The sequence below is a fragment of the Amblyomma mixtum genome, chromosome 1 (genome assembly GCF_055824585.1).
Source record: "Amblyomma mixtum isolate Tamu chromosome 1, ASM5582458v1, whole genome shotgun sequence".
Lineage (NCBI taxonomy): Eukaryota > Metazoa > Arthropoda > Arachnida > Ixodida > Ixodidae > Amblyomma > Amblyomma mixtum.
The window spans coordinates 21419437-21562079 of NC_143012.1; the positions used below are offsets into that span (position 1 = coordinate 21419437).

General features: G+C 48.3%; 8 protein-coding genes across 8 annotated transcripts in view; all 8 read left to right on the forward strand.

The window, feature by feature from the left end:
- Positions 1–9069: 9069 nt before the first annotated feature.
- Positions 9070–11317, forward strand: LOC149365686 (uncharacterized). Its single transcript, XM_089545279.1, has one exon. The coding sequence runs from the start codon at positions 9106–9108 to the stop codon at positions 10309–10311; it is 1206 nt and encodes a 401-aa protein (XP_089401405.1). The 5' UTR covers positions 9070–9105; the 3' UTR covers positions 10312–11317.
- Positions 11318–17978: 6661 nt separating this feature from the next.
- Positions 17979–20369, forward strand: LOC149365687 (uncharacterized). The gene has a single exon (XM_089541748.1). It carries the CDS (start codon positions 18023–18025, stop codon positions 19193–19195), a length of 1173 nt encoding a protein of 390 aa, XP_089397874.1. The 5' UTR covers positions 17979–18022; the 3' UTR covers positions 19196–20369.
- A 12948-nt stretch (positions 20370–33317) lies between these two features.
- LOC149365688 (gamma-interferon-inducible lysosomal thiol reductase-like) lies at positions 33318–34703 on the forward strand. Its single transcript, XM_089541840.1, has one exon. The coding sequence runs from the start codon at positions 33385–33387 to the stop codon at positions 34306–34308; it is 924 nt and encodes a 307-aa protein (XP_089397966.1). The 5' UTR covers positions 33318–33384; the 3' UTR covers positions 34309–34703.
- A 13173-nt stretch (positions 34704–47876) lies between these two features.
- LOC149365689 (gamma-interferon-inducible lysosomal thiol reductase-like) lies at positions 47877–48714 on the forward strand. Its single transcript, XM_089541902.1, has one exon. The coding sequence runs from the start codon at positions 47935–47937 to the stop codon at positions 48712–48714; it is 780 nt and encodes a 259-aa protein (XP_089398028.1). The 5' UTR covers positions 47877–47934.
- A 917-nt stretch (positions 48715–49631) lies between these two features.
- Positions 49632–52944, forward strand: LOC149365690 (gamma-interferon-inducible lysosomal thiol reductase-like). Its single transcript, XM_089541915.1, has 4 exons — positions 49632–49987; positions 50553–50841; positions 51574–51693; positions 52697–52944. The coding sequence occupies exons 1-4, from the start codon at positions 49701–49703 to the stop codon at positions 52874–52876; spliced, it is 876 nt and encodes a 291-aa protein (XP_089398041.1). The 5' UTR covers positions 49632–49700; the 3' UTR covers positions 52877–52944.
- Positions 52945–59755: 6811 nt separating this feature from the next.
- LOC149365691 (ubiquitin-conjugating enzyme E2 Z-like) lies at positions 59756–60219 on the forward strand. Its single transcript, XM_089569069.1, has 2 exons — positions 59756–59901; positions 59988–60219. Exons 1-2 carry the CDS (start codon positions 59756–59758, stop codon positions 60217–60219), a joined length of 378 nt encoding a protein of 125 aa, XP_089425195.1.
- Positions 60220–61284: 1065 nt separating this feature from the next.
- LOC149365692 (putative maltase-glucoamylase 2) lies at positions 61285–115614 on the forward strand. Its single transcript, XM_089541929.1, has 24 exons — positions 61285–61731; positions 64194–64328; positions 71361–71611; positions 72427–72593; positions 72984–73152; positions 74968–75064; positions 77314–77426; positions 78315–78440; positions 78907–79041; positions 80171–80323; positions 81618–81734; positions 86997–87126; positions 87978–88119; positions 88804–88937; positions 91892–91926; positions 92078–92194; positions 95010–95158; positions 105707–105791; positions 108709–108762; positions 109593–109723; positions 110787–110872; positions 112259–112308; positions 113484–113636; positions 115126–115614. The coding sequence occupies exons 1-24, from the start codon at positions 61728–61730 to the stop codon at positions 115216–115218; spliced, it is 2826 nt and encodes a 941-aa protein (XP_089398055.1). The 5' UTR covers positions 61285–61727; the 3' UTR covers positions 115219–115614.
- Positions 115615–131109: 15495 nt separating this feature from the next.
- The window catches only part of mei-9 (DNA repair endonuclease XPF mei-9), a 25754-nt gene continuing 14220 nt past the window's right edge, over positions 131110–142643 (forward strand). Inside the window, exons 1-12 of the mRNA XM_089545291.1 lie at positions 131110–131440; positions 131572–131668; positions 131744–131826; positions 132379–132501; positions 132593–132650; positions 134316–134468; positions 134836–134949; positions 136795–136943; positions 137780–137833; positions 139146–139215; positions 140105–140183; positions 140910–141061. Of these exons, the coding sequence (XP_089401417.1) occupies positions 131367–131440; positions 131572–131668; positions 131744–131826; positions 132379–132501; positions 132593–132650; positions 134316–134468; positions 134836–134949; positions 136795–136943; positions 137780–137833; positions 139146–139215; positions 140105–140183; positions 140910–141061 (1206 nt within the window). The 5' untranslated portion in view covers positions 131110–131366. The remainder of the gene's footprint in view (positions 131441–131571; positions 131669–131743; positions 131827–132378; positions 132502–132592; positions 132651–134315; positions 134469–134835; positions 134950–136794; positions 136944–137779; positions 137834–139145; positions 139216–140104; positions 140184–140909; positions 141062–142643) is intronic.

The window sequence follows — 142643 nt, forward strand, 5'->3', positions numbered from 1 at the left end:
ACACTCCCTTATTTTTCCTTTAGTGAGTTTAATAGGTTGCCCCGTGAATGTATCAGTATGGGCAGACATGAGCGTTGTTTGTTCGTAAAATTGACAGTCTGTTCATTCAGGGTGAATCCTCTTACCATGTTTACTAAACCTTCTATCTGATGTCAGTAGCAGTTTATGAGCAGTATGTTACAGCTAAACTTGCCTGTTTTAGAGGAATGCTATTTGCCATATTTATTGTCAATTAGCACTGCGACTATTTGTGCAGTGTACCTCGCGTTATCAAGTGTCTGAATTTTGCGTGTCGTACCTGTATGAGCTTGAAAATCAGGCTTACAGTATGGTCAAATAAAATTAGGAAGACGCTTAAGCATCGGATTAACAGTAGACGCGATAGCGCCTTCTCCTTCTTTTTTCTCTTTTTATTCATTTCCTTTCTCATTTCTCACCGATTACCGATGTACAATCACATTATCGATCACGGTGATTGATTACAATCACAATTACCGATCTTATTATCGTTTACTAATCACCAATCACTATCTGGGTTATACTGCACGACATACTACGTCACTTCATGCTCATACTCATAGGAGTACACGCCATTTATACGAGGGTAATCCCAAAAGTAAGATCTCCAAAGGGCTGCGGCCTCAGGGAAACTAGTTGCGTGGCTGCTCGCCATACTGCTGTGTTCATTGTTCCCCGTCTTCCAAACAAGCCATGACTCAGCGCGAAAGGGACTGTCAGTCTTGGCAATGCGGCCATTTGAAATGGAGCTCCCGTTTGTCCCTACCGCCAGGTGCGAAGTTCGCACAGTTATTCGATTTTTGAACGCAAAAGGCGAACCAATCGAAATTCATCGCCATTTGACGGAAGTGCACGGAGTGTCGTGCATGGATGTTAAACACGTCCGCAAGTCGTGTAGGGAGTTCGCCGCTGGTTGCACTGAAATTCACGACGAAGAATGAAGTGGGGACCGTCAATTTCTGATGAGACAGTCGCGAAGGTCGAAGAAATGATGCGGCAAGATCGGAGGATCACACGCGACGAACTCTGCATTTTGATTCCTGGCGTTTCTAGAAGCACTGTTCGTAGGATTTTGACAGCAAAGTTGAAATATCTGAAGGTGTGCGCAAGATGGGTTCCGCGAATGCTCACAGACGACCATCAACGACAATGCGTTGACTCCTCCCGCCATTTTGTTCGACGTTATAACGTTATGGAGATCAAAAGGAGACCTTTTTGGATTTCATTGTTACAGGGTGACGAAACCTGGGCATTCCACTTCACACCTGAGACCAAACAAGAATCACGTGAGTGGCGGCACTCCTCTTCGCCCAAGCCGCGAAAATTCAAGCGAACATAGTCTGTCGGTAAAGTCGTGGAAACTGTTTTGGGACCGAAAAAGGGTATTGTTGTTAGACTTCATGGCTCCTGGCAGCACATTAAACGCGGACAGATATTGTGAGACCCTTAAGAAACTCAGACGTGCGATTAAAAATCGCAGAAAAGGAACGCTGAGCATGGGCGTGAGTCTTCTCCACGACAACGCTATCCCCCCATGTTGCCTGCCAAACCGCTGCTCTCCTGCAACAATTCGGATGGAACGTTATCAGCCACCCGCCTTACGGTCTGGACTTCGCACTAAGTGACTACCACTTGTTTCCGAAGCTAAAAGAACATCTCGCTGGAAGGCGCTTCACCGATGATGACGAAGTGAAAGATGCGGTCAAACGCTTCCTCAATGTCATGGCGGCGAGCTGCTAAGACATGGGCATACAAAAACTGCCCCAGCGTCTGCAAAAATACATAGACCGCAAGGGCAATTATGTGGAAAAGTAGAGGAATGGGTGCTTTTTAAGTGATCTGTAAATTGCTTAAAATAAACATTTCTTTCGATTTATAAAATATTTAGGGGTATTTATAAATACTCCTAATTGGCGCGCGCGCGCACGCACGCACCCCCCCCACACACACACAAGCGCGCGCGCACGCACACACACACACAAGCGCGCGCACGCACACACACGCACGCACGCACGCACGCACGCACACGCGCGCGCACACACACACACACACACACACACACACACACACACACACACACACACACACACACACACACACACACACACACACACACACACACACACACACACACACACACACACACACACACACACACACACACACACACACACACACACACACACACACACACACACACACACACACACATCTCAAGGCTCTGCTCAAACGTAGCTTACTAAATCATACATGACACAACGCATTCACTAGGTGCCCCTCTAACCCACTTATGCTAATGACTCTTCGTGGTCTATACAAACAGGCAATCAAGAAAAAAATCTTCGCGTCCTATGCGCTGGTTGCCCGCCTGGTACGGAGAGGGCGTGAGTTCAAACCCCTATGCCAGCTGATTTCTTTTTTCATTTGACATTTGTGGGATTTTTCTCTACTGACGCCGGACGACGGCCTTCGCTGTGTTTTCAGCAGCTGTAGCGTAAAAAAATAAAAAAAAATACTGCGGTGGATGCCACTCAGCCACTTCATATGAACTGAAGGCTGAGATCATTGAGACCGCAGCTGGCTACATTTTGCGCACTTGCAGGTGTCATTGAAAGTGAAATTAAAAAAAAAGAGAATCGCTGGCGTTTTTGTCAATGCTTCGTTTGCCCTCCAGCTTCAGCTTTCCATTAAAGGTGCTACGAACTCGACGGCTCAAAATATTGTCTCTTTCGTCAACCGGTTGTCATGACGTCGCGAGTAATCTCATTTCACGGAGGTGCCTGCCAGACACCTGGAATGTCACGCTAGGGGATTAACCTCGACTCCCTGATGAACGGTCGACGCCATTGAATGCAGGAGGGGTATTTCCCGCTTTGTTCTTGTCTCCGACTATAATACTCTCAAGTAATTAGCATATCTCACAATTAGAGCATCACTTTTTTTTTTTGCTCGGAAATTCGTTCCTTTAACCGATTAGGTGGCATGTTAAGGAACCACTTTGTTTTTCGCGCCATGTATGGCTACAGTTTTGATGGCGGGAATTTTAAGGCCAAGGGTCAGGTCGCGTCACCACGCGCCGAAAGCAGAAAAGGGCCTTGCTACCGCCTAGGAAGTCAGGGTGGCTATGGTGCATTGTAGCTATTTAAGCACGAAGGATGTCTCGGATAATCATGGGGGGGGGGGGGGGGGGGTGCTGTTACCACAGAGTTTCTCTAAATATTACCTAGAGGGAAAGCTGGCGCCACTGTCTATGCAAATTTCTTAAAGAACACTTCATCCCTCAAGGGAATGCCGGCTTGGCTAGTGTTGGTCGGAAGACATTGATTGTACCTCGAAATTGGCAGTAGCACCTTGATGCTCTCCGCTGAGCGCAGATTAAGTTATTTCGATTGTGCGTGTTTCACTTTTTCAGCATATTTACAGAAGCGAAAGTTGGGTCTTAAGCTGGTATGGAAACTTTCTCAGCATTTATTCGAGGTTTGTCTCCGAAGAGTCGTTTTTTACGGCCGAATCCATGTTTTAATCAAACAATCGCCAAGTCAAGTCAGAAACCGAGTCTTCCCGGCATTCCTGCGCCTCTCCATAATTAATGAATGTAGCGCAGCCAAATTTCCATTTAGGGCAGTACATCTTGCTCGTGACGTCATCGGCGTCATGATTGAGCACTAGGTTTAGCTCTCTCACTGTCGGTCGGCGCGTATTGAGACAAGCAGAGAGGAGAATTTGCTGATGGTTGATCTTTAGTTAAACCTGGCGCGTAAGCGAAAGCTTCATTCCCCTCTCTACGCCAAGAGTGTTGCTTGTGGTTGAAGCAATGACGAGGCTCATAGTTTGGCTTAGGGGAGACACATTTATTCTTTGTAACACCATTTTACAAGGAGCGAGCAGGGGAGGGAGAAATACTCTCAAACACGTGCGCTGCGCGACACTCCACTGTTGCCGTCCTCCCCTGGGCTGATAATCCGGCGCGCGGAGCAACGTCCGCGGCTGCTTAGCTACCGGTGAAGTGCGTGTTTGCGTCTGTACAACAAAAGCAGCAATGTTGTAGGGAACGCCAACGTCTTCTAGATATCATTGTTTTATTGTCGGTTACGGAAATAGTCGACGAAAGAAGAAAAAAAAAACGCCGCCAGTATGTATGCGCACCATGTTATGCGAAGGTCTCAGCGCGTGTGCGGTGTTCATTTCTTCACCGCTTTCCCGCCGGTACCTAGTTGCATTGGCAGCGGACGTAGTTGGAGAACAAATAATAATTGCGCCAACAAAAAGCTTAAACGTTAGCGCACTTTGTGAACGAAATTTCAGATAGAAACAAACCCACTGCCTCTGCCTTATATCGGGCGCGGAACGAAGCGCAGCGCCTGGCTTGCCAAACTATACTCTGTGCATAATTTTAAGAGATCAAATTTTTGGACGGCCTTGGCAAAGCTCTTTTAATTCAGCAGTACACGATGTAAGGACTTCACAATTTTGGCCACAACTTCCTTTCGCCGCCCCGCATGATCGTCAATATCGGGAGGGTGTGGCATCGCCACCTGAAAAAAATAACAAACATGTCGTTAGTACAAAAATACTAATTTAATTTGAACAGCATGGCATGAATAGAAGCGGCGACATGATCTTTTACCCAAATGAAAAGTGAGAAAAAATGCAGCCACGGCAACGTAAGATGAAAAAGCACACGGCATGCACAGGACGGTAAACTCTGCCATGCATTGTAATAAATTGTTCGACTGAAATCACATCGAGTGCACTGTAAAAAAAAAATCTACACTATGCATAACCGTGCCAGAGATACAACAAACGCAGCACTTGAGCAGTGCCCCGACCCGATTGAGATTGGAATTCTCAACACAGGTGCGGCGATTCGGCGTTCCATTAGCGTGCCAACCTATCAGACCGTGTAATTACACATATTCTGCTATTTGTGAACAAGTGGGTACTGGCGGGAGTGCAGTAGGCGAGAATGCGAATTGCTTTCAGTGAACTGGTTTGTATTGCTCGTAGTGCGAACAGCCGTACGTAAGCGGCAGGAGGGACCGAATTTCAATTTCATCGCACGTATCTCCGCAAACAAACATTGCAGTGATCAGACGTGGATTAGTTTCGGTCGTATAATCGCTGTTGTTTCTAAAATGTTCAGTTTGTAAACGGGGTACTCTGTAGCAAGCTCAGCATCTAAACTGTCACACTCGCCATGTCCGAGCAGGCAGCGAAAGCGTTCATGAAAAACTGTGCTCAACGAGAAACTAGATATTTGATTGCTCTCCGCGATCTCGTGTTTCAACACACATTGCTTTCGTTTTTCTAACATGCAACACCATGCCGCATTTGCCCTACAGGCAACCGGCGACAAAAACTACACGCGTGAACTGCGAGCATGGCACTTACCGATGTTGATCGCTCGCACCGTCGAAGAATGGTCGTCTGCGCCCAGTTGGTTATTGCACGAGCTAATGGCACAGCACACACGAGGATGGACACGAGGTGAACCCCCACCCAAAATTTCTAGGCGTAGCAGGAATAAAACAGGCGAATGACACTTCCAGAGATCGCACGCTGCTTCGACTGCAGCCCACGGGCTGCAAATTATCAGCCCACGATGGCGTCGGCGGTAGGTGGCGCTCGAGTAAAACAAACATGGCGGCGCCCAGGCATCGAAACTAAAATCGTGTATATGACACTGCGATGGTCAGTGAAGTAGTGAGACTTGGTGGTTACTCGGTTGACAGAGAATGCCGAAGCAAGTGCAGGCTACACCAAGGTGGCCCATAAGGTCATAAAGTTCTCGCTCCTATAATCATAAAGCAAAACAACCAGCAATCTTTTGTTTGACCTTGACTTGACCATGTCCTTTACCTTGACCCATGACCTCGACCTGACCTATGACCTTATGAGCCACCTTGGTGTAGCACCATAGCAACGCACCATGGTTCTACTGTGGTTTGACCTCTAAATTGCTTGAAGGTGAAAGCCGCAAGCGCCGCGATGAAAGCCCGAGGTGCCATGGTGAAGCTTTCGCTTCAAAAAAAAAAGAAAAAAAATTGCAGCTGTTCGCCGTGTTTTTGTCTCCAACAACGTAGCTTCTGACGTCTGTGTGAGCCATGTAGGCAGCGAGTTTGGTGAAGTATCTTCGCACTCTAGTAGCGCGCGCATAAAACTAAACAAACGCCTGCAGCTGGGAGCAATAGAGAAAGGCAACACAGTCACTGCTTTGCAACAGCGCAGTCGCATACGTCCTTTCGGCTAATCAAATGGCAAAAAGCTATACCAAAGAGTGAACAATGATTTTCAAAACACTTGCAGCAAGAACCGTCATGAAGATTTCGCTTAGGAAAGACTTCATCCGTAGACTGATCGACTTTTATTGTCGATAATTGCCATGCAAGGGCTTGTTTTAGTGCGACGTTATTTGGAAAGAGGTGCATGTCTTCCTAACCAATGCTCTTTGTTATCTCGCTTTGTTTCACCAGTTTTCAGTCTCCAAATGTGAGCACGAATGCCAACAGATGCGGATGCAAAAGTGAAGCTTATTGGTGTGTTATATTTTCGTGAATTTTTCATTAAAAGACAAAAAGAAAACTGAACTTGCACAGCTTTGGAAAGCAGTGCGACGAAATGGGCAGCACTTTTCTCTTTTGGTTTGGTTTGGCTTTTGCACCTTATACGCATGTAAACTCAACCGACCGATTGAATAATTAACGGGTATAGTGGCCGGCTCCTGTATACAGCTCACCAGGTTTGGTCAGAACTGCTTTGTTACTGTAGGGGCAGGACATTTTGCCGCTGCTACGTAAACAGCTACGTAAACAGCCACTTAAATAGTCTTTGGTTAACTTATTAAGGCGAAAGCCTTTAATGGCTCATTCTCCCCGTCCGCCCGGCGTTACATCCAGCGCCTGGGGTGACTCATCGACGAGCGCAGTTGACGTCAACAAACGGATGACGGGTGTCCACCGAGATATGTGAGACAATTACTGCGTCGTTTCCTTTACTCAAATACAATTTAATTAGTTATTAATTAGTAATTAGGCATTACTTAGTAATTAGTCAGTAATCTGTTGTGACGTCACCCAGTGGTCACGTCACCAGTGCCTCAGAGGCACTGGTGCGCAAAACGGTTTCGCCTCTACGCACTTTAGACTACGCACTTTAGTCAAAGTGCCCCTGAATTTTTTAAAGGTACAAAGTGCTTACTGAATTTTACGCACAGAAGGAAGAGTTCATCAATGCTACGAGAGAAAAGTTTTTGAAATTGTGCACTGTCACGTACAATCGATATTCAGCAACCAAATTAGAGAAGTTTAAATTTGCCATGCAAAACAAGAAATTCCACGATGGCGAAATAACTACAACACTGTTTCCCGTATACAACTTAAATAAAGCAATTTTACTTGAAACACGAATTTCTTGAAATTTGTTCGTCGCAAAAAGTATAGGGGTTGATGTGGTTTTTTCAGTGTAACATTATCTCTTGAGAAAATAGTCTCCACCGGCCCCCGTCATTAAATCCGCCCCTGTGCAGCGGGCAAGAACGTATGATATCGCTGTTTTAGTCGCAGTGAATATTTTGAGTACCAACGTTTTAAAATTTCGCTTGGAGTGCTTGCGAGCTTCGTTGACCTAAGCGTTTTCTGATGTTTCATACAGAGTGCTCCAAAGCGGCAAAACTCGCGTTGCTTTTCGTCATTCTGAATTACACTTGCATTTCATTACATCCTTTATGTTAGCGAGAGAAACGTGGTGGTTATGAGCACAATGGGGTCGCAGATAACGCGTCAGTGTAGTAGTTAAGAAGAGGGGTGTATTGGTTGGTTGAAGTGGCGTATTGGCGTGTTGCATTGGTTCATTATTGTCCGCCCTATAGAAACGAATTCTGGCTCGGGGAGAAAGAGGGCGTCCACCTCATGTTAAGCCTGCTCTGCTGCTGCTGGTGCATCCCCCCCCTCCCCCTTTGTTGAAGAACACAACAGAAAATTTTCTGTCGTCACGCAAAACAAATTTTTTTTTAGTATTCTTGACCACGCACAACGCAAATTTTTGTTGTAATAACCAAAATCTCTGTAGTATTATGCTGTCCCTTATCGTAGAGACAGAGCTATACATATCACAGTAATGCAGAAAAATACTGCAATAATGCAGAAAAATCTGTCGTTGCGCCAAGATCACAAACATTCTGTCGTACTCCGGGCAAGATGATCTGTGAACAGGAGCCTCGTTCGTGGCGAGATAGTCGGGCGTCAGAGGATCGTCATGAAAAAGGAAACTGATCACGTGTTCGATTTTTATAACCATCGAATAAACACGATCCGTATGGTTTGGTTTTGTGGTTTTGTGGGGTTTAACGTCCCAAAGCGACTAAGGCTTTGAGAGACGCTGTAGTGAAGGGCTCCGGAAATTTCGACCACCTGGGGTTCTTTAACGTGCACTGACATCGCACAGTACACGGGCCTCTAGAATTTCTCCTCCAAAGAAATTCTAGCCGCCGCGGCCGGGATCGAACCCGCGTCTTTTGGGTCAGCAGCCGAGCACCATAGCCACTGAGCCACCGCGGCGGCTCAGTGCACGATCCGATCCGTATGCCTTGTCGAACAAACTCGCTAGAAGCACGACCTCCACAAAGAAGGCAGGAATATATGCACGGGCTGCCAGCTTCGACATTCTTCAAGCCGCTCATACACGTTTTCAGCGGACGTTGGGCGAAACATTCTTCTATTTTTTTCTCCACTTTTTCGCTCAGGACTAAATTTAAATTGCTGAATATTAAGCTTGTTTACTGTGCGACGCTCTTCTAGACATTCTTTTTTTTTGTGAACATCTTCGACATCGCCGGAAGCAACAGTGATGTCTCTAGCGGTTCATCTACACTGCGCACGTGCACACCAAAATCACAAAATAATACAATAGGCGAGAAGCAGACAGCAAATACCAAATGCACACATGTACCAAGACGGCGCTCTTTGACTTGCACGGAACGCTGGGACTCCCGCTGTGGGCAGCTTTGACTTGTTGCCTGCCAGCTGTTCTCGGCCGCGACCTTTAGCTCGCAGCCGCGCTCACATTCCGGTTGATGTCTCAGTCGGCATCATGGGCGTCGTGAGTGAAGCTGAAGAGCGCAAGCACAAGCGACCGTTCGCGGTTAAATACATCTGCATAGCCGGTAGCTCGGTGGCCCTAGTGCTACTGGCATTTGCACTAGCTTACCCTTTACGCACTCTGTGGTCTAAGCCGGCGAGCGACGCGATCGAAAGCGCCGACGTTAAGACTAACGAAATCGACGACTCGGCACCCGATGGCTTCCGCGCCAGCAATGGTGGCTTCAAGAGGGAGTCCACCTCAACTGAAGAGGAAACCCCGTCGCACCCTACGGCAACACCGACTACGCAGTCGCCAACGACGGCTTCGACCACGGTGACCACGTCCCATCCAACGACCGCGGAGACCTCGAAGGAAACGGTCACCAGGACAGGAGATGGCTGGGGCAGACATCCGCGACACGTCACCGTTCCGTCTTCGACTAACCGTACGAACGCCAGCGGGCATCACGTGCACGTCTGGGCGAACCGTACGCGCCAGGTACCGAGCACCGTCACGTACGAGCTGTCCGTGAAGAAGATCAGCCTGCAAGTGGTCTACGAGTGCCACTGTCCGCGCAGCCGCCGGTTCATCGTCTCCCAGCTGCTGCCAGTGTACGAGAAACTACGGGACTACATGAACCTCACCCTTCTTCCTGCCAGCCGAGCGCAGAACAAGACCGCGGGCAACGACTCGACCTCTGACGTCCAGTGCCGGCGCGGTAAAGACGAGTGCCACAGCAACATGGTCCAGACGTGCGTCCTCAACCACGTGGAGGAGACGCTGACGGCAGTGAGGATCATAGCGTGCATGTCCAAGAGTCCCGACCCGCACCGCGTCGGACGCGTCTGCGTCGTGAAGCACGGCATCCAGTGGAAGCTGATCGATGCCTGCGTCACGGACAAAGGGAAGCTGTACATGGTGGAAGTGGGAAAGAAGGCCTGGCGCGTCACCGGCGGCGTGGGCAATGTGCCCCTGGTGTCGGTTCAGGGCGAGGCTTCGTACGCGATCCAGGTGGAGGCCCAGACGAATCTTCTGGGAGTCGTGTGTGATCGCATGCACCACAACCACACGGCCTGTGCTGGAAGTCACAACGGGACAGCGACTTCGTCTTCGAACGAGTCCGGCGAGAGCCACACCAATGGGACCCACGCCACGACCACTGACGAGTCCCTGGAACGGGAGGAGGACGCCACGACGACGCGGCCGAGCGTGTGATTGACGACCAGTGGTACATTTGTCAAGTCGGTTAATAACTAACTAGGTTGTAATGACCGGCCCGTTTGTGTAGCTCATTTTATAGCCGGTGTTTCGTTTCTTTTCAGTTAAGCTTTAAGCAGTTTTTGTACCTCGCTTTAACAACAGCTCTTAAACAGGACGGTGTTTTTTAAGTGCAGTGGTTTAGTCTTTTATCTGCAGGATGAGCACCAATTTTGTAAACTTAGAAATCTCTCAACGGCTTTGCGAATCTAGCCGTAAAGTTCAGCTGGATGCAGCAGAAAAGTTGGCGCATTCGACGCAGCAGAGGGTGCATTTACCACCCTCTGTGCAGAAACACCTTGCAGTACAAACTGGGGTTCAATTACCTGGAGCAGGACCTCTCATACATCGGAGTAATAGTCCAGTAGACGTGCCTCTCGATCCCAGCTCTCCCGATCTGTTTTTTTTTTCCCGGAAGGAAGACTTGAAAGACATGCAGGCAGCCAGAGCCACGTCGAAGCTTTCCGCCATGTACTCTCTCTTATTTTCCATAATCCTCGGCTACTTTTAGCCCTATTGTTAAAGCATGGCTGTGGCAATCAATCAAACAACTCGCGGGTGTAGTGTGAGCTGGCAGAAAGCGCGAATTTTTGCGCTGCGCATGATGTTTACCATATTTACAGGCCGATTTGAAACTTAATGCTTAATTGTGCAGTTAAATTTTCTTTCCGGAAAACAGTCTATGATGATGTAGTATACGTGTTGATTTCCTTCAGGATTAAATTCGAGGGATCGTAAGAATTTGTTGGCGTTATCAGAAATATCGCTGAAAAGGAAGTGGCATATTCCAGATGTGTCGCAATATGTGTTCCGTGAAAGAAGTTAATGTATAATGGCCTTAAAGGGAGAATTTAAAAATAAAGATAAAGAATTTAGTGCAGTCTGCATGGCCTAAAACAATGAAGTGAGGGTATGGCACAAGCTAGCTCAAGTGATCGCGCTAGAAATAAAACTATCCCTGTATTTTTTTTTTTGCATCTCGCTGGAAAGCTGTGCGTGAAAGACTCCATGATCACGTGACCGTTTTTTTCTCTCCCTCTCAACTCGCTTTTAAGCAGGTGTAACACGTGCCTTTAAGTCAGCCGCCGTCGATGCGCATGCGCAGAACGTTCACCGCGCCACCTTTCGTGGAATTCACGAAACAGTGAGAATGCGTCGATTCAGAACGGCGCTGGCATCAAGGCACCCTCACGAGAGTGGGCGCTTGCTGTATTTCTCTTTAGAAAATAACGATTTGATTTTCTATGCATTTAGTTTAGTTTTGGTTGCAATGAAGCAACTGCAGTGCGCTTTCAAGTTCATAATGATCTATGCATCTGGCTGAAAGTTCCCTGTTCTGTAAAGTTCACATTCCTTGCGTTCTTTCTGTTTGTTTCTTGCAGAAACTGCCTTTTTAAAGAGAGAAGTACTTTCACAATGGGAAGGCAGCACAGTGATAAATCATGATGATGGCGTTTGCAGCAAGAATTAAATAAAGTTGAAAATTTGAAAAGGGCGTCATATGTTTCAAATTGTCTAGCTGCCGATGTTGAAAAACCGCATGCATTTTTACCACACGCATTGGTAGAAAGATTTTATGTTTCAACCGAGGCCTGCTGTTCTATGTCCGATACTCCATATATTACGGTATCTTATTTAAGGATTATATTCTCCTAATTCTGTTTATTCATATCCCCATTGTGTCCGACAAACGGGCAGTTTTCCATATTTAACAGTTATTTGACACACACTTTGCGACTTCGCAGCGCGATGACCTTATAGTGATGACAAGATTTTTTTCTTCGCCTTGTAGCACCTCTGCCAAATCTCTAAGCAAGTAGAACTACTCACCGAAGCTTCATTGACATAAACTAGATGACATTTTATTAATAGCAGAGAAAAGACCGAAGCAAACGTATATGTTGTTTCCAGTTGTACACTGGTAGTTATTAATGAAGCATTTTTGTATAACTGAAACATATTAACGTTGACGTAGACTGGTTTACCAGATGCCTCCTTCGCACACGCAGTGGCACGTACATCTCATCTATGCTAAATGCCTCCAACAGCGCCAACCCCCGGATCCATCACATTAGCGTAGGCGTGTTCACAGGGAAGATGTGCGAGGTTTTTTTTTTTTGAGTTGTTCGGATAGTTGTTACGCTACGCATACTTATGCGACGTTGCTTCTTTTTACCAACACTGCGGTCATCACGTAGGACAGTGCAGCACCTACCGCTGGGCTCTCGCATTACGCAACACAATGCGCACATTTGTCAGTTTTAGATGTAGGCTCGCATCCATTTTTATTTTATGCGAGGTGTGGAACTCACAACCACGGTGCGACTTCTTTTACGGCCACAAATGTTAACGGAGAGTTTTAGCGTAGCCGAGACGTATACCAGATTACCGGAAACCTCCTGCGCACGCGCAGTGACAGGGGCGGGGCCAGGTGGCGCCACTGCGGGTGCGAAGGAGGCGTTCGGTAATTCGGTATACGTTTGTGCTAACATGTCATTGCTATGCTAAAACTGCCTGTAAACATTGAATTGCCACAGCGTGGGGGTGTAGAAAAGTAGGAGGGGTAGGAAAGAGGAGAGAAGGGACACACCCTCTGTTGTGTCCTCCTCGTCCTCCCTCACTGGCACGCGAAAGGGAAGTACTATTCCGTAGAGCCGTAGCGCAGAGAACGAGGTGTCTGGCAGATGCGAAGCGGCGCAGTAGCAGCGCGTGGCAGCTGTGGCGCAGTGCAGTGGGAGAGAGTAGACTTTTCGCTGCGCATGCGCAGATGTCCCCGAGTCCCCATGTACGCGGACGCCAATGCGCATACGTAGGTGGCCCCGACGCGCTGGATGTGCCGGCAGCTGGCTAACACCTGGGGACTCGGGGACTTCTGCGCATGGGGACTCGAGGACGTCTGCGCATGCGCAGAAGTCCCCGACTCTCCAGGTGTTAGCCAGCTGCCAGCACATCCAGCGCGTAGAGGTCACTTGCGCATGCGCATTAGCGTCTCGCGGTACGCGGCAAACGGTATGTGCTATACAAAAAGTCGGAATTAATTGCGCCACAGCCCGAAGCGAGAGGGTACACCGTAACAACTATTGCAGGGTTCTCCTTGTGGCATTACGGAGCGTAGAGCTATCATTTGCTAGTTCTTCTTTTTTTACTTACTATCAGATTTAATGGAGAGCTGGAGATTGGCCTGTAATAAAATCTGTGCTGTGTTGTTAAAAGGTTACATTTGGTATCGATTTCTGTTCACGCTTGTCAGTCGCGGTAGGTTGATATCACTGACATACCCTGTCTAGAGAGTCTGTGCTACACTACTACCAATGGCTTTCTCTTGGCATTATCTTAGCTATCGTTTCATGTAAAAACAGTTTTAATCATGAATGCTGCAACGTGCGCATATTTTTATGTGAATTACTTTGAGACCCATTGGGCCGTAAAATCTAACAAAATGTACCGCGTTTATCTGCAGTTGAAAATTATTTGCTGCGCATGAACTTTTTCTTTAGTTTCATCGCTATGTTTTGAACTGTATATATGAAGCAGATAAATAAAAATTGGAGTGGATACTCAAGCTCCGCCTTAAGGCTATGGCGCGATAGCGTAATAGGTTAATGCCCATGTATGCAAAAGGTCATTCTCTATGTTACATTCATAGATCCCCAGGAGTCCTCGTACCCCTCCTGGCGCAGTGCTGCAGCGGTTAAGCGATGCGCCACTGCCCTGCGATGGAAGGTGCTCCCAGCGGTGGGCCTTGTGCGCCACAGATTACTCTTCCCGAGTGACCAATCATTATATTTAACTGCCACCTGCCACGGTGGGCAGTTCGATCACTATCCTTTGGGCAGGTTGTGATGACGCCGCTGGATCACATGACCTTTGTGGCCCACCTGCCTCGTAGGTTGCTCTCTGGGTACCACCTGCCAGAGTCATGCTCGTAATTTTCCGCTCAGAACGCCGACACCGGAGTTTCGGGACAACGAGGCCTGTAACGCTATCGCAGTAAAATGTGGTAGATAACAACTACATAGGCGGGAAACGTATAATGGGAATTAATGAACACGACAAAAATTCGGTTAAGCTTGTCGAATTTCACGAACACAATTAGAAACACGGGGAAAAACACAATAGTATATAAAAGTACTCAAGCAATTAAAGTAGTACACAATAAATACAGGGTTCATTGGTATGGCACCTGAGGATAAATAAAAAGTACATACTTTTTCGAGCGTTTATGGAGCGATGCTTCCTTACGACGCTGGAAAATTCTCGCTTGGGGTGCTGTCGCCGGAGTTTGCCTCCGTTCCATTAGTCTGAAATCCAGCCCTCAGCAAAGGCGCAGAACATATAAAATCGCTACTTCCCGCTCGCGGCGCATGTTCTAAATATTAAACTTTGCAAACGTCGCTTGGAAGCGATCGACACTCCTCCGACGAAAACGTCTTACAGCTGCTTCATGCTGATAGATGAGCTCCGAAGTGGCTAATTACGCATTGCTAAACGACATTCTGACTCACACACGGCTTTCATTACGTCTTGTATCTAAGCGCTCAAGTCCTTGGCTCCGAACGGCAAGGAGAGGAACGTGGCTTTTATATACGCGTAACGTGGCTACACGGCGCCATTGTAAACGAAGTTGTGAGTTGTGGTGTATTTGGCGAGTTGGTATTGATTCATTATCATGCTGTGCTTGTAACGGACTGAGACTTGGAAAGGAACAGATTGCGGCCTTCTGTTTTCTCTTCCTATGTTCATGTCCGTTTGTTGTAACGTGCAATATTGAAGATAAACAAGTTTTGTGCGTGGTGATGTGCACGTCCCGACGGTCTTTCCCGAACCACGCCAAAAACGATAGCCGAGAACGTCGCCGCGATTTTTAGAGCATGAAATGCTTTCAGCTTCCATTTTCAGCACTTAGGTGAACATCATTTCGAAACCATGACGAAGCCGACGTCTAAACTGAAGCTGGAACTATCCGAAACCTCCGACCGATCCGAAACTATCGGAAATTTTCCATTCATATGGTACTCAGCAGAGAAAAACTTTCACATACCAGGGGCCCGAGCGAAATTCGAACCAACGACGGCACAAATTAACAAGTTTCTTTTCTTGACACCTCAGGCAACTCGACCATATTGCCGCACCATCTAGTGCTATGTGCTCTAACTAGTGCACACCCCAAGTGGTCGAAATTTCCGTAGCCCTCCACTACGGCGTCACTAATAGCCTGAGTGGCTTTGGGACGTTAAACCCCCATAAACCAAACAATCCATTTTCTAGCGACTTAATCGTCGTTGCAATCTTTTACCTGTTCGTTCCTGTTCGTTGTTGTTTTGTTTGGCCGTCGTGGGAGACTCACGACGCTAACCAGCCCAGTTGTGTACAGAAAAGCAACTGAGATTTACTCAGTGTTGGAGTTTGGATGCTATTGCATAGGTGGCGCTAGATGCTCAGCCTTGTTAGCTGAGGAGTCTACGGAGAGATGGCGCCACCGGAATAAAAGCAGTAAAATGTAACGTTGGCATGGTGCGTATACATAATCATAACAGCTGTCTGTCTACTTGTTTTATCTGTGCGCTTCCAAATACTCTGGGGGCAGCAGTGGTGCAGCCGCGGCTGTGCTAGGCAGCCGTATAAGTTCAGGGTAGGACGGCCCGTACTTCGCTAAAGGCAGGTGTATGTAGCTGCACATGAAGATGAGAAGGCAGCCAAGGCAGCCTTCTCACCTTCATGTGCAGCCAAGATGGCTGAACGTGTCGCTAAGGCCCAAGAAGAGAGGGCGAGCTCTACCGCACGTCAATCAGCGAAAGCAACAAGGGACGTTGAGCACCCTGCCTAGCGCGAAAAAAAGAGAACGAACAGAACGTGGCTGCACATAAAGCATCTAAAGCGACGAGGGACGCCGAAAGCGCTCTCCAAGCGAAGGAAAGAGGCTGATGGCGGCAGCTCCTCAAGCTGCGAAAGCAGCGGGTAGACCAAGCGCGCTGCTCAGCTCTAAGAGCTGGGAAACATGTCGGCACATACAGCAGCCAAGTTACCTGGCCGATACCTGTGTGCAGCCACCAATATCTATGAGCTGTCTTAGGGTGCGCTATATCTTTCTTGCAGCGCATTTGGTGCTTACATGTACTGCCGAAAACTAGATAACCTTTCCTTCTGTTCAACGTTTCTCTCAACCTTAAAACCGCTACGTTAAAATTTTTGCTTCGTTCAAAAACATATTTCGGTGACTACTAGGCTATGCTGTTGTTGAATCCTAAACTCCCATGTTTAGGTCACTCTAGTGCTTTTAGGAGGTAAATCGTCCATGTTTTCGCTGACATCTGCCACGAATGCGAGCGCATTGCCGTTATTTTCCCTGAAATCTGTGGCTCATCAGGAACGCTTGTTTTGTCTGCATCAAAATCAATACAAATACGGCTACATTCTGACAAAATGTACTCAAAGGTCGCTTCGGATTTGCCGCACATGAATCAGCACCTCAGGCATATTCATATTTATAATCTGATTCCTCTTCAAACAACAGGGCACTTCGTCTGGAACTACCATAAAGCTCGAAGAGGATTCTGGTGTGGGCTAGTTGGTTCATGGTTAATAAACAGATTCACAACAGCGCTACGGAACGAGGACAGAAGGAACACGAAAAACACAGGACGGGCGCTGTTGTTTTTCGTGTTCCTTCTGTCCTCGTTCCGTAGCGCTGTTGTGAATCTGTTTATTTACCATAAAGCAACCCATTTCTTTTTTATTCCCCCATTCCCCCCCCTTTTATGCAGGTCGAAATCCGGCACCCTTCCCACCGAATTGATTCAGTTGACACCTTTTACCTCTTTTAACTTGCGTTTAACGCTCTTTAAGATTCTATACTGGTTCCCTGCATACTTCATAGTTTGTTTCCTAGTTCTTTTCCTTCACAATCACTCAACGCTCTTTCTGTCATCACCATCATCCTCACTACGTTCACTGCAGGGCAAATGCGTCTCCCATATCTCTCCAATTAGTTCTGTCCTGTGAAAGCTGAGGCCGTCGTATCCCCGCAGACTTTCTAATCTCACTCGCACACCTAACCTCCTGCCGCCCCCTGATACGCTTGCCAATTCTATTGGAATCCACTCCGTTACCCTCAAAGAAATACTTAAATGAGTTGCTCCTGTATGTGCTAAACTTTTCCTGCTATTCATTTCATACCTTCATTTACCCTTGTCGACGATATGCACTGCCAATTTTTTTATGCCTCTCCCTGGATTGTTCGCTAAACCACTCATAAACACCTTTCAAGTACGTCGGTATAAACATTATTCCGATTTTTTTGCATTCTCTAATTGAGGGTGAATTAAATCCTCAAAGTGAGCTGCTCGCTTTCGACACAACGCCCTTCCCATTGTTATATTTATTTTGCTAAAATTTTCCAGCCGCTGATATATCCGGGAATAATAGTGATGCAGCTAGAAGCTCATTAACGACGCGCACGTGCACTCGCGCGAAGACAGCGATAAATTAATATAATTGGCTTCAAGGAAGCGGCAAATACCAAGTGAGCACGCGTACCAAGACGGCGCGCGCTGATTGCTGGGCTACAGCTGAGGACAGCCTTGATACGTCGCCTATATCAGCTGGTCTGAACCGTGCCCTTTAGCCCGTAGCCGCACGCAGACTCCGAGTTGCTATCGCAGTCGACATCATGGGTGCCGACGGCAAAGCTGAGAAGCGCAAGCGCACGGAGTTGTTCATTGTCAAGTACGTGTGCCTAGCCTTTTGCTTGGTGTTTCTCGTGCTACTGGCTTTCTCACTGGCCTACCCTCTACGCGATCTGTTCTCAAAACGAGTGGCGGTAGACATCGGGACCGAAAACGCTGACGTCGAGAGTGACATAACCGGCGATTCAGCTCCCGATGACTTCCTCGGCAGCAATGGCGGATATAAGAGGGAGTTCCTCTCAACCAAGAAACCCCCTCAATCGGAACCTACACCACTACCTACTACGCCGTCACCGACCACTCCGGAGCCAACGGCCGGTTCAAAGTCGACTACGGCTCCTACTACAATGACCCCAACCCTACAATCGACGACAGAGCCCTCGGCCAAAACGGCGACCAATACTGGAGGAAACGTACGGCGACATCCGAGACACGTCATCGGTCCTGCTTCGACCAACCACACGAACTCCAGCGGACCGAGCACCATAAAGGAATATGTGTCTGGGAAGAAGATTACCCTGCAGATTGCCTACGACTGCTATTGTCCGCGCAGCCGCCGGTTCATCGTCTCCCAGCTGCTGCCAGTGTACGAAGAACTGCGGGACTACCTGAACCTCACCCTGCTTCCAACCAGCCGGGCCAAGAACAAGACCGCAGGGAACAGCACCATCATCAACGTCGAATGCGAGCCCGGCAATAAAGAGTGCCAGAGCAGCATGGTTCAGACGTGCGTCCTCAACCATGTGGAGGAGACGCTGACGGCAGTGAAGATCATAGCGTGCATGTCGAACAGCTCCGACCCGCACGCAGTCGGGCGCTCCTGCGTCAAAAAATACGGGCTCGAGTGGAAGCTAGTGGACCTGTGTGTCACGGAAAAGGGAAAGCTGTCCTTGCTGGACGTGAGCCAGAAGGTGTCGCGCATCAGCGGCGATGTGGGCACCGGGCCGTTGGTGGCGGTGCTGGGCGAGAAGAAGCGCGTGGTCCAGATGGAGGCCGAGACGAATCTGCTGGACCTCGTGTGCAACCATATGCAAAGCAACCACAAGGCTTGCGCCGGGGGCCGGAACGGGACGATGATTTCGACGCCGAACGATGCCGCCGGAAACTATAGCACCACTAAGCAGCCCTCCAAGTCGAAAGAGTATTCCTTGGAGTAAGACGACGTGACGATGGGGATCGCCCGTGACGAACGGTCTGCGGTGCGTTTGTGAGGTCGGTTGAGAAGCAGGTTGCGATGGCCGACCCTTTGTGTATAACTTTTTTTTCTTTGAATTTTAAACCGGTGCCGTAATCTCTCAAGTTTTTTTGTGTCTGTATCTCACGTCATCGACACGTATTAAGCAGCGGAGGTTTAATAAGCGTAGCAGTTTTATGTGGAGACCCACGTAGCCACTCTTAATGAACAATAATTCAGCGACCTCCAGAATCTGTCACTGACTTGAGTCAGTACAGCCGTAGTAATCATATAAAGAGAAAGAAACATCAACATAGTCTACAGCTTGGGATTCTTGGCTGTAACTGGCGCAGGTTCATATTACGAAATACGGAACTTACCAGTGGCTGCAAAAATTCTGAGGCCAATTAAACAATCCTTTAAAAAAATTCATAGCATTACAGCTTCTTCTGTGAACCACTCCTTCCACGCCATCGTGCTTACTATAGGCCGCCCCAGATGTTGGGTGGTATACAGTCGTAGGTCAGATGGTCCGGGGTTTTCCACACGTACTGCTGCAGTCGCGGTCTCACCTGCATACGATTCTGGCTCCATCCTCCTTTTTCACAAGGCCACTCTGCGCATGCGCGCCTCTTGTCCTCCAGCTCCACTGGTTGAAAACGAAAACCGCCGGCTCCTATTGCGCATGCGCAGTTCATGTTAGTGACAGGAGCATGCGACAGATGGCGGCAGCTGTCAAGCGCGCACTTTCCACTTCGCTGGCGCAGCTGGCTCCTCGTGGAACCAGATGGCGCCTGCGTCTCCCACGAGCGTTTGTTTTCAACCAGTAGGAGAAGAATTTGCTCCACTCCCCAGAGGGCGCCACATGTTGTGACACGTACTCTCTAGACTGAGAGCAGCTTGCGGCTGCCGCTCGCGCCACCGCACTGTCGTTACGTACAACTTTTCCCGCCATCTTAAATTTCGATTTCCTAAATTTTGGAAGTGGGCCAACTTGGGTCCTGTTTCGGAATCGGAAAATTTCCTGACATCCTTCGGGTTTTGGTGCTACGACAGCTGTAATGCTATCACATTGAAAGCAGAAAAATATTAACTTGTAAATGTTATGGCTTACAAGTGGACTTCTCAGAATTTCAGGCAGAAATACCTTATCTTACAATGTGCAACTCAATATTCTGGAGCAGGGTCGCCAGTAAACATTGATGTAAGCAGCAATAGTACTAGCTTTCCTGCACACTTCCCCTGCCCCCTCTTTCACTCCAATCGGAGGAACACTTGTGACTTATGTCATGCCTACAGCCAGAGCAGTGTCAAAGCTTTCACTTTGTTCATGTTTACTACTTAGTAAGAGTATTTTTTCCTATCTGCACTGACAATGCAATGATTAAACTTGCATTGCAATGACGACCACAGGGTGGCTTGTTTTTATGCTATGCGGGGAGAGGAATTTTTATGAAACCTTTTTTTTCCAGAGTATCATTTTGTGAAAGTTAATTTGCTGGCGCTCAGAAAAAAAAATAAATTGGTTTCGAATTTGGTTTCGTTTTCGTTGCCATCACTAGAACTTGACCACCTCTGATCCTAGTTTCGTGCTCCTTATCGAGACGCTGCAGTCACCAATTTTTCTTACGTTTTTAGTAAACTTCGAAAACAAGAGAAAAGGAACAAAAAATAAAAATCTGAGTATGCGTTGGCGGTCAGTGTGTGGGTGTGTCAGACGTGCGCTCTAGCGCAGTTAAAGTGAGCGTTGAAGAGAAAAGTTCATTTCAGGCCTCCCATGAGGTTTACGCATGGCCTTGACTGAGGCTCTATAATCGTGGAGTCGGGGACAAAAGTCTCTGGACCGCGTGCGTCGCAAACAAAGCCGATAGCTCTATTAGTAACTGCCGGCTTGATTCCACACTTGCGGAGGTGAAAAAACAGGATTTTGTAGCGAAAGCTACATTGGCCACGAACTTGCGATTTCGCTGTGACGGTGCTCCGATGAGGCACAGAGACTGACCTTGAGCTGTCGCCTAGCAACCGCCGCAGCTGGCGGACGCCGCTAGGGTGCCTCGATGCCTGCCATCGAGGCACCCTAGACGCCGCGCGCTCGCCGCGCCATCTGGCATGACGTCACACCGCGCGCCTCGCCGCGGAGCCGCCGCCGCCGTTTGGTATGACGTCACACCACGCGCCTCGTCGTTGCGCTCGCCTAGCTAAGCCAATGCCATTTTTTTACTTTTATCTCCACGAGTGCGGTCTCCATCCGGGGCTAATAATAGAGCTACCGGCTTCGTTTACGGCGCACGCGGTCCAGAGACTTTTGTCCCCGACTGTACGTATAGTAGACGCTGGCTGACACCTTCGTGGTCGTCATATGCCAAACCTGTTCGATGAGTGGAAAAAAAGTAGGAGTGGTGACAAGGAGTTGCATCCTTACAATCTAAGAAGGTATGCTGGGCAAAAGAGAAAATGTGGGGTCGTCTTTTGCATGCAGGCGATGAAGAACAGCCCTTATGCAGGAGGCGGGAGAGGGGATAGTGCGTTCGGGTCATTCTGCAAAGAAAAGCAAGGCACACGCTTCTTTCAAGCGTCTGAAGGGCACTAATCGAAGGTCTGCACATTTGCGACTTATGTGCCAAACAGGAACACTTCCGGTCTGATGTGCGAGAGACTATTTCTGAATGTATACAGCGGGGCGTACTATGGGTCGTTGACAGTGGTGATAATATTTTCATAAGACTTAATTCTTTTCGAAGTGTCCCTACAGTAGTGCTCAGCGTTAAAGGGAACACGCGAGTGCGTTGTTCGCTTCGTAACCAACACTATCGCAATGCATCAGGAAGAATGCTGCAACTGTGGCCACATGCTTCCGTGTTTTCTCCGATACTGATTCGTAGTGTAATGTCAGCGCCACAAGTTTGTGGCATGCTGAATCTCCGAAAAGTGCTGATTGCCATGCACCCAAGGCACGGAGCAATGGTCTTGCTCCGTGACCCAAGGTAAGCGGGTTGCTTCAAGCTGTTGCATCATAAGAGCTGAAAATGTCTTGGTACCCACAGCGCCGAAATGCCACTTGAAAGTAGCCGGCGACCCATCCTCTAATCCCGCATACGTCGAAAGCAAACTGCCCTCGTTTCGTTACAGCGTCGCTGGTGGCTGAGGTAGCGGGGCTTTTCTGAAGCGGGAAAGGTCAGATCAGTTCGTTCGTAAGCTTGAGCCGGCTAATTATACTTGTTTTCGCCTTCTCGTCAAGTGATGTGTGAATGTTAGGAAGAATCAGGTCGCCATTCTGTGTTCAGGAAAGTTAAAACAGCGCTAAATTTTACACAAACCACACAGAAAGACGTCTTTCGGTGTGGTTTGTGTAAAATTTAGCGCTGTTTTTACTTTTCTGAAGAGAATGGCACACCAACTAGCCCCGCAGAAGGTACTCTTAAGCCACTCTGTGTCATCGCAAGGAACGAGTGTCGAGAAAAGCTGCCTAGGAAGATCGAAAATCGGGATATATATAATCGAAAATGCGAATAACCTTCCTCAACACTGGTCGTTATGACGAAATCGTATGGTGAATATTGTCTAATCGTTAATTGTTGGTAAATACCGATGTTAGGAATAGAGCACTATAGCGATGGGTATTCAATCACTCGTCAATGCACCAAAAAAAAATTTTAAGCTAGCTTCATTAACACCGAAGATATCGGCGATTAAAAATGACGCTCCTCCTCCCCCCTTCAAGCCATACACGCCGACGCACCAGAAAAAAAGTGAAAACAGGTCGAGACTGTACCTCTATCTTACCCCATTCCGCCCACGCCACCTGGGCATTCCCAATGAGGAGGCTCGCCAAACTGCTTACTGGCGTCATCGGAGTAAGGGCGGCTAAGAATTCTCGATAAAGTGTCGCCCTAATAGGTTGCGAGCTACTGCGAGCAGCGATTTGAAAAAAATATATATTTGTAAGTTATACGGTCAACCCAGAGCTTTTAAATTGCACCCGTATACCCACAAAGACCACCTGTGTACAGATCTGTTGGTTAGAACATGACCGTAAAAATCATTTCAGGATTCCTCTAATTAGCGAGTGAATTGATGACTGATCGACGTTTGGCGAGTTCGGCATAGCGAGAGCTCGCTAATGTGAGTTAGGGCTCAGCCCGCAATCGTGTACAATAAATTTATTCCTCATTATTATTTTTTTTTTGGTTTTCACTCGCTAATTGCTCTACTGAAAAACAAAATAAGCAACTAATTATGAAATAACCAAAACCACCGCTTCTAAGACGCAACGGTCAGACGTAAAAAAAATGCAAGAAATCAGCTTTACTCAAAATAATGATGATGATGGATTTTTATGGAGCAAGGGCATCTGTGGCAAAAGAGCGCCATGGCACAAGGTATTCTTCTTCTTCTCAAGGTGGGGTCAGAGACCCATTTCCCAAGCATTTCATCCTGGATAAGCCGTGCACCACACCAGGGGAAAGCTTGCACCCATTGTATCCCCGGTGGGTACCCAGAGGCACCGGGGATCGAACCCCCCTCCTCCCGCATGCGAGGCGGATGCTCAAACGACTAGGCCCCTTCTGCAGTGCGTTCAGTCAAAATGTGATATAAGATATTGAGGCAGCTGCGTTCGCGTAAATGACTACTACATGACCACTATTTTGCAGCATTATTTTTCACTAACGCTGTTCGCATGGCCACACTGGTATTATTCACTGGCACGACTGGGCACTATAGTAATGGGCACAGTTCTTCTTATCCTTCACACCTCGTAACTTGGCTCCACGGCGTGGGGCAGCACGATCAAGCATACCTAACTAGAAAACGTCCAAGACGATCCCCTATCTTCTGGAGTAAAAAAATTGGGTGAAACCAGAGTCCAACACGTGATTACCCCTTTTAGGTCGCGGTGGGATTTAGGAGACGCACGGGGGCGTTGCGCAGAGATCTAACATTTCAAGTTTAGGCTACATAGATTTTTTTGCAGTAACAAGTGTATAAGGTGCGTTGCGTAGTTTAAGCTAGTTACCAGCGTGACGATGCAATGACGTCTCCAATCCGTAATCACGTGATCCCTCTTTCACCAATGCGAATGCAGGATCACTGTGATGTGAAGTCACCACCTGATGAGAATGTGCTATCTGTGGTCACACGGTTCAAATCTGTTGATCTGGTGGTGGGTTTTCCGGTTTGTGACTCAGGCGACGATGAAATGTGTGGTAGTCTTCTCTGCGGTGCATTATGAAGCACTTTCAAACCAGTGTAACCGACGTGGACTTTGTCGTCGTATGTCATTGCCTAAAGCTCTTGTGCTCAGATACTCCATGACGAGGATGGTATCTGTGTACGTGAGTTGGTTGTGAGTGTTCTAGGTAATCTATCCTGTTGGTTGGTAACAACTTTATTCATAGTCCTGCAGAGCTTTCGCCGACGGGGCCTTAGGTCTCCCACGTGGGGACGTCGAGGCGCTGCCTCGCCGTCGCCTCGCGGGCCTGCTGGACGGCCCAGAGTTGGTCCCCGAGGCTGTGCGGTTATTGAATTAAGGCGAACCTAACAACGGCGCTTTATGGGCAGGGCCGATGGGCTACACCAATCTCTGTCATTTATTCGCCCATTTCGAGGGCGAAGAGTCCTGGCGCCTTCTATCACAGGGCTTCACAATTCTAATTAACTCTACCGCCTAGTTTTACTTCCTCCATGTTCAAAGCATTCTGGTACAGTTTAGGTGAAGTTTCGTGATTGTGATGCCTTGCAGCCAGCCTCCAGTTGACAAGCGTGTCATCGTGCTGGCTTTCTTGGTCTGCACGTAGGTGCTTTGTATGCTTACGCACCTGACAGCAGAAACGAGAACTTTTTGCCCATTAACAGCTCGGTGTACTGGAACGTGTCCTCAAGCGAAACTATGCTCTGCTATGTAACACTAGGAACGGGAACGTATATAAACAACTGCAGTAGAAGTCTCACATTTTTCTCGGTAGTTGGCAGCAGCCTTAAACTAGAGACGAGCTCAAATGATCACAAATGTTACTAAGATTGGCAAGGCGTACACTATACTCAACAGGCATGGCTGTCCTGCTTGTGCTGCGGTTTCATTCGTCTCTTAAATACAGCTGCTACTTGCCATGCGTGCATCTGCGTTCACTCCCCTCGTGGACGTCACTTGGCGCTAAGAAAGGTTTTTATCCGTGTATCTTCGAAAAACGGCTCTTGACCTTTGCTCCATGCTCTCTCTTAATTTGCATAGTAAGCGCATGCGCGGTGAAGGCCAGTAACCGGAGACCAGCTGTTGTGCGATTCCAGCGCCTCGAGAGCTTTTCCTTCTGAATTCATCCCTTTAAATCTATATCAAGCAGGTTTCATGGGGTTTACAGCGTGCTTGTTGTAGTCGTATGAGATAACTCAATGACGACACAACTCTGGAATCACGTGATGATCGTTTGTCCAATGGGAATGCAGCAGAGCCGTGTTCACCTGCCAGAGAGAATGCGTCTAAAGGCCCGTTTGCTGAAAATTATTTTCCTCGTGGAGTGGAATTACTCTCCGCGAGTGTAACGATTGCGAAGTGTCACATTCATTACTGTTTTCTCTGTCTTTCGTGAAAATTTTCCTGTTTGAAAGTGCCCCTCCCCCGAAGTTGCCCTTGAACTTCCATGGTGACCACACTAGATGTCTTATTAATGCGAGAGCATTATGTAGCAAGGATGATGGAGGGAGTGAAAGAATAAGGAGAGAAAGACGTACCTCAGTGGAGAGCCCCGGAATGATGTCGACCACCTCGGGATCTTCAACGTGCACTCACTTCGCACAGCACAGGGGCGCCTCTTGTGTTTCGCCTACATCAAAACGCGACTGCTGCAGTTGGAATTGAACCCGTGTCCTCCGGCTCATTAGCCAAGCGCTTTAACCACTGATCCACCACGGCGTTGAGGTCAGATGTGGACAGCATCGCGGGCGCAGAATTTTGGAGGATAGCGCTGAAGAGGAAAGCTACATGCGCTCCGCACTAATAATGTATGAGTAGTTGTCTTGGTTCACACGCGATGGTTAGCCAGCGCTTTCCGAAAGAAAAAGGAACAATAAAGCTGCATCTTTTTCTCGCTACCAAACTTCTATCGCCGTTCGTCCGCGTAACGTTGGAGGTGCTTTGCAGGATCCCTGTTGACATTGGAAAAATTATGGTTTATTACGCTGCTTAGCAGATGCGTACATCATAATAAATATGAAGAGAAAGGCTTAAAGCAAGAAAAACAATATAGAAAAAAGAACTATTGTTTGAGGGGAATCTGCATGAATCCTTTGGCGCGCACAGCCCCGTATGTTGCCGCGCCAGGATGAATTTCCTTGTGCATGTTTCTATTGGTTTGCATGTTCCACGGGTCCTGAAGTATCGAGGCAGCCTGGTCCGTAAGCAGGCTTTTCAACGACATCGTTGGCGAGACCGCGACCATTACCATTTTGGTTGGTTCCTGGGTTAATGATATTTATTGCTGTGAAACAAAAAAAAACTACATATATTCAAACCTGCCGAAGCTATTGATGGCTTGAGCGGAAGAATCTGGCAGGCAGAAAAACCATACATGGTGTTTAACATAAATATAAAGCAGCGAAACGCGAGTACAGGAAAGGAAAAGAAAGTAAGAAGAATCAAATTATACAATTTCTATGAAGAGAAACTTCCAGTGCGCGAAATGTAACACAGAACAGAGCAAAGTGTTCAAGCAAAATAACCGTGACACAGGTAATCGTACGCCAATCAAGCTTTCCTGGTACAAAGGGATTGAACATGAATAAACACAAGCAGTACTAGTGACCAAAGAAGCAAAATACGCCTTTACAAACAGATACGCCTTAGCAGTTTTTTTAACTTACAAACCGTTTGTTTTGCAAGAGTAAAAAAAAAACTAATAAATTCAGTATGGCAAGTGGATTCCAATGGGCACTGAAACTTCCTTGGATGTCTGCACGACGTCTCGAACGTCTGCAGGACGTCTCGGACGTCCCCAGGGCATCCAAGGGAGTTTCAGTGTCTATTGGGATGTAAGAGGCGTTTCATGTCACAAGCCTGTGGTATACATGATGGTGGTGGCAAGGCAAAACAAAAATGAAAGGAGCCATTAGAACATAAGGCTTCAGGTGCTACTCAGATAATCATCTCACTTCTTTTTCAGGCTGTATACGTTGCACCCATCTTACAAAGCCTGATCCTGCTGTCTTATTTATTGATTTTTAATAGAAATTTGACGCGTGTGCGAAGTGCGGGAAAGGCAGGAACAATGCAGATGCGATCCGAAGCTTTGTAACAAGTTTCAGGCGCTTTTGTCTGGTGATATCACTCGAGGAACAATGTGCTGTGATTGTTGCTGAATAAACGAAACGCATCCGGCGGCTCACAGACTAGTCGCAGCTTTGGCACTGACTGCAGCGTTCGGATAACAAGGGACCTCGCATGGAGCAACGCGAGCACATCTTGAGGTCATAAATACCCCCTCATCCGCAGCTTTAAGAAAAAAAAGCAAGGGGTGAACAGCGGCAAGAATGAAACGTTGCCTCCAGCGCCATCTCTGTTCAAGCAAATGTTCCGCGGCATTCAGCGAACTTGCAAGAAGCAGTTTACATGGAATCAGTCGCACCCCTCGTAGCAGTTTGCTTGACATTTCAAAGATGGCGATAGTGAAGTCGTTGCTTTAATACTCCAGGCTAGGGCTTTACTGCTTTTACAAGAGAATGCGCGCGGGCGGCGAGGGTAATGCCACATGTTGCATTCACCGTTGCTGCATTCTTTCGATAGTTTCTTTTCATTTTTACAGAAGCGCCAGTTGTCTTTTACATTATTGTACGTCTTTATAAGCCCGCCTGACTCCGAAAATAAATAGCTGTACGTATCGACTGATTATACTCCGTGTTTAACTACATTCACTGCCAATAGTTTTTTTTTGTAAAATCTATTATTTTCAGGGTGCTGCTTTTAGCGTTGCGTTAACTGGTCAAGATATCACCTCATTTAAATATATTAATGAATATTTACCGGTCATGTTCGAAATAGTTTTCTAAATTATATCCGTTTAATTCAATCCGCATTAAAGAAAAAGAAATTTCCTGCATATTGTGAGCTGCAAACTCATACAGGTGAACAGCCGCTGACTGCATTGCATGAGTAGTGTGTTGTAAAGAAACATTCTCGCATTTATCCATTTTATTATAAGAATTACTTGTGAGTGTATTTGAGTTCACGCGTCCTCTGTATATAATGCGCCTGGTGAGGTAGTTGAGCATGTTTCACGGTGGCCGTTTAGTGGGCGGTCGCATTATGCGTATATGTTGCAAACAGGAATAGGCGGAGCGTTGCAACTGTCGATATCACTTGTTATCGGCGTTTATCGATGGCTAGTATTTAAAAGTGATAGCTGTTGCATCAGCTTTCAGAAGAGCAAAATTTGTTTTTCTTTCAACACAAACACTTCCTTGGAGATATACTCTTCATAATGATGACCCTCGTTGTGTACACGTATCACTAGAAAGTGCGTGAATTGCATGTATTACGGAGCGTTCTTCTGTATAACTGATCCAAGTAGCGCACAGACATACAGAAACTAATGACGGAAGGGAAAGAAGGACACAAAGAAAAACAACCGATTCAAATGGATGCACGCCTGCTTGATGAGCACGCAGACTTGTCAACAGACAGATGTTGAACTAAACTTAAAATGAAATTGTTTGCAACGTCACAGCCTGTCGTTACGGTATGAAGCAAACGTGGCAAATGTGGTTTCAGTCTATTGTCTTCAGACTGCTGGCTCCTGAACAGCGACTCTTCATATGAGCTTTGACAACAGACAAGTCATCTTGTCTTAACGTTGGCAAGCACCCTGGAGTTTTCCCCTCCCTTGTTCTCTTTGTGATTGTCAAGAACCGTCTTACCAGCCTCTCTCTACCATGTACTCTGACAACGTAGGCAGGGACAGCTCTCAAAGCAAGATATACGGCTAGGATGCGTTACTGTTATTTTTTTTTAAAGCAAGAGAACAGTCTCATCTGCAGGAATTCACACAGCTGTGTCGATAAAGAAAAGCGCGATCATATCAGCACGGCCAACGATAGCCTTCGATAACTGTTCTCCGGTACAGCGGAAGAACTGAAGAATTCATATGCACACATAATTAACTTGCGTGTTCGCTATGAGATAGCACTAGAAGATGTTGATGCCTTTACCGGAAAAGACGTTATTTCCCTTCAGCCAATGGGAATTATCCACTCTGGTGACATCACCTCTCTCAGGCCAGTCGGAATTGTTCGTTATGGTGACGTCACTTTCGTACAGCCAATGGGGTAATTTTATAACCGACTACACTGTATTTCCCCTCGATGAGGCTTTTAATGTTGTGGCATTAAAAATCAAATAAAAAAGTGATAATCTAGGATGCAAAATTGCCCAGCAGCTCGAAATAACACGACCACAAAACACATGCTGGTTGGTTGGCTTCAAATAAAATGGCAGATACCCACTACGGGGGAGTGGCCAAGACACAGGCGGTGAACTGCTGGAAAGAGGAGAATTTATATAGTTAAAGGAGTAGTAATAGGGTATAGGCTGACAGATTGGACGAAGCATGCATGACAGGGGACCTGTTAGCTGGGAGATCGAAGACGGGACGATGGCTTTATGTGCAAATTCGAATGAAACGCATGTAATGGTTCAATTTTGCACTGACTGAAAGAGGGAAAAATGAAATAATAAAATAAATTCTGAAAATCAGGAAAATAATAATGAATTAAAAAAATAAAATTAGCATGGAAGTCGCTGTGTTTCTAGAAGAACATTTTGAACAGCACTGCGCGCACTCCTGTTGCTTCGTACAAGCGAAGAAGCGCCAAAGGAAATAACAACCGCAGCGGACACAGGCAGACTCAGCTGGTGAAACGGAATTTCTAACAGGCGCCTCCTCAAAGAAGAGAAGCGGCGGCAGAACAGCAGGTAGTGAAGACACATGTAAGCTGTGAACTCCAACCTCATTTTTAGAATCTCCGAACTACACTACACAAGAAAGATCTGCTATATTTAGATGCCACGAAAGCAGGCAAAAAAGAGAGAAAGAAACCAAGCTCGTGTATCACGGACGAAATTCGACACTTAGCTGCATGTGGTATCGGATGCTGGCAAAACTTGTAGCACTTTTCTTTATTTTTTTATCGTTTAACGGTTGCTTCTTTTTGTCACCCCCTCTAGCAACGTGTCGAGCTCTTCTGCACTTCTGGCGGGCTTTTTTTTTTCGCGGGAATTTTGTAAGGATGGCACGATGATTTTGAAAATGAAGTTGAAGCTCAGCGCGGCATATTCTCCTTTTTTGGTAGCCGTGTTACTTCACGCTGCTACGACAGTGGTGATGTCGAATCGAGTAGTAAATCCGACAACTTGGTTTGCTCAAGGATTAAACTCTTCACTTTTGAACCCCAATCAGATTTCTTACAAATCGTATTAAACCCGATTTCTACTGGAAAATGAACCTTCTAGGAAACTTAGTTTCCATGTGGACGAAGCTGAAGACATCGCATGAAATAAGCACACATCTTGTGCGGACATCCAGTGAGGTGTTTTCAGTCAACTGATCATTTTAATCTTCATATCAAATTTTTTATATACGTTGATGGACGGAACGTCATGCTCATTAACAAAGCGGTGTTTTGCGCCTATCATCACCGCCTCGCATGCTTAAGTACATTGATTTAGTTGCAACAGTGGAAGCCAACACCTCCGAACACGGATATGCTCTGAGAATCATAAGAAATGGGAGCCGCAAGCCTCAAGTTTCCGATACAAACTACATGCAAACTGCAGTGACGAAATTTTTTATTGATGGTTGCAGTTGATTAGGAGGCTAACTTAACAATTATTCTCTTAAATCGCGCCCACCTGGAAGCATATCCCGTCTGCAAAATTACCTTTCGTGTAGTACTCTCGTAGATAGTTTTTTTTTTTTAATCTGGAAAGCCCAATTCTGAAGATCCTCTAAATAGGGATGTACTATCGGGGACGAAAGTGGTGTACCCCACGCGGCGGGAGCCGGAGCAACGAAAAACTGCGGCACTTTGGCGAGCTAAAGCACGAAACATTGAAACACGCCAAGCGTCATGCCTGCTGATAATAAAGGTCACGCACTGGCTGTCTCGATCCCAGATGCCGCCTGTAGATGGCGTTGCAACGCAGTTTTCCGCTGCTCCGGCTCCCGCCGTGTGGCGTATACCACTTTTATTTTTATTTTATTTTATTCAATACTGCCAGCCTCCATTTGGTGGCCAAGGCAGGAGTGGTACAAGGGTACATCGTACATTGCGACAAAACAAAGCAAGTAAAAATGCGAATAAAGAAGCAAAAGCTAACACACAGGGTTTTATAGAAAGACAAAGAGCAAGGTTAAATGCACTCGGTTACCAAACATACAAAAGAAAGCAAACAAAAGAGCATGAATGAATACACTGCGCTTAAAATGACGATATGACAGCAGATAAAAAAGACTTCTGATCTGTCAAACGGACCACGTCACACGGAAGCCCGTTCCATTCCAATATCGTTCTTGGAAAAAAAGAAAACTGATACGCTTTCGTTCGGCACCGTGGCACCATGATTGTCAAATTGTGTTTATTGCGCGTTGGTCGTGAAGTGTTGTATGCCATGTAGGTCTCAAAATGAATGTTTGTTAAGTTATTAACAATCCCATGCAACATTTTTAGACGGTGCAACTTGCGACGAGATTGAAGTGTCTGCAGTTCAGATTGCCTCAATAGATTAGTAACCGAAACGTGCCTTCCATATGCGTTGTAGACAAATCTAAGCGCCTTCCTTAGAACGCCTTCAATGCGCTGTACATCTACTTGGGTGTGCGGATCCCAAACCACATCTGCGTATTCCAGTAATGGCCGTACGAGTGCAGTGTAAGCTGCTAATTTAGTTTTAGATGTGCAGTGCCTTAGACGGTTTCTTAACAGCCAAAGCCTGTTGGACGCCTTTGAGACTATATGCCCGATGTGCGAACTCCAAGTCAAGTTACTATTGAATACAACCCCCAAGTATTTGTATTCGTTTACGGGGGAGACAGTTGCACCGTTAATTGTGTATGTGTAATTAAGAGCGCACTTTTTACGCGTAAATGTCATTTTTGAGCACTTAGACGTGTTTAGTGACATTTGCCAGACTAGGCACCACCTTGAGACCTCTGAAAGGTAGTCATTCAGCACGTGGTGATCCTCCGCATTTTGAATAGGCAGATATACAACGCAGTCGTCAGCGAAAAAACGGCACCGTACAGGGGAGTCGAAGTTTAAGTCGTTTAAGTAAATAAGGAACAATAGTGGACCGAGAACGGAGCCCTGGGGTACTCCTGAGAGAACTGGAGCTGGCGCGGCGGAAGCACAAGGAATATTGACTTTTGCCCTCAAATGACTCAAATGCCCTCAAAATGACTTTTGCCCTCATAGAACATACTCCCAAACCCGAAAATAATGAAAGGTGCTAGTCACGCCACCGCAGTAATTTACTAATAGGAATAAGCGGGCATAATTGCCAAACTCGGCTTTATTCGTGTACAAGGCCATCTATACGCTTCTTTCAATGAGACCTTGTGGTGTCTACTGTTACGCCGAAATAGTAGAATGACGACAGTAACAGCAAATGGTGTGAGGTTATTTCTAGTCGGATCGAACAGCCAGAGACACCATGACCGACGCGGACAAGCTGCTTGCAGTGCGAAAATGACTACGCCCGATACTTCAAAAGTATGCGGAAGACAGCTGTGTTCCTCGAAGAAGCATAGAGGTCAAAGTTCACTGCGGCGAAACGGCGCGCTTGAGTTCATACAAAAAAAGAAAGAAAACTGCTGTCGTTCTCGTCCTTTGCCGTATCCAAGCTGCGAGTGCATGCCTTCTAAATGTCAGCTCCACCGACGCGCGCTATGCGTTGTTTTGCTCTTCGCTCTTTCGAGCTCCTTGAATCTAGCATTGTCGAGTGCAAAGCCGATCTCCACTTGGTGTCCTGGAGGAAGTGACGTGCCGTGACGTCACTTCCTGCGTGTACGCGCTGGCTTGCTGTTCGCGACAGCTCCACAATCGATGGCTCATTGTGCCCGAGGGAAGCGTCCGTGTGTGTTGTAGGCGATAGTTGTGCGTCGCCGACGTCGTCACCGGCCAGCTGGGATTATGAAGCGCGCTCGCGCCGGAGGCTCCTTGAGCCGGGGTGTTGTGGCTTTGCTCTTCATGTGTTGTGCAGTGGAGCTGGTTACAGGAAAACCTAAATCGTCCTCTCTTACTAACGGGGAGGACTCCGAAACCGATGACAACGACATAGGACCCGGTCACATAGCGGAAAAGGGCTACAAAAAACCGTTTCCCAATGTGATAGAAAACCAAAAATTTGGTCCAAAGACGACGACTACAACGACTACGACGACGACTACAACCACTACGACGACGACTACAACCACTACGACGACGACTCCAGCCCCAACGGTGCCCAACGAGATTTCGGTCTCGATAAAGAAAGTCGAAGTCACTGTCGTCTACGAATCCCACTGCCCCTTCAGCCGACGGTTCATCTATAGTCAGCTCTACCCCACGTACCAAAAGATGAAAGACTTTATGAACCTCACGATTCTGCCCTTCGGCAAGGCTCACATCGACAACGTCACGGCTAAAAATCCTCACATCACCTGTCAACATGGGAGCAACGAATGCACGGGAAACATGATGGAGACGTGTGTCCTTCACGTCGCCAAGGAGCAGATGACCGCCCTCAAGATCCTGGCCTGCATGTCCGGCAACTCGCAGCCCCACCTGGCCGGTCCGAACTGCGTGAAAGGTACCAGCGTCCAGTGGTCAATGGTCCAGGAGTGCGTCACCAAGCGTGGCACCAAATACATCGTGCAAGTGGCGCTGCAGACCTGGAAGATACAGTCGTACGTCGCCCGTGTGCCGCTGGTCGTTGTGGACGGGGCGATGGACAACTACGTCGAGTACTACGCCCAGAAGAACCTGATGAGGCTCATGTGCGAACACGTCTCGTACGATGAGTACAGCCGGACGCCTTGCCCCGCCAGCATAGGCAGGAGGAGGCGGAGGAGGTGAAAGCACCCCATCTGTACTCTCTCTCACAATTAGTTGCCAGTGAAGAGTGAGCTGCGGCTTGCGCCAAAGGATCGTGGGTCGAATAATCAAAGCTGTTCACGTGCTTAACGGTGTGTGCTTTTTTACCACTTGTGATCTCTCCCGCTACGGGAAATCAGAGCGGCCGAAGCGACAGGCATGGGCCAGTTCTTACTTGTGAAATGCTTTGAAAGTTCAGCCTCTTTCTTACGGGCGCGAGCTAGGGCTTCCTCTCTAGTTTGAGTCAAAATGAATTGTGAGAGCGAGTACAGAATACCTGTCGTGCATCGTTCGCAAGAAGCACCGACACAAAGTTCAAGAATACAGAAGGCACAGGGACTGTAATTCAATCATTTCTTCTTGGTATACGTGCTTTTTGCCTTGCTTTATGGTATTGTCTCTGTCAAAAGCAAAGAGTGTCTGAAAAACGCAGGCTGGCCATTTAGTGAGGGATCAGGGCTGCCGCCGTGTCATTTGGCGATAATTCCATGGCACACCTAAGCTTGATCTGCGAGGTTCTAGGCTGTCGAAACGGTGCTAATCGCTTCCCGGAGCCTAGGAACCGCAGAGATAGCCCAGTGATGCCATAGGATGGCTCGATGGCTGCACTGTTCATGCGCGCGATGTCTTAAAGGTGCACTGAAGAGGATTCTGAACTTGTCTTTTTGCCGCGGGAACTCGATCTACACGTTCCTAGCATTCTTAGAAACTGCAACTTATTGCCCTGTATGGCCGATTTCCCTAATTAAATCGAATTAACGTCCGGCTCCCGCCCTTTTTTTTGAATTCTGCCTCGTACGATGGGCGGAGTCGACCAACGCGTGAAGTTCCTTTCAGCCAGCTCCGTGGAGGCTTTGCTTTCGCTTTATTTTGTTTTTTAGGTTTCCATGAATAAATAGTTTCATTCGCAGATAATATAGCCGCAAAATAAGCCCGCAGAAATAAAAATACGCGCGGACTATTTGCTACTACGGACTACTACGTATTACTCCGCCGATGGCAGAGCGGCAAGCCGCCACAGGACTGGGTGAAAGGCACTCCACGCGTTGGTCGACTCCGCCCACCGTACGAGGCAGAATTGAAAAAAAGGGCGGGAGCCAGCCGTTAATAGGATTTAATTTGGGAAATCGGCCATACAGGGCAATAAGTCGCAGTTTCTAAGAATGCTAGAAACGTGTAGATCGAGTTCCCGCGGCAAAAAGACAAGTTCAGATTCCTCTTCAGTGCACCTTTAAGTGGTTTGAAATTGCATATTCACTCCAGCTGGCAACGTTGTTGCTGTTTAAGTAGTGAATTGTATCGTTAAAAAAAATTATGGCGTCGGCAGCTGGGGCTCAACAAAACGTTCAGCACGGGAGATTATTTGCGGCAACTGGTTTTCGTAGCGCGAAGGATCAGAATTGCTTACTGCCACGTCTGCAAGAGTACATGTTAGGTTCGCTGACAAGCCTGAAGAAAACAGCCGTGTGTCACAGCTTGTGGGGTGTTTGCTGCATAATGACTTTGTTTATCTTCGACACAAGCGAACCAAACAGCTGCTTTTCTATTGTCTTCATTGCGCCACTTCAGCGACTGGTTGTCACGACGTCAAAACGACAGCCGCGCACGAGAGGGGTTAATAATCCAGGGGGCATCACGAGCTACAGCAGGACCATTTAAATGTTGCCTCTAAGCCACTCCTTCTTCTCTGCCTTAAACTGCTGTCATCCATTTTTATGGAGGAGGGGCTGAAAGGAAGGTGGGGCGATTCCACATTGTCAATCCAGTCATTCTTTCCCCACACGGTAAAAACAATAGAAGAAATGAAAGTGAAGGAGGTGAATCAAGCGATGCCTTGGCTACCCTGCACTTGGGGTGAGGGGTAAAAGGCGGGGAGTTGGACGAGATAAAAAAATAAAGTTGAGTTCGTTGCGTAATTGGAGATTTCAGAATAAGTAAGGGGGCTGGTTCCAGAAACTTAATGTGCTTGTTGCGCTAGTAATTAGAATGTTAGAACTTTTATGCTTTTCAAAGACTCTCGGCGACAGTTATTCCCGAGTGCTAGCCACTGTTCTAGTCAGCAAGGGTTGTGACAAGGGTTTAGGCTCGGTAGTAAATGGGATAAAACCACGTGTGTTTGATGCCTCTGTTGCACTCTGACATATATTAAAGCTATGTGTGCCTTGATATTCATCCTCCAGTCACGTATCAGATGTTGGTAGTTCTTCCTTGTTGAACGTATGCTGACTTATCATCAAAGTATTTTGCCTCATAGATCTGCGATGCAACAATAACAAAAACAAACCTCCTTTTAGCTTTTACAACGACGGGACAGAGGCACTCAGAGTGTAACTTAGGGGTAATCGGGTAGCTATTTACAGGCCCTTTTATCACAGTTGAACATATGAACTTGACCGCTAACACTATAACGGTTGTGGTATTTTTTTGTATAATATACTGCTGCGACTACTTAACACTACCATATTGTAACAGCTGACTGTGCCAAAGCATCCGGACCGACCGTACAGTGGCCCTAGGACTGTTCAGGTGTTGGAATAAAAAACCTACTATATCAAAGCCGACTAACTTCTTGTGACTTGTTCTGAAAACAAACACAAACAAAACTGCGGGAAATTATTCTATTCACCATCTGCCCATTCGAAGTAGATGCTCACGCTTGTACTCTACACCACGCTTATCTCAGAAAGAACGGTTTCGCTTTTGCGATTATTGTCTGCTTCAAATAAAAAAGAAACGGAAACCTATGCAATGGCCGAACCTGTTTGTGCATCACCTATTTCCTTGAGCGCGATTTTTAACTGTACAATACAACAGCTGCAACCACATTAGCTGTGCATTGAACAATGCTTCAATATTCGGGACAGCGCAGATATAAACACTCATTTTGGGCAAGCATCAGAGGCTACAATTCTAACACACGGTACATTTCGACGCACTTCAAATCTGCACCGAAAAATTTCTAAATAGAAGAGGGCGAGTACTCGCATTAATCACCGACAAGTATCAGAAACCAATAATAAAAACAGTTAAAGAAAATACGCATCTTGGTACCAAGAAGAATAGAAAGTAAGGAATTTATCTTTGGAAGTGACATGGCATACCTAATTTCATTTTGTAGTGTATAGCGCTACAGCCACTTCCCCGTTATCAGCAATTTAAAGCCGATTCCTCGTGTATTAGAACAGGCTATGAATTCTATTCCCCATGTATTCTTCGATATGCTCAGTTCTGGATCACATAGAACATTAACGTGCCCTGTTCAGCAAATTTTCATGCGGGCTAGTTGGTTAATTAGTGAACAAAAATGCAGTGCGTTAGGATATGAATACACTGCGCGTCTTAGTTATCTCTTACCTGAGTTTCTTCATTTGCCTTTTCCGCACGAGCAGATGAAAGTACAAGGATTTGCTACCATTCTGAATTTTAATAGCGGTACATTTGAAAAACCTGTTGACTTTGTTTGGTGTATAGCGCTTCGTTTATTTTTCAAAACCACACGCTACTCGATAGAGATCAATAACATGTTGGTCAGTACAAGGAGAAAATTGGGTTTAAATATAAAGGAAGGGGGTTTGCGGAGCAGGCTGACACTTTTTTCTGGAACTGTACCTAGGAAAAAACAGCGCTGTTTTTTCCAAGAAACATGTACCAACTAGCTCAACTCTCCGTTTTATTGAACTGTACCTCTGTAGGGGCAGTGCACATTTTAGAGAGAGCACTCGAGCATTAAGCTCGAGAGGCATATCACGCACAGATATTGCTCTGGTCATCTGCGTTCTATTATCTGGAAGTTCCAAAAATGCATTAGTCAAATAGTGTGCCCGGTGCTCTCGTCATCATCGTCCCAAGGGCGCACTCTACCTTAATGTGAAAAAAACAACAACAGGAAAACAAAGTAAGCCACGGGAATTTACTGAATAACAAAATTTTCACGCTTCAAAACAGTAATAAAAACAGCATACGATTTCAAAACAGTGGACAAAGTTGTTTGGATGTATTGATCACATTACGTTGGTGGTGGCCATGTTTCGACCAGCCGCATTTTATACCTCAGCACTAAACGGTGACATATACGTCACCGCATACACTAAAAGGCCGACAACAATAGACGCCAACGTCGATGCGCAATACAAAAGTACAATGAACGATGGAAATGCACGGCCATACTTGATGTAAGGATTACAGCCACGAACGGGCATTAGACGAAGGAAATACCTATTTGACGAATCACGGGACTCATATGTGCAGTGATTTGTGATTCGGAATGAAGACGATGGGAAACCGAGGTCAGAAAACCTGATCCTCAGACTGTGCAGGGGTTCCGATCTGAGGTTCTGTGCTCCGCGCCGTCAGCCCTGGCGAGAATGGGCATCCTTCCAGTCAAGCCAGAGCTGGCATTTGTTTTCTGTATCTGTTGCGTCATGTAATATACAGCCTCTGTCAAAAGTATAAAGGCCAAAAGGTCTGCTTCCTGGCCACGCCGATCGTCTCGGTATGCATCGCCAGCATTCTAAATCTCCTGAAGGTGAGAGGAACTCTATTTCTCACCCCTCCGAAAGTCAGGACTACCACGGGTGCTGCAATCGCTCCACTATGCGGCTTAGAAGCATATCGCTCGAGCTTTCTACTATTCACTAAGGATGTACATAAATTTGACTTTGCCAGTTCCTCGACTCCGATTCCCTACTTATCTGAGGCAAGACCCGCACTCTAAACATGAATACGCCTATAGGGGAATAAAAACGGAGTAAGCGGTCCTGTAGCGTACTCTCTTTTTTAATGGGTGTGCGCTAGAGGACAGCTGGACTGCCTTTTTACTCCTTTATGTTTAGAGTGCGCCCCTTACTGGTGCATCTCTGGTGCAAACCTTCTGCTGCCTGTTAGACCACAAGTCACGTCAGCCTTTGGTAGGCGTGGGAAGAAAAAAAGCACACAGGGACACCTAAATTCATTATGTGTTGGCAGTGAGATAGCATTCGAAGCTACATGTCGATGCCTTTGCTGGAAGTGACTGCCCGATGCACACTGAACATCCCTTAGACGTCGTACGGACATCCCAAACGTCCGCAGGACCTCTAGGGTAGTTTTAATGCCCAATGGGTGGTGGGGCTGGTGGTACCCAGGTCGCTCTTCCTGTACGCAATTTTTTTTTATTATTTTTGCTCCTGTTTACTTTGAATTTTGTATTTTTGTAGTTTTCTTTTTTCTAATGTATCCTGTCCCTTGAGGGCAAACGAATGAATGGAAATGAAAAACAAGACAAAGAGAATCGAACTGGAATAGAATCTAGAAGTTATCCCGCTATGCGGCGTTGGATTACCATCGCGACATTTTCTATAGGCCTTGGCAGTGACGGTCCTCATCTTCCAGCTACTTATGTTTTCTTTTTTTTTAGTTGCGAAAACCGTTGAAAGGGTGACCTTCCGCTGAGATGTATTGGTTTTAGCATTCCATACCAGATGACGCACATTGCTTTCACAGAAAAAAAAACAAACAATAAGGAGCCCTACGCCCGGACTGCGGCGAACCGAACAAACCATTCCGGCCTTGATTGATGAGAAACGCCGGGGAGTGGAATGTGGTGAAAGAAATAAAAGGACGTGAAGCTGACGTCTTGCCTACCGATTCTTCATCTGTGCTTGTACAGTATAGCCCTCGAAAGCGATTAAGAGCGAGACGAACCGCAGTACGTGTTAGAGCTAGAGCCTGCGTGTTTGCACGCACGCACGCACGCACGCACTGAAGCATGATAGTTACAAAGGGCGCAGGTTGATACACCATTCGAACTAAATTTTATTTCATAACCAGAACCCTAACAAACACTAGAAGGCGTCAGAAACACAACGAGGAGGAATGCAACTCGAAGACAAAAAGATGGCAGTCACAAAAAAAAAACACAATAAAAGAGAAATCCAGACAGTTGCAGCATAGTTTTTGCTGCATAGCTGAAGCACAGATAACCTTGTTACTTCTTCAGAAGCCAGAAGCGCGACGGGAGGAACACTGACGCATTTATATCCACCGGTAAAAACACCGAATGCTTTGAATATTTCCTGGCTTGGCTTGTCTGTGTGCCAAACTTGCGCAATACGCTTGTCGGGTTTAAATGTGGCTCGCAGGCGCTGGCTTGCACATGCAACGGCGACAGTGGTCAGCCAAACGACCTCCGCCAATCAGGGGATTGACTACTCCTCACAGCCCTCGCAAACGATCGTTAATACAGAGTCCAGTCTGCCCGATGAAGTGATTTCCACTGGAGAGTGCAATGCTATACACCACACAAACCTCATAGGCAGTGTACGGCAAGCGTCCTCTGTCTCTTCGTGCTGGTACCATGTTTCATGGTGTACAATGGAACTAACTAGATCAGCTGTGTGCTCCTAGTGGGCTAAGATTAATGATTTTGCATTGCTGCATTAGAAAGCTAATTTCTAAGGATATAGAAAAATAGAACCCTTGGACTAAATAACACGCACTTGACGTTGATCAGCCTGATGATGTTCAATCAATCAATCAATCAATCAATCAATCAATCAATCAATCAATCAATCAATCAATCAATCAATCAATCAATCAATCAATCAATCAATCAATCAATCAATTTATTTCTGCCTCAAAAAGTGACAGAGGAGCTGCAGAAAAAGCTGTCATAGGCAGCTTAACTGAGCCGCAGCCCCCATTATATCGGGCAGCAGTGACAGGCTGCGAGAAAAAAACAAAACAAAAAAAAAACAAAAGAAAACAATTAAGAGAAAAACACATTAACACCAAGAAAAATCTTAGCTCTAGTTTGTACATGTGGGCAATTTACACGGTCATCCAAACATCATTGCATAAGTATCTTTCAGCAGTACAACAAAAGCACAATGAATCAAACAATACAAATTAAAGAAAACAAAAACACCTCTTAGTGCAGCTTAAAGAAAAAAAATCATTTTTTAACACAGTCTATGTATAAGCAACGCAGCTCACGATCAGTACAGGTAGACAAGTTGAAGTTGGCAGATTTGTATGTGTTTAGAAGAGAAGGAAGTGTATATTGCAGGCGCTGTTTACCGGTATTTATGCGTGGTGTAAGCACCAACCAGGTTTCAGGCTCTCTAAAAGGGTAACTCGCTTCTTTTTCTTTCAAATTTGCCAGACGTCGAATATGACTTATGTTATTTTTGGTTTCTAGTTTAAAACGAACACTCAGTCGATATTGATATAAATCAAAGATTGATATCAATATCGTGATATTGAATCAAGATTGTTCATGGCTTCCACCAATCAGCTTCGATGGTACAGCTTGTACAATTCTTTTCTCCTCCAACTCTCATCTCTAAGATGCCACGCTGCAGGGTACAAATTCGTACAACTCATCCGGTAAGCTGAAATAATGCGGCTAAGGCGCCTATTTTGCCTCATACACTTTAAGGCTTGAATCTCGTGCCACCGTCTTTCCGGAAGTCTCGCAAGATGGCGGAAAATCTGAAGCGTACGGACTTTTTGTTAGCCAGGAAAAACTACGAATACCTACGCAATGCGCAGCTCCTGTCATCAATAACTACTCGTCTTTCTGCGGCGTCACGCACAACCAGAATGAAGTTAATTTATCAATTAATTCTTGATTAAATCGTTCGTTCCCTCACAGTACACCGTTGGTGGGATGGCATCGTCCTCTGGTCGGGACTATTGCCGGCAAAAACGGGATTACAGAACCACATTTTAAAGGGACACTGAGGAGAGCACTATTAATATATTTTTTATAGCAAAATTCGATAGTTCGGCATGTCATGGCTTTGTTGCCACTTGGCCGGCAGCGAAAAATGCATTTATTTCTAAGAAATTTGGATTCGAAGTTGAAAAAGTTTTTCCCGCCGCTCTGATTCAAACTTGGGATTCGGCTATGACGACAGAGGACTAAGTGACGTGAAACATGACGTGACATGACGTGATGCAGACTCCGTGATTTCTGGCGGCCAGCAGTGCGGCCTAGCAGCACCCGAAAAGAAAGCTACCGCCGGCCGCACGTTGAAGGCATCTATCGGCTATTGCGGCCGTCGCTACAGTCGCTTCGCTTACGTTTGCACCGGCGTTTGCGAGCGTTACGATGGATCTCGTTCTCGAAGTCGTCAACGAAGTTCTCGCAAATAGACACCTTTAGCATACCGTGTACCTTGATACCGCTAGCGGATTACCGGGAGCCCGCCTAACGCCGGCGAGCAGGCGCTGATTGGTCCCGATGCTTCAGGCGAGCGCGTAGCTGCCCGGCACGTGGCGCCATCTGGCGACGTCAAGGAGATTTGCGCATGCATTGGCTGCGCCTCAGTGATTTGCCCTTCTCGTGTCCTAGCGTTGCTAGCAACACTGTTTTGTTATATGACGTCATGACGCTTGTACTTGCGAGTTTGGCCTGTGGCGGCGATACCTGTATTTTGGTTCTTGCTCTTTTCTACGTTGCAAGAGCTTTGTTGTCAGTATGAGTGGCGTTTTTGTAATCAGGAGCTGGTATTCTGTCGATACAAGCCAACTTCAATTTCTCCTCAGTGTCCCTTTAATGCGTCTTTTGAATTCTGTACCTAAATGAAGAAAACTATACTGCCCAGAAGTCGGAATTATGTGAAAGCCCCTCCGAAGTGCACCCCCGGGAATTACAGTGCAAGAATGAGCAGAAACCAGAAACGTCCAACGAAGATCCTTACAGAAATTTTGCAAAACACCAGGGAGAACGTTCGCGAAAACTCCTCACAAGAGCACTTCGGTTCTTTTTTCACAAACAAACTGCATATCCCATACGGACAGGAAAAGGGCACCAGCTACAAGCACCGCTCTGTACAGCTGACGTAAGTGCCATTATAGATGGAAAAGTCGACGGCAGAACAACGTCATGAAGAGACGTCATGGATGTCGTCAGTGAAGCACACGGCAAGCGCTACTCTGTCAGTGAAGATGTTTCGACGGAAGTTCAGCTATAGATCACAGCACAGGCACGATGAACTAGGAAGGAGGTAAAAAATTTACAGGGACAGCCAGTTTCATTCATCATCATCATCATCCTGACTGCGGCCACTGCAGGGCAAGTGCCTGTCCTATGTGTCTCCAATTAACCCTGTTCATTGTCAGCTGCGACCACCGTACCCCGCAAACTTCATAGTCTCATCTCCCCACCTAACTTTCTGCCGCCCCCGCTATATCAATCTGACCATGGTCTTTATCCCCGCCCGTGTAAAGGTCTGTCAAAGGCGGAGGAGCGGCTTCTGCTCCGCCTGTATACTAATACTTTGCTGTGCCCGGCAGCTCTGAAACACTTCGACCCTTCTTTCTCGGGCAGCTGTCCGTACTGTGCGGATAAGTCTTCGGAGATCTACCACATGGTGTGGGCCTGCCCCTCCAACCCTGCTATCCCCCCTCACCCCAACCCAACCCTGGAGGACTGGGAGGCGACCCTGCTCGGCTGCTCTGACCTGCAGGCCCAACGGGCCTTGGTCGCGCGAGCCTGGGCGGCGGCCGATGCCACTGGGGTCCCGAACTAGGGACCTCCACCTAGTATTTGTAAGGGCTGGCCCCCTCTGGGTCAGCTCATGCGTAATCTCCTGTATTATACCTGTACATAAATGTTTTCCACCACCACCACGCCCCCGCTACGCTTGCCTTCTCTTGGAATCCACTCCGTTACCCTTAAAGGGGCCCAGAAACACAATCTTAGTTAACTGTTTTGCCTGTTGATTGCATAGAGTGAGTTATAATGGTACTATTAGCGTCGGTAATACCGCGTACATTCCGTTTTTTAATATTTTAATGTCCTCCCAAAAACAACTTCATGGCTCTGATGGTGTCGCCACACAGTGGCGGGTTTTTAGCAGCGGATATAACATCACCTGGCGCGAGCTTGATGACCGGACAAACAGTAAATATACTGCAAATTGTGTGAATAAATAGAGACACATTTTGTCACCTGTCTGCGTTTTATATTAGATCAACAAAAACAATTTCTTTGCTTTAGATAAAAGCCCTGAAAAGCAAGTAAAATAAAAATACACCACCAGGGGCGCTCTGGCATGGAAACAACGCTGCCAGTCTCACAGAGAGCAGGCAATCATGGAGTACAAACTTCCGCGACGTGCTCTGGCTGGCTGTTTTGATTGGTTGCGCCAGGTGCCGTCATTGGGAGAGCGAAATAGGAGTGGGAAGCCCCGCCAAAATCGAGTTGAGGGCAGCGTTTTGTTTGCTTGTATTTTGAAATTTCTTCACTGAATAACTCCCGTTCCTGTGCATCGATTCCTGTAATTCTTTTTAAGTCAGCATCTGTGTGACATAAAGTACCCACCTGAAGTATAGCCGGTATTCCCCCAGGCAGTGTTTCGCAGCCCCTTTAAGGACCAGCGGTTATCTTGCTTTCGCATTATATGCTCTGCCCATGCCAATTTCTTCCTCTTGATTTCGACTATAGGATATCATTAACTCGCGTTTGTTCCCTCACCCACTTTGCTGGCATTGCGATAGCGCTGCACCTGTTGGTGCTTTTACAAAGAAGCAACGTCACTTCCTTCTAGCCAGTTTAAATCCTCCCGTCTGCTGACGTAACTTCCCTCCAGCCAATAAGAATCCTCTAGTCTAATCATGTAATTTCCCTCCAGCCCATGGGAGTCCTGAAGTGTAGTGACGTCACTTGTCTCCAGCCAATGGGAATCCTCAAGTCTGGTGACCTCACGTTTCTCCCGCCAATATGAATCCTGAAGTCTGATGACGTCACTTCCCTCCAGCGTATGGGAATGCCCCGGTTCGGTGACGTCTCTTCCCTCCAGTCAGAGGGTCAATTTTGTGAGCGACGAATTTGTGATTGGTGTTATGGGGCTTATGATGCTGTCTCATTAAAAGTATCCTCAGTTAAAGCAGCATGCTGAGCGGGCCGCTGATTAGAAATTTGTAAGTTTGCCCTTACGCAAAAAAAAGAGACGAGGAGCAGACAGAACCAGCGACTGTACTGTCTGCTCGTGTAAGTCTCCTTGCTTTACGCTGGCAAAGCATTCCAAACAAATAACCTTTGACGCAGAGCTATGCTTATTGTTCGCGGTACACGATAGCCACGCGGAAGGCTTGCTGGCAGCCCCTTTCACTGTCCACATCCTCGCTTACAGCGAGAAGCGCGTGTCCTTTAAACGAGGCATTCGTCAACTGTGCAGCTGCGGCCGACGTAGTGCTCAAAGCTTGCCGAGAGGCTTTGCGCTCAACTAAAACATCGAGCCAGAGGAAAGGATGCATGTATGCATGTATTAAAAACACAGCCAACGCCCGCTGGACTATCAACTGACTCTTAAATACTGTAAATATTTCTGAGATGAAAGGTCACTGCTGACGTGGACTCTCAGACTTTTCGCCAGCGGCAGCGGCGAAGCAATAGGCATAGCCATAAGTGCGAAGCAACTCTTCAAATTTGTATGGCATATCCGTATATGGGTAGAAGAAATGTACTTTGCGTACATGAGCGGGATGAACATAAAACGCAGCAAGAACCAATGGGATCCTGTACCTAGGAACACCACCTGCTGCTCAAGACCCCAACCCCTAAACTCCGTCCCATTTTGCGGAATAAAGTTTTATGCTACTACTACTAAGCGGGTTGTAATTAAGCTTAATCATAAGACTGGACTGTTGTTTTGTGTTCCAAGAGCTTTTATTTTCAGGAATTTAGGTCTGAAATACTTATCCGACAGGATTTTTTGTTAAAACAAAAGTTTGTCAAACACAATTTCTTTTGAGTATTATCGCGCTACTGCCGTGGCGTGATGGACACACGCAGGATAGTGCCGAAACATGAACTGTTGATCTTATTGATCGAAGCACTATTGACCTTATTAAAAGCACTTTCATTCTAAAGCATTGCACAATATGAGAAGATTACGGGAGAAAGGAAGAAAAAAAATTGACAGGCGACTACGATGGTCGGCAATGCGAGGTTTGACCGCAGCTTTCGGGATCTTCCCGTGGCAGCCACCTTCCAGCTGTCGATTCCTCCGCTTTCCCCGTGGCAGGTGCCTTTCGTTCTGCTACTGCCTGCCACCTGACAGCTGACAGGTTACAGGGAGACCTGTTAGGTGGCGTTTTACGCCGACTGCGCCAACGCGTAGTTGCAGGTGGAGTGTTACGCTGCATGCCACCCTTCGGGGTCTTGCCGTGGCAGCGCACCTTCCAAGTGGCATTTCGCTCTGCTACTCGGACAACCCGCTACGCCGACAACGCCGACGACTACTACAACGCGGAACGCAGGAACGGGCGCCTCAGAGCTGCGCTCTAAAATTACGGGACGATCAGGCATCTCATCCGACAGTTCTGCGAAAGCAGTCGAATATACAATGAGGGTACTTCGCTGCTTTCACTCTACTGAAAGCTTTTACTGCAAGCCGAGGCTGAACATAGCTGAGAACTTTTTGAAGGTTGGCGAAGATTGTTCGAAGGTGGCCGCGCGAGGGTGGGCAGCCACCTTACAAGATTGGTGGGGTGGTGCCTGGCGAGTGGTGGGTGGTCGCGCTTCTAGATGTTGTCCTCCAGTGCACACCCTTTTGTAAAAGGGAGTGCTCTAAAGGACAGCTTACTCCCTTTTTACTCCCTTATGGGCGCATTAGTGTTTAGAGTGTGGCCAAGGGAAGAGGATGGTGGTGGGGAGGTTCTTGTTGGGTGGTACTTCTGGACGCTGGAGGTGGAGGTTGCTGGCTTCGGCCGGAGGTCTCATTTCAACAGACACCAGATTTCAGAGGGAGGTACAGCAGTACTGCTTTCGCAGAAAAACACCCGAGACGACTTGACAGTCTGCGCTCGTCTACCGAGCCGGAGTTCCCGGGTTCGAACCCGACCGCGGCGGTCGCATTTCGATGGAGACGAAACGCAAGAGGCGCCAGTGTGCTGTGCGATGTCAGTGCACGTTGAAGATCCCCCGGTGGTCGAAATTATTCCGGAGACCTCCACTACGGCACCCCTTTCTCGCTTTCTTCTTTCATTCCCACTTTCCTCCATTCCTTTACGGCGCGTTTCATGTGCCCTCCGAGATATGTGAAACAGATACTGTGCCATTTCCTTTCATCAAAAACCAGTTTACCAGTTTACCAATTTATTTGACCGTCTGGCGTTGAAGAACTCCAACTGAGCGATATCAATACGGAGCTCTCAACTGAAAGGTGCCTTATGACCACAATGTTGCTGTGACACATCAAAATCAGTCACTAGATCAATAACAATAATTCATTAACTAATTCGGGAGTTTTCAGTTACGACATAATAGAACTCTGGCACAGTTTACTCCGGCGAAACTTCCTCATATAGCTCCTGTCTTAGAAGTTCCCAGCCATTTTGTTCTCCCCTGTTTTCCCTCGTATCGCCACTCGCCCTTACCCATTTAAACAGCTCTCACTCTGAGAACCTCCTGGGTAAAGTGAATAAACAGGGCTCATTCTTTGGAACATCCGCTCCCTGGCTCAAGTTTCCTTAGGTTAAGAAAAATCCTAAAATCGTCTCTATCCCTAGGCAACACTTAACATCGCCAGCTCTTCAGAAAGTATTCAAAACAGTAGCACTGCCGCTGCGAAACCATCGCGACCAAGCACGCGGTATCAAGAACGAGGACGAGGAACCATGACTTCGCGGCTTCGAGCGATGATCGCACTGACCTGCCTGACCCTGCTATGCTCATTCGCCTTGTCCGCCGCCACGACCACAGCGTCTTCGCACGGAGGCCGACCACCGAACCGCGTCAAGGTCCAAGTCTTCTACGAAACCCATTGCCCCTACAGTCAGAAGTTCATCACCCACCAGCTGTGGCCGACCTACCTGCGACTGAACGGCCTTCTGAGCGTCCGCCTGATACCCTTCGGCATGGCCAAGAGGAAGGAGAAGGTGGGGAAGGAGGGCCGGATGGTCACGGAGATCACCTGCCAGCATGGCCGTCGCGAGTGCATCGGCAACATGATCCAGGCTTGCGCGGTGTCACTCTTCAAAGGCACGTACAAGCTGCTCGCCTTCGTGGTCTGCATGGAGTCCTCAGCGACGCCACACAAAGCGGCCAGGGCTTGCGCATCGCGCGTCGGCGTCGACTGGGCGCCGCTGAGCCGTTGCACGTCATCCAAGACCGGTCCGAGACTCCTCCTCAAGATGGGCCGAAAGACGGCCTCGCATCAGCCGGCGATCCGGCATGTTCCTTACGTCGTGGTCAACGGCAAGCAGAGTCAGGACATCGAGAACAGGGCGCTCACAGACCTCTTTGGACTAGTCTGTTCCATGTTCGCCGAACCAGTGCCCGCTGCCTGTGTTTCGAAGGACGCCACGAAAACAGTGGCTACTACGGGCTTGCTGATGTTAAATGACGTGGCCGCGAATGCGTCGTTAACTAGCGAGAACACTCCTAAGCGGACGTAGAAAAAAAAGGCGGCATGGAAAGTTCTGTTTCTGCCTACAGTGCGTGCAAGGCTCATGTGTCCAGGTAGCTTTGCGTGTATTAAAGACACACAGACAAGTATATCACTAGGCTTTTATCTTTACACTAATATGCTTACCGCCATGCTGCGGTGAACTTGTGAAGAGGGCTGAAAGCTCAGTCGCTTGATTTGCCTGGAGACAAGTACTCCGTCTAACAGCCTAAAAATGCAGTCGGTTGAGAGCCGTAGGTAACAGCGCAGCATTAAAGGACTCTGCTGAAGGATCGTGCCGTATGAAATCCGGAAATCACATCACGTTGATCCATAGCTCTTTCCGATCCATCCCTCTTAATATCTCCACGAAACACAAGGTGAAAAAGTGGTAGAGTAATAACGTAGTTAAAACGAGTAGACGTGCGAGAACGCGTGTTCATTCTTCTCTTCTTCTTTCTGGCATCCCCATTTGCATGCAACTGCGTTTCTCGCTCTATCTTCACACCCTCTCTCCACTCGGTGGCAGCTGGCGCGACTCCTTCCTCCCATTGGCTACAGCTGGCGCGGCGCTCCTCCGAACTCGAGCTTACTCGAGTTACTCCGATGCTTCACACAAGACATAATTCTTTCTCGGGTTTGCTACATATGGAAGAACACATATATGAACAAATAACACATACAAAGCATTCATACGGTTCACAACTTCACAACACTTTTATCGACAGCTCTTCCCAGTTCAGCCCTCTGAATATCTCCTTTAAACACAGGGCGAATATCAGTGGACAAGTTTTGTCTCCCTGACGAGACATCCTTCGTACCCTCGTTGCGTACGAGCAGTGGAAGTCGCATCGACACCGACATTCGCGCATGGAGCGCCAGCAAGCGCCGGGATCCACGGGTCAACGCAGGGAGGGGCCCTCGCCACCAGCCGCGAAGCGGTCCTCGCCGCAGAGGGCCCGCGGAGCCGATGCCAGGGGCGCCATTGCTCGCGGCATGGCTCCCACACGTTCGTGCGGCAGCTTCCTACTGCTGTCGCTGCTGTGGCTAGCGGCGCTGGCCGCGATCGCCAGCGCCCGCATGTTCAAGTCGCGCCGCATCGACTTCTCGCAAATTCCCAAAACGACGCGCATCCAGGTCTACTACGAGTCGCTCTGCCCCTACAGCATCGCCTTCATCACCGAGCAGCTGTGGCCTACGTACGTCCGCGTCGGGTACCTCATGGACGTCCAGCTGATACCTTTCGGAAACGCCTTCAAGGAGCAGCAGCAGCAGCAGCAATCGTGCGTAGACCAAGCGAGTGCCGACAGTCGCTTATACCGCGAGTAACTTATATAATACGTATACTGCATTCGCCAGTGAACACAATGAGCTAGTGGCCACAGCTGATGTGCCAATCTCTGTTTTGGACCTCGTATTGCAATTACGGCTTCGCGAAACTCTCAAAATTGGGGAATACTGTACTTATTCGTAAATTATACAATTCGTCTGTGCACCCCACTTCTTGGCCGATCCCCCTGTGTGGGTATGCGCCATTGTACGAGGCTAACAACAGCAACTGTAAGGCCAGTTATATTGCCTGGGATTGCTCGAGTTTTGTCACCGATGCTGCTTTCACCCTTTCTTGCTTCGACTTCCTGGGACCGACAGATGGAAGCTTAGATCCTGTTGAAATGGCACCGCTGCGACTAGGCCCTCCTAAATAGGTGGTGTCTTGATAGATTTGCTTGTTTCGGTTTTTAGCGCGGCTGCACCGAGCATATTCACCTTGACAAGCGCAGTTCTCACGTCTGACTCAACTCACGTTGAAGCCGTGCTTCAAAATTCGCGCTCTTCTCGCCTACGCAGCGCTGGCGGCGGCTCTAGTCGCGAGGAGCGCTTCGCCCTCGGCCGCCACGGCAAGGATGCCGAGGCCAGGTACAGCTGCCAGCACGGGCCCGAGGAGTGCTTCGGCAACGTGGTGCAGTCGTGCGCGGCGCACATCTTCAACGACACCATTCTGTCGCTGGCCTTCGTCACGTGCATGTCGCTGGCCGAGCGACCGCACGAGGCAGGCAGGGAATGCGCCAGGGGCATCGCTCGCAAGTGGAACGCCATTCAGAGATGCGCTACGGGTGGCAAGGGACGCCTGCTGCAGGTGCACCGCTCTTACGCTTGCATCATTAGCATACAGGTCCAATGTACCCTGGTCTTGAACGTTAGCGCACAGAGAAGCTTTTAATGGGTGAGCGTTAAAAGCCTCATCCGGTAAAAAATGCGTCGTCGGCCATTGGATGAAGGGAAGGGACGCCACCAGAGCGGATAATTTCCCATTGGCTGGTGAGAGGTGGCGTCACCAGATTGGATAGTTCCCATTGGCTGGTTAGAAGTGAACTCACTGAGCAGATAATTTCCATTGGGTACTCGGAAGTGGCGTCACAATAGCAGATAATCCCTATTGGCTGAAGGAAAGTGACGTCACTGCCGGTAAAGGCAACAGCTTTGAATGGTATCACATTACCAACACAAGGCAATTAGATGTCCGTATGAAGTTTTATTACGAAATGTATCCGTAGTGCCTGTATTCTCAAGTACGTTTTGAGTCGGCAACTCCTGCTTTCAGCATGGCTGGCTGAAGGAACAAATAAAAATAAATGGAATGCACTACAGTTCGACATCAACTTGGAAGGCAGTGACCATGTCCTGGTTTGGTAAGGTAATGTCCTTTCTCCGCTTAGCAAGCCTTCCTTGTGCCAATTTGTATTTCGACGTAGAAAGTCGTAGATAGATAAATCTGCTTCTCTGCTGATGAACGGATATTCGGGGAAACTTTTAAAAGCCCACGTATTGCCGAACTCAGCCACGGCCCTTCTCGCCCCTGCACACGCAGGACCAGATGAGCGAGCGCACGTGGAACCTGGACCCGCCACACCACTACGTGCCCTGGATCCTCATCAACGGCGTGCACAACGACGCGCAGCAAGCCATGGCACAGACCGACTTGCTGCAGGTCTTCCCTTCTTTCTACATCCCTGTCTGGTCCACAGACCGATTCACAAGCTCCCTATCGATCACGTCCCTCTTTATGAGGATCATTCCACAAGCGATTGAATTCGAAACTTTCCGCTTAGGACATAAGATGTTGACGCCGTTTACTCGGCAGAGCCCAAGTCTCTATATAGTCCTCGCGTCACAGCTTCTCCGAGCGCAGAGCCATAACCAGTAAATTTCGGCAACGTGATCTGTAACGCGCTACTTGCGGAGTGTGCAAGTGCGCTCTTAACAGAAAGGAGTGAAAAGGAGATAAACTGTCCGCTACATTCTAAACAGAGAAGTGTAAAATGGGAGTAATATGTCCTCTAGTGCACCCCCTTTTATAAAAAGGAGTGCCGTAGAGAACAACTTACTCCAATTTTACTCCCATACAAGCCTATCTGTGTTTAGAGTGATGGGTTGCTGCGCTCACTGCAGGAATTGCGGTGCGACACCCATCACCATCATCATCAGCCTGACTATGCCCACTGCAGGGCAAAGGCCTCTCTCATGTCTCTCCAATTAACTCTGTCCTTTGCCAGCCGCGGCCACAGTATCCCCGCAAAACTTCCGAATCTCATCCGCCCACCTAACTTTCTGCCGCCCCCTTCTACGCTTGCGTTCTCTTCGAATCCACTCCGTTGCCCTTAAAGGACCAACTGTTACATTGCCTTCGCATTACATGTCCTGCCCAAGCCCATTTCTTCCTCTCGATTTCGACTAGGATGTCATTAACCCGCGTTTGTTCCCTCACCCACTCCGCCCGCTTCCGATCTCTTAACGTTACACCTATCATTTCTCTTTCCTTAGCTCGCTATGTTGTCCTTAACTTATGCTGAACCATCTTTGTTAGCCTCCACGTTTCTGCCCCATAGCAATACATAGTGCCCCATAGGCACTATGATCTGCCTCAACCACAATGCCAGCTCTTCGCGTTTCTAAAGGATCACACCGCAACGCTGCACGCAACTTCGGCGCAGGTCGTGTGCGACTCGACGCCTGACGGCCGGAAGCCTCCTCCGTGCTTCGACGACATGGAGCAGCGACGCGCCCTGCAGAAGCTGTCCGCCTCCATCGAGGAGCGGGCCGAAGACGCACCCAACGGGGTCGCCCAGCGCATGAGGCTGCCCGTCGCTGGACACAGCCTCAAGGAGATGTGACGCGGTCCGCCCGGACAAATTCGCCGCAGCATGAACTCCACCCGCGTTGGTCCTGGACTGCTCCTGGTCGCGCCGTTCTAGATGTAGAGGGCGTTCGATAGGAAGTTAAGTGATGGTCCAGTGTGTTTTTCACATTCGACCTTCGGTAGAGACAAAGTTCGATGCAACTTCCGTCGCGAGTGTTGTTAGGCAGAGTATTTCAGCTGCTACTGAAAGGGCACGGACTGTGGTGTTCGTGGGCTCCGAGACCCGAAGGGCTCGCGACAAAGCGTAACGAGCCGTTTTTAGATGTATGAAAGAATATAGGTTATCTACGCGGTTTCATTCGTATAACGGGGCTTGTTTCCTTGCCGTGAACTAAGACGAGCATAGACTAAGGAACGTTGTCTTTTATGCGATCGGCTTTGTTTGCGTTAAAAATTATATCCCGCAGTAAACACTAACTATAACCCAACAAGAAGCTCTTTCATATAACTTGACAAAGGTGTTTTCTAAAAGAACGTTTGGCAGGTCGATACACTGGTGGTTGTGTCAGAATGCACTGTGGGTTGTTTATGAAATACCGGCATTCCTACTTGATCATGCCTCTCTATCAGCTTTGGCATAGGGATCAAGCAAGTAACTGAAAATGTTCCATGAGGCGACCAATTCTTGAAGCATTGTGTAAGGTGTCCCTGTTATGTTCTGAGCGGTTCCATTAAGCTTTGACCTTTTCATGGTCTGGGACATCACAGTTAGACGAAAGGGACAAGATTGCTGATCTTGGTCAAAATTTCTCGGTTACCATGGGCCAGTTTCTCATGAACGCACGAAGCATTAACTGCTCGCATTCAAAAGTGTTATGGTTGTCGCGCAGCTTGGCACATCGTTCGAGCTAACGCTTTTAAATGCACAACGAAGCGGTGAGCCGGCAGCTGACACGATCTTATTGGTCGACGACGCATACTCACTAAGGAATGTTTTATTTATTTATTTATTTATTCAAGTACCTACATATCGCCCTGGTGGGCATTACAGTAGGGGGGACGAGGCAGAAAACTGGAACACTTGTCAGCGCCAAAGTTCTAAAGTGTAAACAGTACAGGCATCAAATACATTGTCCTGATGGGCATTGCAGAATTGAGGAACGATAGAAACCCATTTCAAAGCATCAGAGTGATAACAAATACAAGAAACAAACGCGGGCAATCAATAATTGCTCCAAAGTAATAAATAAACACACGCAACATACACGGGTAATCAATCAGTAGACACAAAGGGGAAAAATGAAGAAAGTTACGCGTAATGACTAAGTGCATCGACAAACTTTGCACGATCAGCAGTTTCAACAATGTCAGGACGCAGCTGGTTCCATTTACTGATAGTGCACGGAAAAAACGACTTCTTATAAACAGATGTGCGGGCAAAAATTTCTTTAATCTTTAGGCTGTGATCTCGCCGCTCAGATACATAACTCGGTGTCTGTAAATATCTACTTTTAGCTAACGGTGTTTCGTTGTACAGAACGTCCCGCAAGAATAAAAGGCGAAATCGTTCACGGCGCAGGGAAAGGTCCTCCCAGTTAATCTGACGTTTTATACCGGAGATGCTGCTGGGAAATTGGTAACAACTAGTTCTTCGGCAGTTGCTCGTATCTCTTTTTTCTCGCGTGATAAAGCATCGCCTTCAGATGAAGATATAAATGCAGTAAGTTTGCGGCAGTAGCTCAAGCAGAACTTCCGGATAGCGAGATAATTTTATTCACAACGCCCATCTTGTCGCTTTAGCCCTGCTCCTGCCCATCCTCTGCCAGTGCTTCACAGATGACGTGCTGGATTAAGAGCGACATTTAGATGCCATTTGAGCTTGACAGCACGCGCCCGGCTAAAGAATATGCGCAGCTTAGGAATGCTGACGAGTCAAGGTTCGGTTCAGTGCGCTGCAAATACTTTCTCCCTTATAAAAATGGTCTATAGAATTTCTGTCGACTTTTTTATAGACTTTGTAGCCTTCCTATAGATATTTCCTTTTTCTATTCCTAGTGCACAGACATCTGTCTTAGACAAAAGTATCCAAAAAGTGTATGGCCATAAATCTATACATATCCTATAGACTGTATATAGGCCTTATTGACAAAAGTCTATGCGCAGTCTATAAACTGTCTAAATTTTTTGTAAGGGTTGGTAAAAAACTAACGTAATGCGCTCCAGAACACTGGCATCGAATTAAATTGATGGAAAATGACGTAATTTGTCGTATCGTGTTTGCCAAACATGTAAGTAATCCAGTAATATGCGTTGTGGGGCTAGTTGGTTCATACTCAGATTTCTTTTATGCGCACAGAAAGACGATACAATAAGACAAGGCGCTTCGTCCTGTCTACCTTGTCTTATTTTGTCGTCTTTCTGTGCGCATAAAAGAAATGTAAGTAATGTGGGCCACCAGACCAGCTATTGTGTTGGCCAGATTGCAGTAGGTGGAGCGGCCGGGCTCTGCGTGAAATAAGGCCTGCAGGGAGGTTGCTGGTGGCCAGAAAGAGCTGTAAAAAATTTCCGAGCGATCGATCAATTAGACTGATGCCTATGACTGATGAGACTGATGAGAAAATGCGATATCATGCTTCTTTCACTCACCACTCCATTCCATTCCGATTCTGTGCCAATTCAGACTATTCAGATTCTATTCAATGCGCCACTGTCTGGTAGCTGTTTCAAACACAGCCACCGTTGGGCCTTGTGAGAACCAGGCTGCTCTTCCCGAGCAGTGCGAGAGGGAACAGCTTCTGTAAGCTCTCCTTTGGCACATATAGTTCTTAGGGAGGCTGTATGTTTTGCATGTAGGCCTGCTGTTGTCTGAATCATTTTCTTCTTATCCACTTTAATTTTTGCTCAGTCATTCATGAGATCATTTTAAAATAACAAGAAGAAGAAGAATGGGGTGGAGCCCATTTGGCAGGTTCTCTCAGATTTATTTATTGTTTCCTCAAGGGTCCACAGGGGACATTACATGAATGGCAGTTTACCAATATCCCTCAAGAGAACAGTATACATCAGCTTTATCTTACCGGTACAGACCTACTGGGTAGAAACATGGAGGCTAAGTTCAACTTAAATTCAGCACAGCGCAGCGAGCTGTGGAAAGAAAAATGATAGGTGTAACGTTAATAGACCGGAAGCGGGCGGAGTGGGTGAGGGAACAAAAGCGAGTTAATTACATTCCAGTCGAAATCAAGAGGGTTTGGTTTTGGTTTACTTTTTTACGTCTCAACGAAACAGGCTATGAGAGACGCCGTAGTGAAGGGCTCCGGAAATTTCCAGAAATCAAGAGGGAGTAGGGCTTGGGAAGGGCATGTATTGCGAAGGCAAGATAACTGCCGGCCCTTAAGGGCAACTGAGTGGATTCCAAGAGAAGGCAAGCGTAGCAGGGGGCGGCAGAAAGTTAGTTGGGTGGACGAGATTCAGAAGTTTTGCGGGGTTATGGTGGCCGCAGCTGGCAAGCGACATGGTTAATTGGAGAGGTATGACAGTGTGCGTTGTCAGGCTGATGATGATGGTTATTTGTCCGGCGTCTCCCTCCTCTTGAGGAGAGGAGGAGGGACAAGGGTTGGAGGAGAGAGGGATGATTAATTGACAAGTGCAAGGTGGATAGACGCAGTTTCCTCTGATTACCACCTTTCAAGTGGAGGCTTCGCACGGACGCGGACGCCACCGACACCATCGGACAGTTCTCGCCTTCATGTCCCTCGTCGTGCTATCGCATTAAAAAAAAAAGGAAATGCAGATATGAGAAGGTAAGAAATACTCGTCTAACACCTTGCCAGTTTTGGAATGAGATTATGCTCGAAACGATTTGCGGCGACACTGGCAAACACAGTGTGTTGCTGCTTAACACAATACACGCTGAGCTTCATGCGCTGTATGACGACAGTGTTAACATGAACACTTCGGCGGATACCGCGGAACCCACGAATGATACAGTAGTCTAAGATAGTAGTTATACTTCGTGGTTCTATAGATTTAACATCACACAGATGTTGATGAATGCATTCGAAACCCTGCCGTTAGGCTATGTTGGAAAAAATTGAGGACACTTTGGTAACTAAAGTGTTAAGAGGCGAAAGCCGAGGGCACTATGCCGTGACGACTTCCGGTGGATGTGACGTCACACCAATCCCGTGGCTATATTGGTACCCAAATTATACACCTTCGGGGATCTTAAGTGTTAATTACGCTTAATTACACATTTTTCCATCTAATTTGACACAAATCCGACGGTTTTCCGACCATTCTGTGACAATTTTCACTATGCCGTTACGACTTCCGGTGGATGTGACCTCACACCATTCCCGTGGCTATATCGACGTCCGCGCTTTTTCGACGGAATTTCGACATGTTTGCCTAGGATTAATTATCTAATTAATCTATAGTCATCAAACTTGGCTCTAGGTTCATTTTTTTCTTCCTCTATTTGAAGCAACCATTATTTTTCTTCTAGCTTTTTTAGTTCCCGAGTTAAACGCATGTGAAACGCTTTGCTAACGGACGACAGTGTGAGCCATTAAAGGCTTTTGCCTTAAAAAGTTCTTTAGTGAACAGCGGAGAATTCTGCTAGAACGCACCGCTCCGCTACTCCGCATAGGGGAAGTGTCTAGCGAGTGAAAACAATAGCAGCGGCTGGGCCAGAACATGAACACATAGCCATTGTGAAACAGTCTGTGCGTTAGTGTAGATTCTGGGGACTGCCAATAAGGTCAGTGTCCTGAAGATCTGGCAATGAAAAGGTCAAAGCTTGACGTTGCTGCGAACGACACGGCAAGGGACCTCTTTTTCTTGCTCGCCCTTCCTCTTTTCATTCTAAGTTCTTGATATGACATTCTTTTTCATTCATTTTTTCAATAATTCCTAACAGTTTCTGAATCATTATTTCTTTTCGTTTCAATGAGAAACCTGACCGTATCGTCTAAGGTTTTAATTTCACTGTGTTGCCTTCCCCTTCACATGGGTGCTTCCATATTTTAAAGTACACGACGACAACAATCCGAGACACACGTCATTGTCAGAGGCACTTGGATACAAGCGACTCCATTATTACTTGGCTTCTTCCATTGGCAAGGCTTACCAGTAAAATAGTGTCACCGACAAAACGTTCTTCAGAAAGAAGGTCTTGAGGAGTTGCCATTGTCAGTTGGGAGAACAGTTTGAATCAGCTTGAATCAGACTCGTTCTCTGTTCACTTAACTATAGCCTTCACTAAGCCTTTGTGTTTTCCCCGTAGTGCATCAAGAATTTCATGATGGCTGGGAAGAGATGGGGCCATCTAGCGTTTTTTTCTGTAGCTAAATTAAAGCCATCTAGGAACATGCCATATCTATCTTTAATGAAAACGTTGCCGCTACTACAAAAAAAAAAAGCAGTGACTATTTCTCGCTCGTGGTGCTGCGTAATTAAATAGTTTAGCAGCTTGTAATGGTACATAGTTTAGTTTCAGAGCAATGACTTCCATTTTACACCCCAACACTGAACGCGAAAGGAGCGGTGTGCTTCAATCCACGTGCCTTTTGAACGGCATGACCTAAGGGTCCGCCAGGAATGAGCTCACGAACGAATTCACCGTGTCCAACATGGTTAATCACGGCACCTATTGTCTCGTTGTTGAAAATGGCGCGTACCCACTCTGTGGGATTGGCCAAGGAACAAGCGCTGCCATTCCCAAAGTATGCGCAACTTCACTGCACTGTGAGACGTCGGTTTGGCCTCGTAAGAAGACATGGCGGGTTGTTGATGACACTTTCTTTCTTCCCTTCTTTCTTTCCCTCAAGGCGCGGTTGAGGTGTCCACCGAGAAGTGAGACAGTCACTGCTCCATTTCCTTCCCTCAGAAGCCACCAACTATTAAGACATGACACACATACTGGAGGGGCGATTGGCAAGGGTTTGTTGAGGAATGCCAAAGGAAATGATTGCAATGATGTCAAGGGAAAGGCGGAATTTATGATGATCATGATGCGTCGTTATGGCGGAAGTGCACCTGTAGCCGCAGAGCGCCATACCTCACAGTGTTTTCATATACTCAAGGTGAGGCCAAAGATACATTTCCCAAGCATATAACCCTAAAGAGGCGGAGCACCAGGCCAGGGCAAGCTTGTACCTATTTTGTATCACCGGTGGGTACGCAGCCGCACTGGGAATCGAACCCCGCACCTCCTGCATGCAGGACGGATGCTCAATCCCCTAGGCTAACGCTGCGGTTGGGAAAGGCGGAATTAAGCATATCTCAACGAAAGCGAAATGAAAGAGAAAAAAAAATTGAAATATAGTATTTTCTGGAGACTATAAAAAAACGAGAACACTCACAAAACACACACATACGCACACCCAGAGGCTTCTGCTGTTACTTGAACGAAAAGAAAAATATTTCAGGAAGAGTGTCAGGATTTATATCTAGCGCTACTAAAATGAAAATGTCCCACTAAAGGGTAGTTGCGTTAAAACTTATAAATCATTATAAGAAGTACGTCAGATTATATCATCATCATCATCAGCAGCCTGACTACGCCCACTGCAGGGCAAAGGCCTCTCCCATGTTTCTCCAATTAACCCTGTCCTTCGCCAGCCGCGGCCACCATATTCCCGCAAATTATATACGAACGCTCAAATATGGGTCTCAAAATTCCCAATACCACCACGGATGGAATCATAACAAGGGACCTTTAGAAGTTCTCCAAGTTGTTTAGAGTGAAAAAAGACACTACCGACTGCTACGCCAGCCCGCCTTCTGCAATCTTCTTCGGTCCTGACAGGATTACGCTACCAAAATTCACGCTGTCGTGATAGGCCCCGGGGGTACGCCTTACGCAGACGGCTTCTTTCGCTTGCACCTTATGTGCCCCGTCGATTACCCCATGCACCCGCCCATAGTCCTACTGCTGACCATAGACGCGAGGCGAGTGAGGCTAAACCCAAACATCTACACCAACAGCGCCATGTGCATGCCTCAGCATTCTCGGAACTTTGAGCGGACCGCGCTGGAGTCCGGCCCACTCGTCGGGTAGTCTGCTGATTTCCATCGTAGTCGCTGTAGACCGAAGACCCTTACCCCAACCAGACTCACAGAGTGGACGATGTCTCCGCCAGCCTGTACAAGGCCATCATGCTGCACGAGACCATCAGGTTGACGGTGTGGGACGGCCTGGAAGACTGTCTCCAGGACAACTCAAACTTCCGACCGGGTTTCAGGGACGTCGTCCTGAAGAAATTCGCTGAACTCTACCACACGCACGAAGACGGGGTGAAGGCCCACTTAGACTTGTCCGGGACCAAAATGGGCGATCCATTCACGAAGCGAATTGGGACGTATGAAGTGTAAACCCTGCTCTCACGGCTTCAGGACCTTTCTAAAGAAGCGAGTCGGCCAAAAGAACGAAAATTTCGCTTCGAAATTCAGGTCTTGGTTCTCCAAGCCGAAGTATACTTCGTAACCTTGGGGCTTGGAGCCAAGTGGAAGGCGCGCTTATTAATCAGCTGTGCTCTCAGATCAACCGTGCTGCAGGAATGAGGAGTAGAGTGAACGTTTCGACAGCGACACACGTTTTCCTCCAGAATAAATGGTTCCGTAATTATGCTTTAGATATTTGCTGAACACCTTTGTTCTACTGACAGCTACCTCTGAATCGTAATACATTCGGTCACTGTGTCGGTTTCTCTTACTGCTGGGAAATAATGTGCGATCAATAGCCGGAACATATGTTTCCAACCGTTTGCGACAAGCTGCGTTGAACCATCGCAGGTCAGGCGTCCCAACTGAGCTAAGAAAACTGCTTTTAGGATAGACGTCTCCGTGTTTCACCTAAGCGCCGGTGTGGCACCGAAGAGTTATTTTTGATTTGCTTGTTTTTCAATCATCATCGCTTTGCGTGATTAAAATGCATAATTAAATGGCCTCCGAATTTCCTGAAATTCGGAAGCCGTGGGTTTTGATCACACCGGCGACATATGGTTTTTTCTTCTCCTTTCCCTTAACAAATAATAATAATTACCGTATTCATACCCCATTGATGAACAGAAAAAAAATATCCCCAATACTCCTTGTCTTCCGTTATGTATGTCATAAAAAGTCCATCTCTTCACTTCCCTTATCTGCTCTTTTAGTTCGTGACATTCTTCAGACCAAACGAGCATGATAATGCAGCCTGTGATTGGATGTAGCGGCGTAAACGCGGCAGACATCCCACACCCCTTCCCAGAGGCACTAGGAACTCCCATCATAGCATTTAGTACTACATTGGCTGTCACTGAAATTCACACGATGGATTTTTACTATTATTTTTTTCATTCCTCCATGGCAACTATTCAGGCCACGAGGTCAACGTTGCATTTTCCTGTTTTGACGCCGACCGCGCCCTGAGCCAGATGAGGCCCTGATACGTCTATCATTACTTTTTGACGATGATGATGATCACTACAAACACGATCATCATCACAGCACCTGTGAGCGGGAAGAAGAAAACGCCACCGCCGTTCGCCGGGGTGGTTTGGGAACCGGTGGCCCGGGCTCCCGGGCCCAGCTGCTGCAGGCGTCTTGCCAGCAGTTCCATCACGCGCTCTCTGTTCCGGGAGGGCGACGGGGAAGCGGCCCCGCCCCAGCGCCGGGCCTCGGGCGACCAAAATTCTCACCGCGACTCGTCGGGCATACGCGCCAAGCCCCAAGCACAGCCGTCCAAACAGCATCATTGGCAGCGTGGCTGAGGCTCTCGGGAACGTCGCGGCGAGCTCGGCACCGCCGTTCTACGCTGATCGCCGACTGGAGCAGCAAGCAGCATCCATGTTGGTTGGAAGGACGGCTGCCAGTTAGATTGCAACAGCGAACAGGCCAACATGAGTGAGTATACATGTTCTGTCAGCGCCAAGCGAAGTGCGAATGAGGCAGTTGAAACAACAGCACCGAAAACGAGCACATTTTAAGGTGAAAGCCTTTAATGGCTCATGCTGTCGTCCATTAGCAGAGGGTGTCACACTTTTGGCAGCGTGTTAACTCGGGGAAAAAAAAAGATAGAAGAAAACGAATGGTTGATTCAGATAGAGGAGGAAAAAATGAACCTAGAAGCCACGTTTAATGACTGTATAGTAGTTAGTTAACTATAGTAAAAAATATCAAAATTGGTTCGAAATAACGCAGGCCTCGATATAGCCACGGAAACAGTGAGATGTCACATCCACCCGAAGTCGTCACGGCACAGTGACAATTGTCACAGAATGGTGGGAAAAACGCCGGATTTGTGTCAAATTAAATGGGAAAATCTGTAATTAAGCGTAATTAACACTTAATATTCCCGAAAGATGTATAATTTGGGTATCGATATAGCCACGGAAACCTTGTGACGTCACATCCACCGGAAGTCGTCACGGCATAGTGTCCTCGGCTTTCGCCTCTCAACACTTTAGTTGCGAAAGTGGCCTCGCAATTTTTTGTTGAGGGAGGAGGAATATTAGCGGGTTGACTAACTTCGGTGCCGCAAAGGCTGCTGCGTGAATGTGTTAACGGTTCCCGCCTGCGTTCTGTGATGACAACGGCCTGGGCGGCCGAGTGAAGCTGGCCGAGGCTCAGTGGCGCTAGGAGGGTTTTATTCAGAGGACAAGGATATAGATATATGACAAGATCACGTGACATAAAACATCCATTAAGCAAGTACATATGCGTATACAGGCTAGTAAGAAGACAATCCAATGAAACAAACCGAAATCAAGCTTCCGACAAAATACGTTACTTCTCCACAAGGTAATATTTTTGTGCTTAGTGTCCGCATTTTATTAATGTTATTCGTGCTTCATTTGACGTTGATAGAAGTGTGTTTACCGCAATACCATGCTGCAAGAATCGATGAACGTGCTTCCGAACGATGACAAAAGTGCACTTGATTCTAAGAACAACTTGCGTGTATACACAATAATAGTGGACAAGTACTGTGATGATGATGACAGCGCCTAACTCTAACAGCGCCTTACTTATAGCGCCACCTAGTGTCGCTGCTAGAAATCGTACTTCATAGTGTTGCAACACTCTGTGCATGCCGATGACATGGGAATTAGTTTTAGGTCTTGCAACCTGGCGATGTGTGAGCGCTAAATCCAGCTAGCTGTGAAGAACCTATCGAGATATGGCACAGCGATGTCTTTAAATTTAATACTGAAAACAAATCTCCTCCTGTCTGGCTTCTTGGATAATGTTAGACCACAAATTCTCCCCAGCCAACAGTACTTATCGCGGGGTCGGAAAGACGGGTGAAGGGCCGTGCGGTACCGATCAAAAAACAGCAAAGGTAAGCTGAGTACAATAGGCAAATATTCGCAAAGAAGCACGTGACTGACCCCTGTCTGCACGCTGTTTCTCATTACAATTGGTCGATTGCTGTTATACAATACAACTGCCCTAGTACACTGCCGCGAATCTTATGCTGTTTGTTCGTTCGCCCTCAAAGCCACCGGTACGCGGCTTTCTCATTTTGTTTATGACGCGACGTGCGACCAGCCTTATCTCGATTGATAATGGCCGCGAGCAACTGGTTCCGCATGTTTACAGATTTTTGTACTTGCTTTTGGTTTCTTATCTCGAAGGTTCTTCGCCAGCTTTAAATTGGAGCGCGGCCAAGAACTGCACGCATTCTGTTCGACGACCGCCGAGCACGCTTGTTGCTCCGCCCCCGTCGAGTCATTCAGTTCTTTGTGTGCGGAGTCAGCCCCGTAAAAAGTTTCGTTTACCAGCATTGAATTTCGCTGTCTTCTTGACTGCCGCGCTGCCGTCGCCACGACGTGAAAATACGATTACTGTGCGGAACAAGCTGTGGAAACTAATAGAGAGCAGTGTGGTTAGGGAATGAACGCGAGTTAGTGATGTCATAGTTATATTCTCGCTGAAATCAAGAAGTAATGGACATAGAAAGGGCGTGTAATGTGAAAGCATAAACAATGGCCCCTAACATAACAAAGCAGATTCCAAGAAGAGTCGGGGCGGGGGGGGGGGATGTGATTAGAAAGCTTGTAGAGATGAGGAGGGGGTCGCAGCTAACACACGAAAAGGTTGATTGGAGAGATATGGGAGAGGCCTTTGTCTTGCAGTGGGCGTAGTTAAACTAATGATGATGATGATTACGAAGATGATGATAGGGACTATTAACTGAAGCACAAACCCGCACCATTCTGTCAAAGGCTACAACAACAACACCACAAATAATGCCATTAGCATCTGGAAGCTCATTTGGCGCGGGCCAAAGGTTATATCCAGCCGTGGCTATACTCAGTGCTAGGGACAGGCGTGACCGTGTCACGTGGTCCTGCACCTTGCAGGCGGCAGGTGGACGCAGGTGGTGTTCGTGGTGTCCGCCATCCTGGGCGCGTACTTCTACAACCGGCAGCGCGGCAGCTTCTACACCTTCGAGCCGCCGCTGGACGAGAGGATACCGTGCGCCGCCGTGCCTTCCAGTAAGGGATGACGTATAGGCATGTGGCTGCGGAATGACGCTGTTGGGCTGTGAGGGCATGGAGGGGAAAAAAAAACTGAGGAGGGAGCGTGACGTCATGCGGCCAGCTTTCGCAAGCCGAATGTTTATGAAGCCGTTTTCTCCCTCAGTTTTTCGCTCTCCCATTCAGTCTTTTATGTGTTGGTTCTGGTATGTTTTAGTGCTCGCGCATGCGCGGCTTGTGGCGCGGGGCGTCTACAGCAAGGAGGTTGATCTACAGTCAGTTTGCCGCGCTAATCCGCGCATGCGCGCGACCAGCGGGGCTAGATTTTACCGCACGCTATCACGTGGCGTGATCACGGGGGGACAATCTCTCTTTTTTTTACTACCTATATCTTTGCTTGTTAAGACTAGGCTTCAAGGCTGTAGCCGGACGCTCCGTCCTCAGTTTTTTTCCTCCATGTGTGATGGCGGTAGTCGTGGAATTAGGGAAGAGTCGGGCAAAACGCTACATGGGAAAAAAATGGAACATTTTCTTACTTAGTGCCTCCTTGATTTTAATACGATATCATTAAATGTCTCATCGGTCTAAAACTCATCCATTGGCAAAAGGTCTAAAATACACCCATTGTCAAGAGGAAAGTGACGCCACCAGACTGGAGGTGACGTCATTTCCGGTGAAGGCACCAACAGCCTCAATGCTATCACAATGACTGCACATACAGTACTAGGGTGCTCCTGTGAAAAATTACTTGGATATTTATCTGGCGTGAACCGCCTCGTATCCATTGCAAATCAGCTTAAGGCTGACAAGAATTTTTTTTTTCATACAGAGGAAAGAAAAAAAAATTCTTATTGAGGCTTGGTGAACGGCAAAGTGGTCGAAAAGGCACCAAATTGTGCAGGCGATATTTTTCGGTGTTGAGCAGCTCAACCGACCTAGTGTCCTGAATTAACGTAACTGTTTAGTAATCAGTGAGAAAACTGTAGTGCTCAGACAAAACTCCCATGGGAGCACCGACGTTTCGGTGCAGGCTAGGCACCGTGCTTGCTTGCTTGGTTTCGCTTTTGCTTCCACTGAGTTAACCCCGAAGAAGGTGCATAGCTGGCACCGAAACGTCGGCGCTCTCATATGAATTTGGTCGCATTATCACAGTTCTTTCTCTAATTCGCCTCCCGACCAGGAAGATTCCTGCCGAAATGCTCAGCATCCAACATTCAGTTATTACAATTTCTTATCAGCCTTATCTTATGCAAAGTTTAGAATTTTCGTGCCTCGCGTTGTTAAGAAGAAATTATATTTAGGGAAGTTATTAAGAGAAATTACTTTAGCAGCAGTGTAAGTACCTGTACAAGGGGCGCAGAACGCGATATTGTGGTGTTCTGCAGGGCTAAAGTGAAGGAAATATTTTATTGCTCGCTACAAAGTTCTGTTTGATAGCTCTTTGAGATAGTCTGAACGTATACAATAGAAAAAACAAACAAACAATTAATGATTGCCGTCTAGCGTGCAGAATGCAGAGAGTGGTAAAAAATGCCCAGGCTTAGCTTGGTTAAGCCAAGAATACGTTGCATATTGCGCGGTCTTTTTGCGCGAGGTATTGCTTGACGGCACTCGATTTTCTCAGCAGCTTTTCCTCCGTGACGTATGGATGGATGGATGGATGGATGGATAGGAGCGGCCCCTTTGAAACGGGGCGGTGGCAACCGCCACCATGCTCAGCCGTCTTTTTTTCCTGGTTTTCTGTTTCTTTTTTTTCTTTTTTTTACGTGGTTTGGTGACGTCACATCACCACGTGACGTGACGTCACCAAACCACGTGACCACGTCACGTCACGTGGTTTGGTGGCTGCCCGGCCGCGCCCAAGGGCTGAACTGAGTGATTGCAATATGCTACGCATTAAAGGGAGCAAGCTGTCCTCTTGCCTGCTGCCTTTTTACTCTCATATACCGGTTCTCGTGTTCACAGTGCATCATCAAGCGTTTTGGTGTCCCTGAAGGCGCCCACCTAAGAACAGTAAAGAGAACGATAAAACATGAACGGCAGGAACTCCAGAAAAAGCATTTCGAACCTGCGTCTACTTGTACAGTACATTCTGACAGCGCAGCAAGCTGTCTGGCTTGATTTATACAATTACATTCAAAACCCCGTGTTCACGCGCTCTGCGAATCGAACCAAATCGCATGTCCATTCGACAGGGCTGAGCGAAAGGGCAACAGCCGTGACACTGAAACAGAAAAAGGTTGGGACGAAAGCAGAAAGTTGGAAATAATCGTGTCGCCAGGGTACTCGCTAAACTTGGGTGTAGAACTACCCCCTCTAGCTATCAAACAAAGGCTTTTGTCCAGAATATTAAACCTGCATTTACAATTGCCGTTCTCATTATGTCTGTGTCGCTCGCTTGTTTCTTTTTTTCTTGCAATATTTTGTTGTTGTTAGATTATTACGTTCGATTGTGACTTAAATCCCTTGATGGCCTCTTTTTGCCCTGCTTTCTTTCTTTTAAGCATGAAATGCTTTTAGCTCCCGTTGTCGGCAGTGTGGTGACGTCCCGCCAATACCGAGAGCCAACATCCGGGCACTGAATTCCACTCATCCGGACACTGAAACGAGAACATCCGGGCACCGTACAGGATTTAACGAGACTCTCTAAGCCCTCCTACAGGACAGGCATACAAGCGCCGGTAGCTTCGCGCCGAACGGGTGGTGGCGTTCATCCCTTCCTGTATGGTGTGGTTCGGGTGTCCACCGCGATGACAGAGAATTACTGCTCCATTTCCTGTCCTCAAAAAACGTTCAAAGGGCAAGGCATCGCGCCGAACGGTTGGTGGCGTTCCTACCTTCCTGTAAGGTGCGCCTGCGTAATTTCCTTTCCTCAAAAAGCGTCGCGTTCAAAGGGCAAGGCATCGCGCCGAACGGCGGGTGGTGGCGTTCCGTGGACTGCCTGGCAGCGCTACAACACACTGTCGCGTTCCACTCCTAAAGGCGAAGCTTAAGCGTCATTAATTAGCAGTTTATTAGTATTTAGTCATTAATCAGTCATTACACACTAATCAGTAATTTGTCCTTACTTCGTGGTGACATCTCAAGTGTCACATAGGCAAAGTGGTGCGGAAAACGCTTTCGCCTATACGCACTTTAGACAGCTCCGAACGCACTGCATATACATTCTTGTCAGGCCTGCGTCTCGTCGTGCCCGCGTACGCTTCGCGTTATGCCCGTAAACATTTCATGCTTACTCTCCTCTCGGTTACGGGAGAGGCAGAGATTTTTCTCTCTCTCTTGCTTTCGCAATAAAAATGTTCACAATTAAGAGTTTATTTGAACCCAGGAGCATAAAAGGGACAGCCGTCCCTCTACAAAACAGAAAAAATTATGGCTGAGGCTTAGCTAACGTTAAGCCTAGTCAGATGCGAAGCATATTGGTGGCTAGGCTTGGTAATACATGGCTTTCCTTGGTTGCATACTTGGTCATTTTAATACAACCACTAGAAGCCTTCGTCGTGGGGGAAGCCAACGGCATGGCTACAGCGGAACGCCGACTAACCCCGAGACGCGCGTTGGGTGAGCGCCTGGATTGCCACGGAAGCCGCGTCTGCCTGCCCGGTGGAGCGAGCGCTTCACCTACACCGAGTGTGAACGCGCGTTCGAAATGCGCGGGAATGCCGCTCGAGGACATTCCGGCGTCTGTGCGATGGCATCGTCACGACGACGTCACGGTGTCACGTGGCGTGACGGCTAGGGGTCCCACGGCTACAGTGTACTACCACGGCGACGACGCGAGGTGGAGGCCGCCTCTGTCATCCGATGTCACGTGGTGTGACGTCACGGTGTGACGTCACGGTGTCACGTTGTGTGACGTCACGGTGTCAGGTGGTGTGACGTCACGGTGTCAGGTGGTGTGACGTCACGGTGTCACGTGGTGTGACGTCTAGGGGTCCCACGCCGGCGACGTGAGTGGTATAGCTCTAGCAATATGCTTCGCATAAAAACACATTACGGCGATAGATGTCGCCCGATGCGCACACATACATACAATCACAAGCAACGTGTGTCCAAAACAGTCTCCAAAGTACAAGCAGAAACTCAGAAACAGAGAACCGGTATTGTAGCCTGTTGCGTCATCCCCTGCTGTCGTGATGCCATATCAGAAAGCCCGCGTTGATGGACTGCTTATAAGCGTCGCGTAATGCCCTGCAGGTCCTCTGTGTACTTCCGACAGCAGATATGTCCAACTAATTGCATTTTCTTTGTCATAGCGTATAGAGCTCTTAAATTGAAAATGATAAAAACACGAGAGATTGCTGTCAGCAAAGTTCAAGCAAAAAAATTTGGCGGGGGCGTAGCCTTGGTTTTTTGGATTGGAAAACGTTTATTGTCAGCACTGAGCCCTAGTGGGTATTATACTAGGTGGCTTCGAGCCCATGGCTCTTGGCGACCTTGTGAGCCCACTCAGTGGCCCGGACTTGCGTCAACGGGTCTGAGCTGGCCAGTATAGCCTCCCACCGCTCTAGAGAAGGGACTGGTAGTAGGTCCGCCGGTGGCGGCGCCTTTTTGCAGCTCCATAAAATGTGGTCATATCCGGCTATCTCGCCGCATTGTTTGCAAGTAGCGTTGTATTGTGTTGGATACATGTGTGCTAGTCTCGACGGGCTAAAGAAGGCTCGCGTCTGGAGCCGACGCCACGTTACCTCCTGGCTTTTGTCGAGCTTTTTGTCTGGTGGCGGATAGATCCTCCTTTCCAGTTTAAACTGATTGGTGTATTCGTGAAATGATATGAATGCATCTCTCGTGAAATTTGGGGACTCGACCCGGCTCACTGCTCGGCTGACATAACCTCGAGCTATACTGTGAGCCAACTCGTTTCCCCTGTTCCCCGAGTGTGCCGGCACCCATATTAGTTCCACCTCTCTTTGGTCCCAGTCTTTATGTCTTAATATTCGTTCTGCCTCCTGGGAGATCATACCCCGCGCAAAATTGTTGATAGCCACCTTGGAGTCGCTAATTATGGTGACTGCTTTGGTGCTGGCCATTGCCATGGCGATAGCCGCCTCCTCCGCTGTCCCTGAGTTTTTTGTTTTGACCGAACCGGCCGTTAATGTTTCACCCGAGTCGTTCACGGCCACGACCACAAAGGAGTCGCCTGGTAGTTTGCGAAAGCGAGCTCAGCGCCTCTAACGGAAGGAACGCGGCGCGCCGCGTATAAAGAAGGAACGCAGAGCTCTGTCTTTCTAGAAGGTATTGCCAGGTATTGCTACAGGTCACGCGTGGCTACCGGCCGCCGCTGCGCGACGACTCGACTTGGTTGCCCATCTCTAACCCTGGTATGACGTCATGCTATGACGTCACTAGGCATGGTATGACGTCAGAGGTCATTCTAAATGTCACGCGTGGCTGCTGGCCGCCGCTGCGCGACGACTCGACTTGGTAGCCCATCTCTCACCCTGGTATGACGTCAGAGGTCATTCTAAAGGTCAAACGTGGCTACCGGCCGCCGCTACGCGAAATGCCATTCATCAGCGTAGTTTTGCTTTCGCAATAAAAAATTAGCCGCGGTTTAACTACTGCTGAACCTGGTTAGAGAGCGAAAGCTATGGCGTATCGGGCAACTATACGCGGCTTGGCGTCTGTAACGTTGAGTACGTTCCAGACAATCCATAAGCAACCCACCGCGGTGGCTCAGTAAAGGCGCTCGTCTATCGAGCCGGAGTACCCGGATTCGAACCCGACCGCGGCGGCCGCGTTTCGATGGAGGCGGAACGCAAAAGGTGCCCATGTGTTGTGCGATGTCAGTGCACGTTAAAGATCCTTAGGTGGTCGAGAACCTCAAGACCTGGGAGGACTGGGAGACCCTGCGGCGCTCGAAGGACCCGGCCGTGCAGACCATCGCCACCGGCCGGGCTGGCAGTGTTATGGGCCTTAGGAACATAAACACTTGAGTGAAGTGGGGTCGTGCGGGGACCCTGGGGCTGTCTGCCATAGCAAAACGCTTCGATCCGAACACAGATGGGCGCTGCCCGCACTGTGGAGAGATCTGCGATATCTTTCACATGGTGTGGGCATGTACTCGGAATCCTCACCTTCCCCCTTCCCCCACCCCCTCCCGAGAGGCATGGGAGACTGCCCTCCTCAACTGCTCCACACTGGAGTCTCAAAGGGCTCTAGTAAAGCGGGCGCGAGACGGGGCCTCGTCATGCGGTGTCCCGGACTAAGGATACCGACCATGTAGCAGGGTTTCTTGACCCTCAAACTCTCTTTGTAAATTAAAGTTTTTTACCACCACCACCCCGAATTCCTGTTTCTTCATAATATGTGTGTATATTTGATACGTTCCCCCTCCCCCATGTAATATCCCGTTCACGATGACATCTAGTGTTATTATGAATTTATAATGAATGAATGAATGAATGGCCGCCGCGTTGGCTCAGTGGTTATGGCGCTCGGCTGCTGACCCGAAAGACGCGGGTTCGATCCCGGCCGCGGCGGTCGAATTTCAATGAAGGCGACATTCTAGAGGCCCGTACAGTGCGATGTCAGTGCACGTTAAAGAACCCCAGGTGGTCGAAATTTCCGGAGCCCTCCACTACGGCGTCCCTCATAACCTGAGTCGCTCTGGGACGTTAAACCCCCATAAACCAAACCGAATGAATGAATGAATGAATGAATGAATGAATGAATGAATGAATGAATGAATGAATGGCCGCCGCGGTGGCTCAGTGGTTATGGCGCTCGGCTGCTGACCCGAAAGACGCGGGTTCAATCCCTGCCTCGGCGGTCGAATTTTGACGGAGGTGAAATTCTAGAGGCCCGTGTACTGTGCGATGTGAGTGCACGTTAAAGAACCCCGGGTGGTCGAAATTTCCGGAGCCCTCCACTACGGCGCACCTCATAGCCTGAGTCGCTTTGGGACGTTAAACCCCATAAACCAAACCGAATGAATGAATGAATGAATGAATGAATGAATGAATGAATGAATGAATGAATGAATGAATGAATGAATGAATGAATGAATAAGGTCAGCTCGTGCAACTGATTCCTCTGACGTGAGCGCAGTGATGGAGCGGCGCGAGGACTGCGAGGCGGCCGTGTGCCTGTGGAAGGAGGCCGAGGCCCCGTACCCGCGCTGCTTCCAGCCGGCCCACTACTACGGCTACCGGCTGCTGGGCTACTCGGCGCAGGACTCGGACCGCGTCACCTTCAACCTGAGCTACGCCGGCGGCGCCTACAGCCCCTACGCGGACAGCCTCATACCGAGCGTGCTGTTCGAGCTGCGCAAGTACAGCGACCGCATCGTGCGCTTCAAGGTACGCGTTGACGTACGACGGGCCGCAGTCTGCTGGCGGGGCTAGAAACCTAAATGTCACCTCCTGGGGATGCTATTCATGTTGTAGTGCATTATTAGGTGAGACAGGCAGGCTGACTGACTGACTGACTGATTGATTGATTGATCGATTGATTAATTGACTGACTGAATTATGGATTGGTTGATGGGCTTATTGATTGATTGACTGAATGACTGCCTGACTGATTTATTTATTGATTGATTGAACTATCGAGTGAGTGAGTGAGCGAGTGGGTGAATGAGTGATTGAGTGAGTGAGTGAGTGAGTGAGTGAGTGAGTGAGTGAGTGAGTGAGTGAGTGAGTGAGTGAGTGAGTGAGTGAGTGGATAAGCGGTGTTTGTAGGTACGATCAATACCACTGAATTCTCGAGCAGCCATTGAAATTTATTGTGACAAAAAAAATGCCGCCATCGTCTGGAAGACGTTGAAGTAACGAGCGTTAGCTGTTCGGTAACGCCATCTATCGTCCATGTGATGTACTGCCACGTGATTAGGCTGCTTTTCCATTTCGTCTCCTGACGTCATACTCACATAGTTCCACCTCTATCCACCATATTGGACCATGTCGTCATCATTGGCCCGCGGCAGGTGGTTGTTTCTACAATGCTGTTGTAGGTGGGCTACAAGTCTCAATGCGCTGTTTTCTAGTTGCTGCCACAGATGGCGCTGTGGTCTCAGGGTGGTAGCAGACCCCACCAAATCTCATAACGTGATGAGTAAGAGCTAATGCTCTTAAAAGTTTAGTACCGAAGCGCTGACCCTGCGGCGTCGTCGCAGTTCAGCAATGCGGCCGAGCGCCGCTACGAGGTGCCGGTGCAGGACACGTTCGAGTTTCTGCGCAAGCCCCAGCAGTCGTACAACCCGCGCTACTCCTTCAAGATGGGCACCACCAAGCGAGGATTCTTCTACTTCAGCCTCCTACGGCGCCACACCGACGTCAAGCTGTGAGTAGTTTTGGATAGCGCGCTGAGTGCTAAATGACAGTCATTCCCTCTGATTTAACCCCGAAGTCTTTGACTGTACCAATCGTGGAGCTTCTCATTGGTAATGTGTGCTCAAAATCCTGCACATAAATTCGTTCATAAGTCGGGAGATTATCAGACTGTCGCGCCAACTGCCACATTTTATACGAACTGTCTAACGCTACTCAAAGCACGGTTATGCCGGAGAGAGAAGCGTTGCAGGCGGCTACCAACAGTCGATAGGCGGCGGCTCCATCTGCAAATCCTCCCAGAACTGACTGCAAGTAGTACTCGAGATTTCGATTACGAGCTTCGCGACTCGCAGGCTTAAAGATATCAGGTTTGACCCTGCAACCCATGTGGTGGCTGCAGCATCGATACCAGCATCGGCGGCCTGGTGATGACGAACCAGTTCCTGCAGTTCGTCACGTACCTGCCTTCGACGAACGTGTACGGCTTCGGCGAACTCATGCACCGGAGACTGAGGCATGAGTTCGACTTCTCCACGCACGCCATGTTCGCCAGGGACCAGATGCCAAAGGTGCGCCTGCATCCAGTTCAGTAAAGCAGCAGTGCGGGTCAGTTGGCTTGGCATTCTTGGAGGGGGGGACTACAGTGCGCGACAAGACAGAAGCAGACAGACACAAGCGCTTGACTTGGCCTAAAGCTCCAAAGTTTCATACTAGTTACATTGTTGGCATTAAGGCCCTTGTCTGGAGTCAGGCAAGCGGACTGTGTCTTCGAGTAGCCATAGAATGGGTGGTTCATTGGACATCCAGGGAGTCCCAACGCTGTCATTTTCCTGTTGCTGTACACGGCACTTCGAATGCATGAAGAATATATGCAGTCAATAACATCCAAACCCGCAAGACTTCTAGGGGCACAGTACTTCGCTAAGAAGTACTCTACCTTCCTCAACCCCAGAGTATCCCCTAAGAGAACTGGCTGCCTTCGTTTTGCGTAGCAAAAATTACTATTGACTGGCTGCTTTAGATCTGATTACTAACCAGCCAGCACAGGTGCTTCAGTAACTTCTTGTATTTCATCAAGTTAACTTAGTCAGGCGCTCGCTTTGCATAATAGATCCGTAACAAGTTCTCTTCTGGAATGGCAGTACGCACTGCTAGTGCCGCTGAGGAGGGGAGTCACTGAGCTAACGAGAGCTTGTCGCAGCATTCAGTATCGTTAACAAAGCCCCATGTATCAATTATACTCCCATCGCCTTTTTTCATAAAACGAATGCCTCGATACAGTGCTATAGGCATCGCACTTGTGTATCATGAATACTTAGTGCCTGTGCCTGACTTTGATTATGCTTAACTCTTGGAGCGTATAGGACTAAGACGGATACGACCACTTCTTTTTTCATTGCCACTTCGAAGGTTGTACAGATATGTCAAAAATAAACGCGAACCCCTCACGACCCGAACATTAGACGCGATAGAATTTTCACTGCGCTTTCTATAGTTTCTGCTTGCCTGTACGTCCTACATGCTTTCGCCGCAGTTTAGAGCGCAACTCTTAGGCGCCCGTTCAGGAATTCCACGTCGTAGTCGTCGGCGTTGTTAGAGTTACTGTATATGCTACCAAAGGTACCCCTGCGGGAGCATATACAGGAACTCTAGGCGTTGTTAGAGTTACTGTATATGCTACCAAATACAGGAACTCTAGGCGTTGTCGGCGAAGAGCGCCACCTGACAACCGTACCAGGTACTAGCAAAGTGAAACGCCATCTGTCAGCAGTGGTAGGTGGTGTCTGAAGAGCTGCGCTCTAATTTCGCCTTACCGTCTATCGTAATCGGGTGTCAATTTCGGTTTCGTTTTGCTATGATTCGCACCGCTGCATTAAAAACAAGAGCCCCACCCCTCCTCCCCCTCCCCTGCCATGTCCGAGAAATAAAAAGTTTTTGTTTTTCGGAAAAATTTTACAGGTAATCTGCACTTCCGTGCAAGTCGCTTGTTGCTATACGGACAGAGCGTTGATAAATCTGTGACGCGTTAAGGACAAAATAGCGCTGGCGAAACTCATTTCCAAATCCTCTTTAATCCCCGAAAATTAGCAGCTGTGATTTCTTCTGTGCAGTCAGATGTGATGAGACTGTGGAAAATGGAACTTGCCGAAGTGAAAATTGCCCAATCATCTAGCGCAGATTACGCTGATTAAAAATGGTTAGTAACAGCGTTGTATATGCGTTGCACAAACAAAACTTTGTGATAAACGAAGCCACGAATGGTGCACCAGAAAATACAGTAATTTGAGCGTTTTGAGATTTTCTGTGTGATCTTTTGAAAAGCAGGGTAACTATTTGGGTTGTTTGTATGTTCCTTCTTCCTTCTTTGTTGCTTTTTTGAAAAGGACAAAAACAACCTGTACGGTGTCCACCCTTTCTACCTGTGCGTCGAAGAAGATGGCAAAGCCCATGGTGTTCTCCTCCTCAACAGCAACGCCATCGGTGAGTTTACTCTGTTCGCGATGATGTCCCCGAAAGCACTTTTTTTTTCCACTGGTGCACTAATGAACAAATGCACTGCATTCGCACAGCATAAAAATTGAACAGTTAAATACCTTTAATCCGAAATACAGGCACAAAATTAGAAGGGGACACAAGCTTCGTCTTAAGGGTGCGACGCCATAGCGTAATGCCTTGATTCCCATATATGCAGAAGGGCCTCCTCTATGCTTTACATTCATTGATCCCCGGGAGTCCTCGTATACCCCTCCTGGCGCAGTGGTGCAGCGGTCAAGCGATGCGCCACTTCCCTGCGATGGCAGGTGCTCCCAGCGGTGGGCCTTGTGCGGTCCAGATTGCTTTTTATGAGCGACCAATCAGTAATTTAACTACCACCTGCCACGGTGGGTGGTTTGCTCACTATCAGGTGTCTATGTTGTGATGAGGCCGCAAGGTCACGTGACCTAAGTGGCCCACCTGCCTCCTAGGCTGCTTTCTAGGGACCACGTGCCCGAGCCATGCCCGTGATTTTTATTGCGAAAGCAATACTACTTGCGCATTCACGCCTTTGCCGTGCCGCGGCGGTGACCACCGTTGACCTTCATTTCACCTTGATTGCATTAAATTGGATTAGATTACATTGGATTGGATTGGATTAGATTAGATTACATTAGATTATAGTAGATTAAATTGGATTGGCCGCCGCGGTGGCTCAGTGGCTATGGTGCTCGGCTGCTGACCCGAAAGACGCGGGTTCGTTCCCGGCCGCGGCGGCTGGAATTTCTTTGGAGGAGAAATTCTAGAGGCCCGTGTACTGTGCGATGTCAGTGCACGTTAAAGAACCCCAGGTGGTCGAAATTTCCGGAGCCCTTCACTACGGCGTCTCTCATAGCCTCAGTCGCTTTGGGACGTTAAACCCCATAAACCAAACCAACCAAACCTAAATTGGATGGATGAGATTGGATTGGATTGGTTTGGATTGTATAACCGATGCATCACCACAAGTCTAACCACGAGCACCACCACCAGCTACACTACCAGCTGTACCATGGCGTAGGTGCGGATATTGCTTTCGCAATTACCGGGCTTAAGCAAGCTATGCCACAGCGAATTTTTTTAGCTCTCAACGCCGACACCGGATTTTGCGAGGAGCGAGGCGTTTAACGCTATCCAGTTAAAATGCATTGCATAAGGCATCTCGTGCTAAGCCTTTTTCATGCTTGCAAACAAAGTTATCAGCGTTAGTACGCTGATCGCCGCTACCACGCACCGCGAAGCGACGTTTTCGGCGATTCAGCACGTATTGATGAATTTCGTTAGACTCTAGCTAATGTGGAACTTGAGCGCAAGAACATCAAAGCACTGTCACGCCACCACTACGCCACTTTGCCACAGGCAACCGAGCCAGGTCATGCTGACTCTTTTTTCTAGAGGGTGTGACAGCGGTCCACGCTTGGGATCTAAAGTAACAGGAGGCCCGCGCTCCAAAAGAAGCAGCTCAATGTATACAGAGCGCTAGGTATTGATCAGCCGAGTTCGAGGTCTTTTTTTCAGTGCACTCTTCAGCGCTGGGAAGAAGCCAGTCGAAGACGCCCTAAGAACTGAGTATAACCGGAAGAAAACGACCACTTGGTTTATTACAGTCGCCTTGGATTTGCTTGATTTCATTAAAAAATTTTATTACTCAGAACACCGGCTGGATAATTTTGGAAGCGAACGTTACCAAGTGTTTGAAGACTTAAAGCTATTCAAGGCACAGCTGTCTAGCCGTGAGACGTAAGCGTCTGGGAACCAGTTACTCTTGCTGATTAAAGCATCTGCATTGTTCGGGAAAAAATGAGTTCTACAATTCTAAAGCTACAGCCTTGACTGCCCTACGATTCCCCATACATGTCACCTGCAAAGCATGGCGTTTCAGAAGTTGGGCAGCAGTCACGTGTTGTGGCAGGCGCTCGTGGAATGGGGGCCCTTGTTCCACCAAGCGCCCATATAATATAATATAATATAATATAATATAATATAATATAATATAATATAATATAATATAATATAATATAATATAATATAATATAATATAATATAATATAATATAATATAATATAATATAATATGCAGACATAACTTCGAAAAGTGGCCGCATCAGACGCGCGTTGATGCTTCAGTGGACACAGTATGACTCGTGGTACGGCATGCTCTGCATCAAATAGTGAAGAGGCGAACTGACGCTTGGTGTTGCTCCTGTGCATGCGCAGAGTACACACTGCTCAAGGCTCCGGCCCTGCGTCTGGCCGCCATCGGCGGCGTTCTCGACTTCTTCCTCTTCGTGGGAGACAATCCCGCGCAGGTCATCGAGCTCTACGCTAGCGTAAGTGATCCTCGGTCTGTCCGGGGTCCCCTTACCCACGATACATTAGGGGTGCGGGGAGTCTACTTCAATTAGACTCAACTACACTCTGTCCGAGGTTCCCACCGTGTTAGATGTTGCATGTTTCATGCATGTTGTACGGCATGGCTGTATACCACTTCATGCTTCTGGTACTCCGTTTCTTTTTATTTCTTTGACCCTTGAAAGGAAACCTGGAATGCTAGGTTGTTTTGAAACAGCGTAACCTGGGATCCGTTACCGCGATCCGCTACTGCGGGAGCTGTCTGCGCATGCGCAAAAGGCCTCGAGGTGCGCACACCTGCCACTGCGTACGCGCAGCCGAGTTCTAGTGTAAGCAGGTCACGGTAGCGGAACGCGGACCTCGCTATGCTAAAACCAGAGGCTTAGCATAGCGAGCTTTAGAGCATAGCGAGATCCGCGGCAGCATATTGCAGGTCACCCGGAGCGCGCCAGATGGCGTTAGCTGCGTGCATCAGCATCATGGAGGAAAGAAAGAAAAGGTTTCCTTCCTCCATGATCAGCATTAACCATGCCTGCACTGCCTTCGCAGAGCAAAGGAACCAAGCGGTCTTGTAGTACTACAATCGACGCTGACGAAGAAAGCGTGCATGCGGCATTATGGTTGCAAAGCATTTGTCAGCTTGTCAGAAGATTTTTTAAGATCCCGCTAACTTTAAAAGCAAAGACACGGAGCTTTAAAAACATATTTAGAGGCTAATGTCGACGCCGGTTGACCAACTTGCTGAATGAGGGGCCGTCGAAGCTTATTTTTCTTTCCAAAGTGCTGTTTATCATGGCCAAACTCTCGGGTCGAGCGTTGAAGAAGGAGCACTGCATTACCACAACTTCTTTGCGCGCGGCGTGCAGGTGATCGGCAAGCCCTTCATGCCTCCGTACTGGGCGCTGGGATTCCAGCTGTCTCGCTACGGCCACGAGTCGCTGGAGAAACTGAAGAAGGTGCTGGAGAGAAACCAGAAGGCTGGCTTCCCGTTGGTGAGTATACAAGCGAGAGGTGGAACTCGCACTCCTTACCACTTACCCAGGCACATCTGCTTCTCAGGATTTTTGGGAAGCACTGAGTGATGTATCCTGCAAGGTATGCACGCAAGTAAGACCGGGTGCGGTTATACAGAGAGTAGACACGTCATAGTGAACTCGGATGACGGGGTATAAAAAAACAAAAACACACCAAACAACGCTAAGAAGCAGCGTTTTCATACGTTCCTTTGATGTCATATGACTTCCCTGAATTCTTTAGGCATCACCGTTCTTGAGACTTTATCCTCCACCGCCTTAAACGTCTCGCTCTTAGAAACTTACAGCAAAACTATACAAGAGCTTTTTATCATGAGGTGACGCTCTTTGCATGACTAGTTGAGTCCTTCAACAACGAGCAGATGTGAGTAACAGCACTCTTGGTAAGTACCAAACATTACGTGTCACGTGCTGATTGGCGCAGGATGTGCAGCACCTGGACATCGACTACATGGTGAACGGGACGACGCTCACCGTTGACCCGGTTCGCTACGCCGGCCTGGCCGACTTCATCCACGAGCAGCGGGAGAAGAACGGCCTGCGATTCGTCGCCAACCTGGTATATATGCGCGCGGGAAAAAAAAAGAAAAAGTTCGCGAGAGGAGAAATTTTGGAGAATTTCATATTGCGATTATAATTAAGGATAAAGAAAGAAAGATGGAGGCGAAGACGGCAATCAACGGGCTTCAGAGTTGAAATGCAAAATCTTTGTTGTTTAAATTAGTGTTTTTTGAGGAAAAGAAATGGCGCAGTAACTGTCTCAGTTCTCGGTGGACACTTGGACCGCGCCGTAAGGGTAGAGAGGCAGGTGAGAGTGAAAGAAGAGAGAGAGAAAGAGGTGCCGTAGTGGAGGGATACGGAATAATTTCGACCACCTGAGAATCTTTAACGCGCACTGACATCGCGCAGCACACGGGCGCCTTTGATGGTTTGTGGAGGTTTAACGTCCCAAAGCAACTAAGACTATGAGGGACGCCGTAGTGAAGGGTTCCGGAAATTTCGACCACCTGGGGTTCTTTAACGTGCTCTCACATCGCACAGTACACGGGCCTCTAGAATTTCACCTCCATCGAAATTCGATCGCCGCGGCCGGGATCGAACCCGCGTCTTTCGGGTCTGCAGCCGAGCGCCATAAACACTGAGCCACCGCGGCGGCTACACGGGCTACTTTGCATCACGCTAATAATTCACAGATTAACGCTTCTATGGCAGGAGTATCGCACATGACAATGGGATTAAAAATGTGCATTATTAACGTGGCGCAAACGGGCGCCTTTGCGTCACGTTAATAGGTTTGGTTTATGGGGTTTAACGTCCCATAGCGAATGAGGCTATGAGGGACGCCGTAGTGGACGGCTCCGGAAATTTCGACCACCTGGAGTTCTTTAACGCGCCCTGACATCGCACAGCACACAGGCGCCTTTGCATCACGTTACTTATTCACATTTTCAATCCTCGTGCCATACGCGATACTCGGGCCAAAGAAGCGTTAATCTGAACGAGGCACAGCGACGACAACGTAGTAGAGTAGCAGACGACGAACACAAGCGTTAGTGTTCGTCGTCTGCTACTCTATGTTGTCCTTGTTTCGCCTTGTTTTAACTAAGGAGAATAGTTCGCTCGTAACTGCGAGCACATACTAACAGTACGAAATGTCGTCTCATGTGGTTTGTCTGACTGGAACGCAGTCGCCGGCGCTCCCAAGCACGGTCGCCAACTACACACCGTTCGCGCGGGGCCGCCAACGGAAGGTGTTCGTCTCGTACCCGACCCGGACGCCGCTCGAGGCGCAGAGTGTGCCGCCCGTCCCGTTCAAGACGCGCAACATTATGTTCGGAATAGTGAGTGCATCGCCTCTGCTTGCCATGGGGTCACCCTTGACTCCCCGACGCCGGTTCCGGGAAATCGGTCGCGAAGTCAGTGCAGTGGATTTTATTGCGAAAGCAATACTACTTGCACTTTCACGCCTTTGCCGTGCCGCGGCGGTGACCACCATTGACCTTCATTTGACCTTGATTGCATTAGATTGAATTAGATTAGACTGGATTGGACTGGATTGGATTAGATTATATTAGATTGGATTGGAGTTGATTGGATTGGAGTGTATTATATTGTATTATATTAGATTAGATTAGAGCGGAGTGGATTGGATTGGGGTGGAGTGAATTGGAATGGATTAGATTGCATGAGATTGGATTGGATTGGTTTGGATTGGATTATATAACCGATGCATCAAAAACAAGTCTAACCACAAGCACCACCACCAGCTACACTACCAGCTGTACCATGGCGTAAGTACGGATATTGCTTTCGCAATTACCGGGCTTAACCAAGCTAAGCCACCGCGAATTTTTTGTTTGGGAGTATTTACCTATTAATATCTACCAAGCGCAGCTATACGGCTACAAAGGAAAGCTGTACAGTGCAGCTGTCTCATAAACTTCGTAGGTAAAAACAAATTCGTCCTTTTCTGGGTTTCAAACCCGGGATCGTCACCTGCCAGGGGCACTCTACCAACTCTGCTAACCAGGGCAGCTAGGAAATGGTAGGGCGAGAGCGTATTGATCAATGACTTCTAACAGAAACAGTGTTTGTCCAATGGTCTAGGGGAATCCCCCAAGGTGGAGTAGATTTCTAACAAGGGAGCGATTGCTCATTTGCATCCAATTACTGTCCATGCATGCTTCGCTAAATCCGGCTTGCGGACGTCTGTGCTTGATCAAGAGAGTGACAACAAAGTTACCGAAGGCAATGACGATTGTTCTTGTGACGTTGGAACTGATTGGTATTTCTGCTTGTACATCGTAGCCCCTGCGAACTATATAACAGGTGCAGACTGTATACCGGAAACTACAATATATGTCGTCTGGCTTTCTGATGCATCGCTCGCTCGGGTTTGCACCCGCGGCCTCTAGCATGCAGGCAATAACTTTTTTTCGCCAGTCACGCCACTGCGTCATACCTGTCGTCTTCTTTTGTACTCTGCTCGCTCTAATACTCCGGTCACTACTGTCGCCACCAGTAAGTGTTCTTTTGGAGTCCACGGGCATTCTATCATTCTGCAGAATGGAAACAAAAGGAATGGTTTGTTGTACTTGAAGTGAAATCTCTACGGCATTCTTTTCTGTCCCTCAGCTATGGCCCTGCAGCCCGGTGGCGTTCGTGGACTTTTTCAAGAAATCTACCGCCCTCTGGTGGAGGGAGGAGCTGGCGGAACTGAGGAAGAAGCTGCCCTTCGACGGAATATGGCTGGTGAGTGACCTCTCCTACCTTTCACCCTTTTTCTCTCTCCTTCGCAACCTAAGACCATGCATGCTAAATTTACTTGGGTAAGCAGGACGTAGTACAGGATGTATCCCGGCCTCGGTGGTCGAATTTCGATAGAGGCGAAATTCCAGAGGCCCGGAGACTGTACGATGTCAATGCACGTTAATGTACCGTAGGTGGGCGAAATTTCCGGAGCCCTTCACTACGGCGTCCCCCATGGCCTGAGTCGCTTTGGCACGTTAAACCCCAGTAAACCAAAACCATACTTTTTTTTTCCTCAAGACCATAACTAATTGCATGGACACTGCAGCTATGCAAGAATCTATGTGTGCCATGTGAGGCGTCTCACTTTTAAAGGTCGATCTAGTCGTGAAAATATGTTAGGCAGTGCAGTAAAAAGTATGGTAGGCAATGATTGAATGATGCGCCTGTCGTGGTGTCTCAGAGGTTATAGCGCTCGGCTGCTGACCCAAAAGGCATGGGTTCGATCCCGGCTAGACGCCTGTGTACTGTGCGATGTCAGTGCACGGTAAAAAACCCCATGTGATTGAAATTCCCGGAGCCCTTCACTACGGCGTCCCTCATAGCCTGAGTCGCTTTGGTACATTAAATAACCCCACTAAATCGAGTGAATGATGCCGCCATCTAGACGCTTCCAGGGATAAATAAACTGTTCACTTAGACGATTTAATACACTGACGCTAGAGGAAAGTGAACAGTGAGAAAAAATAAATGAACAGCACAGTGGAAAAAACGTCAAATAAAAAAACTTTAACGTGCACTGACATCGCACAGTACACAGGCGACTTGGTATCGACTTGGTATCCGACCTGAAAATTACATCGTTAATGATTCCACACGAGCCTCGCGCCATAAGCATGCCCTTAGCCTGAAACCTATTTTTGCACCCACAGATGCCTACAAGTTTTCTTTTTTTTCCGAGAACAGTTTCTCAATGAAATGCTCTACCGGAGAACTCTCCGTTGTTTTGTAATCATTCTTGATTTTCACTGCTGGTTTAGTAGCTGTGCTGTAACCGCGTTCTCAATTGCACTTTTGCGTTGCTTGTTTTGTTGTATTTATATCGTTCGTTACTATCGCACCTGTTTTGCTTTTCCCTCCTGTATGTATTTCCCTCTCCTGCTTGGACATACAGCATGTCCGCAGTATTCAATAAATAAATAAATAAATAAATCAGTTGAATAAATTTTAGTCTCGCACACTTTGCATCGCTCACTGCCGACCGTTTCTCTAGCACTCATAAAAAAAAATGACTGAGATCACGTACTATATCTAGGGCGGCGGATTTTAAGGCGACTTTTAGAGTAGGCCGTCCTATATACAATATGCCTTTCTTGAATTATTGTCGCCGAAGAATTTCTCTCGATTATACGGACAGGGATTGGGTCGCATCCTCCCTGTCCGTGATGATGAATACTGAAGCGCCTACATTTTTGAACAAATTTTATTTTGCAGTCCCTTCGTGGTTTGTATACTTCATACATCACACAAACCACGAAGGGACTGCAAAAATAAAATTTGTTCAAAAATGTAGGCGCTTCTGTATTCATCATCACGGACAGGGAGGATGCGACCCAATCCCTGTCCGTATAATCGAGAGAAATTCTTCGGCGACAATAATTCAAGAAAGGCATATTGTATATAGGACCGCCTACTCTAAAAGTCGCCTGTGTACTGTGCGATGTCAGTGCACGTTAAAGAACCCCAGGTGGTCGAAATTTCCGGAGCCCTTCACTACGGCATCTCTCATAGCCTCAGTCGCTTTGGGACGTTAAACCCGAATAAACCAAACCAAACCATACATCACACATAAGTTAGATGACATGAGGCAAAAGCAGGCAGAGTCAAACACTTGAGTGCAGTGGGGTCGTGCGGGGACCCTGGGGCGTGCCCCGAATTCCTGTTGTAATAAAGTTTTCTCGTTCTCCCTCGCAAATCAACCACTAAACCAATAACTGCAAACACCCATGTCCTTTTCAATGTGAGCGCTTGCTTAAAAACAATTTCCCCCGTCTTACCTGGTTAACGTAAATGCGAGTTAGGCGCGCTCGCACACGCTTGTCATTGTTTAGCTTTGTTTAACTTTCTTTAGTTTTTTATAACCTTGGAAATCCGAGTTTGACTTAAATGTTTTTGCAGTCGTTCCTCGGCTTTCTCTTGCGATAAGCGGCCTGAGCTGCTCTTGCGATTCGAGTCGCCGTTCCCTCTGTTAGGCAGTTTTTGTCGGCACTTGCATACAGGCCTATCGACTGCACGTTCCTCAGTAGACTTCGTCATTAGCCGGTTGCGACGCGCGTTTCTTCTGAATTTTTCTGATCTTCTCATAAAACTTTATTTTAAGCAGAGGAGTTTGGGGCTCACAGACCCCCGGGCCCCCGCACGGCCCCACTACGATCAAACGTTCATGTTCCTGCGGACCATGACGTCGGCAGCCCGGCTGGTTGCGATGGCTTGTTTGGCCGGGTCCGCGGAGCGCGGCAGGGTCTCCCATGCCTCCCAAGTGGTGAGGTGATCCAGGCCCCGCGGGGGAAGGTCCGCCGGGCAGAGGAAGAGGATGTGTTTCCTCTTATCTTTCAACACTCTTCTATCTGCACGTGGCGGCGGTGGTGGCTCGGCTTGAGCCAATCGGCAGGCCCGCGCACTTTCCTTTTCATCCTTCTCTCTGTCGCCACCACCCATTCGCCTTCATCATTCGCCTGTCCATTCGATCCCGGCCGCGGCAGTTCAATTTCTTTGGAGGAGAAATTCTAGAGGCCCGTGTACTGTGCGATGTCAGTGCACGTTAAGGAACCCCAGGTGGTCTAAATTCCCGGAGCCCTCCACTACGGCGTCTCTCATAGCCTTAGTCGCTTTGGGACGTTAAACCCCATAACCCAAACCAAACCTGTCCTTCGGGATGCTACGGCCGTAAAATAAATTGGTAAATTAGTTTTTGAGGAAAGGAAATGGCGCAGTATCTGTCTCACATATATCGCCGGACACCTGAACCGCGCCGTAAGGGAAGGGAGAAAGGTGGGAGAGAAAGAAGAAAGAGAGAGAGAGAGAAAAACTTTATTTGAAAAGGAATTCGGGGCACTCCCCAGGGTCCCCGCGCGACCCCACTGCACGCAAGTGTTTATGTTCCTAAGGTCCATAACACTGGCAGCCCGGCCGGTGGCGATGGTCTGCACGGCCGGGTCCTCCGAGCGCAGCAGGGTCTCCCAGTCCTCCCAGGTCTTAAGGTTCTCTAGGTCCCGCGGGGGAGGGTCCGCCGGGCAGAGGGAAAGGATGTGGAGGGAAGAAGCGAAGGGTTCTGGGCATAGGGCGCATGCCGGAGTGGGGAAGGATAGTTGATAGTGCGCTAGGGTAAGGGGTGAGGGGAGAGAGTGTGTCCGTAGTCTGCGCCACAGTGTTGCTTGTTTGTTATCTAGGGAGGAGTGGGGTAAGGGGTAGAGCTGGCGTGAGGCTCTGTAGGCCTGCGTCAGCTCGCTGAATGGGTTCTTTAAACCGGGCTTAGGTGGCCTCGGATCGGGGAGTCACGAAGAAGAAAGAGAGAAAGAGGTGCCGTAGTGGAGGTCTCCGGAATAATTTCAACCACCTGGGGATCTTTAACGTGCACTGACATCGCACAGTACACGGGCATCTCTTGCGTTTCGCCTCCATCGAAACGCGGCCGCCGCGGTCGCTTATCTGTTTTATTGCGAAAGCAATGCTACTTGCACTTTCACGCCTTTGCGCCGTGCCGCGGCGGTGACCACCATTGACCTCCATTTGACCTTGATTGCATTAGATTGGATTAGATTGGGTTAGATTGGATTGGTATTGGATTAGATTAGATTGAATTGGATTGGATAGTAGTGGATTGGATTGAATTGGATTAGATTGAATTGGAATGGATTGGAGTGGATTGAATTGGATTGGATTGCATTGTAATGGATTGGATTGGATTGTATAACCGATGCATCACCACAAGTCTAACCACAAGCACCACCGCCAGCTACACTACCAGCTGTACCATGGCGTAGGTACGGATATTGCTTTCGCAATTACCAGGCTTAACCAAGCTAAGCCACAGCGACCGACCGACCGACCGACCGACCGACCATTCGTCTCTTCATCTGTTTCCTTATTCCATTTAGCAAGGTTATACTAGTATATTCTAGGCACTGTAGTTATATTTTCTTCGCCGCTCTGCTTCGGCTTGCCGTCTCGCTATATACATTGGATTGGTTTGCTTACGTTGGCGCTCTCTTCTTTTGCGTTGCTGTTCAGCTCATCGTGCACGTCGTTTGTCTTCGTAATATGTCGAAGGACCCGCTTCATCCATGATTTACCGTTCGCTGCACTGCACGTCCTCCGGTGGCTTCATCAGTCGCCCCTCCTTGCCGGCATTTGCATGTGCATGCAACAGCATTTCTCGCTCTTCGTTTTCACACCCTCTCCCCGCCTAGCTGCAGCTGGCGCGACGCTCTCCTCCCATTGGCTACAGCTGGCTCGACGCCCTCCTCCCATTGGCTACAGCTGACGAGCACGCTCCTCCGAACTTACCCGAGCTTCTTCCCATTGGCTGTAGCTGACGCTACGATCCTGAGAGCTTACTCGAGTTACACCGAGGCTTAAACATGACAAGTCACGGCTTTTTCGCTAGTGACCCGTTTAGTGCTAGTGCACTAAAACCACATGTGGATGAAATAAATCCTTAGCCCTACATGTACATCTTGGGAACGTTACACCATACCATACGATACCATACCATACCATACCATACCATATCATACCATACCATACCATTCCATACTATACCGTACCGTACCACACCATACCATACCATACCATACCATACCATACCATACCATACCGTACCATTCAATCATCAATACTATTACCATGATACATTTTAATACGATATCATTACAAGCCTCGTCAGGAAGGAAATGCGTCGTCGGTTACATAAATCCCAGGACCGGGAGTGATGTCACTTGATCGGCAGTGACAACAAAAGCTTTTCATGTATCTTTAATTGCGTAGCTGTCGCCACCTCTATGCACCTTCGGGGAAGAGAATGACCCAAAACTCGAACTGAAGGCATCAAGAGCATCCCGTGCTATTGCATTGCTAACGCATAATGTAGTCAGATGTCCCTGTGGTTTTTTTTCACCGCGTGCACAGTTAGTTACGCCACAGAAATTCTCAGATATGCCACGTGAGTGCGCCCAGCTGATTTGCCTTGTGCATCGTTCATCGCAGGACATGAACGAGCCAGCAGAGTTCAGCAAGAACCGGGGAGCCCTGAGTCCCGATGTACGGAAGAAATGCTTCAATGACTGGAAGATGTTCTGCCATGCGACCATCTACGATGACCCGCCCTACCCAACCAGTAAGTGAGCGTGCCGATGAGACTGTAACCACGAATTCGCTGCCAGCGAACCGCAAGTATCTGGGTGTACACCGTGTTTCTGAATAGCGGTGACCACTAGACCGAAGAATGTAACCCAGCCATCAGCAACGTTTGTGGCCGCTTCGATTGGTGAATTGGGCCCACTTCGAGCGACGGCTCGAAGTGGGCCCCTTATAAAGACTCAGGCCTTAAAAACCTGACCGATGATTATGCATCTCGGGACCGTGAAATCAGCGCGCAAGAGCTGTGGTATTTCAACCACAGGTGCTCGCCTACGGAACTCGCAGTGCCGTACGGCGGCGAATGCTTGGGCTCGGCTGTGTCGCAGACCAGAGATCTGTGTCACAGTTACCACAGATTGTACATTTTAACGGTCGAGGAGGCGAATACGATAGTGCTTTCTTTTCATTGGTCAGAGAGTGATCACGTGCTGCAGAGAAGTGATGGCAGGGAACTAGCCTCCTTAAGCCCCCAAGGCTGCGCTCACTAGGCCATCCACGTGACCGCACTCCAATCCCAATAGTCCAGGTACCTGTGTCACAGGACCCCAGATGGTACATCAGGGGTCTGGAGGCGCAGTAATGCATTATTTTCATTGGTTAGAAAGTGATTACGTGTTTCGAGAGCGGTGACATCACTCAGTGTTCGTTACGACAACCACAGTAATATTACTGCAATGATGAGGACGACGATGCAAGCTTCGCGAAACGTACCCGATCCACCTGTCGCTCTAACATCATTTTAAGATGAGGAAGGCTAACAGCTGCAACCACGATCTACACCGTCGAAGGTGTAAATGGAGGTGTTTATTCTATATTCACACGTTGCAGGAGCGGCAACCCAGTACGGCCCTGAGGCTCGGCTCAGCGACCGTACTCTGTGTATGACGGGTCGCTTCGGGGACACGGAAAGATACTGGCACTACGACGTGCACAACCTGTACGGCTGGAGCCAGACGCGAGCCACGCACGGGTAACTATGATGCTACACAATACGAACCAATCCTTCCAATTAACCACCGCCAATATCATCGTCATTATCATCTTGATTAAGTCTATTGTGTGAATTATTCATCTCCTAGTGACCTCCAACTGTTCCTTTTTGTGTCAGCCCCGGCCCGCTGTACGGCATTCGAAACAGACCTATTATACGTTTTCGTACCGTCCCGGTACACAGCTTCCTTGTGGGCCTCGTACTGTGGCTCATACAGTATCCCCAGAGCTCTGCATCGGTTGAGGAGAGGAGAGCCTTGGTCTCGTCAGAGCTTTGAAATGTCAGGGCTATGGACCTCAGCTACACGATCCAGCATCTAACGCCATGCCCTGAGAAATTTTTATCAAGCGTGTACTGTCATGGACTGACGTTACCAGGATTCTAATTCGCAAAAAGCAAAGCATTTTTGTGCATCCTCACTGCATTCGATGGCGCAGTCATGTATTTTGATGTTTGTATACATTTCATTGATCTTCTTTGCCTCATCACGCAGATATAAAGTTATTGACCACGAATCCGCATCCCACAAATTTTAGTCTATGACTGTACGCGATGTATATGGTCAGAATCTGGGGTTAACTTATCTATTTTTAAACAGCGCACTCTGTTGCTGACAGCTGAAATAACAACACGACAGCGCCTTGTGCTCGTTTGCGTGCCCAGCGCACTCCAGGAGATCCTTGCTGAGCGGCAGCTGATCATCAGCCGGTCGACGTACCCCTCCAGCGGCCGGTACGGCGGACACTGGCTGGGCGACAACCAGAGCACTTGGAGGCAACTCCATCGCTCCATCGTCGGTACGTCACCGTCTCGCATGAAAACATCGCCCGTATGCCTACTTGCGTCCCTTTCTAAAACAACCCTTCCGGCGACAGCTGATTGGCCGAAACGTCGGAAACCGGTGTGGCGGCTCGGATGCAGCGAAAAGTGTCTAAGATAACGTACGCTGCTGTAGCGGATGCTATGCTGCGGACCTCATGGAAATAAATAGCCAACATACGAAGGTGCGCTCTGAAGCGCTATGTCGGTGTTACTGCGTCTTTCGGCACGTCAACTGGCTATAAATGATTCACGACCCTTTCAGTTTATCTTATCTTGCCTACATTAAAAAATTGATGGACTATAAGTTTGCCCTTTTTTATTTTGTTGACGCTTCAGCAGCTCCTAGGCCTGCTTAGGCTAGTGTTCCTGTATATACTCCCGCAAGGAGCATATACAAGAACACTAGCTTAAGCCTACGAGAAACATCGATTAGTTAAAATAGTTCACTTTATGAAAACGAGATGGCCCCACTATGACTGATGTTATCGTTGAGTCTGTGTACGCTCAACTAAAAGTGCTTATATAACATACGGCGTTACGAGCCGCAGAAATGTCTGCGTTTAGGAGTCTTAGGCAAACGTGCATACGCTATTCTATATCACAGCCTTAGTCGTGCGATCGTCCAGCGCCATGAACGTGTGCAGAGTCTGGCAGCATGAACCAGCTCATTATATGGATAGTCAGATGTGGCGCGCCACTACAACTAGGCGTACGATATGGCGAAGGAGGTTTTTCGGCGTCGACTGCGGCTGTCGAAAGCCCCCGTGCGGCGGCCCTGGTTCGAGTCGCGAGTTTTCAGTCGCCCGTGGACATGCGCTTGCTTCGCAACGTGGTGAACCTCTGTGAACTTCGTCCGCAAAATTTGCCAACGCATACATTACACAAGAAGCGAATAGCAAGAAGTTTTATAGGTCATCCCTTGTATTCATTAACCCCGCAAAAAAGAAACACCGAAAGGGACGCAAAGTTGAGATACGGGCCCGGAAGGGTCGCCACGTGCACTTATAGTGCACGCTTATAGCGAGCAAGCATCATAGTGACTAAGCATGTACAGTACGGTCCACTGTTAAAGGGAACACGCGATAGCGTGTCCGCCGCGCTTTGCGAAGCGCTGCCGTTAGATTCAGCGAATACGCATGCGCGGTAAGCACGCCCGGCTGTTCATTCCGCGCGTGCGATTGGTACCACCCAATCTCAGCGCCTATGGGCGGCAGCGCTTCGCGAAGGACGGATGATTGCATGTTCCCTTTAACAGAGGACCGTACTGTATAAAACGTGCAAAACGCCTGTGCAAAACGTCGCCCAGAACTGCAGAACGCTGCACTGCCTGCACAATCCAACTGGCGTCATATGATATGATTTACACCTTACGCACGCTGAACGAAATTTATTGCTGTCCATAAGTTATTGCGTGCACTCAGTGTTTTATTTTCACAGATTTCTCATAGGCTTCTTGGGCATGAAAAAGAAGGTGCGAGGTGCGGTGTGCGCAGCAGCTTTCTCAAAGCTCTGTACTCAATATCTGCGTATCACATGAACTGAGTGACATCTTCCTTTCCATGGGGCTAAAGATGGTTTGGTTTATGGTTTGGTTTACGGAGGTTTAACGTCCCAAAGCGACTAAGGCTATGAGAGACGCCGTAGTGGAGGGCTCCGGAAATGTCGACCACGTGGGGTTCTTTTACGTGCACTGACATCGCACAGTACACGGGCCTCTAGAATTTCTCCTCCAAAGAAATTCGACCACCGCGGCCGGGATCGAACCCGCGTCTTTCGGGTCAGCAGCCGAGCACCATTACCACTGAGCCACCGCGGCGGCCAAACGCATTGGTTACAGGGTTACTGAATGCAGCAAAACAGCAGTATTCCTTACTGCACGACAGACGTACTTGTGGTGATGCGAGAAGCGAACATTTGAGCTGCGTGATGCCCGCGAATAGCAAGTAAACTACCTTGTGCAAAAGTTTTTGGCATGAAGGAGAACTGACAACATCATTTAATGAAATCACTGCAAGAAAACTTCGCAAAAGAAAAAAAACGGCGCGGTCCATCATTGTGAACATTGCACTGGTCTGCGCTGCACTGGCATCCGCAGATGTGATTTTCTCGATCTGGAGCTCGCTCACAATCTTTTGAATCGCTGACTTCAAACAGGGTGTCGTACTCCACATCGACTTTATGGTGTTGGGTATGGCACCAACTGGCAACTAGGTAGAAAATTTTTGTTTTTTTTTGAGGAAAGGAAGTGACGCACTGTCTCACATCTCGGTGGATACTTGAACCGCGCCGTAAGGGAAGGGATACAGGAGGGAGAGAGGTAATAAAGGAAGAAAGAGGTACGTAGTGGAGGGCTCCGGAATGGCGCGAGCACAAGGGTGGGGACGGTTTCATGGGCTGCAGGGATAAAAACAAATTATTGGTTCTGAAGTAAGGAAATGGCGCAGCTGCTGTGTCACTTCTAGGTGGACACCTCAACCGCGCCGTGGGGGTAGGTAGTGTGGTGAGTGAAAGAATAAAGAAAAAGATGCCGTAGTGGAGGGTTTCGGAATAATTCCGACCACCTGGGGACCTTTAACGTGCACTGGCATCGCACGGCACACGGGTGCCTGCATGGACTATAATATAATATTGGCGTGTTCTTTCTCGATATCTTTTTACAACCTTGGTGATCAGGTGCGGTTCTTTGGGTCTTAGGCAGCGCGGGATGAGATATGCCATATCTTGTAATCGCTATTCCAAAAGTGTTTAATTACTACAGTTTCGGCGCTCAGGGAACTAAATCGCTAAATTCACCAGCTTAAAACGAACTATGGCCCTTGTTTCCTTTTATTTTTAGAAGAAACACAGTTCACGTCCTATATACTTGCTATTGTCGAAGCCCAAGGATATTTCCTCCCAGCATTCCCTCTTTCCCAACGCTTCTTCGCAGGCATGCTGGAGTTCAACATGTTCGGCATCCCGTACGTAAGTGCAACCAGCCCGAGGCGATAAACTAATGACGTCGACGCGCGTCTACAGAGAGCGCGCATGCGCACAGCGGCGTAGCCTCTTGGGTGGAGGAGAGTAGGAGCAGGCCTGGACAAGAGGCACGATATCTCCTTCCACCGCGTTCCAGGTGGGGGCTGACATCTGCGGCTTCTACGGCAACGTCACCGAGGAACTCTGCGTCCGATGGATGCAGCTGGGAGCCTTCTACCCGTTCAGCAGGTCCCACAACGACATCAGGGCAGCTGTAAGCGCCGCCGACAGGCATCCATCTATTCGTTGTCGCCGATTTTCAGCCTTTAACACTGCTCCTTTCGAGTGGAGCCCTATTCACCAGCCTCCGCAAGTAGCGCTTGCTTACGTGGGTGTCATCATCATCGTCATCACTTTGTGCGTCAATCCCAAAAAATCTAGGCTTTTGTTTGCGCGGCCACCGATATACATGCAGTATGGCTCTGAACATTAAAAACTACCGCGGGAATTTTATTGCAAGAGCACTGAAAATGCCGGTGTGCGGTAAAGCCTCTGAAATTAGTCGCGTGACGTGGAAAATTGCGGGAAAAAATTCAGGGGGGCACTTTGTTGACCTAAAGTCCGGTGAGGCGGAAGCCTTTAGCGCGGTGTTGCTGCTTGTGTCACTGATGTGTGGTTAAGATGTTAATTAAGTACACAATTGTTTGCGAATCTTAAATGATGGAGACACTGGAGGGCGTTTGGGAGGCATCCGTCTGATTCGACGCCTTTCTGCAAACACTCTCTGGCGTCCTAGACAAGGAGAACTACATATGCGTTGGCAGGAAGTAGCGTAGCCATTAGTGTTAATGGTTGTGTTGGTTCGGGGCGTGGGAGCCCCGCATGCGAGGAACCTCTCAAGGCAGTTGCTGGGTGGAGACTGGGTGTCCTACGTGCACTCTTCTCGGCGACTTAGTCACGCTGTGGTCAGAGGTCGCTTTCTCAGCAGGTCGTGGCTGAATGCGTGTGAGTGCGGTTGTGAGCTCGTGGCGTTCTGCCCGTCGTCGCTGAAATCGTCGTGTGCTGCTTGAGCAGAAATCGAGCCAGTCTGCACGCGAATGTTCCAGACTGGTCCTTGGCCAAAGCCTGCTTCGTCTCGAAAACCATTCTTTCGGCTTGCCCATTAGTGGCTGGATGATAGGGCGCACTCGTAATGTGCGTCACCCCGTTCTTCTTTAGGATAGAAACAAAGGACGGGCCGTTGTGGGGATCAGACGTCGTCGGGGGAGACAGACTCCTGCTTGCTTTTGTGGGAGCGGCCGGCCCGCTCTTGTTTCTTGGAAGCGGGCGGCGGGTATGCGCGGAGGAGGCAAGGGCTGCTGGAGCGGCCTTGAGTCGCAAAGGTCGACGAACACGACAATTAGCACGCTCGGTTGCGGAACGGAAGGATGGTGGAATCCCATCGTGCACAAAGATTTTTTTTCTGGCCTGACTAGAAAAAGCGCGAAACCTCTGCTGACAACCTTCTGTCGACAACCTTCGGTCGGCCACGATGAGGCATCAAAAGCTTTCGCCTTAATAAACGACTATGAATGTTTGGCAATGGCTATGCTGGTTTGGGATGGAGTGATTAATGACAATGACAAAGGCCTTTAAGGTGGAGGTATTTATGTCCAAGGCCCTTAGGATAAAGACCTTATGGTGAAGGCACTGGCGTGAGCAGTGAGGGCAAAATCTTGATTTGACCGCACCATTTTAAATGCGACACCGGAGGTTCTGAGGTTCTAAAATAGATAACATGGAAAAACCTTTTAAAATCTTCTGAACTACTAGAATTTCGCAAGTTTTGAACAGGAATTTGTTTCCGTTGCCAACAGTAATTATTCCGTATTTTTAGGGATGCCAATCTACCCCAAGGCTTGGGAGCGTACCCCGTCCCTTTAAAGGGAGTGCGCTAAGGAACGCTTACTCCCTTTTTACTCTCATATTTAGAGTGCAGGGACCATACCCCCGCGTTCCGATCGGAACTCAGGATCTGAATCCAAATCGCCCATTGAAACACGCTGTTCGGTTTCGCGGAGCAATCTGCTCCGGAGTGCCGATTAGAACGCGCCATAAGCCATTTTTTATACCCATACCCGACCATAGTTGCAATGGAATAAATGGCAAATGTGCCAAAACACCGATATATGGGAGTAAAACGGGTGCAGGTTGTTCTCTAGCACACTCCCGTTTATAAAATGCAGTGCGCTAGAGAGTTTCACCATCACCATCATCAGCCTGACTACGCCCACTGCAGGGCAAAGGCCTCTCCCATATCTCTCCGATCAACCCTTTCCTTTGCCAACTGCGGCCACCGTATCCCCGCAAACTTCTTAACTTCATCCGCCCATTTAACTTTATGCCGCTCCCTGCTACGCTTGCCTTCACTTGGAATCCACTCCGTTACTTCTAAGGATCAGCGGTTATCTTGCCTTCGCATTACGTGCCCTGCCAAGCCCATTTCTTCTTCTTGATTTCGACTAGGATGTCATTAACTCGCATTTGTTCTCTCACCCACTCTGCCCGCTTCCGGTCAGTTAACGTTACATCTATTATTTTTCCATAGCTCGCTGCATTGTCCTTAACTTAAACTGAACCCTTTTCGTTAGCCTCCACGTTTCCGCCCCTTAGGTCAGTGCCGGTAGGATATAGCTGTTGTAGACTTTTCTCTTGAGGGATGTTGGTAAACTGACAATAATGATATGAGAGAACCTGCAATATGCGCTCCACCCCATTCTTATTCGTGTACTTATTTGAAATCTCCCTCATGATCACGCTCAGTGGTCAGTCATGTACGTGCCCTAAGTAGACGTATTCCCTTACCACTTCCAGCACCTCGCTGCCAAATGTGACAGATTATTCCCTTTTCGCTCCTTTCCATTTTGAGTGATAACAGGCAGGCATTTCCGGCGTTTGTCCTTCCAAGTTGATCTCTCTATTTGATTCTTTTTTGTGCCACTTTTCACAATTTGCACAATCAAGTTTATGTTTTCTGAAATCAACTACTGCGGTTGAGCTTCGTATATTGCACGTTGCGGGTCCGACCCTACGTCCTCCGTTGTGCCCAGGACCAGGACCCGGCCACTTTCAGCGAAGCGGCACAGAACGTGATGAGGAAGGCCCTGCAGGTACGCTACCGGCTGCTGCCCTACCTGTACACGCTGTTCTACGAAGCGCACATCAAGGGCACGCCGGTCGTCAGACCGCTCTTCTTCGAGTAAGCGCGGCCTGTTTGCATGCACACCCTGATGATTTCAACGCGTTTAGCAGCGACAGCGGTGGAACGTAGCGATGCATCCGGTGTCCAAAAACGAGGGGGCGTCCACGTGCTGTGACACGAGTTTTGGCGCCAGCTGTTAGAGGAAAGGGTCATGCGTAAAGGGTGTAATTGGTCACATGACAATTAGTCGCGGCCAAAAAAAAAATAGAGTAAAACGAATTGGTTCTTGAGGTAAGGAGAGGGCAGTAAATGTCTCATTCTAGGTGGACACGTCAATCACGCCCCTGGGAACAGGAGGAAACAAAGCCATTATTATTTCGGCATGAAACACGAGTTGAAACTTCTATAACGACGCTACTCCAATGCGTGTAAGCATTGCAACGGGCCCGCAAGACCAACCCACATTCTGTGATGTCCGCGACTGTTAACCCCACGCTGTAAGGCCCACACAGTGGAGCAGTGGGAGCTACTGATGTTCAGCTCTGGCACTGCCATGGAGGCCACCGGTGTCCAAGGGCTCCCGGCCGTCTGATTCACCCCCACTTTCGCCCCACTTTCATCGCTAGTAACAAAATCCTAATCAATCAATCAATCAATCAATCAATCAATCAATCAATCAATCAATCAATCAATCAATCAATCAATCAATCACTCAATCAGTCAGTCCGTCATTCAATCAATCAACTGTTTCACCTGGGCGGACACCTCAACCGCGCAGCGAAGATAAGAATATTGGGGGCACATAAGCTCCGCCTTAAAGGTATGACACGATAGCGTTAATGGGTCCCTTCAGCGACCTGGGACCCTCTTTGCATATCACTTCGCAGACACTGACACAAGGTCTGCCTTTAACCAAGTGGGGCGAACGTGCCTCGGTTGACTAGGGGTACCGTGAATGACTCAGGATCCAAGGGGCACGGGTTTGATTCCCATATCACCCCAATTTTTAAACTCCTGAAAATTCGCGTCGTCGGTGTTGTCATCGGCGGCGTTGTGATGGACAAAGCAGGTGGCCCACCAGCCACTTGTGCCGTCATCTCAACTTGCCCATCGTAGCAGGTGGCAGTTAAATGAATGATTAGTTGCGAGCCCCACCGATGGCTTTGTTTGAACCTGTCACTTGACGGAGCAGTGGCGCATCGCTTAACCGCTGCACCACTGCACCAGTATGACGGCGCCACGTGATATATGACCGTAAAGTAGAGAATGAACAATTCCGCATATATGGGCATGTGACATAACCTAGGCGACAGAGAAGGACAACTTGCGCAGGAGGGATCCATAACGCTATCTAATGCCACGTATCATTGTAGTGATTGTTCGTTCACGCTCAAGGCTGCAGGAAAGGGTTGTTATCACTTTTGTTCGTGACGCGAGAAGCGACCAGACTAATCTCGATTGATCGCAGCCATGAAAGGCTGCATCTAGGTTTTTCCAGATTACCGTAGATGATCTTGACCTGTTATCTGGAAGTTTCCTTGCCGGCTTTAAATTGAGCGATGCCGCGAGCGGCGGACATTCGTAGTTCGACGATTGACGAGCACGCTTGTTACTTACGCCGCTACCGAGTGATTCAGTTGTTTTGCGGGCGCAAGTCAGCCCAAATAAAAACCTTCGTTTGCAAGTCTTTCTGGTGTCTTCCTGACCGCTGGACTGCCGTCACTACAACGTGACATCTGGTGGAGCTGCTGGGTAGCCTTCCATGTTCCGGAAACCCCCTGCAAGTCGTGACGCCAGCCCTTGAGTTATTCGCCGGAAGACCTGACTCCAGTCTACCACGCAGCCTCTGGAGCCTCCAGCCATGACTTACGCCGCAGCAGTGCGCCGTCCTGTACCTCGACCACGGGACCCAAGCCCCTATCGCTCTTAGCCAGCTGCGCTGGAGCGCCGCCCTCTCGCTCCAACTCGCCCGTCCTACGAGCGTCGTACACGGCCGAGGAAATGCGTCGAGTGGAGAACACCCGACCAGCGCCGCCCACAATGCTTCCACTGGGGAGAAGCCGGTCACATTCTCCGGTACTGCCCATACAGGAGAATGGCCATCCGAGGGTTCCCTTACGACGCCCCACGACCCCGACCCGGCCAGCGACCAGCCGAAATCGAGGATTTTTTTTGCGTCGGGAAGGATACTCATCGCCGAGCCGCCTATCGCGTTCTCCGTCGCCATCGTCACCGCGCTAAGTATCTCCTAGCCGAGGCTACGCAGTGCGTGGACGCTTCCCCAGCCCCCGAAGGTTAAACTGAATAAAGCAGCCTCTGGAGGTGAGGTTGCTTCTGAGCGCAAGAACTACGATCCTCCATCGACGAAAACAAGACCATGCCCCCTACGACGACGACGACGACGACCCCTACGACGACGACGACGACGACCCCTACGACGACGACGACCCCTACGACAACGACGACCCCTACGACAACGACGATCCCTACGACAACGACGATCCCTACGACGACGACGATCCCTACGACGACCACGATCCCTACGACGACGACGATCCCTACGACGACCACGATCCCTACGACGACGACGACGACTACTACGACGATAAATACGACGGCAAATACGACGACAAAAACTACGACAACACCGGCGACGACGACGACACGGCGAGACTTGAACCTTTTCCGCTGCCCTTACACCTTATTAGGAATGCTAAAGGACTCTAAGTTCTCGAAGCATTCTCCGTGTTTAATTTCACTTTAAAGCATCGAGACGATGCTTCTTTGGAAGGGGGGTAATGCCACGTATCATTGTAGTGATTGTTCGTTCACGCTCAAGGCTGCAGGAAAGGGTTGTTATCACTTTTGTTCGTGACGCGAGAAGCGACCAGACTAATCTCGATTGATCGCAGCCATGAAAGGCTGCATCTAGGTTTTTCCAGATTACCGTAGATGATCTTGACCTGTTATCTGGAAGTTTCCTTGCCGGCTTTAAATTGAGCGATGCCGCGAGCGGCGGACATTCGTAGTTCGACGATTGACGAGCACGCTTGTTACTTACGCCGCTACCGAGTGATTCAGTTGTTTTGCGGGCGCAAGTCAACCCAAATAAAGAGCTTCCTTTGCAAGTCTTTCTGGTGTCTTCCTGACCGCTGGACTGCCGTCACTACAACGTGACACTATAATCTCTAATGACACACGCTTAACCAAGGGGTTGTAGTGCCGGAGCTCCCATTTCGCTGGCTAGCTTCTCTGAAAACAAGCGCTGCGCGCCCCCCGGCGCTCAAAGCAGGCCCAGACTCTCGGACAAGTCGCGACGTGCAGCGTGACTCATCCCGACACTGCGGCGCCGACACGGACCCTTCCTCCTCCCCTCCTCTCCGTCGGTGCGAACTCCTCCGACGCTCGCCGGCTCTCGACCATTGGTCTAATTTGAACGGTGGCCAGTGATTGGAGGATTTGAACGGCTGGCTGCCGTAACCGTTACCAGCGGCTTTAAACGCGGAGCCGCGCTGAACCCGAGCAGCAGACGGGCAGCAGAAGAGCCACCACGCCGGAGCTCCGCTCGCCGCCGGGGCCGCCCTTCGTCTTTGTGCTAGCACCGTGGTGCTCTTGTCCCTTGTATCATGTAAAAGCCCTTGTACATACTGTACATAAACGTCCTTTTACTCACCGTCGCCTCGACCGTTTCCTGGCTCGGACTCCCAGTCCCAACAGTGGTGGCAGCGGTGGGATGCCCCAGACCCAACAGGGTAAACCTCACGTGGGTTCCTGGGCATGCCTCAGTCTCCTCTTTCTCCTTGCATTGTACTGCTCCTCGCATTGTTCTCTTAAGGATAGTAACGAAATTGTAATCAATCAATCGCCTTACCTCGGCGGACACCTCAACCGCGCAGCGAATGGAAGAAAATTGGGGGACACTTCAGTTCCGCCTTGAGGCCCTTGAGGTGGAGCTTAAGTGTCCCCCAATTTGTCGGACAAGACGCACAAGGTCTGCTTTCTATATGGTCTTCGAAAGAAAGAACAGTAGCCGTGTCTGCTAAGTGATACAACAGGAGCCCAGGACGTTAAAAGGGCCCATTAATGGAATCACTTCATACCCTTAAAGTGGACCTTGAGTGCCCCCTCAAGTTTTCTTTTCAGAGTATTGCGTTTACTTTACATTCTTATAGTTATAATGACGTTTGAGTCATGTTGCGACCTTATATTCATGTTTATTGTTATGTTTTAATCACTCTTTAAATCGCCGCTCGATATGTGACGTCATTACTTTTTCAACCAATCCTAATTTTCTCGGCGGTGCCGCCGGCTTCTCCGTTGAGGGGGATCCTTATCGCTACTGCGTTAAAAATTGTCTTTGAGGAACGGAAACAGCGCAGTAACTGCCTCATTTCTCACTGGCCACATCAGTCACGCCATAGGGAAAAATTTTAATTGATTTTAAAGAAATGAAAGGTGCAGAACTGTCACTTCTCCGTGGACACCACAACCGTGCCGTGAGGGAAGGGAGGGAAGTGGGAGTGAAGGAGAAAAAGAGTTGCATTAGTGAAGGGCTCCGGAATAATTTCGATCACCTGGGGATCTTTAACGTGCACTGACATCGCACAGAACACGGGCGCCTTTTGTGTTTCATCTCCATCGAAACGCGGCCGCCGTGGTCGGGTTCGAACCCGGGTACTCCGGCTAGGTAGATGAGCGAAAATTGAAAAGTGGTTTTGAGGGAATAAAAGTCGCAGTAACTCTCTCCCTTCTCGCGGGACACCTCAGTCGCGCCGTCACGGTAGGAAGGTAGGAGGGAATAAAGAGGTGGTGTAGTGGAGGGCTCTGGAACAATGTAGTCCACCCGGACAGCACACGAGCGCATTGGTAAATTGGTTTTTGGGGAAAGGAAATAGCGCAGTATGTCTCGCATATCTCGGTGGACACCTAAACCGCGCCGTAAGGGAAGGGAGGAAGGTGGCAGTCAAAGAAGAAAGAGAGAAAGAGGTGCCGTGGCGGGTCGCGTTTGCGAAGGTGTTGCTGTCAGGAAAGGAAAAGCATGGCGCTAGTCTTGTCACTCCGTACTGGGAATCTATCATGCGCGTGTGCGTAGTAGTAGTAGTAGTAGTAGTGGTAGTAGTAGTAGTAGTACTAGTAGTAGTAGTAGTAGTAGTAGTAGTAGTAGTAGTAGTAGTAGTAGTAGTAGTAGTAGTAGGGTTGTCCACCGGGATATGTGAGACAGTTGCTGCGTCATTTCCTTTCCCTAAACCCAATTTTCATTTCCTTCATTGCGGCACCTCTTTCTCTCTTCTTTCTCTCACCTTCCTGCCTTCCCACACGGTGCGGTTAGGTTGTCCACCGAGATGTCAGACAATTACTGCAGATTCCCTTTCATCAAAAACGCGTTGCGTTCAAAACTGATCCCAACGGGCAAAGCGTCGCGCCGAACGGTCGATGGCGTTCCGTGGACTCCCTGGCAGCGCTGCAACACGCTGTCGCGTTCCACACCTAAAGGTGAAGCTTAAGCGTCCTTCAGTTTTTTTTAAAAAAAGCTTACATTGGCTGCCACCAAATTTAGCTTTTTACCAGTAATTATTTTAAGAATTTTATGGCACTCATTGAGGGCGTGTCGCTGAAGTCGATGCAAGGGTTTCCTTCTTATCTGCTTTGAATGCCTACGGGAGGCCTTTCAGCTGAACCATTTCATTTTATCCCCCTAAAAACGATAGCTTTTAACAGTAGTAGAGAAAACGTCCGGCTTCGTTTGGCGGTCGGCCGAAATGAGTGGGTGTACGGTCTCCTGTTTTTCGATTTTGAGGCGAGAGCTGGCGATATGTGTTAGGGGTACACAGTCGTCCTCACACCTGTCTGAGAGCGCTGAAACGTGCATTATATTTTCCATTTTTAGGAATCGCCGCTGACTGGCGGGTGCGGTGCAGCTTTCAAAGAAAGGTGTCCATGGGAATGTAATATATATTAATTTCCCAAAAGTAACCAATCGCTTCGTTTGGGGGATAAAAAAATGGCAGTGGTCCTCTTCGATTATCCGCCTCTGGCAGTCCGCGGGCTGCTTGCGAGCTGCCCGAGCGTGGCGCCAGGCATTCGATTTTCTCTGGCTGCTCCACGCACTTCCGGTGGCCGCCCGGAACGCGTTCGTTTTTCTCTGGCTGGGCGGTTTCGGGCTGCCAGCTGGCAGCCCGACTCGCCAGGACGATTTTAAGGCGAAAGCCTTTAATGTCTCATCGTTGTAAGCAGCAGTTGTCGACAGAAATGTCACGCTTTTCAATTGGTCGAAATGGTCGTGACGTCACAGTGCGCGAATTTCAAACGGGGCCAATTGTACTTTGTCTAGTAACCATGCAACCAATTGAAGGGATCGTATAGTGATGCTCCAAGTAAGTGGGACTGCTTAATTACTCAGTTAGCCTAATTAACTTTTCTAGTCAGGCCATATAAATAAATAAAACCAAGTAGGAAATTGGTCGAGCTCGGGAATCTAACCCCGGACTGCGAGACGAGCATGCTATCCACTCCGCCATGCCAGCTCGATGGTTTGGGAAGAACAAAGGTGCGTCTAGTGAATACGGTGTCTTCGCTCACTCCCATCCTCCTCCCTTCCCTTCCGGCGAGGTTTATAGGTGTCCTCCGAGATATGAGAGACAGATACATTTCCTTTCCTCAAAAACCGATTTACCTACGAGCGAGGTAGAACCGAATGGGCGATGGCGTTCTATGGACTCCCTGGCAGCGTTGCAAGACGCTGTCGCGTTCCACTCTTAGAGGCGAAGCTTAACATGTTAACCGCACATCAGTGACCGCACTTTAGGTCAAAAAAGTGCCCCCCTAATTTTGACGGGTGTCCACCGAGATATGTGAGACAGTTACTGCGTAATTTCCTTTCCTCAAATACAATTTTCATTTTCTTCATTACGGGCCGTCTTTGTCCTTCTTCTTCCACTCCCACTTCCTCCCTTCTTCTACGGTGCGGTTCAGGTGTCCACCGAGATGACAGAGAATTACTGCGCCATTTCCTTTCCTCAAAAAGCGTTCAAAGGGCAAGGCATCGCGCCGAACGGGTGGTGGCGTTCCGTGGACTCCCTGGCAGCGCTACAACACGCTGTCGCGTTCCACTCCTAAAGGCGAAGCTTAAGCGTCATTAATTAGCAGTTAATTAATATTCAGGCACTAATCGGTGATTAACCAGTAATTAGTGATTTGTCATCAGTTAGTAATTAGTACTCAATTACATGTGACGCCACCAGCGCCACAGAGGCAGTCAAAGTGGCGCGGAAAACGCTTTCGCCTCTACGCACTTTAGACAGTCAACGTGCCCCCTGAATTTTTGTGCTGGCAGCACTCGGGCAAATAGCGGACGACGGAGAGGTGGTAGGTAGCGGGAAGCTCGCGCGGCCATTTTTATATGGACTAGAAGGACCGCGGTTCTTCATGCATGTTTTGCTCGATGCAGACGCTTGTTTCAACTAGGCCACGGTGCATATCGACTGTGTCGCCTGCAATGGCACCTTTTGCGGTAGTTCTCGCTGTTTATTGATATGTTTTGCGCGCGTATGCGCGATCGTATGTCGATCGTCACACCTCCTCGCAAGCACAATTGCTCGCTTCATCATACTTCTGAGTCACAAAATATTTTGGCTGTTAATTTCGTGCGCCCGGCTGATATTGCGATGATGTTCGAGGCCTTTCACGAGAGCAACCGCAGATTCCAGCTCCGAGAACGCGTTCGGACGCGCGCATATATATGCATGGGCTGAACGTGTTTTACGAAGTGTTGGTTGAGCGCGGTACGGGAGCGTATGGTTTTCATTGCGTTTGGCACAGTGCAAAAGCGGATATGCTTTGAAAAACGCTTGACTGAAACATGTCCTTTATTAAAAGTCCTCACGAGCACATTGCTCGAGGCATCTCTGCGGGCATATATTTGGCCACATGCACAGTTGTCGCTATTACGGCAGCCGACCAAGTGCTGATTCTGTCGTCGCCAACTGTTGTACAGATGTTCGGGCCTTCTGCCACATATGCTCAAAATATCTGAGAAGTACCGTAGGCATGCATCTCCTCGCGTTTGGCTCATTAAAAAAATAGATACAGATAAAAATAAGCTCTTGGCGCTGATCATCATACAAGCACACGCGGAACGTGAGGCGCCGACGCGCAGAGCTTTATTGCAGCGCCTTCCATTCCAGCGCCAGTTCTCTGCTATAAAGCTGTATTACAGATACGACACACAGCTGAATTTATACAGTACACCCGCTGGTTCTAGGTGAACGTTCAACAAGCTGATATATGCGCGCTTTTGTCGAGATTATGCGTGCATTCCTCGCCCGCAGCAAAAGCCGGCGGCCGACAGACTACAGTGGAACGAAACGTATCCCGATTCTTTTCTGCTTAGAGCTTACAGGAAGCAGGCTACGAGCGTAGACATCGCAACTACCACAGCAGAGTCAATCACCATGCAGGGTCGATCGTCGGCGGTCATACCAGTCATATATACTTACTGCGTAGTAAGCAAACACGCGCAATAATCCGAGAGTACGGCTTGTCGTTTGATAAACAACGAATGGGCAGTTTTTCCGTCGTATGTGGTGTCGACTGAAACACGTTAGATTGCGATTGCTCAGCGCATGCTTTTGAGGATTTCTTGAACCTTACGCAGCACACTGCGCACCGAAAGCACACGCTCGCGTTGCCGTCGCCGATGCGCGAGCTTGATCAGGTGCATGGTCTTCAGTCTGCGGCACGCAGCCCTCAATAACTGCAAGTCGTTGTTTTCGATACCAAGCAGCCTATTTCTACCATACGGTACGCGTGCGTGCAATGAGACGCAGCAGAACGCGAAGCTAGAGAGAGCATCTGCCCTCCGTGATCCGCGAATTGCTTGCCGCCGTGATTGCCGGTGGGCTGGTTCCGGTGGCCGTCAGCCCACGTGACCATGATGCGTTTTCCTGTCAGAGGTGAACTTGCGGGCAGCCAGCGGGCTGCCCGAGCGCGGTAAATCGAAAAGGCCCAGTGTCTTTGCTCAGCTATACTAGGATATGCGTAGCCTGGTAGCCTGGCGTAAACTGGCTGTACCATATACCGATACACAGAGCCGTATCACCTCAGCTTTTATGCACACAGCTGCACATACGCAGTTTATCCACACGACCCCACACGCGGCCGTGGTGGCGGCCGAGCTCTGACGTCATGCGCCACGTAGCCCTTCTCCGGTTGCCGCGCATGCGCATTCACGCACGGCGCCGGCGGGCGTAGTCGGGCCGGCGCGGCTCCTCGAGCGACGGCGGCGAACTCTGACGTTATGCGCCGCGCACCTGCTGCTCCTCTCTGGTTTCCCGCATGCGCACTATCGGCCTCCCAGGCTCACGGCGGAATGCTCGACTGGATAGCGTAGTGTAGCTCTTGCTACAAAAAAAAAAAAAACAAGACACCGGCGGCCGGAGCCGGCTGGCAACCGAGCGACGGCGGTGCAAACTGGCCCCAGCTCCCGCTGCCGTCGCGGCAGCTCGGTTACGTTTGGCAAAGACGGTGCATGCACCATATGAACCGGTATCATGCCCCAGGTCACTGGTAAATCACACAGGTGTACTTCCGGCGCGCAGCTTGCAGATGGTACACCACAAAATCACAGCGATGACAAGAATAAGGTGACATCGGTCATAGGACTCACACAGGAAGCCGAGCACCGCCATTTCAATCTTTCAATCGTACAGATTTCGTTCATCCCACACACACACACACACACACACACACACACACACACACACACACACACACACACACACACACACACACACACACACACACACACACACACACACACACACACACACGCACACACACACGCACACACACACGCACACACGCGCGCGCGCGCGCACACGCACACACGCGCGCGCGCGCGCACACGCACACACGCACACGCACACCACTGGCTAATGTGGTGCCAGTTTTCCGAGCTACATTCGTACCAAAATTGTGAGCAACCGTCCGCCGTACCGCGTTCCGGTTGTGCTGTACGCGCATGTGTGTATGGGGGGTGGTGTGTGTGTGGGGGGTGGGTGGTGGTGGATGGTGTGTGTGGATAAGTGTCACACTCAGGGACAGTAATGTTTTCGCATTCCGACACGTAGTCTTAGTATCTCCACCGATTTTTTTTTTTTTACAGGCAATTTCGTTTTTGCTTTTTCCATGCCAGTTTTCGATGTCTTGTAGTGTCACGATTTCTCGTCACCGGTCGTATCGGTCGAGGGTGCTTTGCTCGATTGTAGATTGTGTGCTCTTCGTGGGCTCTGTGAAAGGTATCAACGGTCCCACGGCTTCGTCGCCTGACCCAGTACTCCTGGCTGCACAGCATGAATGAATGACGTCACCCACCGGTGTCCCACAGCGCAGTGAACGTGTTAAGAATTTTGGCGAGGATAAGAGGCCGTAGGTGACACAATTGGAGATGGTTGGGTATCGGTAGATAGAGTCTCTGTCTTGCAGTGGACGTAGTTGGGCTGCTGCTGCTGCTGATGATGATGATGAAAAGGCGCCATCAGTCGAGGCCAAGCTTGTACGGTGGTTATCCGTTGGACTGCATATTGATGAAAACCCCGTTCTGTGCAGGTTTCCCCAGGAGCCTCACACATACGGCATCGAGGCACAGTTCATGTGGGGGAAGTCCCTCCTCATTTCGCCCATCATTCGAAACGTGAGCAAATTTTCGGTTCATTTCCATCGGGTGTATACAGAGTTCCCTAACGAGGGTATTTTCCAAATTTTAGGATAACGCGACGTCAACAGAGGTCTTCTGAAACCATAGAGTTTCTTACTATTACCTAGAGGGAAAGCTGGCAGCCCGTCTATGGAAGTTTGCGTGGCGACCCCTCGAGACCACTTCAGCCACCATGGGCGCTCAAAGCATCATGAGGCGGTGAGCTACTTGTTGCGGAACTGCAACTTTTGGCCAAAAAATAATAAAAAAATAAAGCTGTTTGATAATTACAAACGTCCTAACATTCAATATCTTGTCTAATGATTGCAACAAACGAGCAGAAAAGCATTTAAGTGCAAAGTTCGCCCAAAATAAGAGACGACTCGCTCTCCTATTGGCCAAGTAGTCAACACCATAAAAACTAATATTTCGTAATTAACAGGCGCACTTTTAAGAGAAAATATATTTTCAAAAAATATGTTGTTGCTTAAACACTATAAGAGGTTTTTATTGGCATTTCAGAAAAGTGAAACCTTTTATTGGCGTCGTGTGTCGTCGCGTTTTCACTACTATGAGTTTTGCACACTGCGTTCGCGCGAAAGTCGTCTGCGCACACACGAACAGCGTTTTCGGAATGAAACGTCTTAGTAGTGCCACTCCATGTTCCCAAAAAATTACGCCTGTGCCGCAACAAGTAGCTCACCGCCCCATGATGCTTTGGGCGTCCATGGTGGCTGAAGTGCAGCGCCGCCAGCTTTCCCTCTAGGTAATAGTAAGAAACTCTATGACTGAAACTGTCCCGAATCCCTACAGACGTATTACAATACGAGTGGCATATAATATGCGGCGGAAAAAATGTCGGAGGAAAAAACTCGGAGCTCTTCAGATGACATGAGCCGACCAAAGCCCAGAAAACATCATTGTGTGTAAAATATAAGCCGCAGTGTTCAATATTCTCAAAAGGTACGGACTGCTGCAGTTGAGAATCTCGCAATATTTACCGTATATAATCCTGTTCTGTCGTATATACGCACCGCGGACAAATTTCAATTTATTCTCCAGTTATACACTGGAACGTTCTCCGGGCTAAAAGGACCGACTGGGACTTGACTGAGTCCCGGAGACGTTTACAGAGCAGCGACAGGCAGTATATACAGATAAATGCTGTACAGTACAAAATTAAACAGAGTGTATACATATAAAAAGTACATACATATACTCGTATACAAAGCACACAAAAGAGGACACATATAGAGAGTTATATAACCACAAAATGCGAGGCAGAAGGCAATCACAATTTACTGAAGTATTCGTGTAGCTTTTTGCGCGAAAAGTTATTCATATCTTTATGGCGATTTAATGTAACAGGTAGATTGTGCTTTATGGGCTGCAATTTATAATTGGTGCGAAAATGAGGAATGAGCCAAGGGTCGGTGTTAAGGGGAGAACACTGTGTTCGTTGCGTGTCAATAAAAATACACGTTTAAAAAATGATTGGAACTCTTCTGGGGAAACGAGAAATGACTTTAAGATGCGATGCTCGTAAAACTGATGAATTCGGATAATACTGTAGTCAGCAAATCTATCGACGGGGGTCAAGCCAGGATCAATATCTGCTATATGTTGGTTTGTGTTATGGTAGCCCAAACTAGGTTGAAATAGTTTATTTGAGACAAAAATAAGCCATAATATACTTGAAGCCTAGCTTTTACAGCCAGTAACATTCGACAGCGGGATAGCGCGCCAGCAAGGACAAAGATTTTACAAATGTGACCGATATGATTGTTCCAGCTCAAATCGCTGTGAAACTCTACGCCTAGAATTTTATGTTGTTCACAAGTTCGATTGGTTGGCCTGAATATCTTAGTGTACTGTTCACCTTAAAAAATCTTATTTCGGGCGCGAAATAATATCGCTTTGGTTTTTCTAGCATTAAGTTTAAGAAAATTAGACTGCGACCATAAGCACAGTTTACCAAGTATTTCATTACATTTTACGACTAGTGTGTAAAATAACCTTCGTGGCGCATGAGCGGCGCTATACACAGCTGAACCCCGCTATAACGAAGTTGTACGGGCCCGGCAATTACTTCGTTCTAGCCGTAGCTTCGTTATAGCCCGTATTGACCGAGCTTCCAATGGCAATCGTCATTCATTCGTTATATCCGTTATTTTGTTATAAACCGTTTCGTTGTGACGAGGTTCGACTGTATTCCAATATCTCCGGGGGTAGCCGGTTTCATGACTACACCTATACGAGTGTATGAGTGCTCCACACACAGTACACGTGACGCATCTGCAGGTGATGCAGCTTTGAGTCCAAGACCCATATTCTGGAAGTTCACGCGTGCATATTACGGAAGTCCACCAGAGCCCTAAAACCCCCTCTCCGCTTGCAGGGGACGGAAAGAATGGCAAAGCAGAAATGAATACAAGAAGCGTTTACGAATAGAAACGGAATAAAAACAGTCAGAATTTGGTATAGAACAGAATTGAAATGGAATCAGAATTAGAACAGAATCTGAATATAAAGAGAATTGGATGGATTGTTGAGCAAAAGGCAATGGAATCAGAATTGGAATTGGACCAGAATAGGAATACATTGGCGACTGAAAGAAAAATGATATCGTGTGCATTTCCTCCGTCACAACTTAAATTATAAGTCTCGAATTTTTCTTTTCTTTTTTGGACAAAGCACGCAACAGGTTCTAGTATGCCCATTCAGGGGACACTTCCAGAATACGTGCCCTGGTCGCCGCTTGTGACATCCCGCATGTTATTAGTGCAGCATCAGTTCAGTGCAAGCGTTGTACTGTCAGCTTAAGCATGGGCAGAGTGTTGATGGGCTATGTGCTGTAACCTCTTTCCCCAATTCGCTTCTTTTCTCCCCATCTCTCCTTCTCAAACTCCCTCAGAACACGTACATGTCGTACTACCTGCCGGCGGGATTATGGTACGATTACTACGACGTAAGTCGAACGTTAATTACGTTTTTTGCTATCGAAACTGATGCCAAGAGCCTTAACTATACTTGATTCCTTGGAAACAGAGCTCGGAACGTACCTATCTACATCTTGTATATATATATATCGGGTACATCAGTGCCTAGCATATAGCTATATCTGTGGTATACCAAGGTGTGATGATGATGATGATGATTATGATCGCCTATGTTGCTGGTGTCCCATCGCGGTGTTCCAAATAGTACAAGCTTTCCCTTGGCCTGACTCAACTAGATCTCCACGCGCGTGCGACGTGTACATATGTTACTGTGTTGTTAATATGCAAATAGATTTTTGCCCAGTGTACCTCTCCCCCTGTCCTTACTAACTGTCCCCTCTCCTCTTTCACTTCATTTCTACACACTGCCTGCTATCCTTTATTTCTGCTACCCCAGCTCAGGTGCTTCCCGCAGCGATAGCAGATGCCGGGGCTAGCAAAAATCTTTTCCTTCCATTTCTTATGTTTTTATTAAATTCACTTACTACTTAATACTACTACTTGGCCTGACACTCTTCTTCTCTGGGGTGAAATGGGTGGGAAAACTGGTCTTCGACCCCCCCCCCCCCCCTCCCCTCGTGCGAACTAAAGCCGAGACAATCTTGCGGAGAACGTGTTGAAAATGGTTTTTTCAGCTGTAACGCACTATGGATAGAAGCACGGCAAAGTAGTGAGCTCTCTAAGGACGTGGGAATGAAGCCTCTTTTACACAGAAACGATAAAGGAAACCAAACCCTGCCCTGTAATGCATATCCGCGGGGTCTAGCACCACCACCACTCTTCCCCTTTCTCTGCCCAGAACGCGCCCTTCCTGAGCTCGGGCGAATACATGGTGCACAACTGGCTCAGGCTGGACACGCCCACACCGCTCTACGTCCGGGCCGGATCCATACTGCCCACGCAGACGCCGGGCCTCAGCACGCGCGACAGGTGGGCCCAATGCGGGTCATCTGGCACGACATGAGAGAAGAATTCACAGGGACACCTAATTACATTACTAGTTGGCAGTGCGATAGCATTAGAACCTGGTGATGCCTTTACCGGAAGTGACTTCAATTCCGGTCTAGTGACGTCACTTTCCTTTAGCCAATGGGCGGATTTTATGACCGATGACACATTTTTTTCCCCCGATTAGGCTTCTGAAGCGATTGCATTAAAGTAAAAGACTTCGCCAGCAAAGGAGAAAGAAGAGAGAGGAATGAGCACTGTACGAGTGCAGTGCAGGACATGGACATGCATAGTAGACGGGTCGACGAAGAAGTAAGGGAGGGTCCGCGCTCATCCTGGAGTCCTCGGCTTGACCGGTTTTTGTTCGATGACTTTAGCTTTGCGCACACCACTTGAATTTTTATGGGTTTTGAAAGCGCAGATCTGACTGTTCTGTATTAGTATAATATAACGATTCGTTCTCGAATCAATTCTGTTTTTGAATTTCCCGCCTTTCGCCACTGGCTGAAGCGACGCCATGCCCTGTAGGCTTCAACCAATAGTGAAGAGTGAATGCGGGACGTGGCGTCACTTCAGACGGTGGCGAAGTGCGGGAAATTTGGAAATGGAATCGGATCAGTCGCACAATCGTTATACTATGCCGGCCCTGGTCTCTTACGTTGAACAAACTATTACCGCGTGAAAAATAGGCACGCTTCTGAGCTAAGGACATAAAGGTTAAACACAGTCGATAAACTGTCGAGGAGAGACTTTTAGTCAGGAGTTCAGCGGCGGTCAGTGACGCCGTCGGCGGCAAAACCTTCGAGCCAGTGATGAAAGCGGAGCAACGCTGCTAGACGACGTTAAAGCGCAGTTAAAGAATGTAAGCGTAGCAAGGGTGGCAGAAAGTTAGGTTGGCGAAAGAGATAAAGTCTGCGGGGATGAAATGGCCGTGGCTGGCACAGGTTCATGCTTAATTGGAGAGAGAATGGAGAAGCCTTTGTCCTACAGTGGGCGTAATCAGGCTGATGATGATGATCATGACTGTGATGAACCCCGCTCGCAGACTCACCAAACCCTTCACCCTGGTGGTGTACCCGAATAATGGGAAGGCCTCCGGCACGCTCTTCTGGGACGACGGTGTCGGAAAACGTGAGTCATACGGCCGACCTCTATAAATCTATGTGAAAGCTCACAGCCACGTGGTTGTGCCAAGCAGCATTTATTGCCACTGTCTGAAACACCCTATTACACACGTATTCGTTGACACCAAGGAGGTTATATCCTTGGTTGACACACATTTTCATTCCTGCAGCTCCTTAGTTTCTTCTAGGCCCCCCGCCCCTTCTTTTTTTCGTTTACGCCAATATTCCAGGCAGGCAGATACAGTAAACTGCAGTGCACGATGCATCATAAGGATAGGCCAGGTTTCTCGTTTTCTTTTTTTTTAATGCTATCGCATTGGTAGGGCTATGAAGGCGAAAACTGTCCGTCCGTCGCTGTCTGTGTGAAGCCTCCACTCGCCGTCCGTGTCAGGTGGTGTGTAGGAAATTTCCCTCTCTACTTGGGAGGGGATGGCGAAGCCAAAGTAAGGATGACTGATCCAAAATGAAAAAAGAAGCGACTACGAACGCAAATATGGAATAGGAATATATTCAGAATTGGAATAGATTGGCGAGAGAAAGAAAATTGCCATAGTCAAGCGACGCTCTGCAAGCATCTTCAGATTCAGCCCAGACCTTGGATGTCGATGCTCATCTGCAATAAATCTGCAGCTCGCCTCGGCGCACAGAGCCGCGCGTATCTGGCTGAGCCGCGACTGAGGCGTTTTGGTGCTGAAAAGAGGTTGTGGGTCCGATTCCATGCCGCAGCTTCGCCCGCGTTTCAATGGAGGCGTTTCAATATTTAAGCGCGCATTGAACAGCCTCTCGAACTACCAGGGGAGAAATTTGGTTCGTAGCAACGCACCGAAAAAAAAGTACACGTGCCATCTAGAGGATGTCACTGTCACTGTAGAGGAGCTGTCACTTCTCTTTCAAACACGCGCTTCGTTTTTTCTGCCCTAACTCTCCTACCGTATCAAAAAATATCAATAGCACCACTGTCAACAAGAATATTACTGAGAGTTTATTGAGCATTATTAAAGATTGTTTATTCGATCCCGGCCGCGGCAGTCGAATTTCAGTGAAGGCGAAATTCTAGAGGCCCGTGTACTGTGCGATGTCAGTGCACGTTAAAGAACACCAAGTGGTCGAAATTTCCGGAGCGCTTCACTACGGCGTCCCTCATAGTCTGATTAGCTTTGGGACGTTAAACCCTAATAAACCAAACCAAAGATTGTTTAATACATCTTAAACAACTCGACGAATGTTCTGACTGCTGCGATCACACGATGGAATGAATGAATGAATGAATGAATGAATGAATGAATGAATGAATGAATGAATGAATGAATGAATGAATGAATGAATGAATGAATGGCGCTGTCAGTAGACTAAGCGAGCATAAATTTCCGAAACTCATCGCCTTCTTTTGCAGGGAACATCGAAGACGGAGCCTACGACTACTTCCGGTTCCGCATTGTCGCTGTAAGTGAAAATAGGATAGCGGCGCTGAGTTGACGACGCACGCAGGTACGAGCAATAGAGGCTTTTAGCATAGCGCAGCTGTATACCAATTTACCGGACGCCTCCCGCGCACGCGCAGTGAAATGCGTGCGGCCAGGCGGGCCACTGCGCGCGCGCAGGCGGCGTCCGATAAACCAGTATACGTCTCCGGTAGTACGTCTCTGGTACGCTAAAAAACGTCTAGTAATAGAGGATTTTAGCATAGCGGAGACGTACTGGCGTAGGCGTATAGCGGTTTACCGGAAGCCTTTTGCGCCCGCGGAGTGGCAGGGACGGTTCCAGGCGGCGACACTGCGCATGGCCAGCGGGAATCCGGTAAACCTCGGTATACGTCTAGCTTCAAGTTTGTTTTATTTACATTATAGATGTGGGTAGGTCCGGGAAAAAAATTATCGCAGATCACGTGAGGGACTCCCGGACTGCTGCATGCCATGTAACCCCATGTAAAGGGGGTTACATGGCATGCAGCAGCAAACATCGGAAGATCGGTCCAACGCTATAGACAAAAACTTTTTACACAGACACAGTTATACATACAAAATATTTTATACATAATTAAAAAAAAACACTTAACAACGTTTTGCTGCTTATTTAAAGGCAGCTTTAATTTCGCGCAAGCTGCTTTTGGAAACATCGACATTCATGGACTGTAATTGGTTTAATAAATGTGGCATATTGAAACGTAACATCTGATTCCCGTAGTTGGTGCGGCAAAAAGGAATAAACCATTTTTCTGTATTCCGCAGGGTATAAACTAGTACAGTTTGAGTGAGGCAGGTCAAGTCTAGAAAAGCTCGATTATTATATTGTAGAGATTTCTTGTATCTGGTTGCTAAGTAATATCGGTACAAGCTATGAACTGGTATAATCTGGTAGTGTGCAAATAAGTGATCAGTAGGGACATGGTAGTCAACATTGGCAATGCAACGGACAACACTATGCTAAAAGCCTCTAACATAAGGGGGAACACCTATAACCCCAAAACCAAACATTGCATTCAACTTCAAAAAGCACCAAAAAGGTTTAACTGAAAAAAAAAAAATTAAGATTACACATCGTTTCTGAACCTACTCGGTACTGACTGTCTAATAAAGAGCCCCCCCCCCCCCCCCCCCCCTTTGTTTTTTTTCTCTCAGTGTCACCTGACCATCACCCGGCTACACAAAAACACCAGGCCGTTACCCCTGGTCATCGGCAGCGTCGTGATCGTGGGACAGGATGCCGTTCCCAGCTATCTTTACCGGGACGAGAAGAGGTTGTCGAACTCCATCTCTGCGCTGGCAGAAAAGGTATGGCCGCACCACAGGGGTAAGTTGGACGGAGAAAGTGTTCCATGGTGGATTGGATGAGTTCTCGAACACGATGTAATATTGAAGTTTATATTTTAATAACTGTGGCAGAGCTGACAAAATAAACATAAATACGGGGATTACTTCAGTCTAAAGTGCAGCAATGCAACGAATACACAATGTCACGAGCAGTAGTCTTGAGCAGCTGACTTAAAAACTATAGTGACATGTCAAAGAAACGATAGGACGGGTAAGTGCTTCCCTTCGTTGCTTGATTTTAGCCTGTATTTGGAATAAGAGAATTCAAAAACATAGTAGTGTGATATTGTCGGACGTGAGCTTCGTGACGATGATCTGTGCCGAAAAAAAGCCCGCCCCTATCGGCTGCATTAAAGAAATGAAGGAAGGATCTATCAATCATAATAACGCTGCCTAGCGTGTGTTTTGTACAGATGTGTCAGGAACCTCAAACGCTCGGCCCGCTGGAAGTTGACGTACGGTTTATCAACCTCACTCATTTCGCTTTCTTTTTTTGTCCTCTGGTAATGTGTAGCTTTAAATGCTTCTCTGACGTCCAGTCGTCTGTGCCTGGTTCAATACTTTGCTCTTCGTGACCATAGAAACATTGAATACGGCATAAAAAATAAAAGGATTTCGGTTCACGAATCCCCTTTTTCACTGGAGCCTTGTTTTGGTTTTGAACGTTTTTCTGATTTATTTTTGTCTACATTTGCTGAATGCTTACTTTTTAACCCTGGCCCTTTTTTTCCTATCTACCCCTCCGGCTGATGGCCCGTAAGGGTCAAATGTTTGTGAGCGGCCCGCGCAGTGCAACAGTTTGAAACTCCCTTATCTAGGTATTTGGTTCCCCAAGCATCAACTCAGGCAACAGGAAGAGTGCAGTGCACTACACTTTAATTACTTGGCTGAACGATGTAGAAAACAAAACAAAACAGAACAAAAGATTTCAAAAGGAACAGCGTCCGAGTGTCGGAGTAGCTCTCGGTACGTTATATTTATATCTGACTTGCTTCAACCAACTGAGGTGGGCAGTTAAACCACAGCAGCACGCCACTACTTTGCTTCCCGCGCGCTCCAGTTAAAAATCCAGTCATAACCTGTGTGATAATTTTTGGCAGTCACCGAGGCTAACACACGTGCGCTACTCATGACTCCATACGAGCCCATAAACTAGCCGTTAGATTAGATGTTGTGTACCTTGGTGGGAGAGTTAATGTTGCTCAGTAGTGTCTGAATAGTTTTATTACCCAGCGGCATGTGGCGCAACAATCTTCTGAGCCCTAGATAGCAATACAATGTTGTGCATTCTCATTTGGCTTGTTCGGGAAGTTTAGCAGAAATATCCTAATTATAGAAGCTTAATGATCAAGGTGACAATCAGGATTAAATAGGGGGCCGAAGCTACAATGAAATAGTCCTTGTAGGAGTAAAACTCATCTCAGTGAGGTGGGCATTCGCTTGTTTGCAGGTGTACGAGTTCAAGGTTCAACTGGAGCTCCACAACGACAGCCTGGATCACCATATCGAGTGGGAAAGCGCAGAAAACCGATGCGTTCAGTGAAAAACACGGGTGATGAACTTCGAAGAGCCAAACGCTTGAAGACACCGTTCGGTGATGTACTTGCATATTCCTCCGGCTGAAGCAGTATACCACCGGTCGTCCAATCCACGGTATCGGGAGGACGAACATTGATCCCGCGTCTGCGCAAAATAAACTTTGAGCCAATAGACGGCCTTATGAAGTACGAACCAAACCAAAATAAAAGAACCGTCACCAACGAGGGTGCACCTGGGATTGAACCGGGGACCTTTCGATCTGCACCGATCCAGGCGCAGGCGCGCAAACTTGCAGTTATAATAATTTTTGTTTTCTAACACGTTGCATCAAGTGTTTTGTAGCGAGAGCTACACTACGCCAGCTCTTCGAGCCTTCAGCGTGGCACCCCGTGGCGGCGCCGTGGCCTTGAGCCGGTTGGTCACGTGGTGCGGAGCAGCTTCTGCTGCTGGCGGCGCGGCGCGCCGGCGAAGCAGAGCTGCAACAGCTGTGCGCATGCGCCGTGTCGAGTGGCGGGGGGGGGGAGTGGAGAGGGAGAGAGGTGGCTCGGCGGAGCTCTCGCGTCACTCCAGGTTTAACCAGTGCTAAACCACAGCCAATTTTTTCATCAACTTACCACTTGCTTTGCGCGAACCAGATCTTTCAAGTTGAAGTTCTGGAGACTTGTCCACTTTCGTCATAGCCCTAGCGCAGTTGACCAGAAAGGTAACAAAGCAGTTGCCTTTCTCCGACGATTTCAGCCAGCAGCAAAGCATGCTCGCCTGCTCAAGTACGTTTCAGCAACGCAAGGTAAAGATTTGTTAGCTAGTCGTGCTTAATACTAAACGAAGCTTCGACTTAAAAGACTGGTTCTGACACATCTGAAAAATTCAGTAGCGCAAGTTTTCTACTCATCGATGTTTTACTCGCGGAAGTGTCATGCACATATTCTCTTTTCGCCTCTATTGCAAAATTGAACAGCACCTGACTTTGGGGAGGGGGAGCTTTCTTCTGTCACGTGACGTGGCACACTGCGCGCGTGACTCGAATGGAGTACAGTCGCCGGAGAATAAGTGTTCCTGCAGGTCAGATTTTCGCAGTCACGAGTCGCAGCGTCTGTGCAGTGGTCGGATGTGACAGCTGGGCTCTTTTTGAACTATAACCACTTTTGCATCTAGCGCCGGTTATGCGAAACAACAAATGGGACGAAAAATCGACGATAAAGCACTGCTTAGAAGTATCTGTTAATCTGACCGACCTTAGTTTTAAGTGTCATCATACGCCTGAAGTACTGATTACTAATTTCCACATCTTGTGCCCCTTGTAGTGTGGGAGTGGAGGTAGTTATGGCTGAGAGCTAGCTATGTCCAACATTTTTAACTGGCATCCGTTCGATTTAGCTAGTAGGCGAGCTGCTTGGCGATAAAATCCCTTTATGGGTCGGAGCTGGCCCTAGCGGCCATCCCAACTTATAAGAGGCGCAGCCCATCCCACTCACCTATTCGCACATACTCCAACGTTACCGACCCTCCTGCATAACATACTCACCTCCTCGAAAATTCTCCGTCGAAAGGAGTTGGCCTTCTGGTCATCTTGCGCTTAGGCACGCCTTTTACCCCAAGCACACCTTTTAGCCCACACGTTACACCACAAATTGCCCATTTTTTTTGTCGTACATCCAACCCTCTACTATTCCACAGGGAAATGTCCCCATTCTCCCTCAGTACCCTCTATACCCCCCACTCTAAACACGAATGAGACTACATGGGAGTAAAACGGGAGTATGTTATATTCTAGTGCACTCTTTTAGGGAAGGGTATGCTGTCCAATACCCGGGGGACATTTACATCGGAGTTGGCAATGGAAACAGATTTCCTGTTCAAAACATGCGAATTTCTAGCAGTTACGAAGATTACAGCAGAGGTTTCAACATCTTCTATTCTCCTACCCCAGGACATCCAGTGCCGCGTTTAATAAGCCACGTCCCATTGCTAACCGCATCAAGTTAAAATGCTTTGCAGTGGGAATATGCATGTCTCCGTTGAAAAGAGTAAGCATTCTTTATACTAAGTGATCGAAATCTACACCGGGACTCGGGCAGCATACTATGCCCTAAAAATGGAGTACACTGAAAGGCAGTTTAAGCCTTTTTTTGCTTTTTTTTTCGTGTTTAGAGTGTACCCCTCTCCATCCTAGTGGGAAGCCGTCCTGTCTAGCCCAGCCCTGGACGACCAGCCTGACCTGACAGCCCGGGCCAACAGAGCCCCTGGACTGAGGGCTCCACCCTCTGGGAGCCTCCCTTCAACCTTTGTTTCTAATAAAAGCTTTTTTTCTTTCTCTCTCTCTCTAGCCCTAACGATACTCGGAAGCGAGCGCCACAGATGGATGGTGCATGGGAAAAAAATTGACTGGCATTGTCGCAGAATGCGAGCCAAGTGTTCACGGTGCCGGGTCACACTGAGGTAGCTGCCAGGTGACGAGCAGTAGGCGAAGGAAGGCTGCACGTTGTATTCCGGTGTTCCCACGTCCCTACAGGGGAGAGTAGGGTGGCCAGCCCTGCAGACTACAGCACAGTATGCTGCACCTTTCGGATAGATTCCAACAGCGTCGGACGATACCCTTGACGGGGCGACCATTGGAACGGCTGTGACCACATGACGGCACTAAACAGCCAGCGCCATGGGTACCGTATAATATGTACTTTCGAAGTATTTAAGCTAAGCGAGTGAATAATGTGTTCGCTTCTATTTTTCTTGTGTTTCTGTCTCGCATGAAATTCCAGTCTATAGGTTCCGGTACGGCAAAACAGCGCTGACGGACGGGACGGAAGAAGGCGAGACAGACACATGCGCTGAACTAACAACCAAATGGTTTATTGCGAAAGAGGGGGCAATATAAAGCATAGAAGGGAAGAAGAAATGCGGTGCAAACATGACTTGGCATACATTCGGGATATCATCACTGATTAAGAAAAGCGATCTCCTGTGTGAATAGAGCCACCGATGGTTGGCTTACACATGAGTTGCCTAATGCGTGAATGTGAAAGGCCTCCGATATCAGGCGCGAGGTATGATCTCTATACTTGGCGATGATAGTGGTTTGGTTCAAAAACTCCTCATTCTTCGCAATCTGCGAAATGAATGACCATATTTCGGCGTGACTTGTTTTCAATGTCTTTCGCGTGTTCGCGTAGCCGATCGTTGACGCACCGTCCGGTCTCTCCGATGTAAAAACGGCCGCATGACAGTGGGACCTTGTAACCTACACCACAGCAACAGTTGACAAATTTGTTTCTGTGTTTCTTCTGACAAGCCTTCTTTCCACTTTCTTGATTCGCTCTCTTGCACAGGCCTCCCAACTTGTTCCTGGCAGAGAAAAGAAGCTTCACGCCGGCTTTGTTCACAATCCTTTTCAGGTTATGCGAAACTTGGTGAACATACGGAATACATGTTAGGTGCTTATTTGTCCAGTTTGCGCGTCTCCTTCTGAATTGTGCATTCTTTTAATATCGACTCTGCTATGCTAGATAAGATCTTCGTCGGGTATCCTGCAGCGGCAAGCCTAGTAACCTGCGCGTCAAAGCTGGCTTGGGTTTTATGTGCACATGATCGAAACAGAGCGGCTTTCAAGCATGTTTTCGCTATCCCGCGCTTAACTATATCTTAGAGTTTGCCGACCGGAAGGGGAGCAGGCTTTTCTGGGAGCGCGGGGAGTACATCCAACAAACATGGTCACACGATAGCACAAGTTCCAGATCTAAAAACCTTAGTTGTTAGTAGATCACAAAATGAACAAGGTAGGGGAAAACCTCAGGTTGCTAGAGCCAACGTTTCGACAAGGGGACTTGTCTTCGTCTGGGCCCCCACAAAATGAACAAGGTAGGGGAAAACCTCAGGTTGCTAGAGCCAACGTTTCGACAAGGGGACTTGTCTTCGTCTGGGCCCCCACAAAATGAACAAGGTAGGGGAAAACCTCAGGTTGCTAGAGCCAACGTTTCGACAAGGGGACTTGTCTTCGTCTGGGCCCCCTTGGGCGCCCAGACGAAGACAAGTCCCCTTGTCGAAACGTTGGCTCTAGCAACCTGAGGTTTTCCCCTACCTTGTTCATTTTGTGATCGCCAAGGACCATCTACCGCACCCTCTCTCTACCATAGTTGTTAGTAGGTAGCTCTGTGGTCAATTGTATATATATATATATATATATATATATATATATATATATATATATATATATCATTGTATACATCATTACTCCGATAACCAAGTGTGTAAGTTTACCACAGTTGCTTGTTAATCGCGCCTACGTGGGCTACCGACGCACTATATTAGCGCAATAGCGTTAAAAGCTCCGTTCCCCAGAAAGTACAGTGTCGGCGTCGGCATTCTGTGCGAAAAATCGCGAGCATGACTCTGGCAGGTGGCGCCTACTAGAGATCGACCTAGGAGGCAGGTGGGCCACCTAGGTCACGTGACCTTGAGGCGTCATCACAGCCTGCCCACCTGCGGAGTATTGCCATGAAAATTTAGTTGCACAGGAGGGGATATCGACTTCCTTATTTCTTTTCTTCTTTCTTTTTCTTTGGGGGGGGGGGGGGGGGGGGGAAGGGGCGCTCGGTTACTCTAAAGACATCACTCCCTCCCCCTCCGCACCTTCTCTCTGGCTACATATGCCTGTCATCGGCATACGACGAGATTACAAGCACTTATCGCCGGAGCTTACAGACATATAAGGCGCCCTTAAGCCCATGGTAGTTACCCTTCGTGGTAGCACAGTGGCTAAGGCGTTGCGCGACTGTGTTGGGCAGGATGCACGGGTTAGACACCCGGCCTCGGAGGCTGATACCCAGGTTGGAGAGTGGGTACGAAAACGCCCGTGTACTGAACGGGTACACGTAAACGGACACTTTCCGTAGAGCTCCACTGCGGAAATAGAGCATTCAGTACTACTACTACAGAGTACAAGTAACACTAATAGTAATGCTCTAACTATAAAGTAAAAAATAATACTGTATCTAAAATAAAAACAATGTAAAATAAAACAAATAAAAGTGTAACTGAAAAATAAAGCAAATAATGTAAAGTAAAAGCTAAATAGCAACTATAGTGTTTAATTCAATAGTTAAGTTTAACGTGTTGTATCATGCGCTGCAAAGTTTGGGCGTGTTTATGTACATGTGAAGCTTCCGTTATGTATAGACCTGGGGAGGTGCTATATGTGAGCAAAGTGGTGGGTGGGTGGTATCTTTTGTGTTTGAGGTGTGTTTTGCGTGGCTTGTCATGATATATACTGTGTCTACTTTCATTACGGCGAAGAGGATATCTATTTTTGTGCCTTTCTGCTACTTGACTCTCCTCCTTTTACTCTGACAATCTGCTTTGCCTGGATCATTCTGCCTAGATGACCGCGTTGTGTGTTTTTCTTTGCTGCAGTGTTACAATAATGGAGCAACTAGCTCAATTAAGCATCCACCTTATTGTACCATTGTTTTTTTTTCCTTGTTCACATGTAACTTTGCAAAATCCCCCCCCCCCCCCCCCCCCCCTGTAATATACCCCCAGGCCAGAAAATAAATGCATGAATAAATAATAAAAAAATCGGTTGATTCGGCTAATTAGGCCAAATGCGGATATGTGCCCTAGCATGACGCGTTTCGGTGCTACGCTCCTCTGCCTGGTTAAGGTGGTGGTTGGTGTGTGTGTGTTTTTTCATGCAAAAGTGAAAAGAGGGCAGCACCTGCCATAACAACTGCCTTGTGCAACTGCATCACTGATTGGGCGAGAGCGTTAAAGGTCTTGTTGCCCAGAAAATCCGACGTCGGTGTTAGGAGCAAAAAATCACGAAGTTTACTCTGCAGGTGGCGCCACCCCCCCACCCCTTTCACTACGGCACCTCTTTCTTCCTTTCTTCTTTCACTCCCTCCTTTATCCCTTTCCTTACGGCGCGAATTCGGTTGTCCACCGAAATGTGACAGTTACTGCGCCATTTCCTTTCCTGAACAACCAATTTTAAATATCCCGTGTGCTGTGCAATGTCACAGCATGTTAAAGATCCCCATGCGGTCGAAAGTATTCGGGTACTCTACCGAGCCGAAGTACCCGGTTTCGAACCCGACCGCGGACGCAAAAGGCGCCCGAGTGCTGTGCGATGTCAGTGCACGTTAAAGATCCCCAGGTGGTCGAAATTATTCCGGAGACCTCCACTACGGCACCTCTCTCTCTCTTTCTTCTTTCACTCCTACCTTCCTCCCTTCCCTAACCTGTGCTGAAGGTTGCCGTGTCGATTGCAGCGCCGGAACACACAGCATAGCGAGAGCAGCAAGCAGTTTTTGGGGCACTCAAGTCAAGTCAAGTCAACTTTATTCCAGACATGTAAAGAAAATCACATGGCTGAGGAGGAGGGAAAAATAGCACTCGAAGTGCTATTCCACGCCACCGTCCTGTGCTTATTGGCATGAGCTTCTGCGCTTTGTCGAAACCACACGTGGTTCGTATCAGTTATCTGGGTTGTGTCTACAGAAGTGAGGCAGATAGTGCTATCAACCAAACGCGGGCTTCTAATCGTTCAGAAAGTGCTCTTGCGTTTGTAGGTGGTGGTGAAAACTTTTTAATAAACAACAGGAGAGTTTGCAGACCAAAAATGGCCGTTTACATAGGTGGAGTCCTTAGTCCGGGACCCCGCTGGACGAGGCCGCTACTCGCGCCCGTTGGACTAGAGCCCTTTGAGACTCCAGCGGCCCAAGCGACTGACGGCAGCAGTTTTTAGTCGAATAGTGTAATAACTGCAGTGCCACCTGGGCAGCGCAGGTTCCTTTACTCAAAAACCAATTTACCCATTTTTAGCCCTCCGCTAGGGCACCTCTTTCTCTTTCATCTTTCAATTCCACCTTCCTCCCTTCCCTTAGGCCATGTCGAGGTGTCCACCGAGTAGTCTGCGCCATTTTCCTTTCCTCAAAAAGCACAACTTTTTTTTGGTTGGCCGGCGTTTTGCGTGAGAAGTGCGCGTTGACGACATGAGCGGAAAAACGGGAAGGAAGGAAGGGAAAACTTTATTTACACTAATGGTTTTTCCTGCGGTTTGGGGGCATCTTCAGAGAGGTCTTGGTTCTACCCCCAGGAGCCTTCTCTGTCGAAGTCGTCCGCCTCTAATCAGTGGTCGGTTGCCCTCAGTCCAGGGCTCCGCTGGCCACTGCCGCCCGTTGAGCTCGCTCTACCAGACCTTGTTGGTCTTCACAGCGGTCGCTGGACAGCAGAGTCTCCCACTGCTCCGCACTCGGGTTTTGTATTTTGGAGACCACGTCTATGTTTTGGCAGGCCCATGTGATGTGGTATAGAGTAGGTTTTTCGTCGCACCAGGGACATTTGTTCGTGTATATCGTAGGGTGCATTTTGTTTAGTATATGTAGGTTTGGGAAAGAGCCTGTTTGTAATTGTCTCCAAGTGACAGCTTCCTCTCTGCTGAGAGATTTGTGCGGTGGGGGATATCGCATTCTTCTGCCTCTATAGTTTTGTAGTATGGCCGAGTATTCCCTGGGTGCTGGCGCGAGTTCCGCGGTCTCGTCGGAAGCTCGGAAAGTAATGTATCCTCGAGCTATCCTGTCGGCCTCTCGGTTCCCTGCCACCCCCGTATGCCCCGGTACCCACACAATTTTGTGTCGGATCTTGTCGTTTTGTTCTTCCCGGTTTTTAATTCTGTCACTCGCTGCGAGGAGTATACGGAGCGCGTGACGACCTATCCTGCCATTCATGTAATTTCGGCAGGCTGTTTGAGAGTCCGTAAGTATTGTTAGTGACCGCCCGGTTCTATAGCCCTCCGCCACCGCTAGAGCAACGGCTACTTCCTCGGACTCTGCAGCTGTGCAGCCTCGGAGAGACGCGCTGGTCATTTCGCGTAAAGACGAATCGACCACCGCCGCTACAGCGATTTTGGTATCTCCTCCTCTCTAAGTCGCGTCTGTATACACGGTCGTGGCTTGAGGAGCGTATGTTTTCTCGATGAATTCGGCCCTCGCTTCTCTTCTGCCTCGATGGAGGTTGGGATCCATGTTTTTTGGTATTGGCGCTACCTTGAGGGTCTTGCGAAGCTCGTCAAGGATCGTTGCCGTCCTCGACATTTCTCGCATCTGCTCGCGGTATCCGAGCCTCTGCAGGAGCGCTCTTCCTGTCGTTGTTTGCAACAGCCTGAGTTTTTGCGACTCAAGCTGCGCCTCTCGTAGCTCCTCAAAGGTGTTGTGTAAACCCAGGGCCATGAGTTTTTCTGTAGACGTGTTGCGTGGTAGTCGGAGCGCTGTCTTATACGCTTTGCGTAGCAGGGCATCCGCTTGTTGTATTTCATTTTTGTTGAGGCACTGGTAGGGTAGGCTGTACGTGATTCGACTAACTACTAGGCTTCTGACTAGTTTTAGTGTGTCTTCTTCACGCATGCCATGTCGCCTGTTGGTGATGCGGGTGATCATGCGTGTGACTTGTAGCGTTGTTGCTTTCAGTAGGGTAAAAGTGTGATTACTGCGCTGGTTGGATTGAACCCACATGCCCAAAATTCTTATTGTTGTCTTTTCGGGTATGGGCGTCCCTTCTATGTAGACGTTGAGTTTTAGGTCCTCGTTGGTTGGGACGGTCCGGTTTTGCTTGCCTCTCCAGACTCTCAGCAGTTCCGATTTCTCGGTCGAGCATGAGAGTCCTCTTTCTGCGAGGTATTGCTCTACACAAGAGGCCGCTTGCTGTAGCCTTTCTTCCTTCTCTCCGAGACAGCCCGTGTTTGTCCAGACTGTTATATCGTCAGCATACATTGCATGCCTGATGCCTTCGATGTTCTCTAGTTTTCGAGCTAGGCCTATCATAGCTATGTTGAAGAGTAGGGGTGATATAACTGACCCTTGGGGTGTTCCTTTGTTTGGAGTGCGAATTTTTTCCGATCGAAGGTCTCTTATGCCGATGGTACGTGGCAGTTCTATCGGACAGGAAGGCTTTGACGAAGCCGTGGATTCTGCGTCTGCAATCCAGGTTGTCTAGGCCCGTAAGGATCGCTTCGTGGCTGACGTTATCGAATGCCCCCTTGATGTCCAGGGCCATTATGACATTTTCTCCCGTCCGAGGTACGTTTCGCAGGACATCTTCTTGTATTTGGAGGAGAACGTCCTGCGTCGAGAGCTTCGCTCTGAAGCCGAACATGGTATGTGGTCAAAAGAAAACATTCGACAGAAGTCTGTCTGGTTGGGAAATTTAATGTTAGGAGAAGGTAAGTGACGCCAACCAAGTAAAATACAGGAAAAACACGACGTTTCGGGACCGGCTCGGCCCCTTCTTCACGGTGTGACTACGGGCGAGCGCAGCTTGGCTTTTTAAGCCCCTGTGTGGAGGACCTGCGGGTCAATGGCCGCAGCCCATGGACGTAGGATGAGGGGAGAGTCCCCAGGGAACGATTAACATTCTCTCGTGTCTGCTGTATGTGCCACGACTCGAGTAGAAGCCTCCTGCGTGGGTTAGCTTCCGTTTCCAATACAATGGTGCTGTCGAAGTCAATTGGGTGGTCACACCCTTCACAGTGTTCGGCCACGGCGCTGCGTTGACGATTCATGTGACGGACGTCCGCTTTGTGTTGGTTCATCCTTTACGCGAAGTTCTTCGTTTCCCCTATGTACGACGCCGGGCAGACGGAACACGGAATTTTGTACACGACGCCCTGGGCCTTTTCTCTGGGCTGCCGGTTTTTTGGGCGAGGGAGAAGGCGACCGATAGTGCTGGTCGGTTTGTGCGTTGTCAGTTTCGATTCGAACCATCCCATCCCGCACAAAGCATCTGTCGTGACGTCATTACTGAAGAGAGCCGACTCCATATGTTCCTCAAGTGAAGAAAAAAGGAAGGAGAAGAACCGAGTCATTTCTGACCTCCAAAAGAACGGCTACCCAAGCTCATTCATCCGGCGCATTATCAGGAAACAAGAAAGGCAAAACAAAATCCGGTCTATTATTTCCTCAGACGCATGCCAGAAGCGGAAACGTGTTTGCATCCCCTACGTGAGAGGCGTGAGCGAGACGCTCGGTCGCATTCTCGGAAAAGAAGGGGTGCTGACAACGCACAAACCGACCAGCACTATCGGTCGCCTTCTCCCCCGCCCAAAAAACCGGCAGCCCAGAGAAAAGGCCCAGGGCGTCGTGTACAAAATTCCGTGTTCCGTCTGCCCGGCGTCGTACATAGGGGAAACGAAGAACTTCGCGGAAAGGATGAACCAACACAAAGCGGACGTCCGTCACATGAATCGTCAACGCAGCGCCGTGGCCGAACACTGTGAAGGGTGTGACCACCCAATTGACTTCGACAGCACCATTGTATTGGAAACGGAAGCTAACCCACGCAGGAGGCTTCTACTCGAGTCGTGGCACATACAGCAGACACGAGAGAATGTTAATCGTTCCCTGGGGACTCTCCCCTCATCCTACGTCCATGGGCTGCGGCCATTGACCCGCAGGTCCTCCACACAGGGGCTTAAAAAGCCAAGCTGCGCTCGCCCGTAGTCACACCGTGAAGAAGGGGCCGAGCCGGTCCCGAAACGTCGTGTTTTTCCTGTATTTTACTTGGTTGGCGTCACTTACCTTCTCCTAACATGGTATGTGGTACACAGTCGTTGTCTTCCATATAATTTTGCAGTCTGAAAGTTACAACCCGTTCGTAAAGCTTGCCAACTCTAAGGGCGGGAATAATACAGAAAGGAAGAGCATGCAAGCGTCGCTACTGCGTCTTTATAGGTGAATTGTTTCTCTTAATCTCCACAGAAGCGAACGCCACTAATTAATGCGAACGGTTACGAAAACGCAGTCAGACCTGACGAGAAGTGCTAAAAGGCCTCGCGGAACTGCCAGCGCAGTCCAAATCAGGCGCCGTCTGGCAGGTCACGAGGAATTCCCGCGTGGATGAAGGCCACCCCCGCGCAGCTCGGCTCACAGAGGGGAAAGTCACGGTAGCTCTTCGTAAACCTGAACCACGCCGTGTGGGCAGGGAAGAATAGGTTGAAAGGAGGAAGGCAAATCAGCTATTAAAAGCGAACGCTAATTTAATTTATTGGTTAATTCGTTTTTGAGGAAAGGAAATGGCGCAGTATGTGTCTCACATACCTCGGTGGACACCTGAACCGCGCCGTAAGGGAAGGGAGGAAGGTGGGAGTGAAAGAAGAAAGAGGTGCCGTATTGGAGGTCTCTGGAATACTTGTGTTTATGTTACTCTATGACTGCACCAAGTCGTGAGAACGGTGGCCGCATGGCGAGAGCACCTTCCTTCCGGAGTGCTTGGCTTTAGACTCGGCGGATGACTATCACGTGGTCCGCGTTCCTCGAACGCTGCGCGTTCAACACGCGGAGAACGGGTGAGGGACGCTGCCTGCAAACGCGCTGCACGAAAACAGCAAGTTTGTGCCCACACGAACAAAACCATCGAACGCTTTAATCACTTTTAACCCTAGAGGCCCGTGTGCTGTGCGATGTCAGTGCACGTTAAAGAACCCTAGGAAGTCGAAATTTCCGGAGCCCTTCACTACGGCGTCTTTCATAGCCTCAGTCGCTTTAGGACGTAAACCCCAATAAACCTAAACCTATCAGGAAGCGTTGCGCGTGAACGCTGCGAGCCGGTTCAACCGAGAGAGCCACGATTGACATGAACGCGCGGCCCACTCACGTGTGAGCCTGAGACGCCATACCCGGAGAGGCAGCACAGGCAAAGACGACGATGAAGAATAAGTCGATACGCCATACAGCAGGCGCGACGCTGAGCGGACGTTCCCGCCATCCCGGCTCCAGGCGCCGACCGAGACTTGGATCCCAGTCGCGCATGCCACGAGTATGAGTCCCGCTGTTCTTTTGTCTAGCGACCTGCGCAAAAATTCCCATGCGATGCTCGAACCTTCGACCATGCTGCGGCTGTTGCTCCTGGCGTGCCTGTGTCTCCAGCAAATGCCTCTGTCCCGCGCCTCCGAAGAGGTAGTGTTGGTGTCTCAAGCCCCGCCGGCTCAGCCGTCAGCAGTAGCCTCGCTTGAGAACCTCAACGGAACGCTGAGCCCCGAACAGCTTGCAGCCGCAGCGGCGCTCGCTGGCGTCAACATCACCTTCATCAATGGCACGGCGTACGAAGAGTACGAGATGCCTGACCCCGCGTCGCTCAGCGGCACCAACGACTATCCGTCGGCGGCGACGTTCTTTGAGTCCGTTTCGTCTGAGGACAGCAAGCCGACCTCGCATCAACCGTCGATCGCGGCGGAGAACGCCGACGCAGAAGCAGCAGCGGCAAAAGCAGTAGATGACAAAGCCCCCACTGCACCCCCGGTCGTACCCGAAGAAAGTACCACCACAGAGACCACGAGTACACCATCTACGACCTCACCGACGACGACGACGACGACGACAACAACAACAACAGCAGCAACAACAACGTCAACAACGCAGGAAACGACGTCCACGACTTCAACAGTCGAGACAACTATCACAACCACGAGTGGCCCGGCCACGGTGAAGGTAGAGCTTGGTCGTCTTTCGGTCTACCCTGTGCCTCCGGTCGTCGAGAACTCGGGAGCTGTCGAGCTGTTCTGCAGCGCGGGCTACCACGACTCTGCAAGCATCGTGTGGACGCTGAACGACGAGCCGCTCGAGGACGTCGTCCAGCGCTCTGTCATCTCGGGCCGCAAGGACTTTTTCCTCAAGTCGCTGCGCATCCAGGTGGATCGGCTCGAGACGCTGCCGGCGCCCGCGGGCAAGTACCTCTTCGAGTGCGTCGCCAGCGTCGACGGAAACCTGCTCAAGGAACGCGTCGAGTTGGACTCGCCGTACGGAAACTTCTGCCGCAACGACTCCGAGTGTTCGGCACGCAACGCCGTGTGCGGCAGCGCCCTGGCCTGCCGCTGCGACGGTGGCCATCCCGTGCACCTCAACTCGTCGCACGTCACCTGCCGGGCCGCGGCGCACCTCGGGTGGCCGTGCAGCTACGACGAACAGTGCACCTACGCCGCCAACAACTCGCACTGCGGCAGCAAGGGCGAATGCGACTGCGTCGAGTCGTTCAAGATGGAGACCACGCCTCTGGGGAACGTGGTCTGCGCGCCGCGCAAGACGGTCAGCGGTCCCTGCACCACGGACGACGACTGCAGGGACATCGGGGCCAAATGCAGCGCCGCGTCTTCGACGTGTCAGTGCCCCGCAGGGACGCTGGAGAGCGACGGACGCTGCATCGGTCAGCCTGGGACTCCGGCCAAGGACTTCAACCTGTCAGCTGCCCTAGCAGGTGCCGTGTCGGGTAGCGAAGCGGCCAACGCTAGCAGTGCTAGCAGCACGACAGCGGCTGCCACTGAAGGAGCCGTGTTCACGGCGAACATGAGCGTTGTTCCGTCGTCGTTGTCGGACCCGAAGAAACACATGCCAGTGCGGATTCTAAAGGTGCGGGAATTTCCCCGCGGCGCGCCGGTCAAGGAGCATCCGAACAAAACGGCGGCCGACGGACGATCGACTCACGGCCTCGACGGAGTCGTCAAGGTAGACCTGCCCATGCACGAGAACGACACCGCGCTTGGCAACCAGCGCATGCTCACGGCTGCCGGTCGCAGGCTGATGAGCACGCACCCTATCACCATACTGTTTGTTGCATTGATGTTGGCAGCCTTCGGCTGCGTCAGGATTGTGCTCTTGTGATACGACCGCAGCGGGAACGAGCGTCTGTGCGTTGGGTGTCCAAGCAATAAAGGCCCCGTGTTCTCTGTGTTTATCGCGCGACCCTTATCTATTCTTAACGTCGCACAATCCACGGTAACTTACGCCTCCCGGGTTCGAAGCAAAACCCAGCGCGCGCACATTAACTCTCACAACACCGCGAACGACGCCATGGAAAGCCGTGTTGACGTCTCATGGGCTGAAATCGAAACCATCGGAAATATCCTTTCTTCTGTCGCTCCCCCATTTCCTTCCCTCTCCCTGTTCTTCCATTCCCGCTAGCCGCAGCTCAGGTGCTTCAGGTTTCGATAGCAGACTAGCCGCGGTGGCTCAGTTGTTAGGGCGCTCGGCTACAGCCGGAGCACCCGGGTTCGATCCCAACCGCGGCGGCTGCGTTTCGATGGAGGTGAAGCGCAAATGCGCCCGTATGCTGTGAATGTCAATGCACGTTAAAGATATCCCCACATGGTGAAATCATTCCGGAGCCCTTCACTACGGCACCTTTCCTTCCTTCCTTCACTCCCATCTTCCTACCTTCCCTTATGGTGCTGTTCCGGTGTCCACCGAGATATGATAGATACATGCAATACACTTTTCACGCTGCGGCTGACATCATCTTTTCTTTCATTTTTATTTTTATTAAATATAAGTAGCCACTAACAACATTCCGGGAGCCCCACTCATTCACAAACGTGCAGATATGTTGTTGTTGCGGCTGAAAGAGGAATAGAAAGGAAATTGCAGGTGCCTGCTGACTGGCTCAAGCTGAGCCACCACCGCTGCCACCTGCAGACAGATTAGATTTCAAAGATATGAGATGAAATAGTAAGGACAGACAGGCGTCGCAACCGCGTCAGCCGAAGCGAAGACGCTGGCTGTAGAGAGAGAGAGAAAAAACTTTATTGTACAAGGAATTCGGGGCACGCCCCAGGGTCCCCGCACGACCCCTCTGCACTCAAGTGTTTATGTTCCTAAGGTCCATAACACTGGCAGCCCGGCCGGTTGCGATGGTCTGCACGGCCGGGTCCTCCGAGCGCAGCAGGGTCTCCCAGTCCTCCCAGGTCTTGAGGTTCTCTAGGTCCCGCGGGGGAGGGTCCGCCGGGCAGAGGGAAAGGATGTGGAGGGAAGAGGCGAAAGGTTCTGGGCATAGGGCGCATGCTGGAGTGGGGAAGGAGGGATGATAGTGGGCTAGGGAAAGGGGTGAGGGAAGAGAGTGTGTCTGTAGTCTGCGCCAGAGTGTTGCGTGTTATCTAGGGAGGGGTGGGGCGGGGGGTAGAGCTGGCGTGAGGCTCTGTAGGCCTGCGTCAGCTCGCTGAATGAGTGCATGCGCTCCTTCGTGAATCCCCGATCCGAGGGCACCTGATCCCGGTTTAAAGAACCTCGGGCTAAAAGGTTGGCGGCCTCGTTTCCGGGATTCCCGGAGTGCGCGGGCACCCATATCAGCTCCACTTGGCGGGGCGGGGGTGCATCGGGCGAGTCTAGTATGCCAAAAGCAGGGACATGGACTCGGCCTCGAGCAAAGTTTAGAATCGCAGTTTTAGAATCACTTAAAATGTACCGGGCTTCCGTGCGGGTGATAGCGAGTGCAATGGCGGCTTCCTCTGCAGCTTCTGGGGAGGTGTCTGGAGAGTGGTGGTGAAAAACATTTATAATGCAATAAATATTTACAGAGAGGTGATTGGGGTAGGCCCTATTGGCCCTTTCCCCTAACAATACTAGGTGGAGCCCCTATTCCGGGGCCCCATTGGCAAGCAACGCCGCCCGCGTCCGGTGAACCAAGGCCTTTTGGGTCTTTAGGTCCTGACAGCCGAGCAGGGCCGCCTCCCAGTCCTCTCTGGTGGGGTTGGGGTTGGGGGGGATAGATGGGTTTGGAGAGGTAGTGTGAGAAGGGCGGATAAAGAGGAGTTCACCACAGCTGCTGTCGCTTCATCACCTGTGCAGGCAGCGTCCACCCATACGGCGTCCGGCTCGGGGCCGTACGCTCGACGGAGTGCCTTCGCTCGGGCTCTGCGGCGCTGCTCATGGTGGGACGGGTGCATATTCCTCGGGAGCGGCCTGATGAGGAGCTCCTGGTGAAGGGGTCGTGGGATGGCGAGGAGGGTTGAGTCGTTGGCCGGTATTCTGACGATGATGATGATGATGATGTCCTCGGGCTGAATGGCACATACCCACGGCGGGGGATTGGCCAGGGTGCATAGCGGATACAAACGCACTCATGACTCCGAGGGAGTCCAGGTTTCGTTTTCCTTGGCGTTGGCTTGGCTCAAATGCGACTCGGCGACTGGCTTGGCTTCGCGACTAAAATGGCGCCGTCCTGAGCGTCTGTCGATCGTGTGAAGACATGCCAGGGCACAGATGTAATGTAAGGTTTGCATTCTTAGTTTACGCTGGTTTAATCGTGTTGCTAACGGCGTGACCGCTGCCCCGATAGCTTGGTATGCTCTAATGCGTCTGTCTTGAGTACAGGTGTTCACGCGCCTCAGGTTGCTCGGCAATGTCTCTACTCGAGTTCGAAACTCAGATGTTCCTGGACCTTCACAACGAAGATGGTCTCGTAATACTAGCAAAGTAAGCTATCGCACTTTGTCGGTGCCCTGAGTTCATTGCCCTGCAACTGTAGTTTAATTTTCTGTTGCAGTACTTTGCTTCTGCGTGCCAGTGGCACTTGTTGAATGAGAAATCGTGTTGCATTTGTGCAGGGGCCTTGGCATTGAGCGCCTGCTTCTGAGCCTGATTAAAGTTCACAGTGACCCTGGCAACCTCGTACTTATACTGGGAACGACAGCTGAAGAAGAGGTAAGTGCTTACACTTGTTCTGTCAGGAGACTTCGGGGTCAACGATGCACACCTTCTGCTTTTCTTTTATTTCAGGAATTTTTCATAAACCAACTGCAGGCTGACAATGTCAACCCCGTGCCTAAGTCTATAACTGCTGACTGTGGCACGAAAGAGAGGCAAGCGAAACTGTTTTCTTCTTCTTCTTTTTTTTAATCTTGAGCACCAGCAACTAGTGCTTGAACATCAGCCATGTGTTGGCTGATGTAGTGTCAACGTTATCATGCGAAGGTTATTCGCAAACTTTTCATGCAAAAGCTTTATACGTTCACTGAAATGTTCCTTCACCGCCGAAAGAACGCTTCTAGCGTCTCTCAATTTGTTAATGATATTGCAAAATCGGGCCAGTTGGAAAAATTGATGTAGATTTATTCACTTTGTTCGTCCATTGTCGCCAGCATGCTCCTTGACCTTTGCTTTCCAGCAGGAAACAATGTTTTTCACAATTGTTCTGGTGAACTTTCGGATGTCTGCTCTTCAATTAACTTTTTACGATGTAATTGTTGTTGAAATCAAATCCGAACCAGGTCAAATTTAAAGAAGTAACGTGATTTTTGCATCATCAATGTTTACTGCAACCAACTCATGCATTGTTGTTCTGAGTTAGTGAAATGTAAGTATCGCGAAGTTTCATGTCAGTTAGGTGTAAGCTTCATGTTTTCTGTTCGCAGGACTGATGTCTACTTAGCTGGTGGTGCATTATTTGTGACCTCACGGATTCTTGTTGTTGACATGCTTATGGAGAGAGTACCTATTGATCTAATCACTGGCATCATAGTCTATCGGGCTCATAAGTAAGTTTTCTTGCATGATTTTTTATCAAACCACTCCTCTTTAGTGGCAACAAATGTGTCAGTAAGAGTAAAAAAAAAAATTCCGTTTCAGAACTTTGGAGTCATGTCAGGAGGCCTTCATTCTGAGACTTTATCGGCAGAAAAACAAGGTACTTGTGATAAGAACTGCATGCAGAAGGCTATGATCACATGTGGTTGTTTAGTTTTGAGACTATACTCCATCTCACAAGCCGTTTGCAGCACTGTGGGTGCTACACTGATCTCAGCCTATCAGAATCATGCGCAGCATAAATCTGTTCCTTTGAACCCATTATCTCGCAACTGATAGCGCCATCATTGGGAAGGAAAGAGAGACTCGGCAGAATCGGTGTATACCATATTTGCGAATGGCGGCACACCGCTTCGCGGAAGGCATCCACAGTACTGTGTTCGTGGACTTTCTCTGCTGATTTAACCAATAAATTACATGCTTGTAGTACTTGAAAAAACAAACAAACCCAGAACTGCATTTCCAATCCAAAAAATTGTCTGAAAAATAGTTCAACACTGTTCAGATATTTGAGAGTCTATTTGTCACATACCTGCTGCCCTGATTGAACAAGAGAGCTGTGGCTTCCACAGTGCTGCTGATAGTTTGTGAGATTTGGTATAAATTGCTTGTTTTTGGCTCCACTTGACGGCATGCTGTTGAAAGTTTCATTCAAGGATTTCAGTGAAAGATCTGATGGTGGCATATGCTACTCGCATGCATTTTTAACACTTCTCAGAGTGCATATTCATCACTGTGGCATCGGATTTTGAAATAGACTGTACGCATGCAGTATCACCCTTCATTTTTTGATAAGTGCACAGCATTGTTAATGTCTTTTGCTATGACATTGAACTTGGTAGTTGGCAGGTTTTTGAGGAGCTCATTGGGAACTAGAGCAGATGTCACAGGGAAATCCAGAATCTTCCTCTTTTGAAGGATGTCAGAATGGAGCTAGAGAAGGTGTCTGGAAGTATCTTTGAACCAGCTGTGTGTGGAATGTAAACTCGATTCATTAGCCATCGAGAAGGGCATCCTGGAAGTTCTCTTATTAGTTGATCGGCCTTCAGTGGTGGCTCAGTGGTCATGGCGCTCGGCTGCTGACCCGAAAGACGCGGGTTCGATCCCGGCCGTGGCAGTTGAATTTCTTTGGAGGTGAAATTCTAGTGGTCTGTGTACTGTGTGATGCCATTGCACATTAAATAATCCTAGGTGGTCGAAATTTGCGGAGCTCTTCAGTGCAGTTTCCCTCATAGCCTGAGTCGCTTTGGGACGTTAAACCCCCAGACAATCTTATTAGTTGATCAGCGAAAAGAGCGTTTAATGCAGTCAGATTTCTTCGCATAATCACTGTGTAGTATGCAGCTGGCTGCCACAATGTACACTTCATGGTGAAACTTACCCATCCTGGCAAGATGGGCTGATGTTCTCGGGCATATTGATAGCATTGAAGAACATGAATAGCAGCGTGAATTCAGAGTCTACAGCTGTCTTGGAGCCATGCTCACAAGCTTCAAAATGAACTGTTTGTAGCTTTGAGAGGGCCATAAATAAGTGCTGTGCAACATTTTCGTTTCATTTTTCGTTTTCTCCAGAAAAGGCTGATCTAAATTTTGCATGTATGGTCTTGCACAGGGAAAAGAAGGCTTTGCTGAAAGAGATATTAAGTCCAGAGGCAGAAAAAATAAACTCTGTAGTATACATGCACATATGGTGATGCCCAGTAGTTAGTCACTTCTAACACCATTTTTAAGTAGCACTTATTCAAACTTCACGTTGCTTTCAGAAAGGTTTCGTGAAGGGGCTCTCCGACAGTGCGGTGGCTTTCACGTACGGCTTCAACCAAGTTCAGCGCATGATGAGAAACCTCTTTGTCAAGAAGCTGTTCCTCTGGCCAAGGTTTCAAGCTGATGTTATCGCTTCATTGGACAAAAGAAAGGTTTTTATTTGCCAAGCTTTTAACTTTTTTATTATTGCTGAAGATGGATGTAAGCAACCCTGCATTTCGATTTTTGCGGGAATGGCCTAATTCTGACTTGCGTTGCTCTCTAATGAGCCAAATGCAAGAGTGCCTGTAGACACCGCAATCAACATGTGATCCTAGTGCCGTTAGTAAATAGTAAATTGTCTTCGTGAAAGCTGTTTTGTAGCTTCCATGTGGCAGCATTGCTGTGAGTTCTGTGTTTCCAGTTCTGTTCTGTTGTACATTATCGTGGTGCAACTTGTTTTTTGCAGTTTGACAGTTCCAAAAGAGTGTTATTGAATGAATTGTGAAAAGTGCTGTTTGTTCTTTTCAATTGTTGCAGCCGGAAGTTGTGGAGATCCGTGTCAGCATGACCGCAGCCATGAACATCATCCAGATGGCCATTTTGGATATTATTGCCAGCTGTGTCAGGGAGATCAAGAAAGCCAACCCTTCGGTATGATATGTGTTTCTGCTGCAGTTCTGTATTTTAATCTGCCATTATTTCTAAAAACAGTGAAGTGTGTATCAAGTGCTCTTGGGTAAAGTGACTTACAAGGACATGAATTTTTTTTTTCGTGCTTTAAATAGCTTTGCGGGAACATGTCTTGGTTATCTACTCTGAAATGCTGCACACAGGTTGCGTTTTGCTTTGTGATTGCTTAGACTGCGTTGGGCACTGGTTTTGAGCTGGTTTGCCACTCATAAATAAAAAAAAGCTACAGATGATGTAGCATGGTTAGGCTGAAATGCAAATTCACTCGTGCTTCGGTTCGGTTCGGTTTTCACTTCAGTTTCAGTTCGAGGCTCAGTTTAAGAGGGCAAGGTGATAGTGGTGTGTTCTGGGTCCATTGCATGCGGATGGAAGTTGATGAGGATGGCCAAAGCACAGTTCGAGAGGCTGGTAGTTAAACATGCGGGATTTTGGCTGTGGCAGTGACGTAGTGATCAAATGCAGTGGCCAGTGAAGCTGGTCTGTCCGTGCTGTTGCTGGTTTGAAACCCTTTTTTGGCCATAGAGTTCTGCCATAAAGTGTTTTGCATAGTTGGCTAGTTGGCCATAAAGCCTACTGACAGATTGCTCACTACCCACTGCCAAAGCTTTCAGATAGACTCATAGCAGTCAAGTCTGGGATTGACTGAGTTGTCATTCGTAAATGTTGCTTTCAGCCAGTGAACCCAGCCATCTGACTCTGCTGTTTTCTTCTATCTGCGGAAATATACAGGTCAGGAATCATACAGCAGTGGCAGCCTTTTTCACTTAGCGGAGAGTAACGTTTGTCTGGTTAAGGACTGGGGTTTGTATCTTTGTAAATTAGAATACAAACAGAAGCAGGTACACCGCATGGACTCTACTGTCACATTTACATTCTGTCACAGAGCGTGTGAGGCAGCTGTTCCGATCTCACAGGAGATGCCATTGACTAAATGACAAAGGGGTGTGGTCGTTTGGTACCTGGCTTTAGTCGGTCTCTAAGCAGAGAATGGGTTGGAGTCACAGTTCACAGAACAGCTGCACAGATCACTTTCACTTCACACGTCAGAGCACATGAGCTAAACCTGAAAGTGCCTGCAGTACAAAAAGAGAGGTCGTGCAACAACTGTGCACTAATACACAGGAGAGGAAAACAGAACAATCCCAAACTGTTCACTGAGCACTGCATCTGTCCAATAACCAGAGGGTCGCAGGAATGGCCATCCCGAAGTCTGTCACGCATTCCTTTGCTGGTCCGCTATTTGCACAACAGTGGCGTTAACTTAAGGAGCTGTGCCCTAGTGCTTTCTTCTGTGCAACTGGACTGTGAAACTGAAAGATTGGACGAAGCGCAAAATTGCGCTTCGTCCAGTCTTGTATCGCCTTGTTCTTTTTATACTCAGCCCATTTCTACCAAAGCTCAAAACATGGAATTAAATTGCTGATCATTTGGTTGTGCTCATGATGTAATTAAATATCTGATGATTTGGAGGAGAGTTGCTGTCCTCTTAGATGTTCCAGTCCATTTGTTCTGATTTTGTTTGTTAAAAATCCATGCTACTTGGGCTTAGAGGGGTAATATTGAGAAGACTGTGCAGGTTTCTGTACATACCGGAAATTTCGCTTCTTCATTTTCATCTATGTGATGTGGACAATTCAAAATTTCTTGCCGCTGCAGTAGAGAGGCTTCGGAATGCATATGTGGCTTTATATTGGCTTTTAGGCTGTCAACATATCTTTTCATTCTTTCTTATTAAAGCTTTGTTGTACGAAACTTGCTCTCGTGTTGAGAAAAGCCTCGAAGTAATGTGTACTCTCTGTTTTGCAGCTTGAGATGGAAGACATGACAGTGGAGAACACCATTGCGAGATCTTTTGAGAAGATCATCAAGTTTCAGCTCGATCCTGTCTGGCATCAGATTGGGCAGAAGACGAGGCGTCTGGTTTCTGACATCAAAACCCTCCGCACCCTGCTACTGTGAGCTGCCTTCTAAGCAGGCACTTCCCTTGCCTATTCACGCATATTTATGACCCCAGAAATTTTTGTACCTTGGAGTAGACATTGACTTCCTTGCATGTTTTTTGGACATAGTATATGAGAGTATTTGAACATAATTTCATATAGTTTTTTACTGTCAGCTGATTGCTGAGTGAGGCACCACCCCGCACCTCCACCAAATGAAAGGGGGTTCGCGTACTAGTGAACTCAGCGATACAGTTCACCAAACAGCTGAGCGGGCGGCAGCAAAAGCAGTCAGTCAGTCTACACAGCCAGAGAGCTGGAGCCGCGCGCTGGCACACTTCGTCGTCAACTTCTTCGTCTGCCATCGAGGCTACCTGAGGCGCATTCATAATAGTTCAGGCGCGTTCATTGTAATTCACTACACAGTGTTTAATTAATAATTATATTTTTGTCTTGGCTGTTTACTGATGCTTGAGATACTTGGTTGTTTACGGGTACTTGAGAGTTAAAATGTATGCCGTATAAGTGTTAGGTTTATTCGTATTGCTGTGCCTAGTCACTGTGTTCTGCAGTATTTGTCCTTGCAAAGAGTTGATTGCATTGATGTCTAAGTCATCTTAGTTCTGCACATTGGCGATATTGTGAACCCTGCTGTTCTCGCAAGACCAAGTCATCTAAACTCAAAAACGAGATTGGGTCAAGTTGTGCAAGGGACAAGTATAATTAGATGGCAGTTGCTTTGCCTCCTGTAAAAATGATTGATGCTTCAGAAATACTACCATGTTTGACTAAAGGGAGTGTTGAGTCTTGTATTGTGCCTGGCTCTGCCTGATGTCCTAAATGACTTGCAGGTACCTGACACAGCATGATAGCGTAACCTTCTACAGCCTTGTCAAGTCAGTCCAGTAAGTGCAATTTTTCTTTACCCGGGTGGTGGCATTATTGTGGGTGACATGTTTTCTTCGTATTACCCTATTTTCCTTTTTTCCCTAGGGGCTTACACTAGATGCAGCAAAACCTCATTATAACGAACACGGATATTACAAATCATTGGCTATATTAAACTGTTAAACATTTTTAACAGACATGCAATTTTTACCTCACGTATTAAACGCGATTTTCTGTAAAGCATATATATCGAACAGCCGAGCACTAAGCTATGTCTGCTCAGATGATAGGCGGCAGGCTTTTCCTCACTACACGAGTGACTTGTGCTGGTGTGGCAAGCATTCATGCCACGGTTCATGCTTTATCGTGCACTAGAGAGGCCTTATACTTGCCAATAGCGCTACGGAAGGCATAGCGGCCGTTTGTGCCTCACGCACCTGTCGATGGTGCCCCTGAACCTGCAGCATAGTCGGTTGTAGCCTTATAGTAGCCACTCCATGCTCACGCCAACTTTCATGGAGGTGGTGAATGGTGATAGCATTTGTTCTGGCGTCCCATTTTTCATGCGACTACTACGCTGTGCAATTTGGGGAAGCCACCCTGACTGATGTGTTGCCTGGCCGCTGTTGCATGCTGTCAATGGTGGGCAGGGAAGCCAACCCAATTGCATTTGGCGCTTGGTTTTTTGCGATTGCTGCTTCAAAACAGTTGTAAAACTTCTGAAAAGGTTTCTCCCAGTTGCTATCCTTTCACCGACTAAATTGCGCTTCTCTTGCATAAATTTTCGGCAAAGTTTTATATTATGAATTGACTATGTCGAGCTATTTCACGATTTTTTACCTGTTTGCTATTATGAGGTTTGACTGTTATATTTAGATGTATAGATATATTTTCGAGTGAATGAATTCTTCTCAACATGTGTTCTTGATGTAGCCTTGTCTTTGATATCTGTCTTTTGAGCATGGAGTGCTCAGGAAAGGGTGTTTTTCAGGCTGTGGAGTTTCTTCTAAAATGGTTTTGGGTAGTGCCGTGAATATTGATGGCTTGAACAGCAGTTGCATAGATCAGTAGATCTCATTCCCGTAGGGGAAGTAACATCTTGAGGACCCATAGAGCCGATTGGGGCATGCAAAAAGTTGTGCGAGAAGCACAACAGTGACGGAGGGTTTATTAAATTAATTATGTATAGGATATGGCATATGCAAGCAGTGTTGTATATTGCTGCAGTTAATTTTGCTAGGTCTTGTGTTCTGTGGTCAAGCTGATTTGTTGGATTTTTTAGTTGTGCTGTTTACAGTTGTTTATTTGTTGCCCATGTTTATGTTTCAGTGACAGTGCTACAGCTTCGCCGCAGGTATCGGACTGGCTTTTCTTGGATGCAGCAGAGACTCTGTATGTTGTAAGTCACTTCTCACTTTTCTCTGCTGTTGGTTTGAAATGTGAATTCTTAGCTCAGTAAGAGTCTTTGAAAGGCTAGTTAGATGTACTAGAAAACTCAGAATGTGATATTTATTGGCTTTTATCACCTGGCCTTTGCTTTTTTCGCACTCGACTTGGCTTTGCATTCCCAGTACTTTTGCATTCTCAGGCATTCCCAGTGTTTTTTTACTTCAAGGAGACCCTAACACCCTTTAAAAGAGACTGAGGAACCCTGCTTGGCCTGGTGTCCATTGCTTTTAATTAAGAGCAATTTTGCAGCATATGATTAATACCAAACAGAAAACACAAAAGCAGGTAAATGTAGGGGTTGAGGCAGGGAAACTCAAACAGCACTCCTGAGAACCAATATGTTCTGCAGAACCCATTTTGAGAACACCTTGTGTTAGACTATACTTCTTGCTTTCTTGTGTGCATTTTAGACACTTCAGAATTTAGCGTTCACTAGAGGTGCATGCTGGACACATTAATTGAACAAAATTAAGGTGAACACAGTTGATGTATGTAGCCTCCGTGTACAAGTGTACAGCCTAGTTAGTATCTTGTTCATCACAGTTTATATTGGTTTATATTGGTTGGTGTCTTAAGAAATGTCATGCCACTCACTACATGTATGTATTTAATACTGTATGTCAGTGTCCTTAAATGACAAACATCTAGAACCCATCATAGGATTTGATTTGATGACTGCTTTTCATACCTTGATGTCAAATGGCTGCCGACTTGGTTGTTTGTCTAGCAGGCACAAGCTCGTTTCATAAATAGCATGTTCTTAAGTTTGGATTGCCATGGTTTATGGGCTTGCTCTCGCCAGTATGCAGTAACACGCTGTCCACATTTCAACCCCGCAGCAAGCAAAGGCTAGAGTTTATGGGATGGAGAAGAGGCCACGCAAGGATGACCAGAAGTCAAAAACCTCAGACAAGAAAGGTAGACCTTAAAAAATTTTTCTTTTCAGGTGTAGATATATATATAAAAAAAATATATGAATGCCTTTTTAAACAATATCAATTTACTCCTGCTTGTCTGAGTGTAGCATGAACTTGATCGCTCAAGCTGTACATGACTAGTATGACGGTTATGCGTGATGTTCATTCATGAAGCATGACTGATACGATGGTCATGTAGTGATGTTGACTGAGGTTAGCGCACATGACTAAATAGGCTGTCTTTATGCTTCAAAATCTGCCAGCACCAATGAGCTTGTTTTTCATGAGCTGCTTAAGTCATAAATGTCCTTAAGCCTTCTAATAGATAGTGTCATTATGCATGCTTTGTTTAGCAGTAATTTGATGTCGAAATTGCAAATTAGTAGCAGTTTTAACTAGATGCAACTAATTAATTTACTCTGGTGTCTAGATTCGTAGGTGGTATTCAAAGAAATGTGATCCTGTGTGTAAACCTCTCGGTTAAATAATTTTCTCATCCACACGTCATGCCACAAGGTGTGGGGTTTTAGAGGTCAGTGGGACTTAAAAAGTTCGAGATAATGATCATCTTATGTCTCTCTACTCTGGTTAGCAGAAAGGATATGTAGGGTCTTAAATATTTAACCTTCGGGCTTTTTGTTATCAGCAGCTGCTATTCAACTTGTCTCACAGGGTGTACTTGATTGTGAAGTGACTCGGGTATACTAGAAATGAGATGTCTGTGCAGTGGACCCATCATTTCAACCGGAGCACAGCCCGAAATGGGCGGCATTGTCTGAAATACTGGCCGAGATCAAGCAAGAGAACAAGGGCCGTGGGGACATCAACACGGTCGTCATCGTGGCTGAGGATGACCGGACTTGTGGACAGCTCTCTGAGGTCAGTTTTTTTCCTGCTTTCCAAAGTCCTCCTTGCTTCAATAGTACTGATGCTGACTGCTAGGCATGTTTCCACGCTTCCTGCATGAACTAGCCAAACACTTCATTTGAAGGTACCTTTTATTTATTTATCTTTTAATTGCCTCTGGCTTCTCACTTTTCTGACTTTGACCAAAGCCTTGCAGAACTGGTTCCTGTGGCAAGTAATAATGTCCCGGGGATGTATTGCAAGCGCTGTTGTAACATTGTAGTGCTACTCATCATTCCATCACTGTTATGCTACTGTTTTGAGCACTGTGTAGCCTCATGTTACCGCTTGAATACTCTGTTCAGCTCTGTATTACATCCGCTATGTTGAAGGAGCCTCAAAACGCTGTTATCAAGTTTTAATGCAATAATATTGGAGTTGTCGTCACACCAATATCCGCGTCTCTCGTAGCCTTAGTCGCTTTGGGACGTTAAAACCGATAAACCAAACACCAATATCTTGCTGATGTCTGAGACGAAATTTCCTGATTGGTCGAGAGAAGTCATGTGACCTTGTGATGTCATCACAGCCTGCCCACTGTGGCAGGTGGCAACCAGCCCAGCTGATTGAGAGGTCTTGTGACCTTGTGACCTCAGCTGCTGATTCAGCTGTGTGATCGAATTTGACTGGTTATGTGCTGATGAGTTTCTGAGGAGCAACCCGAAACGTATAAAGAATAACAAAAACACCAAAGCAGCGACAATGTGAATCTAATGCTATTACAGTGCACTCTTAAGGTGAGTTCAGTGTCTGCCAAGTCTTTTTTTTTTTGTTCCGATATCCTGCCGGCTGTCCTGGCCTCTGTCACACCAGGACAGCTTTTGTCATTAATTGGAAAAAAAACAGCGCAATGGAAGACGACACAAGAGAAGGACAAACACCAGCGCTGGTGTTTGTCCTTCTCTTGTGTCGTCTTCCATTGCGCTGTTTTTTCCAATTCGTGAAACTGCTGGTGTTTGTCCTTCTCTTGTGTCGTCTTCCATTGCGCTGTTTTTTCCAATTCGTGAAACATGTACCAAGCAGCCCGTATTTGCCCTCTTCTGGAAGCTTTTGTCATGTTGCTGAAGTAAGAAACTCAACCTTGTGGGTCTTCTTGTGCAGCAGGGGAGGTAAGCACTTTCCTGAGGGAGTAAGAAGCTGAGTAAGGTGCTGTTTGATGGTATGAAGGATGTTTTGTTTTTTTCAGTACATATTGGACCCAAGAAGAGGAAAAGGGAGTTAGAATGTTTTAAATAATTAGTTGAGAAATATTTATTTACAAATATAGTTGAACAGGGTGCCCATATCGATAATAACTCAGTGTGAAGAACAGTGCTGTGTAGTTATTTTTCTTTAAGCATAGCAATCTGGGCTAGTTGGTTGCTAATACTATTGTGAGACATTCCAGTGGCTAGAAAGACACGGACGAGTGAGTTGAAGTCTGGCGTTCGTCCTGTCTCGTCTACCTTCGTCCCTGTCTTTTTAGCCTCTGGAATGTCTCACAATAGTTATTTTTCTGTTTAAAGAAACCTGTATTGAAGAAAATGAACTCCTCTGTATAATTGGCAGGCTGTCC

What these genes read in the sequence shown, in the direction of transcription:
- LOC149365691 (XM_089569069.1), top strand. Translation starts at nt 59,756, where the DNA reads ATGCACCCGCCCATAGTCCTACTGCTGACCATAGACGCGAGGCGAGTG. An exon ending in GAGTCCGGCCCACTCGTCGG is followed by an intron (nt 59,902 to 59,987) that starts GTAGTCTGCTGA and finishes TGTCTCCGCCAG; the next exon opens with CCTGTACAAGGCCATCATGC.
- LOC149365688 (XM_089541840.1), top strand. Translation starts at nt 33,385, where the DNA reads ATGAAGCGCGCTCGCGCCGGAGGCTCCTTGAGCCGGGGTGTTGTGGCT.
- LOC149365687 (XM_089541748.1), top strand. Translation starts at nt 18,023, where the DNA reads ATGGGTGCCGACGGCAAAGCTGAGAAGCGCAAGCGCACGGAGTTGTTC.
- LOC149365689 (XM_089541902.1), top strand. Translation starts at nt 47,935, where the DNA reads ATGACTTCGCGGCTTCGAGCGATGATCGCACTGACCTGCCTGACCCTG.
- LOC149365686 (XM_089545279.1), top strand. Translation starts at nt 9,106, where the DNA reads ATGGGCGTCGTGAGTGAAGCTGAAGAGCGCAAGCACAAGCGACCGTTC.
- LOC149365690 (XM_089541915.1), top strand. Translation starts at nt 49,701, where the DNA reads ATGGCTCCCACACGTTCGTGCGGCAGCTTCCTACTGCTGTCGCTGCTG. An exon ending in CAGCAGCAGCAGCAGCAATC is followed by an intron (nt 49,988 to 50,552) that starts GTGCGTAGACCA and finishes TCGCCTACGCAG; the next exon opens with CGCTGGCGGCGGCTCTAGTC. An exon ending in GCAAGGGACGCCTGCTGCAG is followed by an intron (nt 50,842 to 51,573) that starts GTGCACCGCTCT and finishes CTGCACACGCAG; the next exon opens with GACCAGATGAGCGAGCGCAC.
- LOC149365692 (XM_089541929.1), top strand. An exon ending in CCTCAACAGCAACGCCATCG is followed by an intron (nt 75,065 to 77,313) that starts GTGAGTTTACTC and finishes GTGCATGCGCAG; the next exon opens with AGTACACACTGCTCAAGGCT. An exon ending in TTTCGCCCATCATTCGAAAC is followed by an intron (nt 105,792 to 108,708) that starts GTGAGCAAATTT and finishes AAACTCCCTCAG; the next exon opens with AACACGTACATGTCGTACTA.